At 33.4% G+C, this 144,179-nt stretch overlaps 1 protein-coding gene across 2 annotated transcripts; it reads left to right on the top strand.

Moving 5' to 3' along the window:
- Positions 1-44,100: 44,100 nt before the first annotated feature.
- LOC146993140 (uncharacterized) lies at positions 44,101-114,586 on the top strand. 2 transcript variants are annotated; one of them, XM_085808104.1, is made up of 6 exons: positions 44,101-44,232; positions 48,448-49,064; positions 63,346-63,417; positions 76,483-76,591; positions 83,731-83,807; positions 105,832-114,586. In XM_085808104.1, the coding sequence occupies exons 2-6, from the start codon at positions 48,477-48,479 to the stop codon at positions 114,433-114,435; spliced, it is 9,450 nt and encodes a 3,149-aa protein (XP_085664230.1). In that variant the 5' UTR covers positions 44,101-44,232; positions 48,448-48,476; the 3' UTR covers positions 114,436-114,586. The 2 variants fall into 2 exon arrangements, with proteins under 2 accessions (XP_085664230.1, XP_085664228.1); XM_085808102.1 differs by having other exon boundaries at positions 44,143-44,281.
- Positions 114,587-144,179: the final 29,593 nt, after the last annotated feature.

Below are 144,179 nucleotides of genomic sequence, written 5' to 3'. Positions count from 1 at the left end.
ATCTTCTCTTATAGATGATGAGTTGGGTTCAGTTTATTTAGTTATGGTGAAACATTCGAGGGCTACCTGTCTAAGGGAAGGGATGGCTTCGTGAAAGACTTTCTAAGGGAAATTGGACTGTATATAGGTTACACATATGGAAACCATAAAAACGCTTAGTTAGCAGCCAATCTGCTCGCCGGGATTCGAGCCCCGGCCCGAGTTTATCGGCTTTACCGCTCGGCCACTGGAGAGCCGTCTTTAGATGATGCGATAGCTATGCTAATGACTCCCATCATCTGGTGGTGGTGACAGTGGGTGACATCCTAAGATGCATGCAATCTATTATTGGACATCCAATATGGCTAAAGACTTGGCTATAGTTTTCAGCGCCTAAAGACAACTGCAGATTTCGTACACCCTTCTGTTTTCTAAGTATGGAAACTGTAGGCACACTCTTGTTTTAGGAGATTATAAAAATTCTGTTGTTATTCCCTTCTTTCCATCAATTAGCTATAAAGTTGCACATATTTTGCAGAAATTTAACTTTCGGGTTGTTTATTCTCCCATCAATAAAATTCCGAGTTCCATACTTAAGGACCCTATTCCGGATATGAATTCCTGGGGTATTTATAGGATTCCTTGCCAGTGTGGTTTAATTTACATTGGCCAAACTAAGAGAGCCTTAAAATTTCGCGTCAAGGAACATGAGGCATATATTAGAGAAAAGGAAACACAGAAGTCTTCTGTTGCGCAACATTGTTGGTCCGAAAATCACACTTTCAATGTTTCTGCTGCCAAAATTATTAAAAAAACATCTTCCATTGGAGAACTGGATTTTCTAGAGGCATTTCACATTCATAAAAATCTTTCTGTTCTAGTTAACGATCCTAATTCCAATCCAAATTTGCATTCGGCCTTTAAAGAAATTATGTTTTAGTTCTGGTTTCACCAACAGATGGCGCCACTTGCTTATTCTTGTCCAGGCTCTCTTATCTTATCTAATCATTTTTTTCTATCTTGTTCATTTGCGGTTTTGCAGCTGAGGATGGTGGTTCGGTAAAACCATCGAAACTAGTCCTGTGGAAATTTTGTAAATATAACGCGGATTTTTGTTGTTTGTCTTCTGAATTAGTATTTATTCGGCGTGTTATTGTGTCTTAATTATGGAAACTGTTTCATTCTGAAACTTCGTCAGTTTGGCATTTCCGTGACACTACGCCCAGGGACAGTTGTCCACCCTCGCCCGTCTCTAGCTATAACACTGATATCACTACGAAACAATCTCATGGTGTTTTGATCGCTTTGCGGACTTTCATGCCTTCTCGTCGGAGGCAGTGTCTTCTGTAGTGTTGCAAACAAAAGATCTGAGTAGCTCCAGTGGAGTGGCGAGCATAACTGGCGCCCGGGGCAAAATACCTTTTTGGCGCCTCCCCTTCCCGAAAAAAACACAGTGATATGATGAAAATCTTGTTTGGAGACCATTTGGCGCCCCTCTGTGACCGGCGCATCATACACCCCGTTTACGCCACTGAGTAGCTCAGCAATGGAGTTGAGCTTTAAGGATAGCAGCAGTCGCTGGCAAGACTAAACAGGGAAAGGGGGGTGTCATCCAGTTTTCTAGCACAATAGAGCAGCCGCTGCTATATTATATGAGGAGTTATCATCCCGGTTCAAGAATAAGATAACAGCTTTAATCTTCCAATATTTAGATTATCTAGCCATTCTGGAAGTCTAAATATCTAGATAAAGCAGAAATTACGCAGTCGTCCCTCTAAGATTATCGAAAGAAAACAGTTTGCAACTGCTCAAATTTTCGTTTGTGGAAGTGAAATGCTTGGTCGCTATATGAAGCTCCATACTTCTGAAGAAGATTAATTCACTACTGACTTCAGTTGTGCTAATGTTCTTCTCCTCACGTGCATCTTTTCCAAGATTCTTCGCGAACAATAGTGCTACATTTTCACGGTATACCAACTGTCGCTAGCTTGTTAAGGAGTGAAGATATAGCACCTGTCTTAGGCATTCTGAAGGCTGTCGCATGCTCCAACTTAATATATGGTGTATGGTCTGGGGACTTTTGACAGCCCGTCGCTAGTGCCTTTCAATGCTTTCATAGCTGTAATCAGCCCTGCAACAAGAATTGAACATAATTTCTCAGAAATTCGTGGACGATCTCGTACAGAGCATGAATATACAGTAGAGAGACTGCATCACAATTAAGTAGGATTATATCCCCTAGTGATAATTGCGTTTGTGTTACCCTTATCATATGGGCATTCACCTTCTGATTTGAGTAGAATACAGATGTATTTCGAATCTGCTTTTGTATCATTTGCATTTCTTTCTTAGTCAGTGTTGTCACATTTCTCACTGTCTAATACGTTGATGATGTTATATTATGCTTTGCACCATTCTAATTACTGCTTGCACATGATACATAACATGCGAAAATCTATCTGTCTCAACCAATATACACCAATACCTGACAAAGAATCCAAGCACGATATTTCAGTAGGATAATGAACGCCACTCATAGCTTATTGCCCAAGACTGGCTACGTCATTTACCGACACTTACACAACCTACCTGCTCCAAAAATATGTCACCAATATATTTGTCCCTTGAATATGTCCCTTGTTGAGTATAAACCTACCAGTAAATTTGGTGAATACTGTTAGTTCGACTGGTTTGAAATTCCAGCGAACGGACTGGTCGCATGGGAGTTTTTGATGTTTTCTCTTGCGCAATGTGAATGTCAGCTAGTTTTCTTCGAAAGGTCCATCATGAAGCCATCAAGAATCTTTGCTCTTCTTTAGACAAATAGCCCTCAAGTGCTTTTCTAAAATTAAACAAACCAAATCGAACCTTTAAAAAGTGCTCCACAAAAGCATCCCTGTTCTTAGGCAGAAAGCCCTTGCGTGTTTTGCAGTGATCAAAATAATGTGACTTAAGCTCTATCTGGCCTGTGTAGGCTCAGTGTTTCGATGTCCTCAATGTCAAACACATTATCTAGCAAGTGTGGAATGTTTGCCATAGGATTATACGAGTGCCTGTTCAATTTTATGCCTCAATGCATTGTGGTCAGTACTTAATTTCTAAAAGAAGAAGGACTATGAAAGGTCGTCAACAAAGATAAAAATAAAGAAAAAAATAAAAATAAAATGTAAATTAATAAATAAAATTAGATAATTCAATTTAATTAATGAAAATAGTTCAGTAGAAAATTGAAATACCGAAGCTCATCTTAATTTAGACTCCAACAGGAATTATACTTTTGCTCAAAGAGTGAAAAGTACTGGAACTGGATTTTAGGTGGATTAAAGACGTGACTATGACTTGAGATCGTACTGAAGATGATTGCACTGCATGCATATCCTTCTTTAATTGACCTGCTGCTCTGTTTTGATGAGCAAATCTCAAAACAAGAGAATAGATAAACAAGAGCTAAGTTCAGAATACAGAAAGCAAACAGAATTAACATTTTTTACGAAGAGCATTGCTTATAGATTATAGGTCACATAATATCATGATAAAAGGTGTTTATTACGCTAACCTGGTTGACTCAACTTGTACTAGGCCCACCAGCGGCCGAGAGGTAAATCCGCTGAATGCTAGTAATTCGCTCAGAGTTTTATGTTGACGAATAGGCTGGCTCCAGAGGAGATTTTGCTGTTTTCCTCATGTATAAAGTGAATCAGAGCCAGTTTTCCTTATATTGTTCCTTTGAAAAGGCATATCTTCTCTTATACAGATAGTTCTCACATTTTTTTGACGTAATAATCGAATACAATTCCTATTAACTATAAAACTGTGTAGCAAACTCGGCAGTAAAATTCCGCTATGCATAAAAACGCTGCAGCACACAAGACTAAAATTTGCTAGATTGCTGTTCCAGGAATGATAATTTCAGCTTATACCCTATGCACAATGTTCACTAGACCTTGTCATCAAATGATTTCTTTTTTGCTTCTAAAACAGAAGAAGTATTTGTATATTTCATACTGCAGTCTGATGATGATTTGAATGATGTTCAGGAATGATCTGAAGGCTGTGATAAAAAATATTTTTATATTGGAACTCAATGCGTAATTGATTGCTGTACTAAATGCATTTAAGTCTACATAGGAAACTGAAAATGGAATTTTAGACATTTATCTTCTACAAATTTATTATGCTTAAACTTACTGAATATCTCTATATATGGAATAAAATTAAGCAGAGAGAAGGAATATTTCACAAATGGCATGACATGACAAAACTAAAATGTACATAGGCTGTACAATGAAATTTTCTACCATTATGAAGATGTAAGACACAGAGCTCTTAAGTTGTCTGGATAATTTAAAAATAATACACTTGTTATGAATCCAGGTAAACATTGAAATTTAAAATGGAAGTTAGATTTTGAATATTGATCATAAGTTTCAAGGCTATTAAGTTAAAATGCAGAAAACTTTTCAAAAGAGAAATTAAAAACTGAAAACAACAAATTACAGAATTAATGTATTCACAAAAAAAAAAAATCACAGGAGCTCACCAGACAAACCAGTTAAGAAAAATAATAATTAAACTAAGGAAGTAGCTGTTATTTTGGAAACAAATGAACAAAAACTTTTCATTTGAATAATAATAAAAAAATATAGAGATATTTTAAATCATTAGTGAAAAGATCATTAAAAATGTCAGATGGTAACTGTATAGAAATCTCAGCTCTTCTACATATAAATCCATTAGTAACTTTAAATAAATAAATAAAGGTAATACAAGACATTCTGATGGTTCTGATGAAGTCATACATGTGTGCTGATTCATTGCAGTTAGCAATATTTCTTGAAATGTGTTGGCCCTGAAATAATTTTCTCATGTATTTCAAGGTTTTGAAAAGAAGTAAAAAAAGTATCAAATTGGTTAAAATTTATTCAAAGGGGTTAAAACAAAAAGAGCGGCATTTATCTCATGTACATATTTTAATTCTTTTAGAACTTGTATTTTAGAACCACCAAAAATTGTTTTCAGATTTTTTCATTAAATAGCTTCACAAAACTCACTTCATTCTCTGACAACTGAAAGTATTAAATTATATTGCTTGTATTATTTATTACTGTACTAAAAATGGTCTGCCTTAATAGATGTTGTGTATCATTTATTTTTAGATTATTATATTAGATTAAGTTTATTCTTATAGGAAAAAAAAGTAATAATGTATATATGTGCAAGATAAGTTGATAAAAAGGTTAATTTTTTTGATTGTTTACTTAAAACATCCAACAGAAGTCATACACTTAAAATTTATATGTATAAATTGATTCACATATTTGCATTAAACTGAATATTTTTATTACATTATCGGGAAAAGAAAAGGACATTTGAAGTACAGTTCTTATACTAGAAATTCGGTGCTTTAAACCTATAAGTTCTTTTGGTAAAGTTAATGATAAGACATAGTGCTGCCATTTATTTTTAAATAGAATATATAAATATGTCATCTATTACTTGAATATAATGTATATATATTAACATATAAATATCCTTGAATATGATGTATAATTATCTTCAGGAAAATATTCATAACATAATAATTTTTCTAACAAAAATAATCATCTGTTATCATACTTCAATACCATAAAATATATTTGGAGATAAAATGACTTTCCTGTATAAAGTTTTATTTTTGAGCTTATGAGGACAGGATATGATAATAAAACAAATACTGCATAAGTCACTTGTAAGCGATTATTTTCTATATTCAGAAGTCACATATATTTATAAAAAATGCCTTAGAATTATCTTTATTATAATTTTGTACATATCACCCTCCTTCTTTTCAATATTAAATATAAGAGAGTCAATTGTGTTTTTAATAAATCATCAAGTACACTATCAAAAGGTAAAAAATTTTCACGTCTTTATATTAAAATTTGAGTTCTTCTAAGAGTTTAAAACAAACTCACACACAAAAGTTTGCTGTAGAAACCAAAATTATGATAAAAAATTTCTAAACTTTTCTTTTAAGGAGCTGGGTGGTTTGTTTACATTCTTTTTCAGCAAGACATTTTTCGAGACCAGACTAAAAAATGTATGTATGCATTTATATCTGTGCACACACACACAAACGTATGTGTTTCAAAATATTCTAAGATCTATAAATCGACATCAATCACTTTTTAAATGTAACTTTTAATATGTACAATATTTACAGATCATAGATCAAACATGGTGGTTCAGTTGACAAATAAATGTATATGCTTTCATAATCGAAAATCGAAATCAAATAGGAACCGAAGAGTTCCTAATCAAATAGTGTGCGAACCATCAGACATCCATCTATCGAACTGCCGGTGGAGAGTCTATGGAAATTCATAAGGCACATCGCGTCGCGTTAACACGCAACGCTAGCGCCATCTATCAATTAATCAAAATAATTTCCACACACTCCCCACCTGAACTCTGTTAAGAGTTCACATCAATCTAACAAGAATCAAATTTATAGCAATAAGTATTTTAACATATAATTATAAAACAATTAATAAGTATATTAAATTAATAGAAAATATATTCAAACTATAATCACTATACTAAATTCTAAAAAAGGTATGTTATCATCAAATATAATTTGACACTCAGTAAATTTAAACGATTCTTAATCTAAGCATATGAAATTAAACTAGTAAAATAAACAATTGCATAAAAACATATTCAAACATATTCATATTATTAAACGATAAAAAAATGTTTTTAAAGTTCCAAAGGATATAATAATTGAACTGGTCGTTTTATTATTGTTCCATCAGCAGTTTTTAGTTCACAAGAACGAACTTTGTTGTCACGACCACGAAAAACGTTTATCACTCTACCACAATTCCACAAAAGTTTGCACTTATTGTTGCCTTCAATTAATACAAGATCATCAACTTTTAGATCATCATAAACGTTAGGATTTTTTAATTGATGAGCTGTCCGAAGATCCATCAAATATTGTTTTTTCCATTTAGTCCACAATTGCCTAACCAATAAATCTTGATAAATCTTTCTTTTAGTCAGAGAGAACTTCGTAGAGCCATCTTTAACAATGGAATTAAAGTTGATAGGTAATGTAGAATCTTTGTTTCCAAAAATCAAAAAATTGACTGGCTTCAGTGGCAACGGTTCCTTGCGGTCATTGTACACATATGTCAAAGGACGAGAATTCAAAACAGCTTCCACTTGTGCTAAAACTGTTGACAATTCTTCAAACGTTAGTAAAGCTTTACCGAGAATTTTTCGTAAGCACTCTTTCACTGATTTTACTAATCTCTCGTAGAAGCCTCCCCACCAAGCCCCTCGTTCTATTATAAACTTCCAACTGATTCTTTCATTCGACAGAAAATCTTGGAATTTCTCATTCGACAACAGTTTAGAGAAATGTTCGAGTTCTTTTTTTCCCTTTTTAAAAGTTTTCGCGTTGTCCGAATAAATTACTCGACAATTGCCTCTCCTAGATGTGAATCTTTTGAATGCCATCAAAAAAGAATCTGTAGAGAGATTCGGTACAAGTTCTAGATGTATGGCTCTAGTGATAGCGCATGTAAATAATGTTACATAGGCTTTTTGACTTCCTTCGATGTTTTTTACGTAAATCGGTCCAGCAAAATCTATGCCAGATACGTAGAATGGTGGTGTCTCATTGATTCTGTCTTCTGGAAATTGAGAAGTGGTTTAGTCAGCAGACTTCAATGAATATCTTTTACAAATAAGACACTTGTTTATTATTTTCTTGATAAATTGACGTCCTTTTGGGATCCAAAAGCGACTTCGAATTTCAGCTAAGGTCGTTGCTACTCCTCCATGCATCATTTTAACATGTGCACTTTCTACTATCAAATTTGTTAGCCAGGAGTCTCTTGAAAGAATTGCCGGATGTTTTTCATCATGTGACAAACTAGAATGTTCTAATCTTCCACTTGCTCTCAGTATCCCGTTCTGGTCTAAAAATGGGTTAAAAAGATATAAAGCTGATTTCTTTTCGACTTTATTCGCTTTCTTCAGAGACTCAACTTCTTCGGGATAAAAACGTTCTTGTTCAGATCGAATCCAATAATTTTCGGCATCTACTATTTCTTCAGTCGTTAATGGACCTGTCAAATGGTTTGTTTTCCTAATTTTACCGATGAATCGTTTCATCCAACCAGTTATTCTCAACAATTTTCTTAAATTACTATATTTTGAGATGTCTGTTACCCTTTCTTCAACTGCCGTGCATACAAATTCATAAATATCATTAATATTTTTGCGGTATTCTAATTCTTCTTCAGTGAAAGGTTTCTCTTCATTCTGTCGAGGCCACAACTCAGACGACATTCTAAGCCATTCTGGTCCTTGAAACCAGATAGGATTGTTTTTCAAATCTGGAAGTTTAGCTCCTCTCGAAGCCAAATCAGCGGGATTACATTTACCGGGGCAATAATGCCAATTTTCTGGGGATGTTAAATTTTGTATTTCCTGAATACGATTTTTAACGAAAAGCTTAAATTTCTTTACACAGTCTTTTATCCAGAAAAGTGTGATTTTCGAATCAGTCCAGAAAAAACAAAAAAGTTGTAACTTCAAAATTTTAGTGATGCTAGTGCCTAATTTGGCTGATAAAAGAGCTCCCATTAGTTCCAACCTAGGTAAGGTGAGTGGTTTTAACGGCGCTACTCTAGTCTTTGAAGCAACAAAAACCGTAAATATTTGTTCATTGCTAGAAATTATACGCAGATACGCTACTGTACCATACGCCTTTTTACTAGCGTCAGAAAAACAATGCAGTTCAATCCGTTCCACATCACTATTACCGATTGCAGAAAAATAATATCGTGGAATACTGATTTCGCACAAATTGGAAACTTCTTTGCACCATGTTTTCCATACAGAACATAAATTTTCTGGTAGTTCATCATCCCAATCTAAAGCAAGTGTCCAAATTTGCTGCAATAAGATTTTGACTCTAAGTACAAACGGTGATAATAGACCTATAGGATCAAAAATTCGTCCTATTGCTTGTAGGACGAAACGTTTAGTATTAACTTGTTTTGAGATAAATGTTATCAAATTTTTTACATCAAAGTAAATTATGTCACTTTGGTTGTCCCAAGCGACTCCTAACACTTTCAATGGAGGATTTCCAGCTTCCGAAACATGACTAGATTCCTTGGATTCAATACCTTCTTTAATCCATAATTCGCGCAGTTCTTGAGAATTGGTGTGCCATTTATGTAGAATCATACTAGCATCTCTAAAAATGCTAACGCATTTTAAACTGGTATTGAAAGCAAGTTCAACGTTTTGGTGTCCTCCAATGATGTCATCTACATAAATGTGATCATTTAGAAATTCGCAAGTGGCAGGGTAGGTTTTCTCATATTGTTTCAAATGGTGTTTAATGGTTGCAGCCAGTAAAAATGGACTGCTATTTACGCCAAATAACACACGTGTGAACCGATAAGTTATAAAATTTTGTGGATCATCGAATGGGATTTTAGTAAACAGAAAACGCGTTACATCTCTGTCCTTCTCATCTACTTCTATCTGAAGAAAAGCCTGCTTTATGTCACTTGTAAATGCTACAGGATGAAGCCTGAAGGCCAACAGAAGTTCAAGAATGTCAGGATACAAATTTGGACCAATATGCAAGCAGTCATTTAACGAGATTGCACCAGGTCCATGTGAAGACGCGTCGAATACGATACGTAGTTTACTAGTAGTTCGATCACTACGAACGACTTCTCTGTGAGGCAAATAAAACGTGATTTGAGATCCACTATCAACAGTGTCTGGAACTGGTTCAATGATGTTTTGTTGTAAATAATCTTGTAGAACTGTTTGATACGAATAAAAGAGTTCAGGGTTATTCTGAAATCGCTTTACAAGTTTCTCAAATCGTTTCAGCGCAATCGCTTTATTGTCATGTAACTCATATTTTCTATCAGACTTCCATGGCAGCCTAACCTTGTAACGAGAATTTCTGTATAAAATTTCCAATTCGAATTTTTCCATTATGGTATTGTCTAATGGGTCGGATAATTCATTTTCAGGTTTAATTCCTAAACTTTCAAGCTCCCAAAATTTCTTTATCTGATCAGATATTATATCTTCCTTAACTATGATATTAAAGGCTGTGGACGTGTGTGTTGTACCTTTAGTGTAACCTAGCAGAGACCAACCGAATAACGTTTCAGCAGCTACTAAATGTTTGCCTAAACGCTTAAGTTTCCCAGTTATTACATCATAATAATGATCAGCTCCTATCAAAAGAGTAATTTTTTCTTTGCAATCCCAAGAATCTGCGAGTTGTAAACCTTCTAACTGTTTGCCTAAAATGTGTCTATCCAGATTAGGAGGTGGTAAATCAGAACTTGAAATTTGTTCAGTCACGAGAGCTTCAATTTCGATTCTCAAATTCGGTGTTTCCTTGTTCTGTAATTTTATCTTAACAACGTCAAATGTTTTTCTAATGGGTGTTTTATTTCCAAACGTAAACACCGAAAGAGTCTCTGTTCGAATAACAGGAAGCTTCAATTTATCCGCGATTTCTTTTCTTAGGAAGGAACGCATACTACCTGAATCCAGTAGAGCTCTAATTAAAACCGACTGCGTAGTTGTTTGAAGTGTTACGCAACAAGTTTGAAGTGAAATAGTTTTAATTTTGCTGCGTGAGAATGCTGAAAGAACATGCGAATCTTCTATACTTTTATTTTTTTCATTTCGTTCTTTCTCAGCGCGAAAGCATATTGAACGGTTATGTCGACCTTTGCACTTGGAGCAGACGAGATCGCTTCGGCACTGCTTTAGGCGGTGGTTTAATTTCAGGCAAAGGTAACATCGGGAATGTTTACGTAATAAATTTCTCTTCTCATCAACTGTCAGTGATTCACAGTCTTCAGTAACATGTTTGGATGTATTACAAAACAGACAGCAATTAGTAGTTTTGTTTTCTTTAACCGGCGCCAAGAGCTGGTAAGTGGAATGAACGATACTCCCCTTCCCACCCTTCTCTTTATAAACACAGGAAGTGCTTTCTGATTTATGAGTGCAGAGCAAAAGATGGCTTCTCTCGCGACTTTCCAATTCTAAACGAACAAACTGCAATAATTCGTCAACATTAAAAAAGGATGACGAATCCGTTTTACGATTGAATTCTAAGGTTATATCAGACGGCAGAGTTTTCATTATGGCTGGAATCAACATATAACTGTATTTATCCGGTGTAACTTCTAATGATTTCAAGCTGCGTATTTGAGTTTCGATAGTGTCACAAAGTTTGCGAAGTTTTACAGTGTCACTGGATTTGGTTACTGGGGTAAGATTCAGGAGTTTTTGCATGTGTGAGTTTATAATTATATCTTTTCTGCCAAACCTGTTTTTAAGTATTTCGGCAACTTCATCGTAATTTGGTTCCGAAATGCAAAAGCCTTCTATCGCGTTTGCGGCGTTGCCGCATAAGTACGATTTTAAATAATTAAATTTTTCGATCTTTGTTAAAGATTCATTATCATGGATTGCTACCTTGAAAGAGTTCCAAAAACTTGTCCACTGGGTGTAATCTCCATAGAATTTAGCGATGGTTAATTTTGGCAGACGCGTACATTTATTGCTTTCGATTTTAGAATTAGTTTCGTTAAGAGAGTTTTCATTATCCGAATTTGTTACTTTATTCAATTCTTTCAATTTTTTATTTGCTCTGAATTGCCATAACTGAATTTTCTCTTCGTATTCGATACAAGATAGAATTTCTGTTTCAAACTCTTCTGCCTCTGATTTCAAGTCACGCTCTATCTGAGCATCTAACTCACTCAGAGCTTTTGATTTCGTGATTAATTGATCTAAATTTTCTTCTAATGTACTTGTATCAATTTCTTCTTTATTCAACTCCGATTCGATTTTTTTTAGAATCTTGGACACGGTGGTCCTGATAACTTTGCGTTTCGATTTTAATTTAACAACAGACTCTTCCGCCATAGTTACTCTACAAATTAGAAAGTTTAGCCTTACCTTTTTTGCCGACTTCGCGCACTTGCAACGTGCTAAATCCAATTCTTCCCGGCCGATGCACCAGCTGTTTCAAAATATTCTAAGATCTATAAATCGACATCAATCACTTTTTAAATGTAACTTTTAATATGTACAATATTTACAGATCATAGATCAAACATGGTGGTTCAGTTGACAAATAAATGTATGTGCTTTCATAATGGAAAATCGAAATCAAATAGGAACCGAAGAGTTCCTAATCAAATAGTGTGCGAACCATCAGACATCCATCTATCGAACTGCCGGTGGAGAGTCTATGGAAATTCAGAAGGCACATCGCGTCGCGTTAACACGCAACGCTAGCGCCATCTATCAATTAATCAAAATAATTTCCACACGTATGTACACACATATACATATGCTACATGAACACCTACATCGGTACATACAAGCATGTGCACATACATTTCTGAATTAATCTCCTGAACACACTCTTTATGTATATAAATGCTTCTGTATGCAATTTTATAGAAATATTTAGCTACGCATGACAGAAAAATTACACAAGGTTTTAAGACGATTTTTCGATTTCGTTTCGTAAGAATGTGATTTTACTGCTTGCATGCATGATTTATTTAAATCTGTTGATAAGAATTTCAAGAAATTTTGATTATTTGTGTAAACTCCGCATCGTATAAAATGATCAAACATTAGCAATTTAAAACAAGAATAATATTCAGATATATTCAAAGTTCTTTATTTTATATAATGTTTTAGATATCTATCAAAGAATGATAGTAATTAGTCATCAAACGAAATAAAAAATAACTTTTTCTTGACATTCTAGCACTACACGGAAAAGCAATTCACCCTTCCGACAATCAACACAAATGTAAACAAAGATCTCTTTACGACTGGTCGGAATGCGCAGAAATCACGAAAGTGTCTCTGCGCAACTAGTCGTACGTTTAGCATTTTTACCATGTTTCAGATAAACGTCCGACGTCGTACGGGTAGACACAGCCATACTTTGTTTACGTTTTATGCGGAATTGTGGTAAGGTTGTATGTGGAAAATCTTGCGGAATTGATAAGGGCCGCTCTTCATATTTAATTTTTTTTCTTGCTGTATACGAGAGTGGACGCAATACGAATAAATCACTATGCTACAGTCAATTATTTCCATTATTCGAATTAATTCATCGTGAGAACTTTAAAAGTCTTAATAAACAAAAACTTACTCGTATTGCTGATACAAAAGTATTGATATGCTTTGTTCAGTTCTCTTGTTAATAAAAAACAGCAATTGTGCATGATAATTTGATAATTTTTTTCTGCGGCTAACTCAAATTTAGATGCGTTTTATATGTTTCTTTAATTTGTATTACGGTTAACCTTTTTAAATATCTTGTAACGTAACTGTACACCGCTAAACTCATGGCCGATTAGCCGTTGACGAGTAAATACGTTTCGCCGCCAACGGATCCTCTCCGGAAGAAAACCCAAAAACAGTGAAAATTTATTTATATGTCTGTATTCTTGTCTAAGTAGTAATAATGCATGATTATAAAATAAATATTAGAATCTACTGAAGTAATAACCATAATTACATATGTTAGAACACAAGAAAAGAATCTAAATTTTTATTTATTTTAGTGATCTGTATTTTTTTTTAATTATGTTCACAGAGTTCTATTTTCAGTTTCCTCCGAACAGCAGAGATGCGTGTCCTAAATTTTGTACTTAAAAACACAAAATTATGTTCAAAGAAAAGAAATTCATAAATTCTGCATTGCCTACGATTGCTAGGTTTTTATCATTTAACCAAACTCTCCAGTTTCTTCTGTTGTTTCTCTTTCCTTACACCCAGTGTGCATGCCATGCTGAACGCCTTATTTCAGATTCAAAATGTATTAGACAGAGAACAGTACCAGGATGACAAAAGTGGTAATTTAACAACATAAATAACATTAGCATCAATTATCAATTACCCTAAGACAATCACTTCCGCAGAAAAAAATTTATAGCAGCTGTCCCTTGTTGTCACTGTATTTTATGATTTAAAATTAATTAGCTCGTTTTAATACTGATGCAATTTAAAGTTTTTTTCTTAGTTCAAACAACCCATGTTACTGATCAAAAAGTAGTATCTTATGATTATTAGTCATATTATTAAAAATTTCAAAATGGCTTTTGGAAATTTACCTCCTTACACAATGATTTGCAGTTTGGCAAAAAATCTTTCACAAGTTGGTCTTACTATGGGCAAGTATTGAATTTTGTTTCCGAAATGATAACCAGTAATTTTGTTTAGAGTTAAAAATCATTTCTATGGTATATGTACATCTTTTTAGTTCTTAATGTACTTCAGAAGGTCCTTTTCTTATGCCATAAGGCATGTGTAAAATAAGCTTATTTCCTTGTATTATTATTAAGCCATCTAGAAAAAGCCTTTCTGACAATTCATCACTGAAACTTATGCCGTACCTTTCTGTTAATTCGAAAATAATTTTGGATAATAAAATAAATATGTTAGAAAAGTATTATATTATTAAAATATTTTTTAAAATATATAATAAATTAATATATTAGAAATCTCTGTAATTTAAAGCAAGCTTTTAGTCTTCAACTACATGTCTATTTCCGATACCCAAAGGCTAATTCCATTATACAGTCAAAAGACTTTAATCCGGACTCGTCGGGACTTCGGCGATTCCGGATTATCGATTTTTCCGGATTATAGATCATCAGTTTAAATCTGGTAAGATGGCATGCAGAAATTATAAAATTAAAAATATGAAACCTTAATTCATAAGATAATGAGCAATTATGATCTAAAGGGTATCAAAATTTACAAAAAAGAAGCTTAATATTTATTTGTTTACTTTATTAAACATTTCTTTCAGCATGCGTAAAGCATACATTACGCATAGCCGAAATTAGAAAATTGCAACCAGAAAACTATTTGATTTGTAATCGTGATATTTATAATGACGAGGAATTTGATTTAAATCATAACAAAGACGGAGTACATCGAGATGAAATACTACATTTAGTAAGGAATTATAAGCCGAATAAAATAAAAACATCTGCTCTGAAGATAGCGATAGTGCTGACACATCAACTTCCAGTTCATTGCGCACCGCGACGTTTCTCCCCCCTCCCGCGCAGAGCAGCGTGAAATTGATAAACAGATTTCGGAACGGTTAGATAAACAAAGGATATGCCTTTATCCATTTTTTGTAGCAATTCCACTTTTTGTTTGATGGACATCGAAACATACTTTCGTTTTGTAGATCCTTTGGGAGCTCCAGCATCGGAAATTCTATCTGACATAATCGAAAGTTCAAGCTTACTTTTATAAAATTGCTCTTACAGTCTGCAAAAAATAATAAACCGGATCCAATTCGAAGATTAAGGAACAACGCAATCATCAAGATTAACTGAAATAGATAGTTGGATAATTTTAGCTTATACCGTCCGTTATACATTAAACGCGCAAGCGAAAACGTATGCTGCGCTTGCGCAGACGCATATGCGCAGTCGTAAAGGTCTTGCGCGCATGCGTAAACGCCTATACGCATGCGTCAACGCGGCGCACGCGCAGAAAGATTTTAGCTTTGAGGTCCGGATTATAGATCATTCCGGATTATGGGTGTCCGAATTAACGACTTTTGACTGTAATAACTTATCTTTTACCCGGTCATTATTCAGCGAAACCTTTCTATTTGAAAATTCTGTGATCATCCTTTGTAATAAAGGCCCAAGACGCAACCTCCACCACCTGCAAAATGCATAGCTCTCTTTGTACAGAATCTCTGTGGCTGTTACTAAAAGGCATTAAATAGGCTTCCTTATTCTCTGTTTGTTATTAAGTGTGTGATATATTTTTGTGTATGTGTACTTGATAATGTTTACATATATACATATATTTGTTTACCATTGGAAATAAAAATATATGCATTACAAATCTGAGTTATTAAGCACATTAAGGCTGTTTACACCTTTCGTTCCAAAACAGATATTCAAATTAAATACATTAGGCAATTTGTGTTTATTTACATTTGTTTCAATAATAATGTTTTTGTTGGCATTATTTTCTCTATTAGTTGTTTAAGGCCATTTATTATCCATTCATTTATTGAAATATTTACATTTATTACTTTTTTTTTCATTAGATAATCCAAGAATTTTATATATGGTAAAATTTATGGTATAAGCATGTATATATGCAATATGAATATTTTTTTTTAATTTTTCAGAAGAAAAAAATTTTTATCTTCTATTTGTGATCTTGTTATCGGATTGTGTTATAAGGTACTTCTCTTGCCTTCGTAGCATATCTACATGAGCAGCACACTCGGCACATATTCGAGAGGTCCATGGGTCGAGTCGCGGGGAGGGCATTGCTCGTTTTTCATGTCTCTCAACTTCCAAAAAAAAAATCCTAATGTCTCTACAGTGTCTTCTTCAAAATAAACAATCTGATGGAATGAAAATATTTTGGTGATTAAAACTTTTTAATCACTGCTGTTTACATCTACATTTCTTTTTTTCACATAATTTGAAGTTTGCAAGTAGTTTGAAGGTTTTCAAACTATGTTTCAAAGAAATTTTAGATCTCATGCCGCTCCTCGGGGCATCTGCAAGTCAAAATCAAAATTTAAAACTATTTTTGATATCACTGTACATACTTAAAGAAATATTTTTTATTCTATTGTTATTGTTACAAAAATTAATATTAAGCAGATCTGTTTTTATGATTAAAATTATAATGAAATAATGATTTTCTTTTCACTTTCTGCATTAAAATCCACAAATTTTGTATTTCAATTCTTTTTTAACATTTATTTTTCTGAGGATGGAAATGCTTCTCTGGAAAAAATTACAATTTTAAAGTTTTTTCTGATTTCACATATTTGAAGACAGTTGGAAAGAAAAGCCACAAATGTTTTATGCATTTAATAAATTTCCGCCCCACTGTTTATTCTTTAATTTTATCTAACACAACCAATTGATACTTGTTTCTAATATAGAATTTTAGCATCAATTCTACATAATAACATGAGTAATCTTTTTTAATTGAATTTTATCATTATTAAAAAAATACTTTGGGCACTATGAACTGAGAATTTTTTCCTTGACTTTTATCTTTCAATACTTTAGGAATTGGTCATTGATTTACATCAATAATAAAAGAAATAAATGCTTGTACGAGTTTTAACATATTGTTAAAAGTGCAAGAAACCTTAGCTCCTTTGTTCCATGAATAATGTTAAACTCCCTGTTAAGTATTTGTTTAGCATCTTCTATGTAACAGCATAGACTCCCATGATTATTCCTTAAAATTGGAAGTATCAGAAATAGATGTAAATATGTATTGTCTTCTGCATTAACTTACAAAAATAAAAGTGTGACTATCTGAATGGAATTATATGGAAAGAGCTACAGGATGCTATGTTTTCATGATGGTAATTCCACTATACTGGAAATATTAAATCAAACAATAAGTGCAGGAAAAGATTCAGTAAGAGGATATACTCTCTTCTCAAACAATACATTTGACTGTAGTTGTTCCATATGATATTTCTATACAACATCCCAAAATCTTGGTAAATAACTTTGTAAACCAAGTTTACAGTGTAAAAAAAGTAGTGGAAAAATGTTGTAATCATATAACTGGGCTACCATACATAAAAATTAAGCAGTGTTAAAAGTGTTTTTATCTTAATTGCCTGTTACAACCAAATAACTAGATATGAGAAAGAACATGCAGTGTCAGTACAGCTAGATGATCCCTTTTACAGAGTTGCTAATTTGAAAACAAGTTAACCTGTCAAACTACCCTTCATACTGGTTTGCTTTAGATTCATTTGGTAACAAATATGCCGTTAAAGTCTGTACCAATCAATCAATAAATCTTGTTACAAGCAAGTTTTGTTGTCAGGATGCTGTTCATAATTGGTTTTCTTATGGTGGTATAGCGACAACGAAGGGAGAAAGATTCTGGGTAATTTAAATTCAACTAACATGGCAAATTCCACTCTTCTGTAACTTTATAATTTGATACAGCTTTATTTTTTCAGAATTTTTTTTCATACTACTATTTCATCCATTGCAGACAAATTCCACAAGTGCATATTTTAAAATTAATTTCACATTTAAAAAAGTATGATTTGTTATTAAAATAAAAATGAGTTATAAAAAATCATTGTAACTTGGACAAATACACACAAAAAAAGAAAGAAACATACAAAAATGGTGATGCTGCTTATTAAACAGAAGAATTGTTATATGCACATACACATGGTTGACACAGTTTGGTGCATAATGCGAAATTTGTTGTGGTAATATGGTAGCAAAAACAAAATTTTTTTTGTCATTTTGTATTAAAATTATTAAGGTGTTGATGGCTATGCTAAGTTACACAAAGCAAGTTAACGTACAGTAAGAGCTATGTACCTTAGGTAAAGGGATGCCTTTGAGAAGGTATTTCTATGAGAAATTGACTTGTATTCACATAATACATGAGGAGAAACAGGAAAATTCCCATGCAGCTATCCCATTCACCAGTATTTGTACCTGGATCAAACATCCAGTGTTCAGCTATCTTATCTGCTTGTCTATTGGTGCCAGTCAAAATAGACAGTGATGTAATATTATACAAGCTAAGTAGCATTGAAACATCACTAAAGAAATAAATACACTTCAGAAAACCTTCCTGTTTTCCAAAACTGTCAATATCTTCATTATTATAACTTCCTGATATTTCAAGGCATGTAATTTTATGGTGAACTATTAACTTAAAATAGAATATCTTTTTGAATTAGTTGTGTTTAATTATAAGATTATTTTGAAAAACATTGTTCGTGATAAAACTAAAGAATGAATTTTCTTTACACACTGACTGTTAAATTATTATATTTCAAATCAACAGATTGCAATTATACAATAAGACAAGACGAAAAATACAGTAGTCATTGAGGCAATTGTTGAGTTTCTGAAGAAACAATAAAAATTTTCAAATCTAACACAGTATACCCTGTTTAATGTTTAATATAGTATGGAAGGTTTTGTAAAGCATCAGCTATTTAAAAAAAAACCATGCAATAGCTGACAATGAAACCAAATAAAAATCAAACAGAACTCTATTACAGGTTATGCAACAAAATTAATGAATATGAACGTCTATAATTTTTTTTTTAACTTGGACCGGATCTCGAAACATCAACTAGATTAAAAATTTATGTTGATAAGTACTTAAGAACAAATAGAACAAAATGGCCAAACTTTCAATTAGATAACCAAATAAAGCATTTGCATTCTAGAGGATTTTATTTACTTCACATAGGATTTTATTTACTTCACATACATACATACATTATCTTTGCATTTACTTTCATAACTCGCATCATACATAACATACTTCATAACATACTCTTATCATCGAATGATTATGATTTTCTATAGTAGTAAGCACATTTTTTTAAGAGTTTCTACTTCGTGTCTGCAAAGTATTCCTTTAAATTGCAAGGTTTCGCGATATTAATTTTCCTTCTGACAAAGGGCCCGATTCATGACATTTTTAACCACAGCGTTAAGTGATTTTTACGGAATCACGTAGTACTCTGACGTCACAAGTAGTTAAACCGCAAGTATTGGTATTCTCATCAAAGCTAGCATTAAATTTGACCGTTAAATTGACGAGACGGGTGTTAAAGAAAGGACAGGTCTGACCCTTCGTGTTAAATAAACAGATGATTATATTTCCGGCAATAAACATGGCGGAAGGTTTTGCGTCAGTTTTAGCTGAAGCGTATTTGGATAAAATTAGTCGAATTTCTCTGCGTCGGCAGCGAATTTTCCGTGATCGAAGCAATGCGTTCGATTTACATACAACATAGACAATGGATAATTAATTATTGTCAAGATTAATGAATTCCGGGCCCAGGAGAGTGTCGTTGGTGAGGTAAGTTCAGCTTCGTATTTTTTCATAGAATGTTAGAAAAATTACTCTTCGTATTTCTTCAGAATGTGTATTTTTATTTCACTGTCACTTATTGACGATCAACTGATTGTATAAATACAAAATGAATTGCGGAATGTGCATGTGTTTGTGCAGTAAAATTATCGTCAATACTGTTTGTGATGTTTCTTTTATTATCGCAAATAGTGGTTGATCTTTACAATATGGTAACTGGTAGTTTGGCGACATTTTGGAGGCGATAAAGGTTACTACCTGGGACTTTGGTAATAATGTGAGCAGTACTCAGTTCCGATTACGCATTATTTAGTGTGATCTAAATTATAAATAATTTTGTTTTTTCTTTATAGTAAGATATATTAGGTATTTTTTAGGAATTTTGAAGACGTTAAGTATTAATTTAAATATTCGACAAATTGTTTTGAGCCCATTATAATGCATCTAGTAGTAGATCTTCATGTTGCATTTTTAAGTATACTTACTTTAAATTTGTTTAAATGTGTGAACAGGAAATATGTTTTAAGTAACTTTACAAAATTAATTCTATTTTCTTATAAAAATTAAAATTTATCAGAAAATTGCATTCTTAAAAGTGTGATTAAATTCATTTAATACATGGAACTGTTATTAAATACTAGTGCTTTAGATTTTAATGTTAAATTTCATGCATGCTTTTGTTAAATTTGCAAGTACATTTTAAAGAAAATCAATTTGTTCATAAATTTGTCATGGAAGATCTCATGTTCAGCTAGATCAAATTTACTTTTGTGTGACCTTAAATTTGGGCACCGATAGTGAATTTGTTTTGGCATATTCATAATTTTGATTGGAAAACTTAGTGCTACTGTAAAAGAATGATCAAGTGATTTTTACCTTATTATTATAATGACTTGCAGGATTTTTCACAATATGATGTTGCATACGTTTTACTTTTCTTTGTTATCAAATACATAAAAGAATATATTCCTAATCTGATATTTCTTCTTTTGTAAGAGTGTAATATATCATAATGTGATACTTGGGAATTTTTTTAGAGTACATAACAGTATTTTTTTTGACATGCTAATAGAACCAGTGTATTTTATTTACTTGTTGCTTTAAAACAGGTTTTAAATCAAGGCTATTTTTTTCTGCCTACTCAGTATGCACATAAAACTTACTTAAGCTATATTTTTAACAAATTAATGAGATATACAGTTAGTCACAAAAGTCTGCGTACAGACTAAACTTTAAATTAAAAAAAACACTTAAAGCAGAGAAAAAATGTATTTTAATCATTGTATTTTTTTCTATTAGCTAAAATTGTAAGCTTAAATAAAAAGTAAATAATATCAAGTAAATAATCATTTTACATTTTTTCAAAAATATATTTTGTCAAAAAAACTCAGAAATTCCCTCCAATAAGTCTGCGTACACTTTCAAAAAAAAGGCAAAATATAAGTTTTTTACGTTACTTCAATACTTTGTAGGATATCCTTTATTCTTCAAAACAGCTTGCAGACGTCTGGGCATTGACTGAACTAGTTTTTCGGTGTCATCCGACGTAAATTTCGCCCATTCTTCCTGCAATTTACTAATTAGCTTATTTCGCGACGTAATATTGTGTTTTCGAATTCGTTTCTCCAATTTTGCCCACAAATGTTTGATTGGATTGAGGTCTGGTGACTGTGGAGGAGTACGCAACTGTCTTGGAGTGTGATAGAGGTGATATTCCTTCACAATTTTAGCTGTATGTTTCGGGTCATTGTCTTGTTGGAAAATAAAGGTATTAGATGGGTTTAAATTTCGGGCACTGTCTCGTAGATTTTTCTTCAGAATATCCAGATAAACATACTTATCCATGACTTTATCAATAATGTGAAAATTTCCAACTCCTTTCGACGACATACACCCCCATACCATCACACCGCCAACTCCATGTTTGACAGTTGGATTTAAATTTCTCAGATTCAGTTCTGTTCCTGGTTTTCTCCATACAATAGGGTGGCCATTAACTTTAAATATTGTAAATTTACTTTCATCTGACCAAATTGCATTGTTCCAGAAGTCCTGCGAAGAGTTTAAATATGTTTTGGCAAAAGCAATTCTTTTCTTTCTATTTGTCTCGGAAATGTATGGCTTAGACCTAGGTTTGCGTCCTGATAATCGGACTTTCGCAACACTTTTCGCACAGTTTCAGGAGAAATTTCCTTGTTGCTAGTTAAAAAAAATGACTTTTGCAATAATTGCAGCAGAAATTTTAGGATTTTGTTTAATTCGTAAAAGAATTTTTCTTTCTTCTCTCTGCGTTAGCTTCTTCGGTCTCCCACATCTTGGTTTTACAGCAAGACTACCAGTGTCAAGATAGTTTTGAATAACTCTTTGCACACTAGAAAATGGTTTTCCAATGGTTTTACCAATATAGCAAAGAGTTTTACCTTCATCTCTCAATTTGATAATTAGTTGTCTCGTAACTAAAGGAATTTCTTTATTGGTTGTGATTTTCGTCAAAGAAAATAGAAATAACAACTTCCAATCAACGTGAAATTTGCTTCGGAAGTCAATGGACCTTGAAAGTGTAACCTTCTTTGCATCCTCAAATTTGAAGTTTAAAAGTTAGATAAGAAATCTCCCGCCTCCTTCGCGTTGCACGCAAACTTTATTGGCTTTGATTTCTGGCCACTTGTCTTTTAAAAATTAGTGTGCATAAATTATTAGATATGAAAATATTACAGTTAAATTATTTCAAAGTCCCTTATTGAAACTAAATATTTAAAAAATAAAACTTTAAGAAACTACTCTTTTCGCACCTTAAAATTTGGACTTGATATTACTTTTCTTGATATACGCAGACTTTATTGACTAACTGTATGTTTTAGGTTAGCTGCTTTAATAGAAAAAGAACTAAACTAAAATGATATACCTTGAAACATTTTATTGAAAATAAGAATATCTTAGCAGTGTTAGTAGTATTACATCGATGGACTCTGGATAGAATTTTACTCTCTTTAGTGGCGATGGTGGTTTTACTCTCTTTAGTGGCGATGGTGGCGATCGCCTCTTTAGTGGCTATGGTGGCGATGGTGGTTTTACTCTCTTTAGTGGCTATGGTGGCGATGGTGGCTATGGAGTCGATGGTGTGTAAGGAAACTTGATGCTGTGGAGTTGTCGTCGGAGCTGAGTTAAAATATGTAATAATTTCAGATTATTATGATTTTGAAATGTTTAGTCATGTCATATATTTTTTTTCTGTGATTCCTACTTTTATGAAACGAAAGATATGCTTTTTATGATGTTTTGGTGTATATACATTGTTTACAGCTTTTTTGTGAGCATATTGGCATAATAAGACATACTTATATTTTCGATTCTTGGGAATGTTTTGGACAAATTGTTGATATGTTCATTGCTTGGCGTGCCAATATGTACATAAACTATTTCAAATATCAAATTTATGTGCATACTGACACGAAAAGAAAATGCATATTAACTGTGAATATTCTTCTTCTTCTCTGAATATTTTAAGATTTTTTCGATATGGAGATATCTTCGTCTTGGATAGAGTGTTGGTGTGTGCATTGCTTGGCGTGCCAGTATGCACATAAACTATTTCAAATATCAAATTTATGTGCATACTGACACGAAAAGAAAATGTATATTAACTGTGAATATTCTTCTTCTTCTCTGAATATTTTAAGATTTTTTCGATATGGAGATATCTTCGTCTTGGATGGAGTGTTGATGTGTGCATTGCTTGGCGTGCCAGTACGCACATAAACTATTTCAAATATCAAATTTATGTGTGTACTGACACGAAAAGAAACGCATATTAATTGTAGACATTCGTTTGGGAAAACAAAATATCGCTTTTTTCCTTCTGTATTTTTCCTTTTCCATCTTCATGAAATCTTTCCGTATTCGCTCTGCAAAAGAAACATTTATTTTGATGTTTAAAAAATGGGAAGGGAAAACAAAATTTGACTGATGCATATTGAATAAATTTTTTTTTAAAATTTTGTACATATCATAGAAATATATTAAAAAATGAGCAAATGCGTGAGATTTTCGGATCATGTCATTGACTGGAATCAAGTGCTAATTCATCAAGAAATATCAGAAGAGTTTATCTCAAGAAATATGCATAAAATATCTGAATGCGATGTAATACTAAACAAGCATTTTTCTGAAAATGTAATAAATACGTTATACAAGCGATTGGTTTTAAAATATTTAGCACATATTTGCAAGAAATTGTAAGGGGAAAAAATGATTTTTCTTGTGTTTTTTTAATATAATTTTCCTGAAATGTTTGGAGAAGGTTCATTTGAGTTGTTGCTGTCGTAACAGAAAGACTATAAAAATGAAGAGGACGTTACAAGATCGAAAAAAAATAATCTTAATTTGTCTCAGTGTTTGTATCATATAAATTCTAATATACATATGTTTAAACTGTGTGGAAAGACAGAAAGAAGAGGAACCAAAAGTAGATTTGAACAAAACATCTTGCATATATTCTGAACATGTTGGCAGAAGAATATTTCTACATATTTGTATTAAGGATGGAAAAAGGATATATGATTTACGTTACTTTTGGAGAAATGAAACTGATTATTTGAAACCCGAAATTATTGGAGTACAGTTAAACCAAAATGAATTTAAGAAAGTTTGTTATCAATGTAAACATGTAATCTAAAGAAAAAATAATAAAAAAGATATGGATAAATTGCAAAAACTCTTGTGTTGTTTCTCTTTACTTTCTTCTATCTTTATTTATTTTGAAAAAGCACACTTTTCATTCTACAGTAACATTTTTTTTAAATTAATTAAATTATTTTTTTTTCCTAAAAAAAATTCGAAAAACCATATACAATCAAATAGTCAATAAGGAATGAGGATTTGAAACATTTTTTTAAAGAGGGAAATCCACAGCGATAAAAACACAGATATAACAACAAAAGATTTATTTATTCGAGGAACATTATGCGGAGATGAGATACACTACCTTCCGTTGTTGTTAAACGGTATTAAAACAATTTATTAAAAATAAAACTTATAAAAAAAACACTGTTGAGAAGATGTTAAAGTTAAAACATCCAAGTTCGTGTTTGATTGTTGGTCCGAGTCAATCTGGAAAAACATCACTAGTTCGACAAATGATAAAAAATAATATCTTCGATATTCCGAAATAAAACATTAAGTGGTGTTATTCATATAGTGCACCATGGTTTCTAGAAGAACCAAATATTGAATTTATACACGGGTTGCCAGAAGTATATGAAAATGGAGATTTGATAATCATAGATGATTTAATGCATCGATTAAATGAAAAAATTGCAGATTTATTCACAGCCGCATCTCATCATTGCAATATCAGTGTAATACTAATACTACAAAATTTATTTCCTCGTTTAAAAGTTATGAGAGACATTAGTCTTAATTCTCATTACATTATTTTATTTAAAAATGCAAGAGATATGAGTCAAATTAATTGTCTAGGAAGACAAATATATCCACGTAATTCACAATTTTTATTGGATGCTTATATAAAAGCTACTGCTGAACCATATAAATATTTAGTTATTGATTTACATCCCGAGACGGAGGAAGAGTATCGTCTGCGAGGGAATTTATTTCCTACTAATGAAGGAGTTTTTTGGATTTACCGTCCAAAATGAAAAAGAATTTGAAAAAGAACTATCATTTTCTACAAGTGTTAGCCAAATCATCTCCTAATCAAAAACGAGCCTTACTGAGAATTGCAAATAACTCACAAATCGCTTCTTTGTGAGAAATTTGTTTAAACATTTTAGCTGGACATCTTCCTGTAAACGTAAAAAAACTTCAAAAATATAAAAATATCGTGAGAAGATTGGCCAAACGAACGTCTTCGATTCAAAGTAAAAAAAGACTTTTAATAAATCAGACTGGTGGTTTTTTGCCGCTGATAGCTCCTGCTATCATTTCTGCTTTAGCTGGTATTGCTGGGAGTGCTATTGGTAAAAGAATATAAAGAAAAATTATTAACATATTGAACAAACACTATAAGCAAAAAAAAATTTTTTTTTCATGATATACATTATTACAGTTTGAAAAAAGAAAAAGGATATCATGGCGAGAAAGGTAGCACTTATTCCTGAAGAGTTGGTTTCATCGTATCATTTGCACAATCCAGAAATTCGCATTGAGGATGATATTGAAACTTTGTTAGAGAGAAACAAATTACCAGATGATATGAAAGTAAAATTATTAAGTCAACTTATCACTCGCTATCAAAAAACTATTCATACGCCCGCAGATCCAGTGCGGGTAAGCATTACTAATGAACAACTACTAGATGATGAGAAGGAAGACAAAAAGAGACATTTGAAAGAGGATTACGACAACGATCCCAAGGTGAGAGATATTGTGGTTTCATCACCTCATCAGTATTCCAAATATGTACCGCTGATTGTTGAAAAACTTAAAACAAGACAATATTACTGGAATGAAAAGGGAGAATTCACCCATGATGGTATTCCTGTCAGAGGCAGCAGAGTAGCCGATTTCTTCTCCTACATGTTTCGAAATACAAAATCTCAAATTGAACCCGATCATTTTAGTGAATTTTTAAAAGCTATTAAAGAAATAAATATTCCTCTGTCTTGGATAGGAAATAAGAAATTAGTATCGAAGTTGCGCGAAACAAAAAGCGAACTAACACGAGATAAAAGCAGAAGTGAAGAAATTTTACAAGAATCGGAAAGTAGAATATTAAAAGGAAAGAAGACTCGAAGTCATCCTTCGCTTGTTGGACCCTATTCAAGAACATGGAAAGCTCACGATCTAAAAACGGAAAAGTGGCTAGAATTCTAGAAAAAATATATTATGATGTAAATAATCCAGCAGCATTTGGGGGTGTATTACGTCTTTCAAAAACGAGTGGCATTCCCATAAAAAAGACTAAAGAATGGTTAATGACACAAGACACTTATACACTCCATAAACCGATAAGATACAAGTTTAAGAGAAGAAAAGTTTTATCTTTTGGAATTGGTGAACTGATCCAATGTGATTTAGTCGACATTTTAAAAGTATCTAGATACAATAAAGGTGTAAAATATCGTTTAACTGCGATAGATGTTTTCTCAAAATATGGCTATGCGATACCAATAAAATCTAAAAATGCTGATGCACTCGTTGAAGCTTTTAAAAAATTATTTAAGAAATTAAAGACAATAGTAAACTTGCAAACTGACGAAGGGAAATAATTCTATAATAAAAAAGTACAAGCACTACTCAAAAAGAATAAGATACACCATTATTCCTCATATAGTGAGCATAAAGCTAGTGTTGTAGAAAGATTTAATCGCACTCTAAAATCTAAATTATATCGCATATTTACACATCGAAATTCCTATAAATATTTAGACATCTTAAAATCTGTTTTAAAAAGTTATAATGAAAGTGTGCACCGCAGTACCGGCTTTGCTCCTGCTGCAGTCACGTCTGAACTGGAACCTGAAATTTTAAAAAAATTATACAATTTTCAAATAGAGTCAGAATATAAGTTCAATATTGGTGATCAAGTGAGAATTTCGAAAGCAAAGAAGACATTTCGTCGTGGATATTTACCTAATTGGACTGATGAAATATTTACCATAGTTAAACGATATCCTTCGAATCCTCCTACATATGTGTTGAAAGATTTGAAAGAAGAAATTTTAAAAGGAAGGTTCTATGAGGAAGAGCTTCAGAAAGTGAACAAGCGATCAAGTGATTTTTGGCGAATAGAAAAGATTCTAAAAACGAAAGGAACAGGAGAAAACAAAGAATTCTATGTGAAATGGAAAGGATTTGATCATCGTTTTAATTCTTGGGTAAAAGCATCATGGATGAAGCAATAACTGATTTTTATGTTACCTTACCAAGCAATTCCAGCATAAAATATTTCCCACAAAACACTCAATCTTCATATCGTACCAAACTCTGCAAACCTCTTATTTTTAATGATAATAATTATGTTGTAGGACTTTCTGAGATATTCATTCCGCGAAATTGGTTTAACATTGGTGATCATAACAACAAATATTCTGTTTCTTTTAGAAAAGAGGAAAGCATAGTAATGGAAAATATACAATATGACATATCTTTAATGTGTGAATCAAAAGATAGTCTTGAGAATTTTTTGTTAAAAGTGAATGGAGAAACTGAAAAGACACATAGTGTGAACTCGAATGTAAGATTTGCTTCCGATGGAGACAGAAAAAATCGGATTACAATCGAAGTCAAAGAAGGATTTGAAGTCCATATTACAACAAAACAAGCTCCCATAATACTTTATATGTTGAATTTGCCGTTTAAAGTTATAATTATAAAAAAGAATCAGACTTTCAGGTTTAGACCGACAGTTCAGAGACAAATGCAACAAACATTTACAATCATAAATAAAAATCCTAAAAATATAATTTCGCATATAATACCAGCAACACATATCAAGCGTGGTGTAAATAATGAAAAAGACGCTTACAGCATCATAAATGTAAATATCGAATTATTAGGGCTTCAGAATTATGTTAAGTTTTCATATGAACCAATAAAAAAAGAAGTGGAAATTAAACTTTCAGATTATGTCGAATTGGTATTGAAAAAAAGCAACGCTAATTCACTAATGCAAAACCTAAATTTGAATCATGATACAGTCATAAAAGGAACTCAACGATTCGCTTGCAACCCGTTGATTTTAATAGCAGAGAGAGAACAAATGGAGTTAATTATAAAAGAATATCATCAAACAAAAAGGACAGAAATGCAAACTGAACATCTATCAGTGAATGTGGGAATGTATAAAAATGCATTAAAATTATTCGAAGAATTTAAATACATTCGATTGCAACAGCTACCGAACCAAAAGGTTGCTTTAAACGTTCCTTCCGAACATGAAGGAAATTTCGGAAAAGGTCTGGCAGACATGTTAGGATTTAATGTCTTGCATTTTAAGGCTGGAAATTATATCAGTAATTATCCACTAGAGTTGGATGCTGGAATAACTGAAATATTTGTTTACACAGATTTAATACATCCACATCATGTTGGAGATTCTTACTCACCTCTTCTTCGAGTTATACCATGTATGAATGAAAAGGAAGAACTAGTAGTAAAACACTATCATAAACCGCTTTATTTCCCGATCAGAAAGAATTTTGTTGACACAATTGAAATTGAATTAAAAACAAGTAGTGGTAATAATATAATATTTACTGGTGGAAAAACATTTGTAGTGTTGTCCTTTAAAAAACGAAACACTCTATAAATTAAATAGTTTGAGCACAATTTTGTCATTCTTTGTTTCCGAAACAAAACAACATGCATTTGAGCGCAAAAGAGTGCAAATTTTATTACTGTTCCCAGGTTGGCGGAGGAGGTCCCTACTTTCAAGGTATAGCACATCAACGAGGTTATGGAATTTTTGGAGATTTGAGGCGATATATTACTCCATTGGCATTAAAAGCTTCACGCTATTTAGGCAGGCATTTGCTACAAACTGGAAAAATGTCCTTTCAGACGTCGCATCTGGTGCTTCTCTAAAAGACTCGGCGCGCTCTAGATTACGTGAGACAACAAAAAAATAAAAGATGATATTTTTAACAAATTACAACATGGAAAGGGTATAAAAAGAAAGCGAAACAAAAAATCTACTCAGTCTACTAAAACAAAACGTCGAAAAACACAGCATAAAGATATTTTTCACGATGGAATCCATTTGCTTAAAAAGTGAACTGGATCTTTTTACATCTTCACCAACACAACTTGCCATTGAAGAATCCTCATTTTTAGAAATTCATCCTGTGGCCTCTCTGAATGATAAAACTCCGATAGAGTTTTATATAAGTGGAAATGGAGAGCATTATCTAGATTTGGCACATACTCTTATACATATACAGGCAAAGATTGTGAAAAAAAACGGACACGATTTAACAGAAACAGATGATGTTGCTCCGATCAATTATTTCCTAAACACTATGTTTTCCGAGTGCAGTGTTTACCTCAATGACAGACAAATTTCTTCACAGGGAAATTACGCATATCGTTCAATCCTCGAAAGTCTTATTTTCTTCTAAATCTAGCCAAGAGAATATGTTAACATCCTCATTGTTTTATAAAGATACGGCATCACAACATAATGTATTTGGAAAAAATTCAACCAACTCAGGATACAAGAAGCGACACGAAATTTGTGCTAAAAGCAATTTAATGGATTTAATAGGACCTCTTCATTTTGATTTAGCTACTCAACCGAAGCTACTGATTAATGGTGTTAATGTGCGCATCAAATTAGAACAAAACAAAGACATTTTTTCTTTGATGTCCAAAGACGACGAATTTAAAACTGTGATTCATTCTGCAAAATTATACGTTCGTAAGGTAAACGTCTCACCTTCCGTTTTTCTGGCGCATGAAAAAGCGTTAGAAAGTGGCGTGATTAAAATGCCAATACGTCGAATAGAAGTTAAGACCTTTGCTCTATCATATGGAATAAAATCGACAACAATAGCGAATGCATTTATTGGGCAGCTACCAACGCGCATCATTTTAGGTTTTTTATCAAATGAAGCATATAACGGGAATGTTTCAAAAAATCCTTTTCAATTTTCTCATTATAATTTAAATTATCTCTGTATATTAAATGGGAGTCAAATGATTCCTTCTAAGCCTCTCCAACCTGATTTTCAACAGGATTGTTATGCAAAATGTTATATGAATCTTTTTACTGATTTAAACCGTTACCATAATTTTCAGAATATTAACATTAATTATGAGGAATATAAAAATGGATATACGCTTTATGTTTTTGATTTGACTCCTGATTATGCGGCAAGTGAATTACATACAAGCGTGAATAAAAATGGAAATATCGAAATCGATATAAAGTTTTCCCATAGTTTACCAGAGACAGTCACTTTTTTGGCATTTGCAGAATATCGTAATGTCATAGAGATTGATAAATCTCGAAGTGTATTTACGGATTACTTAAAAAAAAAAAAAATATCTTGTGGTGAAAGGAGAAATGAATACGATAAGTTTGTGTAGATTAGCTTGTAGTGATTTAAAAATCAAGGAACATTTTGGCGGAGTATATGCATCGGATATTTTACCTAAAGTAAAAAATCAATTTAGAAGCTTTATAGTGAATTTAGATCCTCAAAATCTACCGGGCAGTCACTGGGTTGCTATTTATTTTAGAAACGATGAAGCGTATTATTTCGACAGCTATGGATTACCTCCATCAAATAAAAACATCCTGCGATTTTTGAATCAAAATTCTCAAAAAGTATTTTATAACAAGTTTTGCTTTCAGAATAATTTTTCTTCCTCGTGCGGTTACTTTACGCTTTATTTTTTATATCAGTATTCAAGAAATTTGACATTAAAGGATCTTAACAAAAGAAATACAAGAAGAAATGAAAAATTTATCAAACTATTCGTGAAGAAAAATTTTAAACTGAATAGATGTTGCCACCACACATTTCATTGGGGAAATCAACGTTGTACTGCGCTTATATATATGAGCAAAGCCACCAAACATTAGTTCATCGACGAAACATGGAACGTTACGGATATCTGTTGTTTGATTCCAGTGGCACAGAATATTATTATGTGCATAATGTTTTATTTAAAGATATTACTAGCTGTATCAGTAATTCAATTGAAAATGAAATGATTGGAAAACGATGCTATTTTAAAATTTTGAACAATTCGGAAGTGATGAATCACATTCATGCTCATTCGAAAGCAAATGAATATGGATATTTACTACTACAACTCTCCTGCGATAAAATGTTATTGCATGACTCATCACTAAATTTGTTTAACAATTTATTTGACTGTGTGATGAGGGAGAAACAAAATATACGCGGCGGTGAAGATGTTCCAGATACAGTTCCTTGCACTAAAAAGAAGATTGGATACTTCATCATCCTTCCCGACGACGAAGTTATTCGGGAACTTCATTTGTAAACAATTATTATGTTAAAAAAAACTATGTAATCTCTTTTTTTTCTGCAATAAATAAAAAAAGTATATTTAACAAAACATGTTTTTTACTCACTCTTATTTTATAATCACACAGACTAGATATTTTTTAAAAATATACAAATTATACTATAAGTTTTCATACCATATCTTTTCCCTCTGTCTGGCATACTCACGTTAAAAAGCATCTGATATATATTTCGACAGATTGCTCTTCATCGTGAATATGCAAGCCTTGAGGGGCTTGCCTTTTTTTTTTTTACACTTTTATCGTAAAAACTAGTTTACATGAAAAAAGTAACTATACAAATCAAAATACATAATAACAGAATATGAATAACATAAAATAACATGAAAAAACATAGCATTCAAAAATATACATACAAAAAAATTATTAAAAAAAACATTGTGTGTAGCCTGTTTTTCACTGGAGTGGATAAAATCCATTGGCAAATATATTGATTAGTTCTTTCGTAGTGAGATTCTTTCTTTTACATGATGTAAGAAATTCAGGGTCGAATAATCGACGTGGAACAACATTTCGTTGTTTTTTATATTCTAAGTAGAGGGGGGAAAAAATACATGAAACAGTTTTTTCAATTTTCTTGAAATGACTGCTGTTTATATAAAAATAATTACATATTAAAATGTGTTTTCTATACATTCATCTTCTAAAAGCAGATTTTTATGATGACCATAGCAATTGGCATTTATGCCGTCTGCTTTTAAGAACTTCTTGTCGTAAAATGGCGACAATCCTACTTTGTTTTGAAGAACAGTGCATATATCATGCTTTTTGGAAGTAATTGTATATTGATACTGTCTCATTAATGTTTCATCATACAAAATCTTTTTATATGACTCAGTGGTCAGATCTGCGACACTAGCTTTTTTAATTCCTTTTAACTTTTTTTACATGTATTTCCGAAAGAGAATGCATACATTTTGCACTTTAACCCCACAAATTCTTTGATGGGTAAATTGTTTTCATTTTTCAAAAACCCTAATTTGCCTTTATTATTTATACTGTACATTAAATGATGTTTTTCGAAATTACTACAATCTAAAATTTCATTGAAATACTTTTTCATGTCATTAAAAATATCGTGAGTTTCAATATTCATATGTAATGAGTCAGTATCAGTATAAATCAATTCGCATTTATCATTGTACACGCTCTTAAAATACTTATAATATAAATTATACATATGCAATTTCGACAATTCTAACACAGTGAAACCCACATAAATTGGTTTATCTAAATACAAATTTTGTTTTTTCATTTTATATAATGATAAATTTTCATTTATCACTTCAAAATAATCCAGTAAGGGACTTTGCAAGTATTTTTTGCTCTGAATTTCATTTAAGGCCGCTTTAACATTAACACGCTTTCTTACGTTTTGACATGTTTTGCCATAAAAACTATTATTCATTTTTTTAAAGAAAGATTTTTCAAAATCATTTTCGGATGCCGTTCTTTTATCGTTATTAAAAGCTATATAGCTTTCTAACCATTTGCATTGGGAAAAAGCCAAAAGCTTATGTATCTTTTGTAGAACAAGTCCTTGTTCAAGATAAAATTTTAAGTTTAAATAATGACATATATAATTTTTCTTTTCGAAAAAATTTGGTGTCAATTTTTTGCAGGGTAAAACACTTTTCATGTTTAATTTGTCGCACATCTTTTTCGCATATGGAGACATGTCATATGTTATTGTTAAATGTTCTGGGGCCAACGGAAAATCATTGTGGATATCATGCAATTCAGGTGGATATAGGAGATCTACCTCTAAAATATATCCAACGCTTGAATTAGGATCGATGTTCAAAATATCGAAATGTCGTACTTCGTCAGTCGTCAACCATGTGAAATGTCCATATGGTAGCGACTGACTCATGACATATCCATACAAATTGTTAGCATCAAGTGCTAAAATATAATTATGGGGTTTGTATGGGTCATAATCTGAAGTATACGGATTATTAGCCACTACATGTCGCTTGCCTAATAAACAAATCCCCCCACGCATTTGTGATTCTATCCACATGTAATCGTTGGCATTGCTGAATAACTGTAATTCTACTTTTGTATATTTCAATCCCGCATTCCATGTGAGATCCGCTCCTGTCACGAAATGGAGGGGATCCAAATTATAGTACGTCATGGACATTCGGCGAAAGGCCGAAAATATTTCGGCTAGTAGAAAAGTATCAACATTTTGATAAAGCTCTAAATAATCTCCTATTGTTTCACAGTGAAATGTTTTATACACGAGTTGTGCATGTTCATATTCATCATCTGTTAAATGGTTATTTGTTAAAATATTAAAAAAAAAGCACTTTTATCTGGTAAGCAGGTTTCCTTTAAAACCGCTTCTGAATCCAGATAACTGTATGGGAATACTCCTTTCCTCAGCAGTAAAAATCTGTTTGTTTCATCTTTGAAAAAACTATTAAAAATCTCGAATTGGTGTTCGGACTTTTTTAAGTTCTCGACTAATGTATCTAGCGAAGCGTCTAAAAATTGATAAGAATCCGAAAATTTGATTTCGTCTAGAGTAAACATAGTAAATTTTTCCAAATTTACTGGTGTGATATTAATGCATTTGAAAACATCTTTCGGCATATTTCATAAAATTAAATGGGAATCGTAATTACGCGCATTATGTATTACCACTGGAATAAAATATGTACATCTATAATTTAGATTGCATGTCTGGTGTGCTAATCCGCGTATATGTCCATCGCTCCAGTGGCAGTGATCTCGAACACGTATCTCGTTTGGTAAAAATTGCTTTTGACATATGTGACAACAGTTTCTGTCATAAGTTTCAGAGCTTTCCACCATCGGTAGAATCCTTTTCATTTTCTGTAACAATTTATGTGATAGGTATTTCAAAGTTTTTAGAAAGTTATTAATGACATTATTTCCGGAGTAGTATTCCGTAAATATTATTTCATCGTTAATGTTTGTGACAATAATTGCATAGCTGATAGGTTCGTGGTGTTCTACTGCTACTGAAAAACTCTGAAACTCAGACGAAAAAGCTGAAGAAACTTTTCTAGTGAGAGACTCGAAATCCGCAAAAATGCAAAAAGGATGATATAATTGTTTAGACAAGTCAATGAATTTAACTACTAAATTTTGAGGGATGCTTACTTTCTGAGGTTCTTTGCCTTCGCACAATTTTATGTGGGTTTCTAAACTGCATTTTCGCTGAAACCCTAACAAACAGTTTTTATAATAGTGATGAATACCTTTACGGACATTTAATAATCTATTTAAGTTTGTGATTAAAAAAAATGATTTTCAAAAAAAAGTAAATCAATTTCTTTCATTAAGTCGATATTTTTTGTTTGCTTATACTTAAAGGAAAGATTTCATTTTCTTCAAACGCAAATACATTAATTTTTAAATCATTAACTTTTCAAATTTTTGAATTCCACTTAAGGAAATCGGAAATTTTATCCCGCTAATTTTAAGACATCTCAAATATTTTTTATAATAATTTAACGTGTTTTTATTCTGTTTCCTTGGATATAGTTTTGCGATAACAGAATACAAAAAGCATTTATTATCATAACAATTAATGTTTAAAACCGCTTTTTTGTTTCTAATTTTTGCTGGCAATTCTATGTGTTTACATCCGCCTCTTATTTCTCTTAAATTGCCTACTTGAATGTCGATATAGTTCAGACGCTTTATTGTCCATCCACTACCGTTTCTAATAAAGTTATCAATGCCTAGAAATATTTTTCGAAATGCATTGTCAATCGCTATCAATATCTGTCCTCGTGTTAGGATTCGTTCACATTTGGAGCAAAAATAGAAACTTTTTTCTGTTTCTTTGTCTCCATCGCCTTTCTTAAATAATATGCTTAACCATATAAGTATTCTTAACCTAAGAATATTACTACTACTTAATAATGAAAAAATTATTTGTCGACTGTCCTGATATAGTAGATGAGGATCTCTGTAATTGTTGCAAATAGCTCTATACGAACGCACAAAGCCGCGATGGGCATTTCTGTGCACATTCAAATTTAGCATACTGATTTTAGAAACTATTATTTTGGATTGTTACAAAAAAAAGGTTGTGCTGAACAAAACAACCTCATATGATTTTCTTAAATTACTTCAAATTGATATATTCATTTTTTTGAATAATTTTAAACAACACGTACTTTACAAATGCTACACAATTAAAAAAAGTAGTCAATGTTAAATATATAACACATTCATTTATACATAATAACACACTGATTTCAAAAAAAGAAAAATGAAAAAAAAATAAAAAAACAATACAATTAAATTTAAAAAACAAGCGTTTTTTTTTAAACCACTCGATTGCGTTTAATGTGATTGATCATGTGCTCGCAGGCCTGTTTCAAGGTATCCAGCATTTCAAGGGGGATGTTAAACCGATTTTTGATGTCGTTATTGGAGGTCTGTCTGGATAAGCCGATGTAATGAGATCCACGGAACTCCTTGAGTTCCATGACAAGATTACGACCAAGATGTATTGAGTACGATGGGAAGAGGGTTTTTTTCTCTTCGCTTGCTAAATCTAAATCGAAGCTCTTTGCTTTTTTACGGTGGGGATTATTAAATTCCACATCTTCGTCGTCAAGCAAGTTAATGTGTCTTTTCACTTTGCAGTCTAAAAAAATAATTTAAAACTACACATACTATGAACGAAATTCTAGGGAGTAGAAAAAAAAATAGTTTTTTTTGAAAAACATAGCGCAAAGCATAAAATAAAAAATGTCTTACCATTGCTCGTCGAAGCTGAACTTTCCATTCTGTGAGGAACTGCAAATCAAACGAATGCAGGAATATGTTTTTCGTTGCGAATTTTTCTCTTTAAATACGCTATTCGTGTCCTAATTTCCCTCATCGCCTCTCCAGTACATTTATATGCTTACTTTTTTCTCCCCTCAATATTATTTCTATTACCAAGAAAAAGGAGTTGCTAAACTTTATTCAGTGACCCAAATTTTTTTTCCGCATTCGATCCAATAGATTGACCTCCGCGCTAAAACTAACTGCTTTCGTTTTCCATACTTGAGGTTTTCCCCTCTCCCTCTTTGCGACCTCCATACGCGTTTCCTCTATGCAGCTTCGATGGTACATTCAAAGAAGGAAGTAGGGAAAAAAACAACCCTCGTTTCCACATCTTTTTATGTTCCCGTCCTCGGAATACTCATCTGTTTTGATAATGTGTGCGCTCCCCTGCAATCTTTAATTTCTCTAGGAAAAAACGTGCGTCCTCCTTTTTTATTATTTTTAAAGTTTTTTTTTTACTCTTTTTCCATAAGTAAAATAAATCATGTCATATGTCAATCACAAATTAAGAACTGTTCCTTCCTGTAATCTAAATTCTCTCGAGTTTTTTTTTCCTCATTCTTTTTTAAATCTTTTTCCTTCCTCCTTTTAAAACGTTTTCTGTTCTTTTCCGAAAGTAAAAAAATACCACATATCATTCTGTCATTATACTCATATAGACTTAATAAAGAACCACACCAATCTAGTTGTCATCCTTTTAACAAAAAAACATCCTGTAATCTAAATTCGTTCGAACGTGTGTTCTCATTTTTTTTCCTCTAGTTCTAAAATGGATTTTTCCTCCTTCCTTTTTCCAAGGGAAGCGAATAATTATTATCACATAGCGTCTCATCATTATATATATAAAAGTGTCAACTCGATACCGAATTAAAACAATGTATATACACCAAAACATCATAAAAGCATATCTTTCGTTTCAGAAAAGTAGGAATCACAGAAAAAATATATATATATATGACATGACTAAACATTTCAAAATCATAATAATCTGAAATTTATTACATATTTTAACTCATCTCCGACAACAACTCCCCAACACACATCCACATATCCTCCGATTCCTAACACACCTTCGACATCCTCACCCCCCCTGATGTTTGTTTCCGTTCAAAACTCATATGTACTAACAATACAACCGTTTTACATACTTAAAAATTTTTTTTTACTTCTCCCATCATAAAAAGCATATCTTTCGTTTCATAAAAGTAGGAATCACAGAAAAAAAAATATATGACATGACTAAACATTTCAAAATCATAATAATCTGAAATTATTACATATTTTAACTCAGCTTCGACAACAACTCCACAGCATCCGATATCAAGTTTCCTTACACACCATCGACTCCATAGCCACCATCGCCACCATAGCCACTAAAGAGAGTAAAACCACCATCGCCACCATAGCCACTAAAGAGGCGATCGCCACTAAAGAGAGTAAAACCACCATCGCCACTAAAGAGAGTAAAATTCTATCCAGAGTCCATCGATGTAATACTACTAGTGTTGGCTAAGATTTATTCAGACCTTTTTTTTTTATTTATTTTCATATTTCCATATACATTCATTTAAATAAGAATCCAGTAAAGTAAAATCATTCTATATCAAATTACTGCTGTATTCTAATAAGATTTCAATATAATGGAATGAATTGCACTACATTAAGAAAAACAAAAAAGTGAAAAAAAAATCTGTTTTTGCATTATTTTCACTATCTGTGTTTTGCATATGCTTGTTACAAGAGGCCATAATCTATAGATCTGTAGCTAAATGATATTTTTATGTTTTTACATATGGAAATTAACTAATAAGAAGAACTGTGATTAAAGCATTGCTTTTGCAGTGGTATAGATTGAATCTTATATAGGTTATGAAATTATCATTAAATATTCAGATAAGTGTAATATTAACAGCATATGTATGTTTTTTCATCATTTAATCCATGTAAATTCTTACAAATTTATCAGTATTTTTTCTATGTGTTATAAGAAGTAGCTATCAATAACAAATAATTGATTAGTAAATAATATCTGCAAATTCCGTATGTAAAAGTATTATTTTTATTATTACGTATGTACGTATTATTTTTAACGTATTATTTTATGTACGTATTATTTTTTAATTTCGTTTTACCTAAATAAGGGTGAAAAAATGTTTTTGATGTGGAATTTTTACTCTACTAAATCTATACAAAAATTTATTTTTTTTTTTGCCATCAGAGAACTGAAGTATTTTTTACAGCATTTTGCACTTCAATCTGAGCATTATAATTTAAAGGTGCATGTCTTGAACCAGTATTTAAAATCATAAAGCCTTTTCTGGAAACACATGCAAAATAAAATTTTTAACCAGTTTGCTACAATAATAGATGTTAGATTCCATGTAAGCAAACTTCAAATAGCAGATTTAAAATAAAAAACATGCTTTATATGCAGACATGCTATTAATTTTTTCAGAAGTTTAAACTGTGAACTTGCTGGATATATTAAAGCGCCAGCATGCACTTATGTATTCATCATGTAAAAATTTATTGACAATTTTAGAAAATTATCTATTGATTCAGGAAAGCTTTAGAAACTTAAAAATTACTGAAGTTGCATTCATACCAATTTGTACCCACAGCTTTAATGACCTCTAAATAGTTTAACATGTAATGTAAATAAAAGTAATATGCTTAACTCCATCAGTACTGAAATGCCATAGCTGAGAAATTAAGAATTATCATACAAATAGAGCAGTGAGAGACGTATAATTTTTGTATGACACATGAAATTACCTTGAATTCTAAAAGAAAAAAGTTAAATAACTATGAAAGTATGATTATAAATCCAGTACAACCTCATAAAAATTTAAACGTCCAGCTGCGAGGAATTTATTGTCAAAAAATAGATTTTGAGATGCTTAACATTATGCATGTATTTAAAAGTAAAAATTGAAAATTCAATAAAGAAAGTATTTTTAACTAATATACAAATGTGAAATATACTATATGAAAATGTTTTAGAAACTTTCAAAATAACTTAAATCATATGAGAAATTTGGCAGTTTAAAAAAAAAATACAAGAAAGAAGCTGAACTGCAGAGAAAAGAAGGGGGACAAAAGCCACACATCTTTATATGAATGCAAAAAATCGGAAGTTTGGATACCCTAGAATGTTAAATAATAACGTTTTAGCGAACACCGCTAAAGAGCCAAAAATGGCACCCCAAACCTGAAATACAACCCTAAAGCGTGGCTACAATACGAGGCCCACGCTTGAACATGGCTGATGAGTCACCCTGTGTCTCTAGTAGCTGTAATATGATTGGCTTATTTTAACGAAGTTTTCCAACTCTCGAACGAAGGTTTGCTTACCGTAAGGATTCCTCCGACGGTCGTTGTCACGAATGCCAATTTAACCAACAGTCCTTACGGTTACTGGAGCCGTGAAATTTAGCGGTCGTCCGTTAAGAGAAGATCGCTATTTACGCTCCTTGTCGTGAATAGGGCCGCATGTTCCTAAAACGTACTCGCTGTACTTCCTGCTGTGTTAGCTGCTATTGGTTTTAAGAATACAGACGTAACATAGAGCTTTCGGCGTCATTTGTTTTGTCACGTGGTAAAGCTTCTCGAGCTCGTGTAATAAAAATCCTTTTATGGCGTACAACGGTTATGTTTTATTCCTTTAGAAAAATCAGTTAAGAAGTCAGAGGTGATTTTATGTACAACTGAATATTAATTCATATGTTAATATATATTTTTACTTTATGCAATACACCTTGAGAAATACCGGATCATTACAAAGGAAGGAAAATATCCTTATTCTATTTTGCTAATGGAATGTTGGAAAAACAATATTTAACATAGTTTATTAATGATTTATCGTGATACAACTACATTTTAAGAACATGATTACAAAGCTTACAATTTTACACCTAAATTTATCTCAGTTTTCACACTGAGATGGAATCCCAGGAAAAATATTGGTAATGATGGACTAGATTAAAGTAGTGATATAGAGGAAGCACTCGTGGGATCTTTTCCTTTACTGAATAACATTTGCCAGTCAATTTACAGCAAAATATATATGCCTACATTGCGTACTGTCCCTTAAATTAAATATAACCTTTGAATCGCTCTTAATATTATTCTTCTTTTAAAAGTAACTGTTGTCAGTTAAATCTATCAGGTACCTTTAGTACAAGGAGGTTAGAATAGAAGGAGGGAGGGTTCGCCGTTTCCTCCACTATCGGGGATTGAACCTCCGCCGAACAAGCGGCATCCATGTTTGTGACTTCAAAACACTGCATTACGTTAGTGACATGTACGTGTTTCTAAGCTGTTCCGTGCATGTATTTTCCAGTAAAAATATGTTAAATTTATAATGAAATGCTTCGCTATTGTTGAATTTTTGTTTTAAAGTAATAAAGATGATATCCATAATTTACTATGTACAGCAAATTATTAAGAAATAGTTCGAAATCTAAATGCATGCGCATAACATTAAAGCCTTTAAAAAATGATGTTTCTGCATATTTCGCGGATTTGCTTAGGTTTCATTAGCAACCTGTTGGGTGTACTTCCCAATTTTTCCTTTAAAAAGTGATAAATCTGATTTATTCACAATATTATCATAATTTATGAAAGAATCATTTCATATACAAAGTTTAAGGTATAGGAGCTGCTCTTCGTTCTGCATTTTTAGGAAACCTGAAATTAATAGCAAATAATTATCTAAAAAAATAGTCACAGGTTGCATTTTTTTAAATGAAAGTTTTAAATAGAAGATCCTTTTCAAAACCAACAACCTTATAACAAGAAGAAAATAAATCATAATAAAATAAAACAGATTTATGTGAATTCAATTATTTCAGTTTATGCGCATTTCATATTTATTAATCTCAAAGAAACTGCCTTTAATTAAGCTGAATTACAGAAATACACCTATATAAGTTTTTGGATATATCTTTTCACATGTTCAATTGTGTAAATATTTTACATAATTTTATCACTATACTGGCCAGAAATTTGTAAGTTTATGCACAAAATTTTTAACAACAGAACAGTTTATCTGAACTTTAAAAAAAATGAATAATAATTAATATATAAAGAAAAGCATTGCTTTATTTAACATCTTTACAATTAATAAAAATAGTAATAAATGATTTCTTACTTTTCATGAAAGTTATAAAAGAATTACCTAAAACGTTCAAATTATACAATTTAAATCCTACCATATATCATTGTATCTTAAGGAAGGAAGATACCAGCTATAAACAGAAACATTAAAATGTATTTAACATTTTTTGATTATAGTTATATTACATAACATGTTTTGATTATTTAAGTCCTTTTTTTCACATCTGGAAAGAAAACAACATGACATTGTGATATTTTTTAACATAGTTGTCATATTACATAAAAAAGAAAATCAATACTTACGTGTGAAAAGTTATGCCCGGAATTTTTTTCGAGAATCTATTTGTGCATTCATACGCAACACAAGCTGACATGCTTCAAAAAGAAAAGAAAAAAATGTTGCAATGACAGACTTCCTTGCACAAGTCACGGTGATAATAGGAAGATGGCCGCCACGCTTCACCGTTTAAGTTGAACCTTCCCTCCTTCTATTCTAACCTCCTTGCTTTAGTATGCATAAGGTAGGTTTGTCTGTCTGTCATTTCAATAAAGAATAATTGTTGTCAGTCCATGTAGTATAATTTTGGCGCTGCCAGTAATAATACCCAAGGAGGTTAGAATACAAGGAGGGAAGGTTCAACTCAAACGGTGAAGCTTGGCGGCCATGTTCCTGTTATCGTTGGACTTGTGCAAGGAAGTCTGTAACTGCAATATTTTTTTTCTTTTCTTTCTTTTCTTTTGGAAGCATGTCAGCTTGTGTTGTATATGGATGCACAAACAGATTTTCGAAAAAGATTCCTGGGATTACTTTTCACGCGTAAGTATTGATTTTCTTCTTTTTATGTAATTTGATAACTATGGTAAAAAATATCCCAATGTCATGTTGTTTTCTTTCCAGATGTAAAAAAAAAAGACTTAATAATAATCAAAATATGTTAAATACATTTTGATGTTTCTGTTTATAGCTGGTATCTTTGTTCCTTAACATACAATGATGTATGCTAGGATTTAAACTGTATAATTTGAACGTTTTAGGTATTCATTTGATAATTTTCATGAAAAGTAAAACACCACTTGTTACTATTTTTATGAATTTTAAAGGTGTTAAGTAAAATAATGCTTTTCTTTATGTATTAATTATTATTCATTTTAAAGTTTTTTGAACTGTTAAGAATATAATTTGTGCATTTGATGAAGATAAACTAACTTTTCTGTTGTTAAAATGTTTTTGCATAAATTTACAAATTTTTGGGCAGTATAGTGATAAAAGTAAGTAAAGTATTTACACAACTGAACATGTGGAAAGATGTATCCAAAAATATAGATATATTTCTCTAATTTAGCTTAATTCAAGGCAATTTCTTTGAGATTCATAAATATGAAACGCGCATAAACTGAAATCACTGAATTCACATAAATCTGTTTTATTTTATTAATATTTATTTTACTAATATTAATTTTATGTTAGTTGTGAAAAGAATCTAAAACTTTCATTTAAAAAAATGCAACCTGTGATTATTTTTTTAGATAATTATGTGCTATTAATTTCAGGTTAAATATATTTTAAATGATTCTTTAATAAATTACAATATTGTGAATAAATCAGAAATATCACTTCTTAAAGGAAAATCTGGAAAGTACACCCAACAGGTTGCTAATAAAACCTAAACAAATTCTATTTTTAAAGGCTTTAATGTTATGCACATGAATTTAGATTTCGAACTATTTCTTAATGATTTTCTGTACGTAGTAAATTACGGATATCATCTTTATAACATTGAAACAAAAAACTAACAATAGCAAAGCATTTCATAACAAATTTTACATATTTTTAGTGGAAAATACATGCACAGAACAGCTTAAAAACACGTACGTTTCACTGCCGTAATGCAATTTTTTGAAGTTACAAACATGGACGCCGCTTGCTCGGTGGAGTTTCATTCCCCGATAGTGGAGGAAACTGCGAACCCTCCCTCCTTATATTCTAACCTCCTTGATAATACCCAATGATAATACACCAGTCTACGCTATTAATGCAGAATACTATCGCCCGATGAGTTCCACTATTATACCATATTAAATTCAACAATATTTGCGACAGGAAAAAGACAAATTAATTTTCGCAAATGCATAAAAAGTATCAGTGAGAAGTATATGTTATTCTGTTGGGGGAAAACCGAACTCGAAGTGACGTCATAGCCAATAGAGTGCGGGAACGCATTTTCGTTTGTTTACACAAGTGAGCTAACCTGTTCTCTTGAGTTATGACGGACTGAGGAAATATGGAGGGAGTTGGAATTTCTACTGCGGTTGAAACTATTAATGTAATTTATTGTTTGTATTGACAGGAACTTCTTTGTATATATAGTTGGGGTAAATAATACGGAATGTTTTTTCATATTTAATTGATTCGTTAACTGAGTAGTATATGTAGGATTTTTTTTAATTCAGAGATTTATTTTTGTTACAAAAACTTAATATATTAATTGGTATGTAAATAATAAATAATCTTTTATTTATTCTTTATTATTTATATAGAATGGACGAATTACGCTTCTCTAGATATGTGGCGAACAATATCCAGGGGGCTGCAATTTGCCAGTGTTTAAATGTTTTATTGTTGTGAGTCGGCACGTCATTCAAACTTTATGTTGTAGAAAATGAGGTTTTATTAGTGAAATACTGAAAGATTTCTCAGTATACTTGCAATAGTAACAGTAGAAGAATGAGTGGAAAACTAAAAATTATAGGTTTATTTTGTATATGCGTCAGAAAATACCCTCTTATCGTAGATTCAATATTTGACAATTTTCAGAAAAATTATTTTGCTGTTCCAAGAAGATGTGTGCTATTGAATTTTTTTTTTTTTTTTTTTTTGCCATAAGCTTTCATTTTCTTTTTCATGGTAATGATGTTAAATTGTCAGAAAAATTGCTTTAGCTATCTTGCGTATTTTCAATGTGAGATTAAAAGTCATTTTTGTCTATGAGTTGGTTGTTTAATATTTCTTGTGGTATTCATTTAGTTTTTTTAAATTAGCAGCTGTCATTAAAGAGACGGTAATTGGCACGTGTGTATCTCACACGCACACAGATACACACATGCTGATGTCTCTGCAGTGGAAAAGTACAATAAATTATGTACAGTTATTCTTGAATGTTTATTTTCAAGAACATTAATTTTTGAATCTGACCAGGATACTTTTAAGTGCATTAAGTTTAATCTGGGAATAATTTAACTCGCAAAGAGATAATGATAGCTATATATGATTTGTATGGAGATGGCCTTCTGATGATATGGGTTTTGATAACTTGGCATGGCTTGGTTCCCATATTATTCTGCATAGAATGATAAAGCCACTCACTATCAGAGCATCTTGGTGGATTATATTGAACCTTTCATCCATGCTTTATTTCCTGAAGAGCGACTGATTTTCTAAGACATCAGTGTTCTTATCTACACTGCCAGGTTTTTTAAGGATCATGATGATAAAGCTAGGCATCTCATTTTGCCTTCAGTTTTACTTTCAGAATGGACACTTCCAGTTAACTGCTGTGCATCAAGAATAGCTTCATATTCCCTTAAATGTTATGCAAGACATCTCTGCATCCATTCCATGCTTTGTGTCCTAAGCCAAACTATGTCTGATCCCATGTTAATAAAGATTTTCTGTTATTTCACAGGTGTTCATATAATTTTATAAACCATGTGTTGTTGAAACTAGTTTAAAAAATAATACACTGAAGAATTTCAGGAGAGATATTTCTGTGTATTAGTTTAAAAAATATGCTGTGGCCAAGTTGGATTGTAAATACATTGCATATTGTTTTGTAAGTAATTTATAGTTATTCTTCCTTGTTCTGGTAGTTTTGAAAATCAAAATATTTTCTAGTGTTAACCTCATAAAATGATTTTTTTCATGCACTCTTTCTTGGAATCATGAAGTTACATACATATAAGAAACATAGAAATGTTTTTGATATACATCTCAAATCATGTCAGTCATCCCCAGTACCGAGTCTTGCTACTCAGTTACAAGGTCAGTCATCTGTAAAATTTTAATGCAAATATATGAGTTGTATGATGGATATATTCTGAGCATTAGTAATAGGAAATCTCTCTAAGATGTCCAGTCCTAGTTCGAGACAATTTTGGCTTTTATGGAAGTTGCAGTCTTGGAAAGTTTGTCTAGTATTGATGCTTATTCATTGTTTTTAGAACTTTACTCTTGGAGTTAGTTGCCGTTGCTGTTTTATTCATTTCTTTTGCAAGCTTCTAAATTTTAATATATGTTTTTAATAATATTTTTCATATACCATATGTTGAATTATATTTCTGTATAATTTAGCTTTGTTGCGACAAAAGGGTCATAATTTGGCCCCAGAATCATTTAAAGTTGCATGTGCCTGGTCTGTGGCATAATTGTTACATGATTAAATGATAAAATTTTATCCTCGTATAAAATAAGTATATTATAATTAATATGCCACTTTGGTTAATCTTTGGATTATGGTAACTTGGCGATTTTTGGCGAAAATTTGGCAACCAACCCTGCTACAGCAACCTTCTATTTTTTTTCGGCGCCATTTTGTCTTCACGAAGTAAAGACAGGTTTCTTTTTTTTTATTTACTCAACATTTTTTCCAACAATCTGCTAGCCGAATTACGCTTATGCTAGAAATTTTATGGAACAAAAGTGCTTAATCATGACGAATATTAACTGCAAAATTGGGAGAAAGTGCAGAATCGCAAACTCCTTGCCGCGTTTTAAGAATGGCACATACACGGTAACCATGTACACGTCGACCTATTTTTACTTAAAAAAAATCCCGGAATTGCACAAAAATGGCATTGCGCAGCCTCTTGACTTTATCCATGTACACTGCTTTTTTCTCATAAATTAGAAAAATTTCCACGAAAATGCAGGAAAATTTTGTGAATCTTTAAAGTCGGTAAAAAGGACGTATATGAAATTACCTGATCGCGAAAAAGTATACACCCTTTCCAAGGATGAACATTTGCACGTATAAAATAAATAAAATATCCAAAAACTTTCCTCTCTAAATTATCTATTATAAACGTCACCTGCGAATTTATAACGCAAACATTAAAAATGGTTGCGAATACTTAGTGTCAAATATTTAAATTATTTCCATGCACGTTTACTTCTACTGAAACGTATTCCAAAATGCTACAAACATATAATTCACAAAATAACTATCATTTAATTAAAATATAATTAAATTAAAAGAAAGTGCAAAATCATAAACTCCTTGCCGCATTTTTAAGAATGGCACATACATGGTAACCATGTATACGTCGACCTATTTTCACTTAAAAAAAAACATTCCAGAATTGCATAAAAATGGCATTGCGCACACTCTTGACTTTATCCATGTACACTACTTTTTTCTCATAAATTAGAAAATTTTGTGAATCTTTAAAGTCGGTAAAAAGGACATATATGAAATTACCTGGTCGCGAAAAAGTATATACCCTTTCCAAGGATGAACATTTGCACGTATAAAATATCCAAAAACTTTTCCTTCTAAATTATCTATTATAAACGTCACCTGCGAATTTATAACGCAAACATTAAAAATGGTTGCAAATACTTAGTGTCGAATATTTAAATTATTGCCATGCACGTTTACTTCTACTGAAACGTATTCCAAAATGCTACAAACATATAATTCACAAAATCACTATAATTTAATTAAAATATAATTAAATTAAAAAACACGACTTAAAATATAAATTAACACATACATTAAATTAATACAAATTAGCTTAAAATCTTAATTACTTTAAACTAATTCATTGCTAATAACAATTTTCCAATAATAGCATATTAATTTATTTATTCCTTATATTTAAAACAATGCATAAAAATAATATGCTCAAATGATTAAAAATACTAACTTACCTAATTTTCTTCAGAATCTCAATCGTATTCGTATGCATGCCTGTTTCAGGATCTTTAAAATGATACTTATGGTTAACAGCAAGATGTTGAAAACCATCATCCTCCAAACAGGCATATGACTTCCAGCAATCAGATATTATTATTGTACCAGGTAGAATATGCTGCTTAATAAAACTTAATAAGCAATCTTTACTTCTATCTCGCACAACCTTAAAAAAACACTTATTACTACCCCTTTCAATCCCACTAAATACCCGTTTCGAATTCACTTTAGATAGGGCCATGGGATCCAAAAATTAAGCAAGACTGTTACACACAACACAGAATAAAGCTAAATACAAAATGCTATAAAGTACTGCAGATATTTTTCCAGATTTTCCCCCTTTTCCGATTAAAGAACTGTGATTCGTCCATATATGTCACATGACATATCTCATGATCTCTCATTTCTCTCAGACAGAATAATCCGTAATTGGAACTGGGTACTTCGCACATTATTGCCAAAATCCTAGGTTTTATCGTTTACCAAAATGTCGCCAAACTGCCTGTTACCATATTCCAAAGATAAGCCTATACTTTTTGTGTGTCATCTTGTGTTCTGTATTTTTTATAGTTAATCTACCGACTGCCATATTAATCCTGATGGATTTAGAGATGGAGAATGATAAAGGAGGGCCGGGAGCTAATGAAGCCACCCCATCATGCTCTTTTGAATCAGGGCCAGAGGCCAATGAATCTATCCCATCTTGCTCCAGTTTTCAACTATGGTCAGGGGTTAATGAAGCAATCCCATCTTGCTCAAGTTTTGAACCTGAGGCAGAGACTAATGAAGCCATCTCAGCCTACTCCAATTTTGAACCATGGCCAGGACCTAATGAAGCCATTCCATCTTGCTCAAGTTTTGAACCATGGCCAGAGGCTAATGAAGCTGTGCCATCTTGTTCCAGTTATGAGCCAGGGGCTAATGAAGCCATCCCATCTTGTTCTAGTTTCGAATCATGGCCAGGAGCTAATGAAGCCACCTCATCTTCCTCGAATTTTGAACAAATGAATGTAGACTTTCCATTAAATGAAAGTACTGAACCAATAAATGTAGACCCTGAAACAGTAAATGTAGATTCTTCTGTGCATGAAAGTACTGACCCATTAAATGTAGACTCTGCTGTGTGTAAAGTTATTCAACCGATTCGTGTAAAAGACTCTTCTGAATGTGAAATTGTTTACAAGCCTGTAAGTATGTTTTTATCTTTGTGTTCGTTTTTTATAATTTGTTTAATCCTGTAATTGACTACTTTCCTTTAGCCTTTGGATCTGATATGCACAGTTTATTATTATTGTTTTATTTTGAAAGAAGTCATGATAAAGTTTCAAGCATGAAAGTTCATTTGCAAATTCCAGGATTATCTGTTACTTTATATTAACTTATTTGTACAAGTAGAGCAGTGCATTTACTTCTGTTTTTTGTTGCATAAATTCTTTGGATTTATTTTGTACTCTGTATGTGTATATGGCAGGTAAAATGCTTGCTCATTATTTATATGAAAGAAAAACCATTTTTCCATTTTTGTGACTAATACTAATAAGTGAGATGCAATATTTTTTATATATTAAGATACTCTTTTTTTTTTTTCCCAGATCTTATATTGTTTATAAGGTCTACACATAATGCGTTTACGCATGCACATATGCATTTACGCATACACATAATACCTTTACGCATGCGCATTTAATGTATAATGGACGGTATAAGCTAAGCTAAAATTATCTAATTATCTATTTCAGTTAATGTTGCAGATTGCGTTGTTCCTTAATCTTCTAATTGGATCCGGCTTATTATTTTTTGCAGACTGTTAGAGCAATTTTATAAAAGTAAGCTTGAACTTTCGATTATGTCAAAAAGAATTTCCGATTCTTTAGCTGCCAAAGGATCTAAAGCGAAAGCATGTTTCGATGTCCATCAAACAAAAAATGGATAAAGGCATATCCTTTGTTTTCTCTAACCATTCCGAAATCTGTTTATCAATTTCACGCTGCTCTGCGGGGGGAGGGGAAACGTCGCGGCACGCAATGAACTGGAAGTTGATCTGCCAGCACTATCCTCATCTTCAGGGCAGATGTTTTTATTTTATTCGGCTTATAATTCCTTACTAAATGTAGTATTTCATCTCGATGTACTCCATCTTTGATATGATTTAAATCAAATTTCTCGTCATTATAAATATCATGAATACACATCAAATAGTTTTCTGGTCGCAATTTTCTAATTTCGACTATGCGTAATGTATGCTTTACGCATGCGCACGTTGAAAGAAATGTTTAATAAAGTAAACAAATAAATATTAAGCTTTTTTTGTAAATTTTGATATCCTTTAGATCATAATTGCTCTTTATTTCATAAATTACGGTTTTATATTTTTAATTTTGTAATTTCTGCATGCCATCTTACCAGATTTAAACTGATGATCGATAATCCAGAATCGCCGAAGTTCCGACGAGTCCGGATTAACGACTTTCGACTGTGAACTCGTCGGGACTTCGGCGATTCTGGATTATAGATCATCAGTTATAATCTGGTAAGATGGCATGCAGAAATTACAAAATTAAAAATATGAAACCGTAATTTATGAAATAAAGAACAATTATGATCTAAAGGGTATCAAAATTTACAAAAAGAAAAAGCTTAATATTTATTTGTTTACTAAACATTTCTTTCAATGTAAGTTGTTTAAATTGTTTCGTTTCATGTGATAATACTTTCTCTTTAATTCTATTAAGCAGACATAATTTCTTGTTTAGTTACAAAGTTTCTCTGTTCAAGTCATATAATTGCTGTGTCGAGAATATCGCTTAATTTGTCAATCGAAATGTTTTCGTTTTCAATAACCTCTCTGTCACTTTTTTCACTATCGGAAGTGAATTATAATGACGAGGAACTTGATTTAAATCATATCAAAGACGGAGTACATCGAGATGAAATACTACATCTAGTAAGGAATTATAAGCCAAATAAAATAAAAACATCTGCCCTGAAGATAATAGTGCTGACAGATCAACTTCCAATTCATTGCGCGCCGCTCTTCCCCCCCCTCCTGCCGCAGAGAAGCGTGAAATTGATAAACAGATTTCCGATTTCAAAACATATTTTCGCTTTGTAGATCTTTTACATATTAGTAAATATATATAGGAAATTCTATTTGACGTAATCGAAAGTTCAAGCTTACTTTTATAAAATTGCTCTAACAGTCTGCAAAAAATAATAAGCCGGATCCATTTCGAAGATTAAGGAACAACGCAATCTGCAACATTAACTGAATTAGATAATTTTAGCTTAGCTTATACTGTTTGTTATACATTAAACGCGCATGCGTAAACGTATTATGTGCTTGCGCACAAGCATATTCGCAGCCGTAAAGGTCTTACGCGCACGCGTAAACGGATATGCGCATGCTTCAACGCGACACATGTGCAGAAAGTTTGTTGCTTTGAGGTCCGGATTATGGGTGTCCGAATTAATGACTTTTGACTGTATTAGTCTTTTGAAACACCTTGAAAATTGCTTTCTACATCTCTTCAGTAGTATCTGGCACTTTTTCATAACCTGAACTACAACTTACCCTTTGGTTTCAAGCTACCTGGTTCAACAATGTATTTTCATCAAATAGGTCATCAGTATTTATGGAGTGTTTTATAAGTTCAGTAGCAATTTGTGCACTTTCTTCTAAATGAGACCAGCCAATTTCAGTTTATAAATTTATCCACTGAAACTTAACTGACCTTAGAAAAACTGGTTCTCCACTACTGTAAGCATTAGATATTAGAATTATAAACATTATTTTTTTATTTCTGAACATCATTATTTTCTTTTAGATTGTATAGCAATTCTTCGTCAGGAGATGGTATAAATTTGTGAGTTTATCTTTCCTGAAGTTGATGAATTAGTTCAGAATATGTCTAAAATGCTTCTGTTGCTGTGATAGATTTAACGGTACTTTTCCATTTTGCTGGTGCAGACAATAAAATTGCCAAAAATGGTACAACCATTGCTAAACGGAATATCCTCACTGGTAACATTTTATGCCTTATTTTCAAAACAAGTCGCAGCCATTTCTTATCAGATTGATTGTTTCTTTCAATACTGGCATACAATTACATAGAACTTTTACCAGAAAATTAAGATGCAGAAATTACCAGATACTTCAATTTTATGCTCTAGGGCCATTTGCGGTAATTAAGTCAATTAGGATGCAATCACACTGCTCACCCGAAGGCGAAAATATAGAAAAGGCAAATTCAAGGATTAAATTCATCAATTCTAATGAGAATGCACTAGCAAGGTAAAGCACTGCAGTTTTACATAATTTCTGAGTAAGCCATTCGTACGAATTGAAATAATTCTTGCATTTAAACTTGTATTCCATATTAAGATTTAACTTGAAATTAATGTAGATAATTACTGAGAGAATTAGATTTTTGTAGCGTAGTTTACACGAAATGATATCACTTGGGGTCACATGATATGAACCAGTCAATCAGGATGTTGTACCATAAAAGCATAGTAAATTCTTGAATTTATTGTTTTTTTACAAAGTTTTAAATGAAATTAAAATGTTTACGCCTTCAAAATAAAAAATTCTTAGGACTACCATTTTTTAACATTCTTTATGTGTCTACTGTGTGTTGTCGCCAATAAAGTTTGCTTGGCGAGATTTATGCCAGCAAAGCGGAAAAGTACCAAATTAACTTCCAATTTCAGAATTACATTGTTAAATATCTGTAGAGTGCCATATAAAAATTTCAAAAACTCTATATTTTTAAAAAAATTGAATAATATTTTTGGGCATTTGTCACATGAAAAGAAGTATGATCTTAGGCCATCAAAAATAAAAAAAACTATATTCCATTGCAGGTAAAAAACTAAGGAACCTTTTGCTGCTATGAGATAATTCTTTTTTGTAACCTCTTTCCACAAATTCACAGAATTTTTTAAGTTCCACAAATTCATAGCACTCTTAGTGTATTTAACACACTATATATGTGAAGATATTTATAAATTTTTATAACAATAACTTCTGTGGCCAGGGATAGAGAATCGCATGCTGTCTGTACTGAATTGTGTAAAATGCAGGCTGAACAGTGAATTCCTAAAATAGGTCTATCAAAATCACTTTGAGGTTTTCTAAACACATTTTTATGCTCCTTTCTCTTTGTACCATCAAAATTACTGTTAGTGTTATCAGTAATATAACAAACCAACTTTTCTTCAAATTTGTATTTTTTTTACATGCATTGCAAAAAATACTGAGTCAAAATTTGAGCAGTTTCACCTCGCACTTCATGGAAATTTTAAGGTTTAACTTCAATTTCCTCCTCCAGACTGAAATATCTTACAACAATCAGAGTCAGTTTTATTTTACTTCTGTGTGAGCTATTCATCATTACAGTTACATAGTTATGTTTTCCAAAGAATGATACGCATTATCAAATATAAATAGCAAAATAACATTATCAATAATTGCCTTGATTTTGGTGCCAGCAGATAAAAATTAGATGTGCAGTCTTTGTTTTGAAACTGAGTTTATGTCTAGCAGCGTGGTAAGAAAATGCAGCCTTTTAAGCGGTATCAGTATGTTATTGTTGTTCCCATCATTGGCTTTAAAAAACATCTGTTATGTTTGCTAAAGCAGTGGCATTAATAGCACTCCTATGTTTAGCTGTTTTCATGTGGTCTTCAATATCATCCTTTCTTTTAGGTGCGGCAGAAATTTCTAAAGTACATAGTATGCAATAAACATATTCATTGTTACTGTCAATATACAATTTTAAAAATTTATATTCTTATTACAGGTTAACATTGAACACACATTTTCTTCTGCTCATTGCTAAATGATGAACCAAAAAACGAATAGAAATGAAATGATCAAAAACATGTATATGAGTTGTTTTGCACACGAAAACAGTATAAACCCATTGCCCCGTAATTTATCAAATAAAGAGCAATTATGATCTAAAGGGTATCAAAATTTACAAAAAAAAAAAGCTTAATATTTATTTGTTTACTTTATTAAACATTTCTTTCAATGTAAGTTGTTTAAGTTGCTTCATTTTTTGTGCTAATACTTTCTCTTTAATTCTATAAACAGACATACATTCTATAGACAGACATTTAATTCTATAATACCGACTAACTTGTCAGTCAAATTTTTTTTTGTTTTCAATAACCTCTCTGTCACTTTCCTCACTATCGGAAGCGGTATTTTCCGGATTTAGAACCATACTACAGATTTTGCCGTCCATTGATTGATGATTGGGGCATTATCGTCACAATGAAAAACTTCTGTTATATAATCTTCATTTATTACCGCTTATCCACATTTTTTTACAAAATCCAATAACTGGAAAATTTTACCTGTAGTTTGTGATGTCCGAAAACTTTAAAATTCGCGGCTATCATCTTCATCGTCCTCACCATGGAATATGATAGCTGGCTATAAATTATGCCAAGCATTTTTTAACGTATCTGGAGACACATCCTCCCACGATCTTGCGGTGCTCCACACAGCAGATTTTATGCTGAAAAATTTCAAAAAGTCTTGAATAGTCTTGCCATTTTTCAAGAAATTTAATTTCATCACAGATTTTTAAAAATGCTACTTTATATTTGCATTTCAGTGCATGCACTATTCCCATATCCATAGGCTGAAGGATAGATGTACAATTTGGAGAGAAGAATAATACGGATACGTTATCTTTCACTGAAACTTTAAGTGAAGTATGCGCTGAACAGTTGTCAACAATCAGACTATTTTTGAGTTATCAGGTAAACCGACTGAATTCAAATGTCGCCGAGCCTCGGGTATAAAATGATTTTCAAACCAATCATTTATCAACACTTGTGTCAGCCATGCTCTTTTTATTTGTGCGAAATATAACGGGGAAAATCGTTACTCTTTCAAATGCTCGAGGTCGTGCATGTTTTCCGATTACAAAAAGTTTGCATTTGTGTGTTCCTGCAGCATTTACGCACGCTAAAATTGTTAGTCTCACTTTGGAATCTTTGACACCAGTTGGACCACACCAGCCTTTTCTGTAGAGGTTGCCAAGGTATTTCACAGTACATATTGCCAGAAAAGACCAGTTTCATCAGTGTTGTAAATTTGTTCTGGAGATAATTGTTCACTAGTAATGAGTTCAATAAATTCATCTGCAAATTGTTCAGCAGCTTCAGTATCAGATGAAGCTTTTTCACCTGAAATTTGTAATTGTCTTATACCATGGTGATTTTTAAATTTGGTTAACCAACCTGTCGAATATGTGCACTCAGTGTTTAAGTTCATTTCTTCATGAAATATTTTGGCTTGAGCCATTAGCATTGGACCCGTCAATGGCACGCCCTCGCTGTGACGCTGTCTAGCCCATTCAATCATCACTTTGTCATGATCGTCACTTTTAGCATAATGAACACTTTTTCTGTTATTCATTGCAAGTGGGGTGTCGGAATCCACAAAAAATTCAAAGTTTCTTTTTTTTTTTTTTTTTTTTTTTTTTTTTTTTTTTTTTTTTTTTGCTTATGGCATATACAGTTACTTTCCAATGTCATACTCCATGCATAATTTTGAGACGGATATGCCTTTATCCATTTTTTGCAGCAATTCCACTTTTTGTTTGATGGACATCGAAACATGCTTTCGCTTTGTAGATCTTTTGGCAGCTCCAGAATTGGAAACTTTTTTTGACATAATCGAAAGTTCAAGCTTAATTTTTATAAAATTTCTCTAACAGTCTGCAAAAAATAATAAGCCAGATCCAATTAGAAGATTAAGAAACAGTGCAATCTGCAACATTAAATGAAATGCCTTAGAATCAGTAAAGATAATTTTGTCATCTGCGTGTCATCTGGCATATATTAGCCAATGAGGACAAAACAAGCTGTTATTTGGATGTTCTTTAGTTATTTCGGTCATTTTGTCCTGAGTTGTGTGAGTACACGTGCCTTCGGGAAATAGTTTTAGAAATTATCATCTTTTGTTACGGCTGCGAGAAAGGTGATATACTTGTGTACGTTTCAAAAATCGTACACAGTTGACTTTCCTTCCATTATTTCCTCAAGGAAATGTAATAAATTTGCGGTGTGTACCGCCTGTCGTTGTGATTTTTCGATTTCGCATGGTGGAAGGGCGGATGTTCTCAAACATGTGTGTACACAAAAACACAAGGGCGACATGAGTTGTTTTGAAAAAAAATGAAAAATTAAATTTTTCTTCGGAAACAAAGGACCAGAAAGTTATTAATGCAGAATGACTGTTCTGTGCCTTTTTACTGGAGCACAACCTGCCACTGAATGCATCGGATCACGCTGCAGCTTTATTTAGAAAAATGTTTCCCGATAGTGAAATCGCTAAGAAATACTTAAGTGCAAGAACCAAAAGAGGTGCAATTGTTGAAGAAATGGATTTGAAAAATAAATCTTCAGTTATTTATTGCATTAAAACAGCTCCGTTCTGCCTCTCTACGGATGGAAGCAATAATACCGATTCAAAACTGTATCCAATTGTTTCTTTTTTTAATCCAGAGTCTTCAGAAATTGAGTGCAGTTTACTTTCTGTCCCCACTTTAGAAGGACATTTGACAGGCTTTAATATGGCACAGCTAATTATTAAAACTTTAAAAGAAAATGCAGTCCCTCTGGATAATTGCTTAGCACTTGGTGCTGATAATGCACCAGTATTGGTAGGCTTGAAAACTGGTGTTGCAGGCATCTTCAGAAAGGAAAATTCAGATTTGCAGATTATGAGGTGCACCTTTCACCTCTTAAATTTAGCAGCTGAAAAGGAGTAGCTTCTTTACCAATAAATGTGGATGAACACATTGTTGATATTTATTATTATCTTGAAAGGAGTTCTAAGAAGGAAGAAAAATTGAAACAGGTCCAACAGCTGCACAACAGCAGTTTACAATTAGAAAACTTGGATGAAGTTATAAAATCAGCTAGGATTGACACCCAGTGGAGTTTAATTGGAAAACTGAAAGATGCTGATGGAATTTTAAAATATAGTGAACTGTCTAGAATTATGTTGGCCATCTTGACAGTTCCCCATAGTAATGCAGACTGTGAGAGGATTTTCAGTGTTGTTGCAAAAACGAGGACTAAATTTAGATCTAATATTAGTGATGACACATTAGAAAACTTTTATTAGTGAAATCAGGCCTACGTGGCAATTGCTATGAACAAAATTATGAAGTTTCTTTCTTAAAGAAAGCAAAATCTGCCACTGTTTATACCATTTGTAAAAAAACTGATTAAAGTTTTTTTTTTTTTTTTTTTTTTTTTTTTTTGGTTTGTTTTGTTTTCTTAAACGATGCAAGTAATAAAAATGTTTTTTATGTGTAAGGTATTTTTGTATTGCTTGCATTTAAGAATTAGTTACTATTTAAAGTTAATTCATTATTAAAAACTATATTTTCCTCATTTAAAAAGTCTTTTTAACATTGTGAAAAATCTCCCAATTTCTTAAAAAAATCTCCTGATTTTTGAGTGTCATAGGTTGGTAAGTATGGTAATGTACGCATTTCCGCACTTGTATATCGACAATCTAATTTTGTAAGAATAGTGTTTTTAGCTATGAGAAGTGAAGTTATTGGTATCTGGAAATGTTTACATTTTTTAAAAATTTCTTCGATATTTTTTTGCTGACTTATAAAAACCCCATTCTCATTCTCTAAGAATTCAATTCCAACTAACGTTTTAGTTTTGCCTGATACTTTAAGATCAAAAAACTTACTCAGCTGTGAAATTTCTTTATCTATATTGATCTTTACTAAAAATCACAATATCTACATATAACAAGAGAATTACATTTGAACTCATAAACACAATTACACCATTGTATTTTCTTAAAATGTAGATTTTCTAAAGTACTTTCAAATTCACAAAACCATTCACGGCCGTTTTGATGTAGACCGTAAATGGCCTTGTGTAATAAACACACTTTATTTTCCTCTTCAATAAATCTCTCTGGTTGGGTCATATATATTTTCTCATTTAGGTTTGCATTATAAATATACATTCTTTACATCTAACTGACAATTTGTCCATCCATATAAACATACCAGTATAGTGAAAAATATTCTTATAATTGAAAAAGTTACTACAGGACTGTTAAACGTGATCAAAATCTTCACCTCTTTTCTGCCTGAATCCATGTGCTACTTAACATGCTTTGTATCTAACCACTTCATTCTTTTCATTTCTTTTTAGCATATAGACCCATTTGTTTCCTTTGCTTAGTTTTATTTTCTGTCTTTTCGACTACTTCCCAAACCTTTCTTTACTTCATTGTGTCAATTTCTTCTTTCATTGCCTTATTCCATTCTTTGGAATTTACTGATTTTTGTGCTTCTTCAAAATTTTGTGGGATAACAATTTCTACGGAATTTGCCTCTTCAGACACGGAGCTAGTCTCCTGTTCTACAAAATGAACTTTGCCCGAGGATTTGTTTTTTTCCACTAAAATCAAACTTATCTTTTTCAAATTTAATAATTCTTGCCTCAAATACTTTTCAATATCACTATAGGATCTAAAACGAGTGTCTGTTCCCTCTACATAATAATATATGTCTGTACGTGTTCCGTATGGTCTTTTAACTGCTTTTCTTTGCCAATTTAAGTCTGATACTTCTTCCGGGGTAGATTTGTCATCTGACAACTTTATTTCTTCTCTACAAGTTTCCTGTTCTTCATCTGATTCTGCTAATAGCTCAGATTCCTCTAGTCTTTTAAACTTAGTTTTTGATTTCTGGTCCAGGATGCCATTTGCTGCATTCAGTTTTTCATCAAACTTCACATTACAGGTTTCTATTAATCAGCATTCTTCTGGTAGTCATATCCTATAACCCCTAGTTTCCTTCGCATATCCTACCATGATTCCTTCTTTGCACCTCATTTGTAATTTATTTCTAATCTATTTTGGCATGCCAACATAGGCTTTACAACCAAATACTTTAAAATAAACAGCACCGGGTTTTCTATTTAGGAATATTTCATAAGGGGTTCGGTTGCTTTTATGACATACTCTGTTCCACGTATGTACAAAACAGCCAAGAGCTTCTGCCCACCATTTTTTTCCCATTTTACCATAATTAAGCATAGCTTTAACTGCATCAAATGCCGTTCGGTTAAAACGTTCACACACACCGTTATCTTCTGGGGTGTATGCGTTTGTGCATTCAACATTAATTCCATTTTTGGCTAAGTACCCTTCGAATTGCCTGTTACAAAATTCCCCACCGTTAACGGTGCGTATACTTATTAATTTTCTATTCATCAGTCTTTCCATTTGCCTATGATAATTCTTAACCCTCCGAGTGTTACGGGTTTAGCGCTGAAATTTCAAAGTTCCTCAAAATGTCATGAATAAGTGGTATTTTCTTGATTTTAATTAAAAGACTACTCTCTCATGTTGTACCCTGATACCTTCTCTTTCAGTATACATCCAAACCAAAATCAGATACGTTAAAAGCTAGCAGAAATTTTCATGTGTAATAAATAAAGAAGCCAGACTTCTGTACGAAATTTTCCAGCCATAACGCTGAGAGGGTTAAAGTTGTAGAACGATTCATTTTTATTTTTCATACAATACACCGTTACTAATCTACTATAGTCATCCACAATAGCAAAGAAATATTTACTCCCACCCTTAGATGGAACTGGAAGTGGGCTACAAACATCTAAATAAACCAACTGCAATGGTTTATTCAATCTCTTCGGAACAGCTTTAAAAGTTTTTCTACTATATTTAGCAATAATACATGGTTCACACTTCTCCATTGGTTTTTCAATTTCTGGTAACACTTTCACTCTTTTATTCTTACTAGTATTCTTAATATAATCAAAATTTACGTGGCAAAATCTCCGATGCCATAGCGTCGCATCATCTACTTTATTTAACTTTCCCATTTCTGTACCGTAACCAGCTTCCTTTTTATCTGTTCCATATCTAAATGGTTTTACGTGATAAAGTCCGTCATATCGTTTAGCTTAGCATAATCTATCCCAATTATTAAAGTATATCCACATCTTCCCCTTTGAAATCACAAAATGAGCACCTACCTTTTCTAACCTTGCTAAATCTAATTTATTCGATTGCCTACTTTTACTGCAAATTTGATGGTACCCTTTCCGTCAGGAATTCACTATTTCCTACAGCTAAATCATACATATATCGTTTATTTCTTCAAAATTTATCATTAAATTTCTGTTATTACAGAAATGAGTTGTAGCTGCAGTATCTACGACCCAATTAAATTTATCTGCATTACCTCCTTTATCTGTAGTTATTACGTAATTTTCTACTAACATTAATTCTTTATCTTTAAGCTGTCCGTTTTTATCATCTATTTTAAACTTCTGATTTTTACTTACATTTTCTCTTCATTGAGCGATTACGTGTCCAAATTTATGACATCTGAAACAAGGTCCTATTCTCATATTCCCCATTTTTTTCTTAGATTTGTTTTTATTTTCAACTCTATCTTTCCCTGATTTGAACTAATAGTATTAAACACGCTTACCTTACTGTCTTCTAAATCGGCATTTACCTGGCAAAGTTGGCTTTCTTCCCTTACCACTTCTTCAGCAATTTTATCCAGCGTAAAATCTTCATCCTTCCACCTATAGATCAACTGTACAATGCCGGAGTATTCCTGTGGGGTGTAGTCTCCTTATTACCTGAAATTCTTTAAAAAAATCTGCCAAGTTGTGTCCAGCTTCAACCAACTTCTTTGCTGTCATTCTTATCCTCGCAATGAATAACCCTATTTCTTCATTCTATATGTAATGCTAAAAAATTCATCCAGTAACTGAATTATCCTTGCTCTTGTTTTGGGTTCAAATTGCTTCTGTAGAACTTCCCATACTTCTTTACCACTTGAGCATTCTAGCGGCCTGAACTCAGTTTTAATTCCATAATATAATGTAGTGAAGGCTCTGTTCTCTCTCAGTGTGAACTCCTGCTTTTCACGCCTTGTTGCACTTTTATCTAATTCTTCTTCTTTGTCTTCTATGAAGCTCCAACAATTTCCATCCAGTAACAGCATTTTCATGTCGACTTTCCATTGATCCGAGTTGTCATGGTTTAACAGCTCAAAACCTTCAGGTAATAATGACATCTTCAATGAAGTGTGAGCACAATGACTTGAACAAACTTCTAAGACAGGTCAGCTTCTTTTCGTGGATAACGGCCCTCTTCACCTACATTCCTTCAATGCTGAGTTGAACTGGATGACTGATTAGCTGTTGGCGCTGGGCCCATAACCCTGTTGGCAGTGGTGATAAAGGCAAAGCATATTTCGCTTCCCTTAAATAAAGCTAAGACTAATCTAAATAAAATATGGTCACTTTCGTATTATGCAAGAGTTTTGCATGCACCATGTGGGGGTTTTCTTTCTCAGAAGCAAAATTTTTGTGTGATTGGTTGATCTATCTATACATGACACAGCTGCAAATGAAAGATTTTCGGCAATGTTTCAAAATGTCCTGCGTAGCTGAGATATCGTTTCCTTGGCTAGATGGAACATTTCCTGCAGTTGTGCTGGTTTTTCTCAGAACCCTCCCATTTAAACCAATGCTACCAGAATCTCGTTTCTCAGAAATGTCCCGCCTAGCCATGCTCGTCACTAGATGTGATAATCCCTTTACACATTCGCAAATGTAAAATATGCGCACAAAGAAGAAGATGGAGAAAATGCTACTTTTTTTTCAAAATCACTTTCAGAATCAATAGATACCTACAAAACAAAGCAACTCAAGGTCGAATTTTACTTAATTTTATGTTTATTGTGCTCTTATGTTTCTTGTGTACAATTAGCAGTAACTAACATTAACTTTCCATGAAAATCTTCTCATTTTTTCTTAAATTAAAAATAATATATGGTACTTTTCCATTTCGCCGGCGCAAATCTCTCCAAGCAGACTTTTTGTTGGTGACAGCATACAGTATACACATAAAAAATGTTAACAAATGTTAGTTCTAAGAATTTTTTATTTTTGAAGGCATAAACATTTTAATATGGTTTAAAATTTTGTAAAAAGCCAGTAAATAAAGACATCCTGATTCGCCGGTTCGTATCACGGGACCCCAAGTGATCTCATCTCATGTAAACTACGCTCAAAAAACTAATTCTCTCAGTAATTATCTACATTATTTTCAAGTTAAATATTAATTTTAAATACAAGTTTAAATGCGAAAATACATAAAGAATGTTAAAAAATGGTAGTTCTAAGAATTTTTTATTTTGAAGGCGTAAACATTTTAATTTCATTTAAAACTTTGTAAAAAAACAATAAATTCAAGAATTTACTATGCTTTTATGGTACAACATCCTGATTGACCAGTTCATATCATGTGACCCCAAGTGATATCATTTCGTGTAAACTATGCTACAAAAACCTAATTCTCTCAGTAATTATCTACATTAATTTCAAGTTAAATTTTAATTTGGAATACAAGTTTAAATGCAAGAATTATTTCAATTCGTACAAATAGCTTACTCAGAAATTATGTAAAACTGCATTGCTTTACTTTGCTAGTGCATTCTCATTACAATTGATAAATTTAACCCTCTACTTTGACTTTTCTATATTTTTGCCTTCGGGTGAGCGGTGTGATTGCATCCTAATTGATGTAATTACCGCGAATGGTCTTAGGGCATAAAATTTAACTATCTAGGTAAAAATTCTATGCAATTGTATGCCAGTATTGAAAGAAACAATCAATCTGATAGGAAATGGCTGCGACTTGTTTTGAAAATGAAGCGTAAAAGGTTACCAGCGAAGGTATTCCTTTTGGCATCAGTTGTATCATTATTGGCGACTTTAATAACGATTATAACGTTTCAGTAACGTTTGCGCCGTCAAAACGGAAAAGTACCTAATCGGTATTTGCATTATCCCAGTCAGTTATTTAAGAGAATTTCAAATCTATCATTGAGCAAATTTATTTGAAATACTCCTAAGAATGTAAAATTTTAAGAGTTTAAATCCTTATATTAGCCTGTAATGAAATGCTTTTTTAATAGCTTGAGCTTTTTATGAAGTGTCTAAAAATAGCATAAAATTATAAATCTGTGTTAACCTGAAAAAATGTTTGTGACAGCTTGTGTTAATGACTTTTTGTAACATTTCTGTCTTTATTTTTATGTTAGGTTCTTTTTTAATTTTTTTTAAAGAATGTTAACTCCCTTTACATTTGAAGAGCCCCCCCCCCAGTGTGTGGCTTTTGTACATGTTTTCAAAATATGAAGAAATGCAAACAATTTTCATTTTTTGAAAAAAACTGCAATTTTGTTCAAAGTTTAAACTCCTTTTGACGATCATCACATTTAATATTTACATTTGGTTTTTTAATCCGCATTTTAAGTTGCAACCTTTGATACTATTAGAGTTAAGTGTGTTACTCACATTTTCAGGTTAACTTTATTATTTGATAATTGAATATAATTTATTTTTCATTTATAGGCTGCTGTGTCAGTGCCTCAGATATTTCGAGAGCTGAGTGACTCAGTTGCTGTAGATGGGGATGTTATTGATGTAAGATGTTAATATATGTTTTATTTGTGTAGATTATATTATTAATTTACATTTATTGATGTATCATTGATTTTCAAAATATACTTAGTCTTGCTTTTTAAAATTTCACAACATTCTTCTAACTGTATTCATTTTAAGATGTTTACAGTTAAATTTTACGAGTGTTTTCTTAAATAAATTATTTCATAGTTGGCAGTCAGTGATAGATTAGTCACAAAAATTATTTATCACTGGGTACTTTTCTATTAACAGGGTTGCAACTGTGTTCCAGACATATAAATGTTGACCGAAATCGGATTATATACCGGCAGACCAAAAAATTCATAAAGTGCTCATGAAAGTAATAACTATTTTATGTGTAATGAATTTAATAAATGCAGTGGTACTTTGGTATATTGAATATTTGTGCTAAGAATTTTTGGGACTTTTTCTGAAGTAAATTGTGGGGTTTGGCTAGTACAGTGAAAAGTCTTTAATCCTGACTCGTCGGGACTTCGGTGATTCCGTATTATCGTTTTTTCCGGATTATAGATCATCAATTTAAATCTGGTAAGATGGCATGCAGAAATTATAAAATTAAAAATATGAAACTCTAATTTATGAAATAAAGAGCAATTATAATCTAAAGGGTATGAAAATTTACAAAAAAAAAAAAAAAAAAAAAAAGCTTAATCTTTATTTGCTTACTTTATTAAACATTTCTTTCAACGTGCGCATGCGTAAAGCATACATTATGCATAGTTGAAATTAGAAAATTGCGACGAAAAAACTATTTGATGTGTATTCGTGATATTTATAATGACGAGGAATTTGATTTAAATCTTATCAAAGACGGAGTACATTGAGATGAAATACTACATTTAGTAAGGAATTATAAGCTGAATAAAATAAAAACATCTGCCCTGAAGATGAGGATAGTGCTGGCAGATCAACTTCGAGTTCATTGCGTGCCGCGACGTCCCCCCCTGCAGAGCAGCGTGAAATTGATAAACAGATTTCGGAACGGTTAGAGAAACAAATCACCTTTCTGTCACTTTCTTCATTCCTTTATCCATTTTTTGCAGCAATTCTACTTTTTGTTTAAGGGATCCTTTAGCAGCTCCAGAATCGGAAATTCTTTTTGACATAATCAAAAGTTCAAGCTTACTTTTATAAAATTGCTCTAACTGTCTGCAAAATGTAATAAGCCAGATCCAATTAGAAGATAAAGGAACAACGTATTATGCAACATTAACTGAAATAGATAATTAGATAATTTTAGCTTAGCTTATACCATCCGTTATACATTAAATGCGCATGCGTAAACGCATATGCGGTTGCGTAAATGTATTATGCATTTACGCATAATATAAACTTTCTGTGCATGCATTTACGCATAATATAAACTTTCTGCGCATGCGTAAATGCATAATACATTTTTGCGTAAATGTATTATGCATTTACGCATGTGCAGAAAGTTTGTAGCTTTGAGGTCTGGATTAAAGACTTTTGACTGTATATGCATCAGCTAAACTTGCAGAAAATGTTGCTATTTTCCTCTTAGCTGGCCGCAAGGTATAAATCACTAAATATGTAACTTTTTTATTTCTTTAGATTACATTTCTGAAGTTTAGAAAAAGGTTAATTTTAAATTAAATGAGTTGTCTATTTTATGGAAATATTTTATTTTTTAAATAAATGCTCGTTTGTTGGATTGTCACTGAAATGAAAGCCATGTTGGTGAAATTTCCATTCGGCTTTCTTTACTCTTGAATTTTTTTTTTTTTTATTTAATGAGAAATCCTAGGCAACCATACTGTTGCTAGAATTTTCATAAGACGTAATCATGTGTAATTTGAAATTAGTCATGTAGGAATTTCTCTTCCTGCTAATCGTTCAGACAAAAAATAAAATGGCACAGATACCACAGATCATATACAAGACAGCAAATAAAGTTGCTGTTATTATCAACATCAAGTGCTGCTGAACCGACTTCAAAAGTAAGTATTCCCTGTATTGGCCTTTAGAGTAGGCCTCTGTTTGTCATAATGGGAACTAATCTCGTTATCTCTTCCAGAAGGCAATTCCATTACAATACCGAATGGCCATTCAACAAACTTTGTACATCATTTCCAATCATTACAGTGTCACCAAGTCTAATTTATTGACTATATTTCTCATGCTTATTTCTTTGAATTGTAAGTTCTAAATATTCGGACCTTAATCTTTTCTTAGCATTCTTGATTAATTTTGCCAATGCTTTAGCCTTTTGTTAAAAGAATTTTCATCAATTTGATTAAAATCTGAAACAACAGTTTGAATAAGTTAAGAAGGAGCTCAAGGATAATGCAATATATTCACTTTTTTTCTCCGAAGTGTAGGTGAGAGGTTGTGAGTTAACAATAGATTCTCCATCACATAAAATGGTTGACATCTCTTTGTAACAAAGCAAAGCCTTTTCTAGTACTTCCTTGAGAATGTGCTTTATAACCATTCCCAAAAACCTCCCTGCCATGGGCAGCTGGGGAATTGAAAAACCACTGAATCCTTTTGGTGTGCTAAACTGGGAAATTTCATTCCAGTTCATGAATTTTAAATTATTAAATTCTTCCACAAAATTAGTACCATTGACACAATACACAAATCAGGCATCTCCATGCAACCCATGTATGCCTCTCCATGCAACAAATTGACGGGAACTCTAGAGAAATGTCTCTGTATTCAGATTACAAGAGCTCAAAATCTGCTGCATGATAAATGGCACATTTATAAATACAAATCCATTTCCTGCCTTTAAATATAAAGGACCCATGTGTCAGTCCTGACTATTTCAAAAACAGCTGAATCCTTTACTCTGTTTTCTGGTAACGAAGGACTTGGAGCAGTCGGGTTCCATATGGCATGTCTTATGCACATAATGCATTAGGTGCTGAGCTTATAATTTTTCTTGTGTTTGGAATTCAGTATTGTTAACTTAATATATTGAGCAAAATCTGGGAGCCAGCATGACAGTTTTAATAATGTTCAGCTATTATCAGTCATTTAACAATTTTGTAGTTGGGAGACAAAATTGCAGTTTTTCAAAAATCTGAGGAATCTTTCATGAAAGTGATCTTTGCCCTCAGTCTGGGAAGACCCTCATTATCAATATATGTTATTAAAGTGCTCAATTTCTTAGAAGTGTCTTCTGTACAAGCTTCATGTTGAATAAATTTCACAACTTCCTTCTCTGGTTTAAATTCTTGATATGATAGTTTCCCAGTGTTTTGTAAAGATTTAGCATTCTGATAATTAAAAATAAATCATCAGGGCCAGACAACCATGCATATCATTATATGATAGTTAAAAATATTATATGATAGTTAAAAATATAATGATAATACAATTTCGATTCAATTTGTATACATTCTGCAGAAATTGTATTTCATACTTCACAAATAGCTGATTGATTCAAAGAGCCAGCAACTGATTGACTTATCAGGTTCGAAATGGTCCTACTTTCTTGTGATATTGCATCTCCATTCGATGTTTGTTGGACAACAAGCCAATCATTTTCAGTCTGTTTGAGTCGAGTGGTTCCCTCCCACCATTTACTGTAACAGATGACTTGCTGAGCAACCTCTTGAGGTAAGGTCTCCCGAATTCAAAACTCTAGGAATATGCCTCCAAATTTGCCATTTTCTTTATTTCTTGAACATATTCCTCATGAAGATTGTCCAAGGGTCATTCTTCCAAATCTGCCTTAATACTGTGGTTGAGTCGATCGAGAAGTATTCTTTAATGTGTCATTTAAGATTTTCTGTTACTACCTTACATGATTGAATTCGTACTGTTGCATCCAATAATTCTAAGTGAGGAATGGTGAGAGGCTTCACTGGAGCCGCCCTTGATTTTGCAACCAGAAGTTCGATGTGGACACCATCGGAGCTCTCTACTCGATTAAATACGGCTGCAACATAAGCTTTGTTACTGGCATCGCATAAAGTATGAATACTAATGCCACTGATACAGCTTCTGAAAAGTCTGCTGAAAGACAATGTTGATAGATACCTATTTTAGCTGATGGAAGCTCCGATAGTTTCATCTATGATTTCAACATCCCATGCAATATCAGATTTCAACATTTTCTGCAACAACAGTTTGGGTATAAGTAAAACAGGATTCATGAAGTCAAAGGAGTCGAACACTTCATGTGTGACTGAAAGAATAGATCTCTTTTGATCTAGAAGAGAAAAGTATTTATGTACAGTATTATGTACAATACTTCATTCATGTACAGTATATATTTTGCCCACTGCATTTGTATTTTAGTGTTAAGCAGTGTTCTAATAATAACAGCAGAATTTTCTTGTAAGAATGGATTAATTATTTTCTCTATTTCTTATTGGAAGTGCTTATTTGGTGTCTGCCCAGTTTGGTTTCAGTCAAAGGATCTTGAACGGAGTAATAATGTATACTGATGTACCGTTGTATAATGTTTCATGTGCATAATGCCAGTGCTATGCATGCCAATACCTGCAATTTTTGGAGATTTTTTTTAAAGAAAACAAATCTCTGTGTACATGGGAGAAATGAAACTGTTGTTTTCTCCATGTGATATGTTTTCACTTGAAAAAGCGAGGTAATTCAACAAGTTTGGCATTTCACACATCAAAATTTATAAATAAATCATTACATATCTGTTCATGATCTGATATACATATTCTAATATATTTGGTGACAGGCACTTGTTAACACAAAAATACTTAGTATTGTTTGACAAACTGAGCATACATTATTTGTTGGCATATGAATATGTTATTGTTACACTGCATTTTAATTAATTTCCTTTACCTGAAATTCTTATCTTTTAAATATCCAGTAAATATAATTGTTTCTTCACTATACTGCTGGCCATTAAAATTACTGCATCATGAAGGCAGCATGCAACAGATGTAATTTTTGTATGAAAGGCACTACGTGTTCGGATATGCAAATGATTAGCATTCTACTGCATGCACATGAAACTGGAAAGAGTACACAGGAGTCTTTCATATGCAAATCACATTGGAGCATTGGTTGCTTGTGGAAATATCATGCCTCATGTAAGAAAGATAAATTTCTACTAGTACATGTTGGAATTCAGCTGCGGCAGGATTGTGGCCTACTGGGGCTCTGGTTTATGGCTCCACGACATAGCTGCTCATGTTGGCTGCAATCCCATGACTACCAGGAGAATATAGACTCAATGGGTCCAGGAAGAACGTACTGAATGCCATGTAGGATCTCGGTGGCCGTGAGCCACTGATGTTGACCTTCTAGCTTTGCAGTATTATATATTTCGTCTAACGGAAAGTTCTGGCCATTTCTATGACAACAATTTTCAACACATAAGCATATGTTTATTTGGCGCATATTCATCTTTTTATTTTAATTGCTTAATGTATACAAACTGATGTAGCACATTAACCAAAACATAATTGATTCACGTTAGTCTTAAGTGTGAAGTGGTAGTGTACCCTTGGCTAGTGATAAAGCTCATTTGCGCCATTGTATTATATACGAATTTCCAACAAGGCGGAAATGCTACAGAAGCATGTAGAAATTTATTAAAAGTGTTTGGTGAAGGTACAGTTTCTGATAAGACATGCAGAAGATGGTTCGAAAAATTTGAAACATGTGAATTTGATCTTTCTGATAAGCCGTGTTCTGGGTGATCATCTTTGATCGACAACAATGTTCTTATGACCATATTTGGAGCAAGATCCTTTTCTGACAATATCGGAGATTGCAGAAAGGCTTAATTCAGCTCAGAAAACCATTTTGAACCATATTCGGAAGATAGGATTGGTGTGGAAATATTCAAGATGTGTGCCACATGAATTAAGTCAGAAGAATGTGGATAATTGAGTTGTCATATGCTCGTCTGTGCTTGCTCGAACAAAATCGAGCCCTTCTTGAACCGGATGATAACTGGGGATGAAAAGTAGATTACCAATGAAAACATCATAAGGAAAATGGCATATTGCAAACCCAGGAAACCTAGCCCTTCCTCTTCTAAACCAAATTTGACTCTGAATAAGAGAATGTTATGTATATGGTGGGACATTCGAGGACCAATATATTATGAACTTTTAAAACCGAACAAAAGACTCTGTTCGGAGGAGTATTGTCAGCAACTGGATAATTTATAGATGGCAGTTCAAGGAAAGAGACCGGTGATGTTCACTAGAAAGGACATCATTCTGCATCATGATAATGCCAGCCAAATGCTGCTTTGGGGACTTGTCAAAACATTTCAGAACTAGGCTGGGAAATTCTGTTGCATCCACCATATTCTCTGGATTTAACACCCTCCAACTATCATGGAAACCACTAACTTGCTTTGTTTATATCCTTACAAAATTTTTTTGAAGGGCAAAAAATTTTCAAATGGAGAAGATATCAAACAAGCCCTGGTTCAGTTTTTTCCATCAAAAGATATAGCATTTTTCAAAAATGGGATATGCAAATTGCTCTCACGCTGGCAAAAAGTCATTTATAATAACGGCAATTATATTATTTAATAAAGTGTATTGACTGTAAGAATTTTTTTTATTTTGTTTTATTCCAAAAATGGACAGAACTTTCTGGTAGACTGAATAGTTATGTCACGTACTGTCAGTCAGGAACTTGGCGTGTGTGCATGAACAGTGCGACTAATATTTACAGCCTATAGGCCATCAGCACAGCTTCCCTTGAAACTGCAGCAGACATGCTTGTTAAAGTAGTGTGATGAACAATGGCACTGGATGCTCAAGTGGCACTGTGCTTTCTTTTGAGATGAATCCATGTTCCACATAAAGCATCATAAAGCATGAACATATCCATGTGTTCTGAAGGGATTGAACATCACTAGTTGCATTTGTTATTGTCATTCAGACCTAGCACTTGGGGTGCCATTGGATACACATCCCAGTCATCTCTTATTCACATAACCATTAATGAGTACAATTGCCACTGTATTTCTAATGTGTTAAGGCCCATGCTGAGCCTTGCCTTCAAGGCCTGTATGACTCATTTAAAAAAATAATGCATGGCTGCATTTTCACCCATGCTGACCTGATCTTCCTCAATAGAGTGTTTGATTGTTGCCCTGCCAGCACATTCTCCAGATCTCTCACCCTGTGAGAACATCTGGTCGTTTAGGTTGCTGAGAGATTGGCACATTACTATGATTGATGAATTCTGGCATAAGAATTGCAGCTGCATGTAATGAAATACCCTTATCTGTCATCCTTGCTCAGTTTTACTCTGCCCCGCAGGATTTTAGCCATTGTTACCACCAGAAATGGCAGCTTTTTGTACTGAATTCTGCATGCTGTATACGTCACACTGCCTGCAAATTTAATCATATCTTCCTCTCATGTGTACAATAGACAAGATTCTGCTGTTTGTTTTTTTTCCTGGTGTGGCAATTGTAATACCCAGCAGTATATTTAAAATGCAATAATTGTTCTTTGGTCACTGATTATGGGCAAGTGCACTTTTTATTAGATTAAATTTCAACTTTTTTTTAAAAGCAAAAGCTTTCAAATAAATATCAGTTTGGAATTTTGTTCCTTCCTCCCCCCTAATGTAATGCTTTTATTTTGAGCTCTTTGCAAAAATTTCAGTACTCTTCTGTTATCGGGACCAGAATAAAAAATGTGTTGGATGTGTAAATCATTGAATGTGTTCATGTATGCATGTGTATATGTATAGATATATACCTATATGCGTGTGTGAGCATACACATATACCTATAATACCTACATACACACATTTCTGAATCCAGTCCCGATAACAGAAGAGTACCGAGATTTCTTCAGTTTTAAGCTCAGCAAATCAATTTAAACGTAGGATATTAAAGGTCAAGGAAAATACTTTTTAATAGCCCTTTGCGGCACAGTGTGTCTGGTGTGGACACACCTAAAAATTTCCTTCTGTACGCACAGAAAAATTGAATGAAAAAGGATTTATAGGTTACTATAGATTACTCTGAACCTCCTTTATTTATAGTAGATGGCAGCTCAACACAAACCAGTCCATATATTTTAGCCATGTTTAGTTTTTTAAGACCCTCATTTTTCAAAGAAATCTTCCAGATTCTTTTAAGGGTATAAAAGGAATTGTGTGAAAAATTCCTATGTTATTTTTTTGGCTGTATGCTAATCTCATTATTCTATATTAATTTTAAATTTGTACCTTGAAATCTTGCTTAAAATCAAACGGCGAACCCTAGGTGTGCCCAGATCAGGCTCACCGATAATCTAGGACAACTGAGAGTCTGTATTCTTTGTTTCTCCGCATCTCATTGGTTCATTGACAACAATGGTCATTTCAGCACTCTTTCCGAAGCTCTATTCAATCAGTGTGCCACTTTGAGCACAATCACAGAATTAAAACGATAAGTGCTATCTTCACAAAATTTTACTTGTGTACTCCTCTAGGCCTAATTAGACTGCCTACCTTTTTTTTAAATAAAAACTCTGACTTTAAAAGGTAGCGTGCCGCAAAGGGTTAAACTGCCATAAATTTGTCTCGGCATATTTATTCACATAAATTGCATATCAAAATCATAGATCATTAAAATGAATTAATCCCTAATAAAATGCATTGGTCATTATTGTGTAATGATGAAACTAGAGTAGTTACTAATGTACAGATTTTCAAAAAAAAAAAAAAAATGGTGGATTGTTATTTGAGTACATGGAATAGCACAAATTGGACCAGGTTGACTCAATCTTGCATAAAGGCTTAATGATTTAGAACTAGCTTCAGTTCTAATGCATTTAAGATATTGCTTGGGTATTTGCAGCAGTTGTCAAATTTTCTCTGTCAGCTCTAATGCGTCAACTGCGAACACAAGTGATTACAAAAATTCTACTAAATAACTCTCCTAGCTAGAAAAACTTGGTACTTAATCCAGCTACCTTGGTGCAGTTTGGGGATTTTTTTACACATGTAAGGGTAAACGTTTGTTATTGGGTGCAAGTTAGTGGTTTCCATGAATTGTTTTTAAAAAGATTCCCGAACTATTGATATTTTATACTAAGTTGGCAAACATTATCAACATATGAAAATGAAACAGTAGTAATTTAAAATACTAAATGTTAATCATTAAAAATATAAAACGCAGTTTTCTCTATATCTTTTAGTAATTTTTTTCTGCTATTCTTCTCCCCAAGTACACAGCAATCTGTTTAAGCTTAAAAACAAATCAGAGAATTGCAGAGATACGGCATCATGCAAACTCTTAACATCGTCGATCTACAAAACACATCTCATTGTTCCCTTTAGGGATTTTGCATCAAAATTCATTGTTCCTGAAAAAATTTTACTAATGCTTATTTTAAAATTAAGTTAAAGGCAAAAAATATTTTTTTTTTTATAAAAGGCCTGTAGAATTTTAAAAAAAAAAAAAATGCAAAAATTCCAACATTCCTTGATTGAAGGATTGTTATGAGCATGTTTGCCTGATAAATTGTTATGTGCCTGTTTGCCAGAGTTTGGCATATTCTAAAAATTTGGCGAGTTCTACTAAAGTGGTTGCGATAACACATAAATACCAAAAAATATAAGGTCGTTTATAAAGACATTGGGCTATTCTTTAATGCATAATTATCTCGGATGAAAACAGCAAGGAAATATTGCATCCTGAAAAGGTGATTGCCTGAAAAGGCCAACATAATTGCCATATGAAATAATGCTTTGCTGTCTGCTTTTAAGCTTCAAAACAAACATTTATGCAGTTCTGTGGGTTGCATTACCTTAATTTTTGCATCAAAATATGAGTTTCAGTTTGGTAAGCAAGCTGCTGAGTAAAAGTTTTGAAAAATATATGTAATATTGTAAGGATTTTTTATACTGAAAGATCATTTGAAATCAATAATTCTGTATACTTTATTAAATATCTTCTGGATCAATTCAATTAAATATGTTATATTATGCACTTCAAATTAGTTCTGTTGGTAGCAAATTCATGATTTCCTGTTATTTTTATCTGTTTTCATACCAGTATTTGGTTACTGGATGTTCTGTAGCACTGTGCTCATGTGCCTACCAGTGACCATGTAGATAACACTGTTGAACCTTTGTTTGTTATTTTGTCTTAGGTTTGATTTCTGGCTTACAAACTGGCTCCATGGATATCTATCTATAATACCTTCCTCTTGTTCAACTTTAATATGAACCAATTTTCCCCAGAAAATTGTCCATTAAAGTAACCCTTCAATTAAGACCTATTAATCCATTAGAAGAACCTTTCCATTAAGACTTCCCTCATATGCTTTGTCATAATCAATCAGTTACTGTGCTTGTTGTAGTTTATGCACATGTGAATAATGTATGAAACTTAACAGAATGTATTACTATGGTTTGTTTTTTCTTTTACTTAATAATTTGTATGGATGATTTTTTACATTGTGTTCTGGAGTATCTGCAGTCATACCAGTTCTGTTAATTGACAGTGACTATGTCATGACCGTTCTTTTAAGGATCAAGTGCTTAGCTTGTAGCTTTAGCTTTGATGAAGTGAAAACAAAACTATCTGTCAGTTTTTTGTTATTTTTAGTGAGAATTTCAGATGGCTTTTGTGGTGCTACTCTGTCTCTCTCTCTCTCTCTCTCTTTTTTTTTTTTTTTTTTTTTTTTTTTTAAATCGGAAAAATTCTGTAATATTTAATCTTTCCTTCATATACTCAGGGAGAATTTATAATCAGATGATGATGTGCAGAATACAGCAATATTTTAGATAATTTTTCGTACGTTCAAATTCATAAAATCATTTTCTTATTCAGTCGTGTGTTGAACTTAGAATGGTAATTTGCACTGAAATTGCATTAATTGTTACTATTTTTTAATTTTATGTACACTGTAAGTACCTGTATTTTTTAAGTTTCATTTATTTTGTACACCATGTCCATAAAAGTTTTATGCGTCCTTCATTTTTGTAACTGTTTGTTGTGGACATATACATTTAGTAAAAGTAAAGAAAATATACATGGCAGCATTTCTAACTTTAAAAAGTCAATTTTGTAAGTATTAAAGCTCTGAACTTTTTATACGACTGCCTGATCCTTAGTTATATATTTAAGTAAAAAATGTGAAGCTTTTAGATAAATATATCTGTAACAACCAAGAAGTAAAATTAGTGTAAAAGTTTATGCATAGTTAAAGAATAAATAAATCAAAGAAATTTTGACCCCTGTGTTAAATTGATTGAGATATTTAATTTTAAAGTTTGAGATCATATTATCGCAGCCATCATGAGTCATACACAAAGAATGTTTGTGTTTGAAAAGTGAAATGTTTGCATCTGTGCATAACTAAAATGAAATATCAGTTGAGAAAGCGATTTGTATAGTAAAAGGTTTGTTTTTAATTTTGTTAGCTAAATGGGCTTGAAATTTGAAAATGTGCCTCGTCTGAAAATATCACAGTGTAGTACAGATTCCCTTAGTGCTATGCCTTCAAATCGTTAAAAATAATTCAACTATATTAACTCTTTGATTACTGATATTGTGAGGCAAAATCTGAGCCTGTAAGGTGTGAAAGTATGTTTCGCTATTGCTGCATTTTCCAGATATATTCTGATAAGAAACAAGAAGCTGGCAGACACTGCAGGGAAAGTTGATCTTGAAAAGTGTAACCCATTCTTTGTCTTATGTCTGTCTTCAAGCAAAAAGGCTTATCAGAATAGCAGCAGTGTTGCAATATTTGTATTAATAATGAAATTGATGCACATAAAACCTAGACTTTAAATACTGGCAGTCAGTCAGAAACTAGCGGAAAGTTTGTTTTAACTCAAAAATTAGTCACTTTCAACTTGCACATCAACATTTGCTGAAATGAGAGAGAGAGAACCTTTGTGTACAAATTGTAGTACACATTTATTTCTTTGACATATTTTTATTGAAGGTCTGTATTTAAATTCCTTAAGTGTATATCAATTTAACAGTTATTTATCTTTATGAATTTTTAAGTTTAAGAGAAGAATTTATAATATCTTTAGGTTTTTAAATGATGTTAAATTTCATAATTTGATTTAGTTCTGAAAAATTGAATATTTTCCTTTTAACACTTAACTTTTACGATGATACTGGAATTTTAAAAGCTTTTTTGTCACTGTATACTGCTTTTCTGACCAATTTATGTACTACTGTACCCTTTAATCTGTTTAGTGTGTCTGTGGTATCTATAATCTTTTATACTTTATATGTGTGGCACAGTTTGTCTATGTCACATTGTCATATTTCATCATATTTGACTCATAAAAAAAATTCATTACTAAATTATAGAGCTTGAGTGGTGGGAAAACATTAGCACAGTGTATATAGGTTATATAAATAAGTGAAATTTGCTGTAAGAAGAATTTCATGTTGGCCTGCAAATATTCTAGATACACCGGTAAACTGTGCCAAAAATTTGACTGCCAAACACATTCAGAATTCTCAGTAGTATGCAGAATATAAAGTTATTTAAGTTATCTGCTCATATTGATTTATCTTGCACTTTAAGTAAATATTGTATTTTTTTAACTGGGATTTTTGTACTATTGGTAGTTGAAAATTAAAGCATGATAAAAGTATTTCGAAGTTTGAATGAATATGCTGCTTGCATTTGTAGTTTACGTGTTCTAGATCCAGTTTTTTTGCCATCCCTGGCATGTTTAATAAATTGCATGATATTCCTTTTCCCTGACACTACTAAGGAGATAGATTGTAAAGTATTCACACTAAGCTTAATGCAACAGAATATTAAGTTTAATCCACCACTTTCTTATGACATCCTTAAATGCAGATAAAATCAGAAAGATTTTGTGAGGTTACTTTCGAAAATGAATTCAATCTGTGTAAGCAATGAGGCATGAAATATGAAATTTTTTTTAAATGCTTTGTTTGTTTGAAGAAAATATCATTAAAAATTAATAAATATTTATGCATGTTCTGTTTGTATTGCTCGTTGAGCAAAATGTTTGAGTGCTCTTAGACTGGAAAAGGGAGTAAAACTAACTTCATTGAATAATTTGTATGAGAGTATTTTTTCATTATAAGTTTCATAACATTTATATATTATTATTTTTTAGCTGCTTTTGGAAATGGTAGATGATTTCCTTCAAGCAGTTCTTGACATAACTTTCGGGCTTCTTGGCGAGTCAAAAGTTTTACGATGTGTGGATTTAATGCTGATCTTAAGTAAGTTCATTTTGTAACTTGATTTCATCTAAATGCTTATAAAAGAATAAGGAAACATTATTATTCCTGTATTAACTTTGTCACTGTTATGAAGCAGATGTATACTATATTTCTAAGCATAGAACTTACCTGTAAAGTGAAAAATAAATCACAAATCTTGGAAAAGAGATTAAGAATAAATATTAATAGTCTAATTCAGTAATCATTTATATTTTTAAAAGGTTAAGGAAAATTAATTTTATTAAAAGGACTTTTTAGAAAATATAATAAAATGCTGTTTAAATTCATTGAAAGTTATAAGCTGTGTTTCAGTCATAGCAATATTCCTGAATATTAAATTATTAATTTCTCCTTAAAAAGATATTATTTAACATAATTATGGCATCTTTACTCAGTTTAAGTATAAAAGTGTTTTAGCTTATTGACATCAGTGTCACTAATAAAGTGTAAAATGTTCTTATGCCTTTGTTTTAGCTTTATTAGAGTTATATATACAGAATCATCCATTTCCATTATAAATATTTCTCTTAAAAATTATTTAGCACAGGAAAATGTAACAGTAACTGATGCCATTTTAACATTTATTTTCAGAATTGTAAAAATACATTTAGGTCTCTTCCTATTTGATGAAAAACGTTTCATTTTTAACATATTTCAGACTTTCAGCCCCATGAATGAAAGTTTCATCTTTTTACTTCTATTTAACTTTTTTCGAAATATAATTAAAATTCATTTTGTAAGATAAATATTTTTTATTACATTATATTATTATTTTGATGATATGGTAGCCATTTTTCATACTTATCTGCAATCACTCAAGCAGAGTGGTCATTTGAAAATAACCAATGAGCACTATGCCATTATATATGTCAAAAAATCAATTTGTTTATCCTCACGCTATTGACCAATAACATTATTGGCTAAGTAGTAATGCAAAGTTTAAAATCAACTACTGATTGTTACGATTTCATATCTCTGCCTGACCATTTTGTTTATTCAAATTGCATCTTGCCTTCATCCTTACTTTTTTGTCTATAAAGCCGTGTTTTATTTATGTGCCTGTTAACTTTGTAATAATATTATGGATAAAAAGAAGTGAAAGCATCTTTGTTTCAAAGAAAAATGTAATCTTCCTAAGTGGAGAAAGGAGAGATGGTAAAAAAAGTGTGGCATTAGCCATTCATTATCTACGTGCTTTTTTAAAACAGAAAAGTAAGATAGGGTAGAACGGTGATCCCAGTGCCCTTAGCATTCACCAAAAGATGAGTACAGCGGACTGTGATGAGATGAACCAAGCAGTTTGTTGAAATATGAGCCAAAAATATTCCTATAAATTAACTGCTGTTTTGTGAGTAAACCTTTACATGTTCACTTGGTTTTGCAAATTCATGGAAGTATTGGTTGGCTTCTTAGGTTTTGGGAAAGATATAGTACATTAGTCTGCAAAACTTAGCAACAAATTCATTTTTTAACATACAAACATGAAATTGATGGAAAGGCCTTTTTGTGATCTGTTTATTTCTACATAAATTCATATAACCACTCCTAAATTTTCCATTTATTACAAAATTTTAAATTATTCGATAAAAGTTCTTTAAAATAAAAGAAAACTGTCCTCCTCTAAAACAAATACAATAATATAAAAAATGCAAAATCAACTTAAAGCTAGGAGACTACCAGTGCACTTTACCATCAGAAGCTGATTACCTTATAGCAAGTTAAGTACAGCCTAGAAAAGCCAGTCTGAAGGAATATTTAGCATCTCAGCCATTCCAAAGGCACACAAAATTTTCAAAGTATCTTATTAGGGCTTTTTACAGCTTTCCTAAACCTGTTACTCTAATCCACTTGGAGGAAGGATCTGGATAGTTCTGACGTTCATTGCTCCTAGGCAGGACCAATGCATTCCAAGCTGACTACTGATTCATGACATCTAGCAGTGAATGACATCTAGTCCAACTGACAAACTTCCATAGATTTACAAAGGAAGGGATAAGGACAGACATGCAGAAAAAAAGAATGTTCTCATTACTCGTGGCTTCTCGAGTAGTTTACAGCATTTATAGCCACTTCTCTCCACAGAGATCAGTGGTAAACCTATTTACAACAGTTCAAATTTGCCCAAAATTACTGTTAAGTATTTTAAAAAATTAAACCAAAATTAAAGTACAGCTCAAATTATACCAAAAAATCAAGCAACAAAGTGAAGTGTCACTATTATGCTTATTTCCTAATTTGGTAATAAAATGTTTACAGAACAGAAAATGTAAACACCAGTGAGTAAATAATATCTGCTTTAGCACCATAAAAAACCAGCAGTAATATGAACCAGAAAAAAAATATGAAGTAAACAGTAAACTGAAGTAGAAAATTGGAGCGCACAGAAAAACTCAAGAATACGAATTCAACTACTTGACCAAAAATATACCAAAAGAATGTAAAGCAACCTAGACACAAAGGGGAAAATTTTTAACAAGTTTAACTTAAAACCACAAAATGAATGTTTGGAACAGCTGAATAATTCTCTAAACATATACTAACTATGAAGCCAAGGAAGCAAATCTAAGAAAACTCTCGGGAGCGCACCCAATCACTAGCACAAAACTAGTTAAATAAAATGCTAAAAATGAAATATTTTTCTAAATTAATAATTCCCAAACACTTCAAAATTCACAGGTAAACCAATTAAAAAAATTCTCAGATTTGCAAAGGAATGAGCCAAAACTGGACAGGAGCAACAAAAAAAAGCACATTTATAGATTCTCGAAATAAAACAAGAAAGTGTTCAAAAATACCAAAAAATTTCGAATGTATGGAAAACAATTAGTATCAACAGCTGCAGTTTCAAAAAGCAGTTTTTAGCATAAACACAATAATTACACATTATATGTGCCGCAAAGAATAAATGTGAAAATCTCATTCAACAAGGAAGTGTTTTAAAACCTCAAAATGCCCCCCCCCAAAAAAAATCGGTATTCACTTCCAACATATCCACAAATCAATACGCTAAGCTCCTAGGGAAAGTCTACACTGAGATCTGGCTGTGTCTATAAATGAACAAAAACCAAGCAAAGATTTGAAAGTCAAAAACTCTGAAAATAGGAAGGCAATGTGCAACTTATAGAAGAGCTAATTCTAAAACTCAGATCCGTCAAAAATCTCTATTATCAAATCTTTTCATAATAGGAAGGCAGTGGATGACTTATCGTAGAGTTAATTCTAAAACTCAAAACAATTAAATGAAATTTCTTCACAATGCCTACCACAGAAATGGGAATTTGTCATAAGCATGCATCCTTAAATTTCACATGTACTGAATATTATATTCCAGTAAAAAACTCAATTCTGAATTAGAATTAACCTTAACTCCCCAGCAAGTTCAATCAAGAACTGACTTCCCCTAACAAGTAGAAGAAAACTGTTAAAAGTCAAATAATAATTTTAGTTCATTATTAATCATACCATACAACCCACTAATTAACAATAAATCTGTGTTTTAACAATTTGAAAAGCATACAAAATGAGTATAGAATAAGAGTAGTTATCTTTCAATCACAATTCATAAATCACAATAAAATGCACTATCTACTTAAGTTAAAAAATTTTCAATTCCTGTAAAATACTAAACTCGAAACTTCTTACTGGTTAACCGTTTTCTCTGCCAATAACTACTTCTCACAAAATTTACAAAACTCAGAAAAATAGGTAGGAACTCAATTATTTCAACTTATTACAACTAAACAAGAACTTCACTCAAGCTAATGCTGTTAACACACACCCCCCGAAAAAAAAATTCAGTCAAACTCTAAACAAACTGTCACTTTACAGTTCTAATCAATATTAACTTTAACAAATATTGAGAATTCAGTTATTAAAAAAAAAGTCACTCCTTTCAATTATATACAAATTACCTAAATTCTGATAACCGTTTAAAAAGTTAAATATTCATTCATTCTTTTATTTAACATGCAAAACTGCTGTAACATTTAAAAAAATTATTAATAATGTAGTTAACACAAACTACTTTAAATCAACGAATAAAACTTGTCAAAGAGCTAGATGAGCACACAAATCACTTCTTAAAGCACAATCAATATTCACATCAAATGCATAAACAAAACAATAATTATATAATTCCAAAGTACACATATTTCTAGTGGTCTACCAGTCCCAAGGTCACATCACCAGTGTTATGTTTGGAGAAAATTTTGTAATAAATTTTATTTTAACTTTAAGCTAACTTACTTTCTCTCTTACTAGTGGTGGATGAAAGTAAAAAGAAAATAAGACTTAGAAGCTAAAATTCGTATACTCTGAGGAGAAATAGCTGATTGGTCTAAAACCAAATTAAATCAATAACTACATAACTTTAAAAGCAGGTAAATTAATTCAAAATCGAAGTTATTAAATCTAAAACCCGAAAGTAAGCGGAATGAGTCTTGGCCTTTGTATGAAAATAAAAACATGTACTTCAGTAAGAATGAAAATTCACTTTCACTACCCAAATTGTATAAATATCATATCTTCCATAATTATCTAAACCATTACATTCTTTAATGGAATTCTTAAAAATATAAAATTGCCAAAACAAAATGCACAATTATTTTCTTAACTTTCTCTAAATATTGCAGCAAGTTCAGTGCATTAACCGTTTGACTGCTACTCCGTGCAAAAGTGCTGTGTTCATTTGTCTCGAAAACCGCGACGCAGTTAGTTATTTTAGAATGCACTCGTGTTACAAAGTACGCGTGAGGTCAGACTACGTACGTTCACAACCACAGAGCAACAAAGGCACGCTGAAACTCGCAGCGCCATCGCGGTTTTCAAGACAAATGAACGCAGTGCTTTTGCGCAATGTAGCAGTCAAACGGTTAATGCACAACTTCACAAACACCAGGTAAGAAATATTCAAACATATCAATCAAACAATTCCCCTTAATAGTAAAACAATAGAATTCAATTAGTTTAACTAATTCCTTGGCAACCTCAAATAACCAAATATCTCAATAAATCATCTAAATAATAAGTGGTTTGTGCAGTGACCTCATTGCATTCTTGCATTGTGTTGCTTATAAGTAAACCCAAATTTTCGTAAGACTCCAACTTTTCAGAATCTTCTGGTCAAACAATGCTGTGACTAGTTAGACCACCAAATTAAAACAAAATTAATGCATTCAACAGTTAACAATTAAACTCATTTATTAATTTCTAGGTTAAATAGCATTCAGGTAATTGGCATAACTAGTCAATCCCTGCGATCTCTTAAAGTACTCATGTTTTAAATGGCGAGCCATACAATTACCCCTTTCAAGTAATACAAAAGCTTATGGGTCTTCAAACATTTAACAATTTATTAAATTAAAGCCTTATTACTAAAATTACTACCTTATTACTACTTACTAAAATTTTATCATTTTAACATATTCTAGTTTTCATAAACTTAGGCAGTATAAATGTTAAAATTTTTATTAAAAATAAAATATTTTATTATTTCAAATCATTTAAGCACTGTCAAAGTTTCCATTAATTCTAATATTTCAAATTCTGTACTAATTCAATGAAAATAAAAGAAAACTATTCTCCCTAAAAACATATACAGTAGTATAAAAAAAGTACAAAATCAACTCACAGTTAAGAGAATGCCTGTGCACTTTACCACCAGAAGCTCATGATCTGAGGGCAAGTTAAGAATAACTCAGAAAAGCCAGACTCAAGGAATATTCAACATTCAGACCAAAGTGGCACAAGGTTTTTGAAGTATCTTGTTAGGGCTTTTCAGAACCTCAGCTACTCTAATTCACTTGGAGAAAGGATCATGGATAGTTCTGACCTTCATTGCTCCTAGGCAGGACAAATTGTGTTCCATGCTGACTACTAATTCATGATATCTAGCCCTGAATGACATTCAATTGAACTGATGAACTTCCATAGAGTATTTCCGAAGGAAGGGATAAATATGAAGATGCAGGGAGAAGTTAATGATCTCATTACTCTTAGCTTCATCAAGCAGAGTATGGCATTCATAGTCACTTCTCTGTGCTAAACATGGGGTCAAAGGTGTACTTGCAATACAGAATTTCTTTGTTCATGTCTTTGGTCTCTAAAATTCGCCGAAAGGTTATCACAAACAACTATGGCCAGAGTTTTAGGTTCCTCGGGAAAGCAGAAGCCTCTCTTATCTTTTCTTTTTCTAATACTTTGGAATCGAAATGAAATATGCCATCTACTGCTGTGGAATGCTTCGAGGAAATCTCAGCTTCCATGCTCATCAAAATGTCATAGGCTGGAAGATAAAAATTTAAATTATTCTCTACCAGTTAGATGAAGTTTTCATTTTCTTTTCCGTTTTCTGTTCCCTCACAGATCACCTGCAGCAATGATTCACCAAACACCTATGCAAAAGAAAATTTGACCCCTGTTATCTTCTGAAAATAAGGATATAATACACAAAGTGGGAAAAGTCAAACCTACTCTTGATTTCTGCTTAACAAAAGCTAGTCACTAGCAAAGCCCTCCACAGGTTGTCACTTCAAAAGTGAAATTTATTTTGCGAACACAAACTTTCCTATTCCAGACAAAAAAGGTCAAGCAAGATAACAGCTATATTCTCATTGTAACTCCCATTCACAGCCTGCATAGAAAATCTTTCCGAGATACACTTACCAAATGAATTCAGTAATTTAACCATTGCTTCCTGCACTTTGCACTACCTACACTTCTTGTCCGGATGTTCAGAAAAGCACACCCTCCTCTTTCTGAGGAAACTGAATCTGAACAATTTGTAAAGTTGGAATCGCAAGCATTATTGCAGCACACAGATTCAGTTTGCAGTTCCTCTAGTTATGCTTTGGAGTTTGCTAGTTGTCATTCTTGTTAGCTTAACACATTATTTTAAAGGTGTATCTAATACTTTCAACAGATCTTTAGTGTAATTGTGAGTGTTAATTATATGAATATTTAGTTAAATATGTTGCATATGGCTGTTAAAACATTATAATCCATGTGAAAGCTAAATTTTGTTATAGAAATTACTGTATGCAGTAATATGTGTAGTTTATGTATTATACTTAATTTCTTTATATGTAAATATATATTTATGTTTAAGCATTTCATTGACAAGGAATTTTCTTCCCTTTTAGGAAATCACTGTGACATTGATTTAAGCCATTTTGTTGCAAATGTTAGTAGCCTAAGTAGATATCCATATGTTGAACACGTAAGTTGATATTTTTTTAATAAATTTTAGTTACCAAGATTCGATTACAAATTTGATTACAGTGTAAGGTTTCCATTTATAAGCCAAAAATTTTTAACAAAATTTTGCTACTGAAATTTTTGTGATCAACTTTTATGTGTTCAAAATAATTCACAAAAAATTCGATTTCAGAATTGAATAGTTGAAAACTATTCATAACTGGTACAATTGAAATCATTATTTTATTTAATCCTAATATGCAGTCAAAATTTTGAAAATCGGGATGAACTCAGAATTTTTTCTCAGTTCTCAGAAATCTCTTTGCTATAGTCAAATCTTATCATCCGTTTCACAATTAACATTGTTTTCCATCTAATAAGTAATATCTTCAACTCTCTCTTGAATTGTTGTTTTAACATTTGTTTTTCCTTCTGAACAGATGAGGACTTGGCATTCATCTTCAATCAACAGGTAAAGTCAGATGATTAGTTATTCGAACTTCCGGTAATATATACACTGGTTTCCAAAAATAGGCTTGTTTTAATCAATCAGTGGAAGTATTAATGTGCTTTCCCTTAATTCTTACCGTATAATATTTGTCATTTCTGGCTATTGCAGGCAAAGGTCCTATAAGGGAATTTAATGTTTTCTTGACACAGTCCACTCTGACAAATATATGTGAACATGAATCCAAATCTTTATGCACAAATAATTTGTTTTCTTTTACATTGGCTTTTAACTGGTTTTAATTTTTCTATTTGTTTTTACAGCGTGTTAGTCAAGCTACCTGGTTCTAGTTTTATTTTTGTTTCTAGAAAGAATTCTTCTGATTTACCATGAACCATTTCTGCAGTGGAGCAGTTGGCTTCATCATGTAGAGATGCACTTATACCAAGGAGTATAGTTAGTAAAGTTTCACTCCATTTGACTGAATTGTGACCCCTGATGGCCGCTTTTAATGTTCTCTGTTGTCTTTCAATTTTTCCATTGCATTGCATATGGTAGGAAGTTGTTTCTATTTTAATGCTGCAAATAATGCCTAAACTTCTGAAAAGCTCTAATCTGAACTGACTTCCTCTGTCTGTGATTATGCTGTATGGAACACCAGAGTGACAAATCCAATTTGCATGAAATGCTTTTGTGATTGTTTCTGTGGGGATATTTTCTGTTGGTATAACTTCCATCCAGAAAGTAAAATGACCGATGTGTGTTAAGCAATAGTTATTCCCATTGGATGGAGGGCAGGGTCCAATTATAGCGATATGGACAATGGTAAATCTTTCATTAGGTTCTTCAAATGAGTTAAATCTGAATGGTGTATGCCGAATAATTTTATTTTCCTGGGTACTAAGCCCATTCTCTAACACCTTTTTTAATATTCTTCCAAATGAACCTTGATGTTTTGATGCCAGAATGGTTCAAGTCATTTATTTTATGGAAATCCATTCATTCAAAATGGTTGTGGTATGAACTGTCAAATATTTGGCATTGAAACGTCACACCAGATTATTTTTCCAGAGGGTAGTGGATATTGTTTAAAATTTTAATGTTTGCTATTTAGTAATTCTTTTGAGTTCTTCAATAATTATTTGTTTATCCACAATTTTGTCATAATCAGTGTCTAAAACGGATTCAATTCTAGACATCGAATCGGCAGCAATATTATCTTTTCTAGTTATATATTTAATATTTGTTGAAAATTGAAAATGTGCTGGAGCTGTCTTAACTGCCTTGGTGATACTTTGTCATTTTTCTAGTCAAAAGCAAGTATAAGTGGCTTGTGATCTGTGAATACCATAAATTTTTCTACTTCTTTAACTAAGCTTTTTGAGAGTCACTGAAATTTTTGAAATAGAATGTTATTGGTTTCCAATCTCCATTTTCATATTGGTGTAGAACAGATCCAGTTGTGAAATTAAAGGTGTCTGTACATAAAGCGAATGTTAGATCTGAATTAGGAAAGATTAATAAAGCAGCATTGGCTAAATCTTTGCATTTTACAAAGGACTTCTTTGCTTCTTCTGTCCATGGGGTTTCCCTTGGATCTTTTTTTGTTGAACCTTTTAAAAATTAATTTAAGGAAGCTTGTGTATTGGTGGCATCTTTTAAGTATCTTCTATAAAAGTTAATCATTCCTAAAAAATATTGAAGTTCATGAATAGTTTTAGGAAGTTTGTAATTTGTCTAGTACTTTTTCTGGAAGAGGTTTTGAGCCATTTTGCTTTATCAGATATCCTAAAAATTATAATTTATTCACTCCCATGATTGATTTTGATTGGTTTATGCATAGACCATACTGTGGAATTCTATTGAATACTTCCATAAGATGTTTTTATACTGTTTCTCAGTTTCCTACGCTATTAGGATGGCATCCAAATACGGGAAAATAAAGTCTAGTTCACTGAAAACTTTTAATGAATTTTTGAAAAGTGGAGGGGCCATTTCTTAAGCCAAAATTCATTACATTAAATTCAAAAAGCCCAAATAGTGTTGTTATCGCTGTTTTTTGTTTATCTTCTTTTGCTGTTGGAATCTAATAATAGGCTGTAAGTAAATAAGGTTTAGAGAATATCTTCTTGCCTTTTAAAATGTGATGGAAGTTTTAAATTCTGTGTAAAGAATCTGGTACTGTAAATATCATTTAAGAGGTGGTAATCTCCACCTGGTCTCAGAGTGCCATCTGATTTTGTGGCTGAATGAAGTGTGCTGTATCACTTTTCAAACTATTGCCACCAAATATTATCGCCCTGTATTATATTTGAAGAAATTAAATAATGAAGAATCTGCATAAATGTATGTATGTTTCTCGCATTGTGATAAACCAACAGTACCTAAAGCCATTAAATTTTGAATAACATAATCTTGCTGCAAATATGGGCATCTTGAAGCCCAAATTTGAAATTTGGAATTTGTTTAATTATCGATTTCATATTTTGTAAAACTTTAACGAATTTTTGATTAACATACTCAAGGATTTCAAAGCGAGTAATGGTAATGTTGTACAGAAGAAAACATTTTTATCTCCATCACTTGAGACTGTGTATCGGAAAATCAAAAATATGCTCAATTTAAAATTATATTGCTCTTAAACTGAATTTTATTGTTTAAATGAGAAAAACATGGTATTTATTAAATAAAGTAATGCACAAAATGTTTAAAAAAAAAACTTTTGGACGTAATTTAAAATCTGAAACTTTTGGGGGGGTCAATTACAAAATGTCTGGGGTTGAATACATGACAATTATTTAAATCTTCACCATCAGAACTGGCTACTAACTCTGATTATGCTGCACAGGCAAGTTTTCCTGGTTTTTTCAGTTACATGGTGGCTTACATTTTCCCCAAAAGCATCTTGAAAGTAAAGTGTTAATAACACAATTTACTATCCAGGTTGTAATGTATCCGACTTCTGCCTCTACACAATGATTTGCTATGTCTTTCTGTATTACGACTTCTTTCATTTGGCTGGTTATGGAAATTGAGCTCTTCAATTCACTATCCCAATGAAGATATCTTCTCCTGTAACTATGAAATAGTAATCTGCAATGCACCCGAATTCTTAACTTCAGTTGAATGAGCCTCATATATACTTCAGTTTGTAAATGCATGTCAAAAATCTTATCAGCCATAATCGCCAATTTATCAATACCTTCATGACTAACCCACCAGTGTATGTTTAATGTTGTACAGCAATTTTTCAATTCATAGGGTTTTTATTATCATGTTGGTAACATCATTGGTTGCCAAGGATTTTATTTTTTGTAATAGATGTGTTGGTTTCATGTGACTCATTTCAGTGCCTGTAAAAAGGCATTTGATTCGTTTTTTTCACTTTCTTTCAATACATTTAATAAATGCTCTTTTGCCATTGACTATTTCATGTTTATCAGTGATTATGTCCCAAATAGTTTCTATATACTTAGGTTCTATTTATGAGACAATGTAGTTAAATTTGTTAGCTTCATTAGTTATACCGTTAATTTTAAATTGTGCTTCTATTTGATAAAAACAAATTTCTGGCTTATCTATCCAATTAGAAGGAATTTTTACACATAGCTTCATAGCTTCTAAAGGGTGAGCACTTCTAAAGAGTTTTCTCTCTTCTCACTATTTGCTATTATACAGGGTGATTATAATTAAAGTTTAAGTTTCAAAACGCTATAAAAAAAGAACCACTCATGGAAATGACGTCAAATTTGAAAGGAATGTTATTGAAGAAGGCGGAAAGCGTATGGCAGAAGAAAAAATTTAGTTTCAAAAGTTAGCAACAGATGGCACTGCAAGCGGAAGAAGACGTAAATTAAAATTTTAGTTAAATTTCAGTGTTATAAAGCCGCCAGGTACCAGGTTGTTCCTCATTTCGCGTCTCAGACGTTCGCCATGGGTGTTTCACTGCAGGATCGCGTCTGCTAGTAAAGCTGTATTACAAGAATGATTATTGTGCAAGAGTAGCTCTGCAAAAATTCAGGACACTGAAGGGTATAAAAGAAGGCGTTAGTCCAATGAGTGTCCTAGGTCTAAAGAAAATGATGCAAAAATTCGAAACGACAGGTTCGTTTGATGTGCAATCTGGTAGAGGGAGAAAACGAGTGCATTCGACGGTAGTTGAAGAAGTGGCCACAGCATTACAAGAGGGGTCGGCCTGTGGCGTGCAACCGTGCAGTGCACGAGAAATCGCCTGAACATTGGACAGGCCTACGAGCGCTGTGCTGAAAATTGTACGAACATCCTGCAATGCTATCCGTACAAAATTGCCCATGTGCAGGAGTTGCTTCCGTCTGACTTGACAGCTAGGGAGACTTTTGCGTTAGAATTCCTGGCTCGCATGGAAGTGGATAATGAATGGCCGTGGAAAATTGTGTGGACAGATGAAGCCCATTTCCATCTGATAGGATACGTGAATACCCAGAATTGTCGAATATGGGCAACAGAAAATCCACTGGCAACGCACCCCGTACCACTTCATCCTGAAAAGGTCACGTTATGGTGTGGCTTTACGGCATCATTCATCCTACAACCATATTTTTTCGAGCAGACGGGTGCTTCCGGTCCTGTTATCGCAACCGTCACTGGTCAGAGGTATGCATCGATTTTGCGCAACAACGTGATTCCAGCTCTGCAACGGCGTAGATGTGTGGATGAAATCATTTTTATGCAAGATGGCTCTCCTCCGCACATTGCACATCCCGTGAAGCAGCTGCTGAGGCGCCATTTCGGAAATGCTCGAATTATCAGCCGTCATTTCCCTACAGCCTGGCCGTCCCGATCGCCTGATCTTACTCCGTGTGATTTCTGGCTGAGGGGATATCTGAAGGATGTTGTGTTCCGTGCTCCAACTGCAAATTTAGCGGAATTAAGGCATGCATTTCGCAACACATTCTGAACATCACCCCGGAGACACTGCGATCCGTTGTGGATTATGCTGTTTGTCGCTTTCAACTTGTTGCACACAACGGTGGACACCATATTGAACATGTTTTGCGCCAGTCTCGCGACAGTTCCGAACTGCTTTGATGAATGGTTCTTATGCGGTATGTCGCCGCAAAACTCTTGAAACCGATTTGTTCCTTTCGATGTGATATGTACAGTCATGCAAATAAAATTAATTATTCAACAATTCTAATTTGTCAATGCGTTTTAATGTGTAACTTCCACCTTAGCCGTTGTTTTAGGAATCATTTCTCGTCGTGATTCTCCCGCTTACAGCGCCATCTGTTGCTAACTTTTGAAACTAAATTTTTTCTTCTGCCATACGCTTTCCGCCTTCTTCAATAACATTCCTTTCAAATTTCACATCATTTTCATCAGTGGTTCTTTTTTTATAGCGTTTTGAAACTTAAACTTTAATTATAATCACCCTGTATTTACCATTACTAACTCAGGTCACCAATGAATTTAGTGGTTGCCACAGAGCAAAAACATTATTTATGTGTTTAAGAATAACTTTTCAGTACTATATTTTAATGAAAATTATTTACTGCTTTTAAGATATCGATCTTTTAAAACATATTTTTACCATTGCCATTCCAGTTTACATAAAGTTGTAGAAACAAAAAGATTACATATCGTTTGTAGAGGTTACATGACCACCAGGTATTTGCTCGAAGAACTGCGATGGAGAGTTATTCAAACACTAGAGGCAAGACAAAGTCAGATAGAAGTGGCTAAATGTGATTCCTTCTGTGGCTTTCATACTTTGGCAACAATTTCTAACCTCAGTTTTGGCATCTAGGAGCTTCAGCCAAGGATGGCCATCCACTACGATGAGTGCTGATGACTGATATTTGTTGTTATGTGCACGAAGGACTAGAACCTCAACTCTGACTGAAGTCATCCTTCGTAACTGCTGCAGCCATTCGAAGGTCAACGTCAGCCATCAGTAGAGGGCTTCACAAAGAAGGTCTGTACGTAAGGCAACCAGCCACTTGCATCAGTTATAGAAGAGATCGTTTAAGGTGGTCTTGTTAACATGTGCACTGGAGAGTTGATCAGTGGAGGGTTGTTTTCTTTGCAGATGAGTCCAAATTCAGCCTGCAAAACACTGGTAGGGGTTATTTGATTTGTAGAGAATCTGGAACCTATTATCATCCATCAAACATCCATGAAAGAGATGCATATGGAGTAGGCAGTGTCTGTTTGGTGTTGTATCTCTTTGGGTGGACACATAGACCTCCATGTCTTTACACATGGAACCATGAATTTTCAGAACTGTAAGGAGATGACATCCTTGATGCTTATGTATGCTCTTATGCCTGGGCAATGGGTGATAATTGGGTGACAATGCTAAACTGCACAGGGCTCGCATCGTGAATGATTATCTTCAGCAGTAAACAATTCAACGCATTGAGTGGCCACTTTGATCTCAATCCTGGACCTGAATCCTGTTGAGGATGTTTGGGATGCTTTAAGAAGACATGCAGCTGCTTTCAGTCCTCTCAGACCTTTGCCATACTTGCAACTGCTTTGCAAGAGCAATGACTCACTTCCTAAGAAAATGATAAGCTGCATTATTGACAGCATCGCACATTGCTGTACATGTTGTATTGCTTCAAGAAGAGATCGTACTCCATACTGAAGGTAATTTTCCCATACCAAACTGACAAATCTGATTTGTTCATTTTATACTTATGCTAATTTCTATAGCACCATAATTGCCTGCTAACTTCTTGTCATATTTTATACCTTACTGTGGGTCAGTTTCATCAAATTCTACATGTAACTTTTTTGTGATTGTCATTTTTGTGATTTTTCTTTAATTAAAGGTAGCTAGTATAGTTGGATAAAATAGTATTTAATTCAGCTTATATATGGATTTTCATTTTTGGTTAAATTTTTGTAGCAAAATCTTACGTTTTCTCTTATATGTGGATCAGCTTATATTTGAAAGCATTGAGTATTTTCTGTTCTAAACAAATTTCTAATTTTGCATGATAAATTAACTTGCTTATGGATCTATAGTTACACACGTTCAGCTCAATCTGGAAAGTATCAGCTTTTCGCACAAGTGCTATGCAAAATAATATGTTTGGGCATATCACGTCGTTTGCTCACATATCCACGGATTGACAATAGAAAAAAATAAGATATTACTTAGCCCGTTTGGATAATAATAATTTCATCAAAGACAGCATGTGAACAAAACACACACTTTATTTCCACTGCCGGTCGAGCACATGGTTATCAGTACATCAGGTTACAGTTGAATTGCAGTTAAAAAAAAAACACGAGAAAAATTAGGAACTTAGGCAATCAAATAAACAATAACAAAAATTACAAAAAACACTTTAAAAAATCAGTTTGCAATATCTACGATCAACCAGTATTTTTCCTTTCTAATTAATCATTTTATAATTTATTATTATTATTTCCCCACAATTTCATGCTAGCAGGCAAGCCATATTCAAAACTGTGAATACACTGCTTCCTGCATAGTGCAGCCATCTGGTGGTGAGATAGTAAAGTGAATGTTGCTCTAACATCACTCCCTCACCAGTAACTAAGTTACGATACTTCATAAGGCATAGAATATAACAATTACAGTCATATAGGAAATGATAAATACACATCACTATTTTATCTATCATATGGTAATTATCTAATATATAATGTGATGAAAACTATTATTTTGATATAATATAGGAACAGATAAATATAGAATTTCTCAATTATTTAAAAAAAAATTGCTCAATTTTCATTTGTAATACATTGAACATATGCCAATAACTTATTAAACCATAAATTATGAAGGGAAACTAAAGTCTTGCCCTTTTTCACACAATAAGTATTTAATAGAAACTGAAAAAAATGCATTAACTAGAACGACATTTGACATGTTGTTTGCTACCAGTAAAACAACTGTCAAGTGTATTCTGAAGTCAATACTATATGATTTAACTTTTGCAAACATGACAAATCACTAAAATTAATAAAAATTATCAGAATAACTTTGTTTCTAAAAATCTCCTAGTAAAGAATTCAATATCAATGACATACAATAGAAAATACTTTAACCATTGAGATGTTTACATATTACTAGTATAAAATGCAATATCAATAAGGTACAGTAATAAAAATACTTTAAGCTTTGAGAACATGTTTACCTATTCATGAAAATAATTTTCAAGGCATTATTCTAGATTTAAAAAATAAAGTGATTACTTTTCAATGATATATATACATATCTTAATCTTGGAACCGTACAGGTAGCTTTATTTTTCTACCACAGCGACTAGTCATTGTTTGTTTATTATCATTAGTTATGACCTAAGGGATTTGTGACTTTGAGCTTTCAGTATTTTTGTCGCCCACTGACATTGCAGGTGTATTATCATAGTTAATATTTGTACTCAACAAGTAGGCAGGCTTAAGCCTGTCAATTGAGATGTTGACTTGCTTTCCCTTAATTGACACACCAAAGTATTTTTCGTGTCTCTGCACTACAAGAAAAGGTCCATCGTATGGTGGTTCCAGGGGTTTTTTAACTCTGTCTATTCGTACAAACACATGAGAGCAGGAGCTGAGGTCTTTATGAACAAAGATAGCCTGCTTTGTTGTCTGCTGAACTTTCATTGGTTTCAACCTGTCCATGTATCCCTGAAGCCTGCTTGCAAAGGTATCAGGTTCAATTTTGAAAGTAGGTACATGAAAGAACTCGCCAGGAAGTCGAATGTTTGTCCCATAAACCATTTGTGCTATGGAGTGGTTTGTATCCTCCCTTATCGCTGATCTCAATCCCAAAAGCACCGTTGGTATGACATCAGTCCATATTACACTGTTATGAGCTTTAATAGCTGCTTTTAGTGTTCTGTGGAAACATTCGACTTTTCCATTGCTCTGGGGGTGGTAAGGAGTTGTATGACAAACTTTGGCTCCACATATTATGGCCAGATTCTGAAATAATTCGGATTCAAACTGCCTCCCTTGGTCTGTGATTATTTTGCTTGGTACACAAAATCTACAGATCCAGTTTGCATAAAAGGCCTTGCTCACTGTTTCTGCAGTAATGTCTGGCAGAGGGATGGCTTCCATCCAACAAGTAAACCTATCAGTGCAGGTTAAGCAATACATTTGACCATTTGATGGTGGAAGTTGTCCAACGATGTCAATGTGTATGACGCTAAATCTAACATCTGGTTCCTCAAACTGTGCAAATTTGGATTTAGTGTGTCTAATCACTTTAGCCTTTTGGAAATTTATACATGCTTGAGCCCATTCCTTAACTTGTTTGTTTATTCCTGGCCACGTAAACCTGGCAGCTACCTGTTTGACGGTAGATTTTATGCCAGGATGTGACAAGTTGTGGATTTGATTGAAAATCATCCTTCAAAACTTATGCGGGATGTATGGTCGAATTTTATTTTGTGACACATCACACCATAAAGTTTTTCCAGACGAAAGGATATATGGCTTAAAATGTAATGAGGTATTATTGGTACACAATTCTTTAAATTCATTATCCGTACACTGTTCCTGAGCTATTTGCTCATAATCAATGGCAGAAACTACTTCGATTCTTGATAAAGCATCAGCGACAGTGTTATCCTTCCCACTAACATTCTTGATGTCTGTGGTGAATTGAGATATGTATTGAAGCTGACGTAGCTGTCTTGGAGAAGCTTTTTCATTCTTCTGTTTGAATGCAAATGTTAAAGGTTTGTGATCTGTCAGGATAACAAATTCTCTGCCTTCCAACATATACTTAAAATGTTTCACGGACAGGTACACACCTAACAGCTCACGATCATATGTGCTGTACGCTTTTTGAGTTTCCTTTAATTTTTTGAAATAGAAGGCTATTGGCTTCCAACTTCCAGCTTCATATTGCTATAATACTGAGCCCACAGCCCAATCTGAAGCATCTGTGTACAAAGATAATGGAAGTCCAGGTGTTGGGAAACTCAGAAGTGCAGCATCAACTAGATCTCTTTTGCATTGTTCAAATTGTTTAATAGCATCATCTGTCCAAGGTACTGGCCTCCTGTCTTTCTTTCTGGCACCTTTTAGCATTTCATGTAGCAGTGCTTGTGTTTTTGCAGCATCTTTCAAATACCTGCCATAAAAATTCAACATGCCTAGAAATGTACGTAGGTCGTGCAAGGTTTTTGGTAACTTGTAATCCAAGATCACTTGAACTTTCGCAGGGAGAGGTTGTGATCCTTTGGCTGTGATGAGGTATCCCAAGAATTCTATTTGGTCAACACCCATTATGGATTTTGCTACGTTAATACGAAGACCATAAGTATTCAGCCTCTCAAAAACTAACTTAAGGTGCTCTTTGTGTTCTTCTTTTGATGAGGAAGCCACTAGCACATCATCTAAATATGGAAATAAAAAGTTCAGGCCATGAAAAACCTCATTTATAAAACGTTGAAATGTAGATGGGGCATTTCGTAGGCCAAAACTCATAACATTGAATTCATATAAACCAAATGGCGTAATAATGGCAGTTTTGGGCTTATCTTCTTCTGCAATAGGTATTTGATAATAAGCCTTGACAAGATCAATTTTAGAAAAGATAACTTTATTTTGCAAGATCAGGTTGAAATCCTCTATTCGAGGGATGGGATATCGATCAGGAATAGTTTGCTCGTTTAATCGCCGATAATCACCACAGGGACGTAGTGTGCCATCTTTCTTGTTAACTAGGTGCAGTGGACTAGCCCACTGAGATTTTGATGGTCGAATTATATTATTGCCCAACATAAATTGGAATTCCTGCTTGGCTAATGCCAATTTTGCAGGATCTAGTTGTCGTGCACAAGAGTGAACAGGTGGTCCTTTGGTAGTAATGTAATGCTGGACACCATGCTTAACAGAGGTACTCAAAATATTAGGTTTTGTGATATCTGGATATAATTGAAGTAAATCAGAAAATTCTGAAGACTGATCAAAAGTGCTAATGCAGTGCTCATCAGTTATAGACAAAATATCACTGTTGACATATAACTGGGTAATACCATCAATCAATTTTCTTTTGTGAATATCAATCAGAAGGTGAAATCTATTTAAAAAGTCAGCACCAATAATCCCTTTACTTACCTTGTCTACCACAAAAGGCCACTGGAACTGCCGTCGTAGTCCTAGATCGAGAGTTAAAGTTTTTAATCCAAAAGTTGTAATTTCAGTTCCATTAGCTGCGTACAATGTGTAGGAGCAAGGTTTTTCAGCTTTTAAATTTGCTGGAATGAGAGATACGTCAGCACCGCTATCTACTAAAAACCGTAAACCCGTTTTTCTGTCCTTCACAAATAATCGGAATTTGCAGCAATCGGGGACTCATTGCAGCAGGACTTGCCGCCAATTCTACTGCTGGTTCATGTTTTCCGATTGTTTCCAGCTGCAAGGTTCTTTGCACTTTTCTGGGAAGCAATTCTCGCCAAACTTGAAGTGGTAATACCAGTATTTACCATTTGGGTTGAACCTTTTCCTAGATGTGTTGCGACTCGTACTGCGATTTCCACTGGGACTCCGATATCGTGATCGGGAGTTACGGGCAGTCATATTCGCTATTTGAAGTTCTAAAGCAGAAATCTTATTTAACAGCTCGTCCACAGGAACGGTATTTTTGTTAACACTGGCAAGTTCCGCTCGTGGTTGCATTTCTAATATTTTGTCTGCCATCGTAGCTAATTTTTCCAAGTTGTCATCACTTACAATCAGCACATGTTTCACGGCATCAGGCATTTTTTCAAGCCAAAGAGTTCGTAGCACTTTGTCGGAAATATCATCCGTGTCACCGAGCGATCTCATTCTGCGCAGTAGTTGGCTGGGTTTCGTATCACCCAGCTCTAACCCCGTAAGGAGACGTTTGATTTTGAGATTTTCACTTTCTTTAAACGTCTGCATCAAACGCGCTTTAGCAGCAGAATATTTATTGGTTCCGGCATCCTTTATTATGTCCCAAATATTTTCAATAAATCGTGGTTCGAGCTGGGCCACGAGGTAATTGAACTTTGTCTCCTCGCTGGTTATTCCGCTAATGGCAAACTGGGCTTCAACTTGGTAGAACCAGATTTCTGGTTTGTCAACCCAGAAAGGAGGTATCTTTACGCTAACTCTGTTAGCCTCGGCCTTATCCTCGACCATGGAAGGCTGTATGTCAGGCATGATGAACGAAATGTTCCAGAAGAGAGTCCTAAGGGTCACCACATATAGTTACACGTGTTCAGCTCAATCTGGAAAGTATCAGCTTTTCGCACAAGTGCTATGCAAAATAATATGTTTGGGCATATCACGTCGTTTGCTCACATGTCCACGGATTGACAATAAAAAAAAATAAGATATTACTTAGCCCGTTTGGATAATAATAATTTCATCAAAGACAGCACGTGAACAAAACACACACTTTTATTTCCACTGCCGGTCGAGCACATGGTTATCAGTACATCAGGTTACAGTTGAATTGCAGTTAAAAAAAAACACAAGAGAAAAATTAGGAACTTAGGCAATCAAATAAACAATAACAAAAATTACAAAAAACACTTTAAAAAATCAGTTTGCAATATCTACGATCAACCAGTATTTTTCCTTTCTAATTAATCATTATTTTATAATTTATTATTATTATTTCCCACAATTTCATGCTAGCAGGCAAGCCATATTCAAAACTGTGAATAGATTGCTTCCTGCATAGTGCAACCATCTGGTGGTGAGATAGTAAAGTGAATGTTGCTCTAACAGATCCTTCTAGCAAAATGTGCTTTCTTTCTGTCAACCAGCAGAAGTCAGCTGATCCAATGAAGCAGGTAACATATCAGTCAGGTCTCCTCGCTGATGGAATTAACATTGCTACAAAATTTCATAGATTACCAGTTTTCCAGGGCTATGCTTGGCAAAAGGGAAAGTAACTAATGTGTTTTCAAAAGTTAGTCCAGTGGGGAACATGCCGAATTCTGGATGAGGGAATGCTTTCTAGAATGGAAGAAGGAGGGTGCAGTGCGAGTTAGAACAAATTCAGTTTTCTCATGTACAGAGCTAAAGCTAGAGAGTTACAACTTAAATATTGTTGGTACAACATGAATGACTAGTGAGTTTTGTAGATATTAACTATTTGACAACCCGTTTTAAATTTTGCATGCATGCTTTGTCATTTGTAGGATATATTTTGTATTATCTATCTAAGTATTTATTTAGTATATATGTATCTGTGTTGTTCCCTTCATCATTGGGGGGAGGACTTTTTAGTTAATGCATTTTAGTTCAGGAGAAATGGTGCTGCAGTTACCCTTCAAGTGTCAACTTCTCCCACTGTTACATCAGTGGACAAGCTCCCAGCGCACATGTGCATGATCTTCTGCTATTAAGAATGCCTTATTCTGTGCTTTGTATAAAGTACTGTATATAAAAATGGATTAACGTTCATCTCATAGCACTTCATCTGCATCAAAGTTCTCAACACTGGCAACCTGGAGAGCTACAAACGCTTCCCTCTACTCAGAACAAATGATAAATTATATGATTCCACCTCAACCTAATGGCAATCCCAATGCCAACAGACTGGGCCTTCTAAACCATTCATGACTGGATCCAACTGAACACACCAACTCACTTGAGCTGCAGCCTCCACCCGCATCACGATCAGTTGCATCAGCACACTCGTCTTGCAACCACAGCCACAAACCGGGCTTCTCCTCATATTGCATCAGAAATTCTTGGGGAGTGTGTAGTGATATCTAGAGCAACTCGATGCTCGCAAATTTGGAAGAGTTGGAATTTTTTAACCTAGCACATGAGAGCTCTTTTGCATTAGTGATAGAGAATTCGACTCGCATTAAACAGACGCAGGATTGAATCCCAAGGTCATTACCATCTTCAAGGGCATGCAAAATTCATGCACTTCGCACTGGTGCTAATAGATGGCGACACGAGCAAGTAACTACTCACTCGAAGTCACCGAGGTCTCTTGCTCCCTGTGATCATTACAATATTTGTAAGATTTGACAGAGCTACGTAAATATTTTTGGCATAAACATCTATTTAATATATTGAGTGTGATAAACAATTAACAGAATTACGCATACAAAAATTTTAAAAAATTAAGTAAAGCAATAAACACATTTATTTAAGACTAAATTAGAATATACAACATTAATTTAAAGGTAGGTAAAAAAATGTATACACACTTTAAATAAAAAATAATAATAATAAAGTGGAAATGAAAAGGTTACCTTAAATCACAAGTACAGAACAAATACAACTACTGCACTAGTGATATTGATAGCAGCTGAAAGTTACTCCATCTGTCAAAATATTATCTAGGGTATTGTGCTGTTGCGTATGCATTTCAAAGCATAGTTATTAAGTAACTTCAGCCCATTTACAAATATGCTTCTGTGGATGGGCATATCACAGTTTCTAACAGGGCTGCTGGCTGTCAAACGTGTCCTTCTGCAGTCAGGTACACTGTGATCCAGACTTTCTGCCATCACATGTGAGCACTGACCATATTCATGCCACCTAAAGCAATATAGATAAGTAATGAAGGCCTCATGCCCTGTTAGAAACTGCATGAGGTAAGGCAAGCCACTTCTTAAAAGCTGACCTACTTTTGGGAAAAATCTCTAGTAGACTTTTCTGCCAGTAATCTCTTTCCCACAGATGTTTCCAAAGTTTCAGTAATTCTCTTTTGAGCTCAGGTTTTAAGAATGAGCCTGCAAGAGGTATATCAAGTGTGCATACATGGGGCTCAGTTGCTGCTTTTTTGGCTGTAGTATCTGCATTCCCATTATGCACTACTGCGGCATGGGCAGGAGTTAGACCCTATGGCTGTCTGGTATATTTAAGAGTTTTTGTTTGGCCCTTACGAGTGCATTTTTTTCAGTATGTGCCATGGATTGCTTGAGGGCTAGGGGCTGAGTCTGTATATTTATTGAAATAAGGATTAGCCATTGCACAGACAGTGTAGAGCTTTTAATTCAACCAACTTAGTTTGGAAAACTGAGTGGTGCTGCCTGAGCTTTTTTCCCATGTCTTCATGATCTGGCTTCCATGTGGTATTCAGTATTAACAGCTAGTGACACATTTTCATTTTGACTCATTAGTGTGAACTGCGGTGGATTTGAACCATGCCGTGGACTTAAGGCAGGGTTGCCACGCTACCTGGAAAACCGGGAGAACCGGGAAAAGTCAGGGAATTCGAAAATTGTCCAAAATATTCAGGGAAAAGTCAGGGAAGTTCATACAACGATCCCGCCAAAAAAAAGCGATTTTTGCGCCGACGTCGGAAGAGATAACTTTTTTGGCGAATTATGTATCACGTGAGCGTCATTCGGGTAGCTGGCATAGAGCCAATTATCGCAGCTCCAATTTGATTGTCTTTTAGAAAGGCAAAGCAACTTTCCTGCAACTTTTGGTTTCCAGTATTCTTGAGAATCGCATGTGCAGTGCATGAACTAAAGAAAGTACCTGTTCTCGTATAAAACAAAATGGGTTTAATCCTAGTATACGGTACCATGGACGTTAGAATCAAAGAATATGTATTGTAAAGAAGGAAAACCTCTCTGCAACAGACGTGGCTCCGTTCCATCATAGAGGGAAACAGCTGTGCATGTCTGATATATCTGTTGCCAAAGCTCGAAACCGGTGTCGAAGTTCGAAGGTCACGTTATCAAGAGTTCATAAAATGAATATCGTTTAAAATTTCTTTAACGACTTGCGCTAAAAAGACATGCCACGCACGTCGAGATGCTTTTGTCTCTCAAACCGTGAGCGATGTGAACAACCACGTCGATAAGCATTTATCGCAAAAATGAAAATAACGTGGTGCACACGTCGCCTAACAACGAAATTATTTATTTCTCGAGTTACAGCTCTGGATTGCACTCGCAGATGCGGAGCGGCGTAAATGAGACACTTTACCGCTTGTTATATTGTAGCGCACGGCACCGCAACCGTGAAGTTTAGTCTTAGCGCAAGTGGTTAAACTCTAAAGGAAAAGAAAATATTTTTTGGCGCAAGTAAATTAATTCATGGATTAGTTATTTTCAGGGGGAAAAAAACTACGAAAATTCGTTTTTAAAATTATTGCGTGGATTTTTCTCAATAATTTTAAAAACGGATTTTCGTAGTTTTCTTTTTGTCAAAGAGCGTTTCTTCTTAACACGTGTTTCTCAATTTCCTGTACACATCGCGGAGAGGGAAATTCTGGCCGCCAGGTTCCGTCGCCAAATCCCTTGGCAAATTTTTCCTCCGCATTCTAACGGCGTAATAGCATTTTACTTGTATGGAACCTTTTCTTCTTTACATAGACGTTCTTTGGTTAGAATAATAATGAGATTTGGCGACATCATGATGCGCAGTAAACGGGTCATTTTGGTCTTGGCGACAATTTTCAAAATCGTGCCAAAGCCTTACCGTATACTAGAATTTTACCGCAAAATCTTTTTTTTTTTTTTTTTTTTTTTTTTTCTTTTTAATAAATACCTTGCCATTTTGCAGTAAAATAAAAAAATAGTAATCAGTCATCTAGGCTAGCCATGTAATATAACTATATTCGCTAAAATATCGTTGATTATTCTAATTTAATTTTTAAGTAATTATTTTTATGTTATTAATATAATTTAATGTTGCTTCTTCCCTCTAAATTTATTTATTATTAGTAAATAATATTTCCAAATTTCAGGAAATTTTCTCTGGCATAATCCAAAAATTAATTATAGCAGTATGATGACATACCATCACGAAATTTAATGCACATATTTTTTCATTATGTATGCTGCGAAATAAATATAAAATACCTCAATTTATTAAAATAGATTTCTTTCTTCCGTTTAGCTGCAGAATGTCTGCAAAAAAAAAAAAAAAAAAGCCTTATTTTGTTCCAGATTGAGAAGATTCTAATCTCAATCTTCAGTGGAGAAAACAACAACTATTATAATTATATTTGTGTTTTCAAGTGTTAAGGTGCCTTTTAAGAACATACCTCACGCAAATTAAATTTACCTAAAATCTAACCTAACTATTTAGCATTGCGTTGTGATTTATAAGGACCAGATTAGCCTCGTGTTGAACTGCTGATGATCATGAGTAATAATTAAATAAAACATACATTTGTTATCCAATGTATATATCTTAAATTTTATTAAGTGGAAAACTAAACAAAATTATCAAACAAATTATACCAAGAATAATTAAGAATAAATGTCCTCTGGGATTTATTGAATAATTAAGTGAATTTGCTATACAATACAAGTAATACCATAATTAATTTACCTCTTAGCACAGCCAACGTACATTACATGGATAGACTGGAATTTTCTTGAAACACCTGGAAAAGTCAGGGAATTTCATTGTCCTGTTTGAGTGGCAACCCTGTTAAGGTTAAAGTATTAAATGTAAATGGGTGCTTATTGTCAGTTTGAGTCAAAGCACATGCATTATTGCACTCTTATGCTTAACTAACAGATGCAGAAACAACAGTCCTGAAATCATATTTAATAAATTGGTAGGCGAGGTTCTGTAACTTCGACAAATGCTTAGGAGGAATGGTCTTTGTGCTGAGTGTAACTTATTCTTCATTTTAATAGTAACAGTTATGCTCCATTTAGAGGCCTCATAAAGTGTGATTAACTCTGCGACTATTGTGTACTACATCCTAAGTATCCTCAAAGAAACTTTCCTTGTTGGGGCTGCCGTCCGAAGCATGGAGTGAAATAACCTTGAAGTCCTGCAGTGTTTAGAAAGTACAACATTGTCTCATTCTGTACTCTTTATGAGCTAATCATGCATTGGTATGAAAAAGCATTTTTTATTGTTTGTAACATCATACCTGTATGTTACCTATTTTTGAATTATTAGTGCTCCATTGGCCTTAAAATATAGAATACAAGTGAGTGTGTCATCAGTTATTACCCCAAGATATCTCATACTTCTACTGTTTTTGCCATGAAGGCTGATGCATGGTGTTCGTAGATGTCACTTACCTAAACACATAAGCATTTTTTTCTTTTTTTGAGTTGGCAGTAATTAGTTTATGGCTGTTGGGTCATCTGACCTTCTTGTACATTGCTTCTTGCACTCTAGTCTCGTATACTTTGCAGCTGTACTGTTTAATAACTAACAAAATCATCTGCATAAGCTCATATTTCTGTGTGATCATCTGCATTAAAGAGCGCCTTCTTTTATCATCTGCTTTTAGATTCCTTAGCCACGGTCACAAAAAGGTCCTTGAAGACAGCCTCTATTGATAGATTGTGAATGAACACTTGCATTCATTATAGCTTCTTTGCAGCAATCATTAAGATAAGTAATTACTACTAGGTTAAAGAGGATTTTGGGGCAATCCATGTCATGCAATCTCTTGGATATGTCAGGCGACCACAACAGGTCAAAGGTACCCTGTATGTCTACTGATGCATACCTGCCAACTTTTACGAATTTTTCGTAATTTTTACGAAAATGCGTTTGTCTTTACGATTTTATGATCGTAATCCATTTTTTACGATTTTTTTTTCCTTTTTCAAGTGTTTTTAGTGATTTTTGTCGAAATTTTAGAATTTTTTGCCAATTCAGCGATTTTCGCCAATTGCATCGTGTTTTACCACCAACTATCGACTACTTCGAATCTAGGAACCTGCGGTTTCTCCCAACTCGCCGCTTAACCAGCCAATCCAATGCACTGAACTTGTTTCTCCCACTCTTTTCTTTGTGGGTACCAGATTAATTTTTTCGTGTTTGCTTCAGCAGTAAGGCAATTACTCAGCAAGCGTGGATTGTCGCATGCTGTTTTTTTTTTTTTTTTTTTTTTTGTTGTTGTTGTTGTTGTTGTTGTTGTTGTTGTTTTGTTTGTTTGCATGTGCTACAAATTTTCTTAATACGTCATTGTTACGAAATGAGTTCAAAAAAACCGTATTCTCAATATTTTCGGCCTGCCTACAAAGCCGAATTTCCAACAATTAAAGAATCCTTCAAAGGAAATAACTATGCATTTTGCAACGTGTGTGACTTCATAATAAGTCACGGTGGAAGAAGCGACATTGTGAAGCATGTTAAGTCTAAAAAGCATGAAGTCCAAGTTCGGCTACGAATTCGGATGCCGATGTCATTTTGGCAGAGTGTTTGTTTACTGCATTCCTCATCGAACCAGTGGCGTAGCTAGGGTGGGGCAAGGAGGGACATCTGTCCCCGGGCGCAGCATCCAGACGGCGCCAAATTGATGCTACGAATTTTTTTTTTTTTTTTCATTTTTCAATGAAATGTTTTCCATTCTTGGCACAATTAAAGGGGCGCAAATTCTTCATTTGCCCCCGGGCGCTGGAATCCTAGCTACGCCACTGCATCGAACACAACGTGCCGCTAAGCGCTGCCGGTCACGCCAGTCAACTTTTCAGACGGATGTTTCCCGACTCCAAGATTGCTCAAATATGCTTGTACTCACACGAAAACATCTTCTATTGTGAATGAAATTGCTTGCGATGCACAAAGTAAAACAATAGCTGCACTCCAGAATTCAGCATTTTTGGTGTCAATCGATGGCAGCAACGACAGCGATTGGAAGCTGTACCCCATCGTTGTCACATATTTCTGTGATGTTTCTAATGCAATGAAAACAAAACTATGTTTCGTTCTTCAATTTAACCAAAAACTCTAGAAAACATTTTAATTGCTAAATGTTATGAGGAAACTAATTGTTTTGACAGGAAATTTTCCAAAGAATTTTTGGCTAAAGCCAAAAAATGCACTCTAAATTCATTGCAATAATTTTTTTGTGTAACATTAAGTTCTTGTTTTATGTTTCCTAACAAATTTTTTAGTTACTACTTAATTGAGATTTACTAATGTAAGTTAAATTTTCTTTTTTCTATTTGTATAAATGGCCCACCAGCGGCCGAGCGGTAAAGACGCTGAACAATGGTAGTTCGGTACGAGGTTCGAATCCCGCGAACGTGCTGGCTGCATGGGCGTTTTCATGGTTTTCCCCATGCGAACGTGTATACGAGCCAGTTTACCTTAAAAAGTCCTCCACGAAGGCATCCCTCCCTTTAGGCAGATAGCCCTCGTGTGCTTTGCCATTATTAAATAATCCAAATCCTATTTGTATAAATTGTTATTTTTTTAATATCAAAGCATGATATTAATTCTTCGTGTTCTTCTGAATTTGGGGGAGAAATCTTCTGAATTTTTACCTTTAGAGGTTGGCAGGTATGCTGATGTAAAAGGACAGTGCTGATTATTTCTCCTGTTATTTACTAGTGTTTTTCAGTGTGTTGCAGTATGTGATCCATTGATCTGCCAGGAATGCAACCATATTGCTTTTCACTTACAATTGGTCAGGCAGAAGGCTTGGTTTTGTTTATTCGATTATGGCAAAGCACTCAAGGAAAATTCCCATGCAGCCAGCCTGTTTGCAGGATTTGAACCTTGGACCAAGGTACCAGTGTTCAGCATCTTTACCAGTTGGCTGCTGGTGGGCAGCAGGCAGGGTGCAAAAGGGCCAAAATGATGCTGCTACAGTAAGGTCTTTGTTTACTTTTAGGAAGAGTACCACCTCAGCAAGTTTTCACATGCCATGTTGTGCCAACACACAGTTAAGTTCATAAACAGTAATGCTGCATGTGTGCTGTTTATGGCTTGCAAAATGCAATGCTTATTTTTGGTACTAAATGCTTTTCTGCTGGAAGTTGATATTCCTGGGTTCAGATTTTTTGTTTTTTCAAATGGCCAGGAAATTGTAACTTATTACATCTGTTGGGAATGGCCAGTGCCCATTGGTTGTTTAACCATTTTATCGCCAAGAATATTGCCAAGTTTAACTTCTATTCTTAAAGTATTATTACCATAAGAACAGGAAGCTCTATCCCAGTTTTGATGGAGAACACTATGGCTAATGGATCTAAATAACTTCCACCTCTTGTTCCCTACCATCAGTCCCTCGAGAGGGCTTTTGACACAACAGAAATATTTTTTAGTTGCAAACTTTCTTTCCATGGAAAATTTTATCTTCATTTTGAAGATAAATGACATATATTATGAATTTGTAGTTGCCTTACTTTTAACCAAAATGCAGTTGTCTTAACAAAATTTAAGATATTACATCGATTTTCTTATTAACTCTTTCAAGATGAAGTTTGAGATGTTCCCTAGGGTTGGATGAAAGTCAAAAGGAATTGTCCCACAGGACAGGAGTTTTGCATTGCTAAGCCTAACTTTAGGGGGAAAAATCACAAAGTTTACCTCCTAACATCATACTTTTCGGTACCATTTTAGATTATTACTTAATCTATCATATACATTATAATTAGCATGTAATAATCTTTTTCCTTTACATCAAAATATATAGAAAAATTTACTTATTTGGAGAGATAATTTTCGGAAGCGATATTTAAATTATTCCGAAGTTTCAATTGACAGAATACATTAATAAACTTTAAAATTAATAGAAAACTACAAGAGAGTGTATTTACAAGAAGAAGTAATAAATTGTAGTAGTTTTATTGTAGTTTCCTGTGTGTGGATGCATTTAATGTAAAAAATATTTTGAAAAGTGTTTTTTTTTTTAATTAACAGTTTTGTACACAATTAATTATTTAATATATTTATTTATTTTCAGTTTAACATCATGCCAAGAGAAAAAAGATCACATAGTCTAGTACAGTTAGACTGCCCTTCTGCCAAATCAACAAAGGAGGCTTCACTTAGTGAACTTGAATCTGTTTCAGTGAGTCAAACAGGAACTAAAAAGTGTAGTGTGTCTCGGGCAAAGAAATCTAAATCTACAAAGATGAGGTTTCTTAAAGTCACTGACAAAAATATTAATTTAAAGGGAAATTCTCTTCCTTCTAAAAAGGATAAAAATATAAGTGGAAACTTAATACCTAGTTCATCTTCAGTGTCAGGTTTTGCAAAAAAGAAAAAGGGAATAAATTCAGTGTGCTTCAAATCAAAAAGCCCTGGTGAAACATATTTGAAACCTATTTCTGAATATGAAATAATATCAAATGCTGATGATGAGAGAATTTTCTTAAAACCAACAACTCTACCACCATTGTCTTCCAAGCAGAAAAGACGTTTATCTGTTTCACCATTTCCCACACATTCAAAGGAGAACTGTTGTCCAAGAAAATCTAAAAAAAGGTGTGTTTCAAAACATGTTTCATTTAAAGCAGAAGCCAATACAAAACATGCACATAAGAAATATGCTGCTCATGTAGCCAATTCATCATCCCATTCTGTTTCTTCAAAAGATGCAGTGCTGCCATCTGTTTCAAAGTGCAAGCATAAAAAAAAGGTTTCATCAAAGCCTAAAAAAGTTCGCCAGAAGAAAAACACTAAATTTAAAAGAAAGTCTCATAAAACTCCTGTTTCAAAAAAACAAGCTGCAAATTCTAAGACATCAGAAAACTATTTGAAAAAAGGTAAAAATATGGATGAATATTCCAAAAATAAATTTGTTTGTGGTATCACTAAGCAAAAAGAGAATTCTGGAGTAAGAAACAAAGAAAATAATATTAATTGTCAGTTTCGTGCAGTTTGTAGTTCAATGTCAAAAAAATCATATAATATAGGTAGTGAAGAGGAAGTGATGGCTGTAATGAATAATTTATTGCACGTTTCTTCATTTTATGCCAATAAGGGTTGTGTTGAAAATAGGAATGTCGCAAAACGCCCTTTATGTTCATCACCTGTGTGTAGAAATGCATACATAAATGAAAATCTTCAAACTAATTCTGTATTTGGTTTTGTTAAGCGTATGAAAATGTTAGAGAGAAATTTTTCAACATTTAGGAAAGATGTTTCAGATATTTCTGTTCTTAGGGATGATTTTCTTGAGGAGCTTGTAACTGGTGAATCTCAAGAGATTTATACATACATTGATCCAGAAGGCGAAAATATGTGTACATATGCTGTCTTATGCAAGAGGCAATTGAATTTTAAAAGAGATAGTATGAGACCTAAAAGTTATGAGGAAGTAAAAGCTTTCAAACCAGACAAGACAGTAAAATTACCTAAAATATTTCAAAACAAACAAATAAATAGGCTACGCAATTGTAATGCACAAATGGCAAACAGCGTATGTAATATCCCAAAAGAACTCATGCCAGTTTTCAACAACCGTGAAAAATGGATGGTCTTGGCATCAACTGGAAACCAAAATCCTGAGACAGTTATTTCAAAAAAAGCTGTTCAGGAATGTCTTTTCAAGGTACCATCGCATGATTTTGTAAAGAAAAAAATAGCAGCTCCATCCCTTTATAAGAAATCAGCCTTGGCTTTACTGTGTAGGAATGTTTCTGCAGCAGCTTCCTACCAAAAAGCTGCAAATGCTGTTCTTTATAAGGAGTTGAAGGTTGCAGAATATTATAAGACAAAAGCTGATAAATCACTTTATGAAACCACTATGAATGTAATAGGACCTGAAAGCTCTGTTTCTTCTAGTAAAGTATCTCCTGACATATATAATAAGATTTTCCCTCTATTCATGAAACAGTTATTTCCTGTTGTTTCTAGTTATGCCGCTTCAAAACAGCGAATGCGTCTTCAAAAGAAAAAAAAGTCATTAGCATCAGCTGTATCTGCTTCAGCTCCATCTCCTGCAGCTCCATCTGATCCAACTCCTGCTGCAGCTCCATCTGATTCAACTCCTGCTGCAGCTCCATCTGATTCAACTCCTGCTGCAGCTCCTCCATCTGATTCAACTCCTGCTGCAGCTCCATCTGATTCAACTCCTGCTGCAGCTCCATCTGATTCAACTCCTGCTGCAGCTCCATCTGATTCAGCTCCTGCTGGAACTCCATCTGATTCAACTCCTGCTGCAGCTCCATCTGATTCAGCTCCTGCTGCAGCTCCATCTGATTCAGCTCCTGCTGCAGCTCCATCTGATTCAGCTCCATCTGCTGCAGACCCATGTGATTCAGCTCCATCTGTTGCAGCCCCATCTGCTGGAGCTCCATCTACTGCAACCCCATATGATTCGGCTGCATCAGCTTCAGCTCCATCTGCTTCATCAAAACCTGTGCCTCCTTGTGATTCACGTAAAGCCTTGTCAGTGTCTTTTTCTTCACCCCGTGATTCAAAGAGAACTGTCATTGTTGTTCCTGAAACTGAAGCAATCAAAAGAATAAAGGCAGCAGTACTTGAAGATTTTTATCTCAATCGAGCACTTACATTATACAAAGAAGGAAAGAGAATTAAGAAAACAAAGAAGCACATTAGGCAGCAGCAAACTCAAAATGAGTTAAATAATAATTTGTCTGCTTCTCCAAAACAGGCATCACAAGCCATGCTTTCTCGTAGGAGAGCACATGCAGAGAGCAAGTGCTATGATAAAAACCAAAATACAGATACCCAGTCTGCAAAACAGTCTTCAGTAAGAGAAAATAATGAGCTAAATAAGAATACGAAACCACGGAAAAAAACAATGGAGGATTATATTGCTTCTGCACTTCTTGCTGCTGAACAGAAGGCATCTATAAATAGTTGTACTGAATTTACTGAAGCAATAGGGTCTTTCCATGCTCCTTCGTTATATCAGCGACTAATGTCTACTGAAGTAGCCCCCACACCTTGTCAAAGAAATATTTCATCCTCAGAAACAGATGTGTCAGTGCAGAAGAATTTGATTAAAGAACTGTGTAATGATGTAACGTCGCAACAAATGACTTCTGAACGTGCATCTCGCTCACTTACTCGAAAAAAGAAAAAGTCTAAACACCCTGTACCCTCTTTAGGAACAAATGATTCAACACAGAAAAATTTGAATCTAATTCAAGGACAAAAAATAACTGATGTAACATCGCTAAAAAAGAATTCTAAAACAGCTTCTGGCTCTCCTAGTCTGAAGAAATCTAGACCCAGTTTCTCTTCCTTAGAGGCAGATGCTTCAAGACAGGAAAATTTGAATCTCATTAAAGAAAAAGGGACTAATGATGTAACATCGCTGCAAAAGACTATCGAAAGTGGATCTGGCTTAGTTATTATGACGACAAAGAAGATTAAACATCACGTTTCTTTCTTAAACACAAACACTTCAACACAGAAAAATTTGAATCTAATTCAAGGAGAAAGGACTAATGACCTAACGTCGCTGCAAAAAACTTCTAAAAGAGTATATGGCTCAGATATTCTGAAAAAGAAAAAGCCTAGACATAATTTCTCCTCTTCAGAAACAAATGTTTCAAACCAGCAAAATTTGAATCCGATTCAACAAAAAGGGGCTAATAATCTAATATCACTAGTGAAGACTTCAGAAAGTCCATCTGGCTCAGTTATTCTGAAAAAGAAAAAGTCTGAATGTCATTTTTCTTCCCCAGAAAAAAATTATTCAACACATAAAAATTTGAGTCTGATTCAAGGAGAAGAGATAGATGATGTAACATCCCTAGAAAAGGCTTCTAAAGAAATATCTCGCTTAAATATTCCAAAGGAGAAAAAGTCGAGACGTTGTACCTCCTCCTTAGAAACAGATGCTTCAAGCCAACAAAACCTGAATCTGATTCAAGAAGGGAATAATGTTGGAACATCTCTAAAAGGCTCCTCTGAGATTGCATCTGGCTCAGTTCGTTTAGAGAGCAAGAAGTCTAAGCATCCTTTCCGTTCCTTAGAAAAAGATGTTTCCCTTCAGGTGACTGATGCTGCTGCATCACTACAAAAGGCTTCTGAAAATGCATCTGGCTCAGTCACTTTGGAAAAGAAAATGTCTAAACAGCAGCTAGCTTCCCTAGAATCAGATGTTTCACTGCAGAAAAATTTGAATCTGGTTCAAGTGACTGGTGGTGGAACATCGTCACAAAAGGCTTCTGAAATTGCACCCCACTCAGTTATTCTTAAGGGGGAAAAGTCTAAGCAACATATTTCATCCCCTCAAGCAGGTGTTCCAAGAAGGCAGCAAACTCCAAGTCTCGTTCACGAAGTGACTAATGATGTAACATCACTACCAAAGGCTTCTGAAAATACATTTGCTTCCATTATTCTGGAGAAGAAAAAGTCTAAATGTAATTCTTCTTCCTTAGAAACAGATACTTCAAGGAAGAAAAGTTTGAAGTTAATTCAAGATGTGACTGGTGATGTAACATCACTACAGAAGGCTTCTCAAAGTGAATTTGGCTCAGTTATTCCTTCAGGGAAGAAAAATTTGAATCTGATTCAAGCAGTATCTAATGATGTAACATTATTACAAAAGAATTCTGAAGGTGCACCTGGCTCACTTACTGTAGGGGGGAAAAAGTCTAAACATCACCGTTCCTCTTTAGAGAAAGAAATTTCAAAGGAAAAAAAATTGAATCTCATTCAAGAAGTCACTAATAATGCAACATTGCTGCAAAATGTTTCTGAAAATGTATCGAGCTCAGTTACACAAAACAAATATAGACATCATTTTTCTGCCTCAGAAACACGTGTTTCAAGTGAAAAAAATTTGAATCCAATTCAAGAGGGTACTAATGCTGGAACATTGGTACAAAAAGCATGTAAAAATGCATCTGGTTTAGTTATTCTTGGGGAAAAAAAATCTAAGTATGAATCTTCTTTGGAAACAGATCCTTCAAATCCAAAAAATTTGATTCAGGAAGGCGCTAATGATGGAACATTGCTCCAAAAAGGTTCTAAAAGAGCATCTGGCTCAAGTAATCTGCAAAAGAAAATGTCTAAACATGGTGGTTCCTCCTTAAAATCAGGTGTTTGGCAGAAAAACTTGAATTTGATTCAAGAAGTTGCTATTGATGAAACATCCCAGCAAAAGGCCTCTGAATTTGCATCTAGCTCAGTTAATCAGGAGAGGAAAAAGTGTCAACATCGTTTATCTTCCTTGGAAACAGGTATTTCAAAGCAACAAAATTTGAATCTACTTCAGAAAGTTACTAATGATGTAACAACGCTACAAAAGGCTTCTGAAAGGAGATCTGGCTCAGATATTCTGCAGAAGAAAAAGACTAAACATCAATCTTCATCCTTAGAAGTAGGTGGTTCAAAACAAAAACTTTTCAGTTTGGTGCAAGAAGTGACTGATGCTGCTGCATCACTACAAAAGGCTTCTGAAAATGCATCTGGCTCAGTCACTTTGGAAAAGAAAATGTCTAAACAGCAGCTAGCTTCCCTAGAATCAGATGTTTCACTGCAGAAAAATTTGAATCTGGTTCAAGTGACTGGTGGTGGAACATCGTCACAAAAGGCTTCTGAAATTGCACCCCACTCAGTTATTCTTAAGGGGGAAAAGTCTAAGCAACATATTTCATCCCCTCAAGCAGGTGTTCCAAGAAGGCAGCAAACTCCAAGTCTCGTTCACGAAGTGACTAATGATGCAACATCACTACCAAAGGCTTCTGAAAATACATTTGCTTCCATTATTCTGGAGAAGAAAAAGTCTAAATGTAATTATTCTTCCTTAGAAACAGATACTTCAAGGAAGAAAAGTTTGAAGCTAATTCAAGATGTGACTGGTGATGTAACATCGCTACAGAAGGCTTCTCAAAGTGAATTTGGCTCAGTTATTCTGAAGAAAAAAGATGCTAAACATTATTTAGAAACAGATGTTTCAAGTCAGGAAAATTTTAGTGTGCGGCAAGGAGGGACAAATGATACAAAATCACCACAAAATGCTTCTGATAGTGATTCTGTCTCTGTTATTCTGGAGAAGAAAACATCTAAACATCGTCTTTCTACATTTGAAACTGATGTTTCAAGGCCAAGAAGTTTCACTTTGGTTCAGGAAGTGACTACTGATTTAACATCACTACCAAAGGCTTCTGAAATTGCATCTGGCTCAGCAACTGTGGAAAAGGAAAAAGCTAAACATGGCTTTTCTTCTTTACAAACAGGTGTTTCAAGAAAGCAAAATTTGGATCTGATACAAGAAGAGACTAATGATTCATCATCACTACAAAAGACTTTTGAAAATGTGTCTGGCTGCATTACTGAGAAGAAGGGAAAGACTGTGGATCATTTTTCTTCTGATAAAAAAACAGATGGTTCTAGGGAAACGAAAGTTAACAAGAAGAGTTATTCAGGAGCCTCAGTTTTTCAGGAGAAGAAAAAGTTTAAACATTGTCTTCCTTCAGTAGAAACACATGTTTCAAGACACAAAAAATTGAAATTGATGCAAGAAGTGACTGATAATCCAATATCACTAAGAAAGGCTTTTCATACTTCATCTGGCTCAGTTATTCAAGAGAAAAAAAATTCTAAAAATGATCTTACTTCTTTAGAAATTAATGTTTTAAGACAGGAAAATTTGACTCTGATGCAAGAAAGGACTAATGATGGAACATCACAAGGCAAAACTTCTAAAACTTCATCTGGCTCAGTTTTGGGCAGGAAGAAATCTAGACATCATTATTCTTCCTTAGAAATGGATGTTTCAAGTCAGACAAATCTGAATCTGATTCAAGAATGGACTAAAGATGGAACATCAGTACAAAAGGCGTCTAAAAGTGCATCTGGCTCAGTTTTCCTGGAGAAGAAAATGTCTAAGCTTGGCTTTCCTTCCTTAGAAACACATCCTTCAAGCCAGAAAAATTTGAATTTGATTCAAGAAGAGACTATTGCTGGAACATCATTAGGAAAGAGTTCTAAAATTGCATCTGAGTCAGTTATTCCGGAGAACAGAAATTCTAAATGTCATTATTCTACATTAAAAACAGATGTTTCAAGGCAGAAAAGTTTGAATCTAGAGAAAGAATTGACATCACTAAGTGCATCTGTCTCAATTATTCATGAGAAGAAAAAGTCTAGACAACATTTATCATCCTTAAAAACTAATGTTTCAAGCCGAAAAAAATTAGATCTGTTTCAGGAAAGGAGTAATGAGGGAAGATCATTACAAAAGGCTTCCATAAGTGGATCTAGCTCAGATATTCTGGATAAGAAAAAGTCTGAATATCGTTTTTCTTCATTAAAAAGTGATGTTTCAAGAAATCAAAATTTGTATCTGATTCAGGAAGGTCCTAATGATGGAAGATCAGTACAAAAGTCTTCCAAAAGTGCATCTGGCTCAGATATTCTGGAGAAGAAAAAGTCTGAAAATTTTTCTTGCTTAAAAAGTGATGTTTCAAGCCAAAAAAATTTGGATCTGTTTCAAGAAGGGAATAATACTGGAGGATCGCTGAAAAAGGCTCCCAGAAGTGAATCTGGCTCAGTTCTTTTGGAGAAGAAAATGTCTAAGCATCATTTTTCTTCCTTAAAAACTGATGTTTCAAGTAAGAAAAATTTGGATCTGATTCGGAAAGGCTGTAATGATGAAACATTGCTACAACCGGCCTCCGAAAGTGCATCTGGCTCGGTCATTCGGAAGGAAAAAAAGTCTGAACATTGCTTCTCTTCCTTAGAAACACCTGTTCTAAGACACAAAAATTTGAGTCTGTTGAAAGAAGCTACTAATAATGATACGTTGCCACATAAAAAGGCTTCTAAAAATGCTTCTCGCTCAGTTCAGGAGAAAGAAAAGTCAAGGCATTCTTTTTCATCCTTAGAAACAGTTGTTTCAAACCAGAAAAATTGGACTTTGATTGAGGAAGGGACTAATAATGGAACACCACTACAAAAGGTTTCTAAAACTGTGTATGGCTCAGTGATTCATGAGAAGAAAAAATCTAAGCATAATGTTTCTTCTTTGGAAGCAGATGTTTCAAGGCAGAAAAGTTCGAATCTGATTCAAGAAGAGACTAATGATGGAAAGTCGCCACAAAAAACTTCTAGAAGTGCATCTGGCTCAGATATTCACAAGAAGAAAAAATCTAAGCATAATTTTTTGTCCTTGGGAGCAGATGTTTCAAGCCAGAAAAGTTTGAATCTCATCGAAGAAAGGACTAATGATGGAACATCATTCCAAAAAGTATCTGGCTCTGTTACTGTGAAGAAAGTAAAGTCTAGAGATCATTTTTCTTCTGGCAAAAAAACAGATGGTTCCAAGAAAAAGAAAGAAAGCAAGAAGAGTTCAGTTTCTACTGGAGGAAGAGATTCATATTATCCTGAGAAAAGTAAAAAGGAAAAGAAAAGTGCTGCTTCATCTATATCTGAGGAAGACAGGCATTCTCAGTCTTCAAAACATTTGAGAAAAAAAATTAAATCGTCATCATCTGCTCATGGTACACTCTCATCGAACCGAGTTATGCCATGTTCCCCATCTCAGCAACCTATCATGGTCACTGTTCCACTTAGATTTCTCCCAGAACGTAAACGAGAAGAGCTAAGCGCTAAGTTAAATGATGCTAAGGAAAGTTAAATTTTGTTATCCAAGAGTGGCTGTAATGTCCAAATTATTTCTTTATATGTAAACTTAATGTGCATTTTTATTTTAAGCATGTGATATTTTTGTGTAATCATAGTTAAATGTATTGCTCTAAAGAAATTAAATAAATGTTGTTTTTTACTTAGTTGGCATAAAAAATTAAATGTATTTATTACGTTTAATAATGATATTTAATCAAGTGTAATATGTTCTGATTAATTTTTTGATTGAGAGATTTTGCAGTGTGAAACAGATTACTCTGCATCAGAAGTAATGTTTGAAATATTCAGCAACATTCTGTTGTTCAGAAAATAGGAGATGTAGACATTTACTCATTAATAATAATTTATTAATGTGATTTATATATAATAATTTTAAAAGTCTGCTGTAATGTCTTTCTTGTCATACTTCAATTTTGCCAAAGTATATTTGGGAACTTCTTTTTTACTTCTTTATTTGGGTCTTTCTTATAGAGGCCCCCAAGATTGAATCGCCAAGCAACCAAAATATTTCGCCAAAATCTGGCTGTGTTTTCTTATACTTCATCCATGTGATCATGTATTAGCACCATCTGCATGTTCTTATACTTCGCCACATAATCGTATAGTAGTATCGTGTTGCATTTTTGCTTTTACCGCATGTTCTTATATTATTCATTTTATGGGGTTTTTCGAGTTCATATTGTTCATAGCTTTTTTTTTTTTTTTTTTTTTTTTTTTTTTTTTTTTTTTGCGAATATGGTGTTAACGGTCTTTAATTTACCAGGTAATGAGGCGAATGCCATATAATATTTTCAGGAAAGAAGTCTTTTAGCTAACAAACAAGTATGCGAAAATGGCCACAAAATGAAACTTTTATGTTAATGATGAAACCATTTGGAGATACAATGTTAAAAATTGCAAAAAAAGCAAGACAAAGCCTGCAATGTTGGAAATTCTTTCAGTGATTCTAGGTTAGCGTTCGTCATTTCTGATTTATGTATTTGTGGTCATCAAATAATGATGACACACAAAAAATAACACAATGTTGATACTAACGGAATAATTTTATTACAATAAATATTTACAATTATTTACTCTTTCCGAGGACCTTTAATGTATTGTAAATCTATCCATCAACTTACATTACTTAAAAATAATGTTCTCTTTTTTTTTTTAGGAAAATTGTCATCATAACAACCATTTGAAATTAAAATTACAATAATGATATTTTTGTTGAATTTAGTTAAATTTTAAAAACAATTTTTTAAATAAGTGTAAATTTTAATTTACTGTTTCTCATATACCTGTTAGATAAAATTATTACTATTAAAATATTTGTAGAATTCTTATTATGTTTGTACTCCTACATTACTCCCCCACCAGTAACTAAGTTAAGTTCAACATTTTTAACTGGTAGGAGTTAGTTCAGTCTTTAAATCTTACTGGAATCTTTATTATTCTGCCACTTCGGGACTGTTTATCAGACACATTTTCTTCATTTACTTTCAATGTACCTCTTTTGATATAGAGAAAGTCATAATTTTTGTTTGCCAGGATAAAAGCTGGTTTCAATCTATCAATCGTTATATTGACTTTTTTCCGTTTATTTCAGTAGTGAAATATTTTGGTGTTAGTTCAGTTACCATAAATGGTCTTTCATAAGGAGGTTCGAGTGACTTCCTTATTCTGTCTACTCTCAGAAATACATGAGAGCATGTTTTTAAGTCCTTATGAACGAAAACGTTTGTTTTGTGATGTGATGATCTTGGTCCGATGAATTCCGTCTGCTTTTTAAGATTATTTACGAATGCTTCTGGTGTTGTATGAATGGAACTTTCTGTGAAAAATTCACTAGGTAGGTTTATTAGGGTGTCTATAAAACCATTTCTGCTAGTGTATGATTAGTATCTTCTTGTATTGCAGATCCTAATCCTCCTAAGAGAACAGTTGGTAAACTTTCATTCCAGGCTACGTTGTTATGGGCTTGTTTTATTTTGCCATTGCATTGTGGATGGCAGGCTTTTGTATGATTAAGCTTAATACCACAAATTCTTGACAAGTTCTTAAGTATTTCGGACGAAAATTGTGCTACACAGTCTGTTACTATTTTATAGGGTGTTCTAAATCTTGTAATCCAATTGTTGCAGGAAGCTTTGGCAATGGTTACTGCCGATATATTATTTAACAAAATTACTTCAACCCAGTTTGTAAATCTATCTATACGAGTCAATAAACATTTCCATTTGATGGGGTTAATGGCTCTAATATGTTGATATGAATTTTTTTAAATCTTTCAGTATATTTTTGATGTTTTCTGAAAATTGATTTTGTGTGGCGAGAAATTTTGTTTTTATGGCAGGGAATACATGCTCGAGCCCATTTGTTGTGCGTCTTTTTTTTTTTTTTTTTTTTTTTTTTTTTTTTTTTTAAATGTTTGGCCAAATGAATTTTGGAGTTACAAGCTTTACGGATGATTTTATTATGGATGTAAAAGTGAATAAATATTTTCATTCGGTATGAATGGTACTAATTATAGTGGTTGATGTGTCACCATAAATTTTTTTCCTGAAGGTAACGCATAGTGTGTAAATTTTAAATGAAGTTTTTGTAATTTTTTTAATTCTTTGCTAACAGTTTGGCCTTCCGCTATTTCATAATAATTAATTTCTGTTACTTTTTCTATTCTTGATGATGTGTTGGCTATTATATTATTTTCACCTTTAGTATGTTTGATTTTTCTATATAATAATAATTTGTGCATTTCTAAATCAGATGATGGTGGCTCAGTGAGTTCACTAATTTTAACACTTTTACATTTTTAACAATATTTTAATTACTATATACAGAGCGTATTCTTATTCTTAGGCCGCCGCCTTCAACATGAACTTTTCTTTCAACTATGCGAGCAACAGCGCCCTCTAGCCTTTTTCTTCAAATTACACAACACTCCCCACCTAAACTCGGTGGAGAGTTCATCTTTCAATAATATATTCTAGAATTTTCAATTAATATTTCGACTATCAATACTAGAGAAATGGTTAAATATAACAAACATGCATACATAATTATAAGCATATAAATTTTACGAAACGTTAAATGATACCTATCAGCAAGGTCAGGAGAATCAAACCTAAAAATACAAAATACAAACATTAGTTAAGTTCCATATTATATAACAATTGTATAGACCTTTTTAAGGTACCAGTAGGTGTTTTAATTATGAAAGATCTTGTTTTACCATCTCTGCCTGGCATTAATTCCAAAGTTTTACCTATTGTCCAGAGATTTCTGGGATTTTTATCGTCATGAATCAAGACAATATCGTTGATTTTAAACTGAGATGCGTTAGAGTGTGGAGGACAAATATTGGCAGATCTCAGATTAAAAAGATAATCTGTTCTCCAACGCTTCCAAAAATGATTTAAAATATCTTGATGGTATTTATATCGTTTAATAATTGAATTTCTTGATCCAATCAAATTATTTGATGTTATTTTAGTAGCAGGAAGAGATAGTAATCGTCTACCAACCAGAAAATGAGAAGGTGTTAGTGGAGAAGGTTCATTGGGATCGGTAAACACGTAGGTAATTGGTCTACAATTAATCATTGCCTCGATTTCAATGAGGACTGTTTCAAGCTCTTTCACAGTAAGGGATGATCGACCAATAATTTTGCGTAAGCTGGATTTTATGGTTCGTACCATACGCTCCCAAAACCCTCCCCACCATGGACCCCTCTCAATAATAAATTTCCAATTTATGCCTCTAGCAGAGAATAATTCTTTCACAGATGAGTCACTCAAAGCTTTGAAAATATGTTTTAGTTCTTTGTCAGCTCTTTAAAAGTCTTGGCATTATCGGAGTACACAGTCCTCGGCGAGCTAAAAATCTTCGGAAAGCTAGCAAAAAACTTTCAGTCCTGAGATCAGTTACTATCTTTATATGTAAGGCACGAGTGACCGCACACGTTAACAGCAACATATAAACTTTACCTTGCCTGTCTTTCGTAAAAAATGTACCGGCAAAGTCCAACCCGGTCACAGCAAATGGAGGCGACTCTTGGATTCTGTCTGGAGGAAGTGGAGCGATATCCTGCACCCCAGGACGAGCACTATATCGTTTGCATATCACACATTTGCTGATGATAGTCTTAACATGCTGTCTTCCCTTAATGATCCAATATTTGTCTCTGATGAGTTAGTGTCGAATTAACTCCAGCATGGAATACCCTTTCATGCGAGTCCATGATGATCAACTCGGTAAACTTGCATTTTGAGGATGATAGAATAGGATGTTTTAAATTCTCGTGACAGTCTGAAAATTGAATGTGACCTTTCAAGCGAAGAATTCCCTCCACATCAAGCCTTGGATTAAGGGAGTAGATGGAAGAATCGAGAATTGATTTTTTATTTGATAACTTAATTATTTCCACTTGATACGATTCTCGTTGCGTAATTTTATCCCAATAATGTTCAGCTGCTTCAATTTCAAAAGCACTTAAAGGTCCATTCTCTGTAGACCTTTTCCGAAGCCTCCCAATAAATCTTAATACATAGGCAGTAATTCGAAGTAATTTTCCTCAAGAACTGAATTTTTCTATATGCAAAATCGGGGATTCATTGTTAATTACAGGTACAGTCAAAATAATACTTTTTCTTAACTCTAACGATTCTGAATTTGGTTGTAATTTCTTTTGTTTCAGAAAGTTTTCAGTAAGAAAACGTAACCAGTGTGGCCCATGCCACCACATATCATTCTTAATTAGTGACTGAGCACTAATTCCTCGAGTCAGTAAATCGGAAGGATTTTGTTTTCCTTCGCAGTGGTTCCACTTTTTTTTTTTTTTTTTTTTTTTCCATATACCCTGTATTTCTGTAACACGATTGGCGATAAATAGATTCCAATTATTTGGCGAACCTTTAATCCAAGTAATGGCGATTTCGGAATCACTCCAAAAATAAACATCCTCAATTAAATCACCAAACAATTTTTTTAAATATTTATACATTCGAGCAGCCACGAGTGCTCCCATTAACTATAAACGAAGAAGCGTGATTGATCTTAAAGATGCAACTCTGCATTTCGACATGATAAAGGAAGTTTTAATTTCAGAATCACTCGTACAATATCTGAAATATGCGATAGCCCCATATGCTTTAGGACTAGCGTCCGAAAATAGGTGAAGGCTTATATTCATTGGATCGTCATCAAAGAAATTTCGCTATATCGATATTTCAGTTAAATCATTTAGATCCTCCCGCCAATTGTTGAATTTGTCCTTAATCTCTGCAGGAAGAACCTCATCCCAGTCAGAACCGGAACACCAGATTTCTTGCATAATAATTTTTGCCCGAATAACAAAGGGTGCAATAAATCCAAATGGATCGTATATTTGGGCGGTACTTTGCAAAAGTTTCCTTTTAATAGCAAAATCATTTCCAATAGAAAAGTCAATTAAATTTTTTAAATTTAACTTTATATTGTCCTCAATGGAATTCCAAATCATGCCTAAGAAATTCGATTCACTGGTTAATTTGTTATCTGATTCCTTAATACCATTTGAGACCCATAAATCGTTTAATGCTTTAGAATTAGTTCTTAATTTTCTGAAATTCATCCCAGCATCTTTAAATATGTTAACCGCATCTACAGATAACCGATATGCATCTTCAACCGTTCCTGCTTCAAAATATAGGTCATCGACATAGACAGAAGAATTTAACATTTGGAAACTGTCCGGCATTTTATCTTTATATTTTCGAATGTGATATTTTACAGTGGCGGCCAAAATGAAAGGAGATATAGTCAAACCGAAAGCTACGCGACACATTTGCATAATCTTAAAGGAGTCGATCTTTTCGTTAAACCAAAGAAATTTTAGAAATTGTCTATCACCTTCAGCAATTCCTATCATCAAAAAGGCTTTTTCAACGTCTCCACAAAACGCTATCTTAAACTTAAGAAAATTTAACATAATGTCTAGTATATTTGGATTTAGATTAGGTCCCGATCCAAGGCAGTCATTTAACGAATTCGTATCCTCTGTCCTTGAGCTAGCATCGTACACAATTCTTACCTTAGTAGTTTCACTAGGTCGTATCACTGCTCAGTGCGGCATAAAATAACCCAAATTTATATCATTATTCGGACATTCCTCCACAATATCTGGTTCTCAATTATATTTTTATATTCCTGAAAAATCTCCGGAGTTTTACTTAGTTTATTGTGAAGGTTTGCGAATCGTTTCTTAGCTACCTTTAAATTATTTCCTAGATTATTCGGACTGTATTTCCAGATTGAATTTGCCTCATATCTTCCGTTTTTAAACTGCAAATTTCTTTCAAACTGGTCTACTATTTTGCAGTCAATATCGGAATAATCATCAAAGTCATTTATTCCCATATGCTCTTATTCCCCAAAACCTCTTAAATCTTTGAACACTGCAGTGTTTGTCATTACCGCTAAATTTTCAGAACAATTTTTATTTGTTTTATTTTTCTCGATTCCTGCAGCAACCCAACCAAACACAGAACTGACTGCGTACAACCGTTCAGATATTTTAATTCTTTCTGAATAAACTACATTCCAGAATTCATCCCCGCCAATTAATATGTGAACATCTGTGTTATTTTTTCTTGAGCAATCGGCGATCTGCAACCCCAGATGCTCCATGAAGTCTGCAATTTGTTTACTATGCACACTGATTTGCGCCGAGGAAATAACATTGGAGATCAAACATTCAATTTTTATTTTATTATTTTGTTTCCAATCCTGAATTTCGATTTCAACGACCGGATAGGAATGATTCATTGCCTTCGTCGCACCAAATGAATAAACAGAAAGGTTTTCATAGCGGATTGGAATGTTTTAAATAGTCGGCCAATTTTTTCGTTATAAAGGATCTGTGACTGCCTTGATCAAGAATTAATCTAGTTAATTTTGATTTATACTTAGAACAAGAATAAACTGTACAAGTTTGTAATAATATTTCCCTGGCATTACAGTCATTATTATTATTATCACCTTGAGGAACAGAAGCAATCAATTTTAAGTTTTGAACTTTATTTCTTTCCTCAGAATTCAAAGTCAGATTTTCAGCTTCATTTTCGGAATAACCTTGTTCCGACTTTTTGATTACAGGGCATTTATTAGTACAAATAGATTCATTGTGATACATACCGCCACATTTATTACATTTAGTTTTATTTCTACACTTTTTTGATGTATGAAATTTTTTAAATCAAGAACAGCAGCGGTTTTCGGATCTTAGTTTCTTTAATTTATCAGAAACATTCACTTCGCATTTAAATGACTCGTGCAAATTATCACAAAAGATGCATTTTCGGTTAACTGCAGTATGAAATGCAGCCGTGGGTGTATTTTTTACATATTTTCTAGTTTCATATTTTGATTCATCGACTCGCGGAGGCACAGGATTTTTCCTTTCATTTAATACTAGATTTGAAACTTCCCTGCATTCTATTTCCGTTTTAATAAATTGTGTTAATTCTGAAACTTCAACTTTATCTTTCGATCCTCTTTGCCGATTAAATTCCAAAACTAAATCGTCCGGAATTAATTTTAATAATATTGGAATTAGTAAATGTCCATATGAGAAAAAAGTTACTTCTAAAGTTTCCAAATTACGAATCGAAACTTCTAATTCGTCATACAATTTACATAAAGCCTTTACGTTAGCAGAATTTTTAACGGCTTCTAAATTGAGAATTTTATTCATGAATGAATTAATGATCAGGTCTTTTCGACCATATCTGTCCTTTAGTGATGGTACACAACTATCATAATTACTTTCTGTTAACTCAAAGCCTGACGCAACATTCGAAACTTGTCCCGTTAAGAATGTTTTTAAGTATGCAAATTTTTGTATTTTTGAAAGTGTTTCGTTTTTATGTATCGAATTTTCGAAACTATTCCAAAATTCATTCCATTGTTTAAGGTCTCCCCAAAATTTATCAATCATTAATTTTGGTAATTTCAGCGTACTACTCTCACTAGAACTGGAACTTACATGCAAAATTCCATTACCACTAGACTGGTTCAAATCAGAACTTTGGAGATTCCTCGCTGGCGGTACTGCGGTAACCGCACCTAGAAACTGCTTAATTTGACTACAAGCAATTATATATTTGTCATTGTATTCTTCGCTTATACTATAATCTTCTTCAATTAAGTTAACATCAATTAACTCTTGTATTTCATCATCAAGCGTTCTCAAATTATTTTTCTTTTCGGTTAATAATTCAAACAATTCCCGTAATTCTTTAATCAAATTTTCTTCCCCTTCAATTTTTAATTTATCTTCAATCACTTTAATTAACCTAGTAACGGACGATCTCAATGTTGAACGTTTACGTTTCAACCTATCTAACTTATCTTCCATTTTATTTAATTTAAATACGCCCACGACAGCAATAATGAATACTTACTAATTTACTACAAATAATCACTAAATAATTAATTTAAGATTTCCCTACCTTTATTTGGAATTCCATTGTCCCTTGAATATGAAATATCCTAAATCGAAACACTTAGATCGAACACCTAAAATCTTCACAAAGCCTTACTTCCCGGCCGATGCACCATCTAGTAATAATTTGTGCATTTCTAAATCAGATGATGGTGGTTCAGTGAGTTCACTAATTTTAACACTTTTACATTTTTAATAATATTTTAATTACTATATACAGAGCGTATTCTTAGGCCGCCGCCTTCAACATGAACTTTTCTTTCAACTATGCGAGCAACAGCGCCCTTTAGCCTTTTTCTTCAAATTACACAACACTATAGTCAACTGTGAAATACAGTGCTGGCCATTAAAATTGCAACACCATGAAGGAAAGCAAATACAAAAAAAGATATTTTTTGTGCGTAAACAGTATGGCATGAAAACAAAATGGTCAAATTTCTAAGCAGTCTGAGGGTTTACAGGGCTGAAAATTAGTAGAAACAGCTGCCAGCCCTGGCAGCTAAAACGGCCCTTACCCGGTTAGACATGGAATCGAACTTAGCATAAGATAGGACATAAGAACCAAGAGAAAGAGTCGCTATTACCTGGCGGACAATTAAGACCACCTCACATAGATTAGTCTCAGACCCCAGAGGCGCTCCAACCGAGTCGCGCGGCGACCGACCTGGCCCGCCCCCACAGTCCAAGCGACGGCGCTACCAGAAACTCACATTCCACGACCCCTCCAGGAGGGGAAGAGGAAGTTCTTTGTCGGGAAAAACTATGTCAATATAAGTGCTATGCAAAAGGTTCAGGCACATTGCTCTTAATCGGCCATGAACAGAACTCAGTCCTTCCAGGCGTCCACCTGGCAGCGTCTCGAGGAAGGATATGGACAACCGAATATCAGCCTCAAGAAATCGCCAGGCCCGACAGCAACGCACAAACCGAGCCGTCCGAGGCACTCCTCTCAGGACCACCCGTAAATCGTACGATATAACTCCACCACAGCCAGAGGAACAAACACGACAGTACTAGTAGGGTCCCTGTCAAGCCTGAACCAACCTGAGAATGAACTCGGATTCTAGTCCTGTGAAGACAAATTATTTACCCCCGTGGTTGAGACTGCCTAAGTACAGATCCTAGCCAGTGCTGCCAGGTTTACCTGAGTCAACCCCTGGGGGAGAGTCGAACTGGGCTTGGATGACAGAAACTGGCAACTCATTCCATGCTGCTTCAAGTCTATACCACACTTCATTAACCGTATTAGCTGGAGAGGGGTGGCGGGCCAGTCTTTCAGCAACCCCTGACCTGATATTTTCAATGCGTGACAGATCTGGAGACAGTGCAGGCCAAGGTAGCAATCGAATACTCTGTGCATCGATGAATGTCAGAGCACGATGTGCAACATGTGGTCTTGCATTATCTTGTTGGAAGGATGGCGTTTGGCAGGCCTCGAAGATAGGGCACAACCACTGGACGTAAGATGTCAGAAATGTACCGACCTGCGTACAAATTATCGTCAGTTTGAACTAGAGATTGCGTGTCGTGTACCCAATGGCTGTCCAAACCATCACTCCAGGTGCAGGACCCCTATGCCGATGCTTCCATCCATTTTTGTTGTAATTTTGTAAAACTGATCCAATAGTAAACACTGCTAGAGGTAATTCGGGTCGGATAGCAATACAGCATTAGCAAGATCTTGTTTACATTTTCCTAATTGCTTTAATGCCTCTTCTGTCCATTAAATTTTTCTTTTGTCTTTTTTCTTTGAAGCTTTCAGATACTCATGTAAAATAGCTTGATTTTTTTGTAGCGTCTTTTAAGTAACGACGATGAAAGTTGATCATGCCAAGAAATGTTCTTAGTTCATGGATGGTTTGGGGTGTTTTGTAATTCAATACAGCTGCTACGTTTTGAGCTAATGGATGAGAACCTTCAGATGTAATCAAAAATCATCCTAAAAATTCTACATTTTGTTTCCTAAAGGTTGAATTTTATAAATTTATTCTTAAGCCATATTTGTTTAGTCGTTCAAAAACTAGATTGGATGATTCTTATGCTGTTCTTCGTTAGGTGATGCGATCAGTACCTCATCTAAATAAGCAAAAGTGAAATTTAAATCTCTAAAAACTTCATGGATGAATCTTTGAAATGTTGAAGAAGCATTTTTCAAACCAAAACTCATAACGTTAAATTCATACAAGCCGAATGGGGTTATTATCGCAGTTTTTTTTTATTCTCTTCTGCTATTGGTATTTGATAATATGCTTTAAAGAGATCAGTTTTTGAAAAACAATTTGCTGTCTTTTAAAATGGGGTGAAAATCTTCAATTCTTGGTATTAGGTATCTATCAGGCACTGTTTGGGGATTTAACTTTCTATAATATGTGCACGGACGAAATGAGCCCACTTTTTTTTATCACCATGTGTAATGAACTTGGCCATTGTGAGTTAGAAGGACGAATTATTTCATTTTCTAGCCGTCTCTGATCAAGTTGGCGAGTTTTGAAATGTACAGGTTGACTTTCAGTTACTGTATAGTGTTTGACGTCATGCTTTGTATTTGAAATTAGTAAATTTGTCTTAAGTATGTCAGGATATTTCAAAAATAGATTTGAATATTTATTTGACTTGTTTAATGTGTTTATACCATTACTTAAAGATATTGAAGAAATGTCTCCTTTAATGCAAAAATTAGTTTCTTCGTCAATCAGTTGTTGTTCTTTTAGATCAGTGTTTCCCAACCTTTTTTTCCTCGCGAACCAAAAGAAAGGTCCGAAAAAATTTGACGAACCCCCTCTGTAGTCGTTAATGACAGGTAGAAAAAAAAGCAATAAAATTTGATAGAATATATATTTTTCATATTGCAGAATAATTGATTATATTAATCATGAAACATTTAAATAAAACATTTATAAGACTAAAATGATGGCAATAAAAGTTGAAAACAAGATAAATTCAACAAACTGGTTCTTATGTTTTACATTTGGAAAAACTTAATGGGATATTTGTGGCTGTTTGATAGAACAAAGTACCGTAATTTCCGAGAGAAACGCCGGGGCGTTTATATGTTTAAAACTTAAATTTTCAGCGGGTGCGGCGTTTCTACCCATGCGGCGTTTAGGTGCACTGAAAATAAAATATTTCCTATGATGGTCATTGTACATAGTTTGGATGGCCTTGTCATTGTGCGTAGACTGGTGCTGTTCCCACACAAAAGACCACTCAGTTCATTTTTGCGAGCTTTATTTTGTTTACATTCTTTCCCTTGAACGGACCTACATGCCTTATTCACCCTAAACGAGATCTCAGAACAATAACATTCTTCCCCCTTTCAAATCAACATTCTCATCAGTTTGAATAGTCTCTCTCCTCTGCCATTCGATGAATCTTCCAGAACCCATCCTCTCCCCACCCCTGCCTTTTCTGCAATTTTTTTCAAAGGCGAACATGACTCCACCTGCCTCGCAATAACGAACTCTGACGTATTTCCCCTTCAGCATGAATGGATTTTTTCTTGGCATTCTGCCAAATACAGATCCCATCAGTTTGGGTACAAGTACTTGTTGGATAGTTTTTAAGTAAGAAGGGAGCGGAAAATTTTTGAAAATGTCTCTAAATGGCACAGAAGCTATACATTTCTTACCTTTAATTTATTTTTGAGTTATGGTTTCATTTCATGCATTTTTCTTAACTGGTATGTCATATATCAGGACTTAGGTTGAGTTTTTGCATCTATACGGCCCACGACGATGTCACGCGCAATTTAATCTATTGCGGCGTTTCTGTGTAATTTTAATTTTTTTCCCGCCATTTTTTCGAGTGCGGCGTTTACGCTGATGCGGCCTTTCTTCCGGAAATTACGGTAATTCAAAGCTAGGCTCAATATCTGACAATTTCGATCTTAGATCAGGTTCTGCATTTAACCTGTTTCTGTATTTATCTTTCAGATAAGTATATGTTGAAAATCCTTTATAGATATGTTGTGCAAAATGGTAATAGAACTTCAATGGCTTTTTTTTGACAGAACAGGATATTCATTTTGTATACTGAGCCAGAAGTCAATTAAAGATTGATCTTTAAAAATTGCTTATAGAGAACTGTCACAAGATAACTCTATGAGTTTCTTTTTCTAGTATATTTAGAGATGTTTCTGAACTTGCATTTCCTTGAAAAGGATTACGTATCCAGTTGTTTGAGATCTATAAATTGCATCTGTTGGGAAAATGGTCATCGAAAGTTAATCGAAGATAGTTCAGATGTTCACATATACACTGAAAATACGTCCTTGTAAAGACGTATTTAATTCATTCAGTTTGAAAAAAATGTCAGCTAAATACGCAAGCTTTTGCAGCCAAAGAACATCGGATATACAAGAAGACAAATGAAACGGATGATGAATAAAAAATGCTTGAACTTCAGACTTCAATTCAAACAAACGCGTCAAAACTTTACCACGGGAAAGCCATCTAACTTCTGTGTGAAGAACTTCCAAAATCCTCACAAAGCGTACGGAATAGACAGCAATTTGTAGCACACGATTTTGTAAAGTTCACAATTTTCACAGCATTACTTAAAGTAGTCGATAACTCTGCAGGAATACGCTTACATACTAAAGCACATTGTTGTCTATGAATACAACAATGAGTCCATTGAATTTTCTCGTTGATCTTCTTCACCCGTGCCACAAAACCAGAAAATTTTCCTGTCATTGGTTTTGCACCATCTGTACACACATCCACACAATAAGACCAGCTTATTCCATTCTTTTCAAAATACCCATTGATCATATGGAAAATCGCTTCTCCAGTTGTGTAGGTTTTCAAAGGTTTTGCAAATAGTACATCTTGAACAATATTCGTAAAAAATATCTAACGTAGACAAGCAAGACTGCGGCATTTGTTACATCCGTCGATTCGTCAAGTTGAATTGCAAAATAATTCAATTTTATTCTTTTTAGAAGTTCGTTCTCCACATTAGCCAAGTCATTAATTCTACGCTACACCGTGTTGTTTGATAAGGGAACTAACTCAATTTTCTTTGCTGCCTTTTCCCCAACCATACATTTGGCGATATCTTTCGCACATGGTCCAATTAAATTGTCTGCTATTGTATGCGCTTGTCCAGATCTTGCAGTTCTATAACTTACTCGAAATGATGTTTTAAGGGCCATTTTACTATCTTAGTTTGAAGTCAAGAAAGAAGAAAGGCTACACTTTTTGATATCTTTTAATTTTCTTTTGAAATATTCAAGAGGTTTATCTTTGTGTGTCGGATGTTTTGTTTCAATAGGTCTACGAAGAAGTGATGGTTTTAAACTGCTGTTGGCAAGAGCTTCGTTACATATAACAGAAAGCGATTTAGGTTCCGACTCATCCCCAGTAAAATAAAAACCCAATTGTAGATGGTCGCTGTCATATTTTCGCCTTTTCCCTTTTCTATCATCATTTCCCTTTTTTTTTCGTCTGGTGAAACGGTACCTCACTACAGCTTTCAGTACTATCATCTCGATTATCTTGTCTCGTTTCTAAACGACCCGTTTTTAACCATCGATCCATAATAAAAATAAGCTATAATAATAATTAAATTAATAATTATTAAATTAATAATTATTAAATCATTTACACGAGAACTTGACAGTCACAGTATCACTATCACTCATGAATTGACTTATTCTATTTCCTGTCGATAGCTGTATATCATAATAAAATAACTACACACACATTACACAGTTTCAATACATTTATTTTCCATAGCGACACTCAGGCGCTAGGTTTCACCTTACAGCGTAACATATAAATCGCAACTTCGAATGTACCACAAGTTTCTCACAGAATACATTTCATTGCCAATTCCGGCGGCGCATGCGCCATTAGCCAAGATTCCGCTTTGGCGCCAAGCATTTCTCAACTAATACAAAACAGTCCCGGCGTTGAAATTAACAATTTCAAACTATTATTTCAATAAATGTAAATATAAAGGCACTACAATAAATTACTTCACAATAATAAATCACAATATTGAAAAATATACATTCAAATTATTACAACAAATACCAGTTTATAATAGAAATAAACCATCATTCTACAGGAAGTATACATATATCTCGAACATTTCGTTTCAGCAAATGTTGATTAGGCAATCTTACCTGTTACTACTCTTATTTTGTTATCCCTACCATGAAAAACCTCAGCTATTCTCCCCACTAACCATTTGGTTGAAAAAATTTTCATCTTTTATTAATACAAGAGTTCCCAACTGAACGTCATCCTTTAAAATTTTCCACTTGTGACGTTCTTGTAAATTATTAAGATAATCACGTTTCCATAATTTCCAAATCTTTTGTGTATACTTATTGATTCTTTGCCATTTAAAAAGTCTGTTTTCATTTATGTTGGGTAAATCTGGCTCAGCTAGAGTTGTGATAGGTCTACCAACCAAAAAGTGACCTGGGGTCAAAGTTTCAAAATTATTGTAATCAGCTGAAATTGGAGTAAGAGGTCTTGAGTTCAATACTCCTTCAATTTCAGTTAAAACAGTTAAAAATTCTTCTAAAGTTAAACACTGATTACCAATAACTCTCTTCAAATGACTCTTAAATGATTTAACCCCGGCCTCCCAAATTCCCCCTAAATTTGGCGACTTTGGAGGAATAAATTTCCACTCTATGCGTTCAGTGGTATAAAAACTCGCTAAATTCTCATCTGGACACTCAACCAATTTTTGCAATTTTTTTAGTTCTATACTAGTACCAATAAAGGCTTTAGAATTATCACTCATTATTCCAGTACATTTTCCCCTTCTAGAGAAAAAAACGTTTTAAGCTCGAAATAAAAGATTGGCTAGTTTGGTCTGTCACAAAGTCTAAGTGTATGGCTTTTGTACTCATACATACATATACTACGACATAAATTTTTTTCAAAACTCCCTTACGTTGATTTTTAAACGTTATTGCAAATGGGCCGCAGAAATCAACACCAGTTATGTTAAATGGGTATGATGGTGTGAGACGCTCTTTGGGCAACTCGGCCATTATTTGTTGAACTGTGATGGGTTTGTTCTTAAAACGTGTCACACATCTGTAGATGATCTTTCTACAATTATTTCTGCCATTTAGTGGCCAGAACCTTTGTCTTACCTGACGTAACAGTGATTGTGATCCTAAATGAAAGTACTTCAAATGAAAATGCTCTAAAATAATAGTAGTTAAGCGATGTTTACTAGGTAAAACTATAGGGTGTTTACTATTAGCGGGTAGGTCCGAATAGGACAATCGTCCGTCCACTCTAATTAGCCCCATGTTATCAAGAAACACATTCAGTGATGCTAATTTACTTTTGAGATTTACACACTTACCTCTTTTTAATTGATTTATTTCGTCTATAAACTCACTTTTTTTAGCCTCTAATAAAATATACACCTCAGCATCCTTTATTTCTTCTAAAGTAAGTACTCCATACTTCCTTACCTGAGGGTTCTTAAGATTATGGATAAACCTGAAAATGAAACTTACAATACGAATAAGTTTAGTATAATTAGAAGACAAATTAAGAATATCATTAAAGAGGTTTGGTTCATTACATGCAATTAAAACTAAGTTAGAATCATTATGCAGTTCATTGTCCCTTTTAAGTTCATTTGGACACACTTCTTCAACTACCTCAATTGATAAGTCCTGATGAGGAATCTCTGAGCATGTTAGAAAGTCACAGCATGACCGCCATTTGGAACAGTTCACAAGAAAGTCAATTTGAACACCACGCGTCATAACATCTGCTGGGCTCTCTTTTGTTGAACAATAGAACCACTCTGTCGGCTGTGTTAACTTCCTAATCTCGTTAACTCTGTTGGCGATGAAAGATTTCCTTTTGATACTGGTACCTTTAATCCAGCATAGCACTATTTTGGCATCAGTCCAATAAAATATTCTCGAGGATTTCTTTTGATCGAGCAATTTTTTCACTCCAGAACCTAAACGCGCTGCTAGTAATGCACCAAGTAATTCAAGACGAGGTAACGTAATTCTTTTCACAGGTGCAACACGACATTTTGATGCGACGAAACTCACAGAAATTTCTTCTTGTTTACGCACTTTTACGTAGACAACAGTACCGTACGCTCTCTGACTAGCATCTGAAAAGCAATGGATCTCTATGGAATCGGCTTCGGGATTCAAAATGAATCTTGGAACTGCAATTTTACTTAGATGATGACACTCACAGCACCACTTTGCCCACTCTTGACAGATATCTGTAGGTTGTTCATCATCCCATGTCAATTTTGAAACCCAAAGTTCTTGTAGCAAGAATTTAAGTCTAACAGTAAATGAAGTTATTAACCCAAAGGGATCAAAAATCTTCCCGGCAGTTTTCAAGATGAACCGTTTCGTATTACGCTTATTCTTAAGGAATTCCATCAAACTGTCTGTGTCTATACTCGGACTGTCTTCATTAGTATCCCAAGATATTCCCAAGATCTTAAGTGTCTCGTTTGAGTCATTGATTTTATGTGGATGGATCTCGAACTCTTCTTTTTCCCATTTTCTCATCAGCTCAGGATCATTGGATACCCATTTGCGCAAGTTCATATTTGCTGCACTCATAATTTGTTTAGCTTTACGCGATAAGCTTAGAGCCTCATCTATACTGTCCTGTCCAGTAATAAAATCATCAACATAAACACAAGAATTCAATATTTCAAATACATCTTGCTGCTCATCTCGATATTTTCTAATGTGTTCTTTAATTGTTGCAGCCAACAAAAACGGACTTGACTTAATCCCAAAATTTACGCGCTTAAATCTATATGTCGCTAGTTTTAGATCATTTAATTGTGTGTTTTCCAAAAACAGGAATCGCACTGCGTCTTGATTCTTTTCTGACAAAGCAATCTGCAAAAATGCTTTTTCTACATCCGCTGAAATTGCAACTTTATTTAATCGGAAATTAATTAGCAGATGGGACATATTAGTATTTAAATTTGTCCCTGTCCATAGACAACCGTTCAGTGATAGCTGCCCGAACTCATTTGAGCTGCCATCAAACACTATTCTAGTCTTCGTTGAAGCACTGGTTTCTCTAAATACCGGTCGGTGTGGTAGGTAAAATACTGGTTTACCGATAGGTATACTTCCATCTGACACTCTTTCAATGATACCTTGCTTGAGATAATCATCTAATATTTTACTATATGTAGAAAACAGTGTTTTGTCATAATTCATTCGCTTTGCAAGAGTTTTTAATCTATTTTCCGCTACTCGGTAATTATCAGCTAGCTAATTCCCTCCAGTCCCTTTTTCAAGGTAAAGTAACCTCTTAGAAACCAGCTTTAAAACAAACTGTCTTATTAGATATTTCCAATGCTTTGTGTTCCTCATGACAATAAGGATCATCTTTAATTCCTAATGATTCTAGTTCGAAAAACATTTTCAATTCACTCTCTGAATTATCATTTATTAATCCACAATACGATAAATTATTTCTCCGAGAATCATTTATATTTCCACTAACTATATATCCAAACATACTATTTTGTAATATCAAGCCTGTGTTAGGAACATAGATTTTACCAGCTCGTAACATATCATAAAAAACTTCTGCGCCGAGCAATAGGTTTACTTTCTCTGGTTTATAAAATTCCGGATCCGCTAAATTGACCTTCTCAGGAATCACAAGGTTACTAATATCGATAAACTTTGCGGGAGTTAAACCTGCTATTTTTGGAATTACCAAAACCTCTAGTTTCCTTTTATACGTTTGTTCCTGATTACAGATAAGGGCAATTGCTTTTCTTTTTATCGTAGTTGAAATACCTGATATACTGCAAACCGAAATATTTGTCTTTTCCCTTTTTAAATTAAGTATATCCGCTAATTCAGTGGTACAAAAACAAGAAACACTTCCACTATCACATAACGCTTTCACCTTAACACTAGAAGCGCCAGAGCAGTCATTTTGACTGCTTTCGTCATTTGACCTTGGATTCCTTAAAAACCCTTTATCTTAAGAAGTCACAAATTTTGGTATTTTCCTAAAATATCTCGAAAATTATTGGTACCAAATATAAATCGAATGAAATTAAAATTAACGGAGATATTATTAGTTATACCTAAAAGCGCCACGAACAGTCATAATGACTGCTAGTAATACTGGGTAGATTTATATGGTATTCTCGCTCAGAAAATATTTTTCTTGGAAAAACATCTGGCGTACACATACATTCCTTTCATTCACTGATTATTTATAGAAGGAATTACATTATTTTCCGAGAAACAATGTCTCGCAATCGTTTTCGAGACATTATGAAATATCTAAGATTTTACTTGAAGTCAACTAGGACTCAGCGTTTAGAAAGTGATAAGTTTGCACGTTTCTCCGATATTTGGAATAAATTTATGCAGAACTGTGCGATTTCTATAAACCAGGAGAAAATCTAGTTGTGGATGAGCAGTTATTTCCATCCAAAGCCAGCCCTACTAAAAATGCCCCATAGAAACCAGTAAAACTTTTTATGGGTACCCATAAGATTTTATGGGTTTTTATTGACTTTTACTGGTTTCTGTTGGTCTCTGTGGGTTTTTTTTACTGGTTTCAAAATGACCCATAGAAACCAGTAAAACTTTCTACTGGTACCTATAGAATTTTTGATGGTCTCTATTGACTTGTTGATATATGACTGGTTTCTATTGATCTCTGTGGGTTCTTCTTACTGGTATCAATTGACACCCATACAACCAACATTCAATGGCAGAACTTTGTACTGGTTTGTATAGGTTTATATTGACTTTTGGTGGTTTTCTTACTGGTATTAATATAATAATAAATCTTCTGTTGGTTTATATGGGTTTGTGCTATTTTTTTATCTGACGTTAATATACTTCTTGTAAACAATAAAATTAACAGAATGAAAATATGATCTCTTTAAGACCACCAGAGTAAGCTGTAAACGCAGGTGGTCGTTTTAGAGAGGGTTTTTACTAAATATGCTATTTTTTATTTAATTTTTTTCGGAAACAATAACAGTAATCATATACACCACACACAACGAGGTCTCTCCAAGGCGACCAGCCGCAAATAAAAATTCATCTTTGCAAGTGGTCGCCTTAGAGAGGTGATGCTCAATACCAATAGATACTCACGTTCTCAGAGATACGTTTATCTTTTAGAGGTGGTCGTCTTAGGGAGACTGCATCTACGGAATGAATCTCTCTAAGGCGACCAGACACACTTGCAGAATTTTCTTTTTGAATGGTCGCCTTACAAAGGGAATATTCAATACCAAAGTATACTTTTGTTTTCAGAAATACTGGTCTCTTTCAGAGGCGGTCGTCTTAGGGAGGTGGTTTTTGCTACGAGTTGGTTCTCTGAATACACACACATAAGCACTAACATTTCTGATATTACAAATAAACACCGGTATCAACCAACATCTCTTTAACGCGAACAAGTTCATTCACAATCGCAAAACTTTTCTCCCTGTTAACGCTGACGTGAGGAAAAAAAATTCCCCCTCCCTCCTCCACTCTCAGAAGTTTCCCAAACAAGCAATATGGCGCCGCTCTAGTTATTGTTGTGTGATGGTGGTGTTATTTTCTTCGTGGTTGTAGTAATGCAATATATTATTTACTAGGATTTACTGTATTACAAATTTTACTATGTTTTACTGTTTAGAAGTTAGTAATAAATAATAAAATACCAGCACTGACCATGAATATACCACTAAAGCCATGCACGTGTAATCGTGTCTAATGTTTGAGAGAACGTTGCTGATAACTGACTAGTTGTGAAATGGAGTTTCTGAGCGTGAAATTGATTTTCCATCTTTACTTTTATCCTGAAAAACAATGTGCTTAAAGACTGAAAAGTGATAATTTCAGGCTTGATAATTTGTTTCAGTGTGCAGATGCAGAAATGTAGTTTTTGCATTCTTCTGAAACTGTATTTTGGAAAATTTATTTTTTTGATTACAGTTTAGAAATACTTTTTTAAAGCTTGTTCATGTAGATGCTTTATCATTTGAATATTATGTACTAATAAATTTGAGCATACCTTACTTAAAAATGATCTTGCATGATTCAATTTTGAATTTTTCGACTAATGTGATGTGGCTGAGCAAAAAGAATGTTTTTTTATGTTTTAAAAAATGTACTAATTATATTTCGCGAGCAAAAAAGGTAAGTTTTATTAATGAAATAAACATTGAAGTATTTAATGTGTTTATTACTTATTGAATGGGGTAGACAAGACATACAAGCTTAAGGAATCTTTTTTCCACTACTAAAATTATGTGAAAATTTAGATGATCATAGTAGCTTACATTGTTTTTTCTTTTTGGTCTATTTTTCTTTACAAGTATGAGACTAGAACCACATTTTTACATTAAATATTTTGTGCTATTTTCTTAAAACACATATAATCATTTTTAAGCATACTTTAATTTTCATTATTATTAGTTTGATGAAGAAAATTTCAAATGTGTTTTTCATAAATTGCTTTTGAAATAGAAATAGATTTGTGAATAAGATTTATGTAATATTAAATGTACTAGTCTTGGGAGTATAAAAAGTGAATTATTTATTTGAAAAAAATTACATTTAGTTGAAACCTCATATAGTGGTTATTTTCTTAAATGACCACCTCTGATAATGGCACCTTTGTCAGGACAATAATTAAATAACAGGACTTAAAAATCGTTCATAGTTTTGTCAGGCTACAGGAAACTCGCATTATCTCGAATTGTGGAGTTGATTGTTTTAGGAACGTTTTGCTGTATAATCAATTGACTTCGGTGTAGTAATTTTTACGTGGGTATGAATTTTGCAGAAGTAATGGAAAGTTTTTACGACACATTTAAAACCAAAGCTTTTCGGATCATGAGTCTTATAAGGGCACTGTTATAGCATTGCTTTCAAATATAGTTAGAGTAATATTTAAACATTATTTTCGGAATCACTTCCACAGGGAATCCGGTTGTTCTCTGCGGATGAAAACTCATATAAATAAATCTTCTGTACAGCCTTATACAAATGCAGTTAAAATTACTGTTATTACAATTAAGCGAATATAGCCACATTTGTTTACAAAAAGTTATTGCTAAATACTGCACTATATCAATTTCATTTAGCATTGTAATTTCAGAAAATGCTCAGCATGAGGTATTTTTATATTATATAATCTACTGTCAAAAACAATAGCTACCTTTTCAGTACTTTAAATTTTACTATTGAGAATTTTTATGGTTCAAAATAATATTTCTATACATTATTTCAAGTATTCTTTCTACAATAGAAATAAATCTAAATAATTTGCACCTAAAACACTGACTCAAATTTATTCCAATAATGCATCGCTTTAATTAAATTTATGTTCCCTTGAGATGATATATGAAAAACCTTGTGTAATAATAAATTATTAATATATATAGGTAAATAGTATTTTTATATATTTTTTCGGATAAAGTGCAGAATCGCCCACTTATTTATTTGGCACTTTGTACAAAAGTAAAAGGAATTGGATTTTTGTCAATTTTCTTTTGACTTTTAAAGTGAAAATAGGTTGATGTGTACATGAATAAAGTCAAAAGAGTGCACAATGGCATTTTTGTGCAATTCTGAGATGTTTTTTTAAGTGAAAATAGGTCGATGTGTACATGGATACCGAGTATGTGCAATTCTTAAAAACACGGCAAGCAGTGGGCGATTCTACACTTTCCCCATTTTTCTATAGAAATTTAGTTTCATTAAATTAGTTATTTAGTATAATTATGTGTATATGAGTATATTCATACTTATTCACATAGATGGAATTTTTACAGTAGGAAAGTTTATCTTTTTTACATCAAGAACTACATATACTATAAATACCCATTATGTTATAGATTTTATTTATATAAAATCTGTGGAAGATTATATAGCACTAAAAGTGAGATACAGAATAAAACATTATACGCTATGAGATATTTTCTTAATTCCCGAACTGTGCGTTGAGAATTGGTATTTGTTGAAACTTGTAAATTTTTTTAAATTCATTTTGTTACAATATAATTTATTGTATTTTGGGTACTATTAAGTTTATTATATGTTATCTTCATGTTTCATTTATCTTTTGAAAGATACAGGTAACATTCAAAGTATCGTAATAAGGGTGTGTAACACAGTGTTTGTATATTATTATTTCTTCACTACATTATATTCTTGGATTCATCCTTTCCTCCACGCAAAACATCTATGTGTATGCATGTCATAATAAGCTGCAGGGTATTACTATCATTGGTAAGCGAGCTTTAAGGGGATAGCAAGTATGCTAAATTTGAACTCTATGTTAAGTTTCTAATTTGCAAGTCCCGTATTCTTTTTGCTTGCTTGTTAATAATGTTTCTCTTCCTGAAAATTTGGGTTTCTTCTAGTTTTGTTTTTTAATTTGGTTTAGTGCATTGTAGGTAACTTAAAATTTAAGCAGATGCTAGAAAGTACCATCCTTTGGCAATACATTTCTCATTAGGTATCAAATTGTTAAACAAGCTGATGTGATTAAATACAATTGTTTAATTTCCCAATTAAAGAACTGAAATACAAATATATGCAGTGAGTTACAGTACTATATGTATATATTTATAATGAAATCAATAATATATATACGGTCAAAGTAATGATTCGCAACCATCAAATGAAATTATATTATATATATATATGTAATAGATTCTGTAGTCGAATACAAGCAGCTGAATCTGTAATGAACAGCAAGAATTTTGATGGCTTAGAGATGTTGAAACTCCAATCCACAATGAATAAGAAATTTGGCAGTCGAGGTAGATTTAATTCAACTTTTCTTTCAGCAAATATGTTGCAGCCACAAACAAGTTGGCACATTATTTATGCCTATTCCAAAAATTAACATTTTTGATAAATGTGTAGTAAGAAACAAGGAGCAGACAGACTGCAATCCAGCTAATACAAAGCGTAAAAAGCAAATGCGTTACATTAAGGGTGAAATCTTAATTCAGACCGAGTTAATTTTGGTTCTCGATGCATTTTTACTCGTCTTTGATAGTTAATACTGTTGTAAAATTACTATTGGCTGTTTGAGTTTTAGTTTCTTTTACAACATCAAATTATGTAAGAGTCATATGACATGAATTAATCTCCAAATGATGCAGTGCAGAAAGATTACTGTTTTTAGAATAGAGAAGGAAAATTAATTTTACGCTGCTAATTTAATCTTTTGCATATTCCTTATTTTTCTTACATATATATATATATACATATATCATTTGATGGTTGTGAATCATGACTTTGGTTATTATCTTTCTATTCATTTTATTTTCAGAATTATATAAAGGTAGTTTAAAATTTTGTAAAGAGAATTTATACAAATATTTTGTAATATGTTTATAGATATTGACGTGCATTAAGAAAGACGGGCTCGTAGGCTTCTAGATATTTTAAAATTTTTATTTATTCGCATTGAGTTTTATTTAAAATTACTTTACATGCTTTCTCCGCAATTTAGTTCTGTACATTTCATCAGTGCTAATTATGTACTTCTGCTGGTTTATGTTTTTATGGAAATTTGATTTACAGTTCTATTTTTGTGTATTGTTTTTATAGGGATTCTGTATATGGATACCCTCTTCTATGTACGATTCTATGTATGGATACTCCACTATGGTATAATGCTATTGGTTCTATTTATGGGTTTTGTGCAGCGATTTTTCCAAGAGGTACCTTTATTGGTCTGTGGATTTTTGTGTAGTGGTTTTTACAGGATTTGGCGTATGGGTGCCTGTATAGGTGTACATGCTTTTGTTTACTGGTTTTTACAAGGCATAGACCTACGGAATATCCATTTTTTTAATTGAAATTTGGCCAATGGATGGATATGCATATAAAGTTTTGATTTTTGGCTATGGGTTTTTACTGGGATTTTGTTTATAGTGCCTACAGTTCTACAGAGATTTGGCCTACTCGTAACCGTACAGTCGTACGGGTTTCTGTTTACAGGTATTTCACCTACAGGTATACAGCCGTGCAGGTTTCTTTCTATGGGTTTTTACGGGTATTCGGCCTATGGCTACCCGTACAACCGTACAGGTTTCTTTCTATGGGTTTTTACGGGGATTTGGCCTACGGGTACCCGTACAACCGTACGGGTTTCTTTCAATGGGTTTTTACGGGGATTTGGCCTACAGGTACCCGTACAACCGTACGGGTTTCTTTCTATGGGTTTTTACGGGGATTTGGCCTACGGGTACCCGTACAGTTGTACGGGTTTCTGTCTGTGGGTTTTTACGGGGATTTGGCCTACGGGTACCCACAGAGCTGTACGGGTACCCGTAGGCCAATTCCCCGTAAAAAAATTTTATGGGTTTCTACGGGGCATTTTTAGCAGGGAGGTGTAAGTTTATACAGTATATGCCGAATAAACCGGATAAATTCGTATCAAATTTTGGATGTTAGTCGATGTAGACTCGAAGTATATGTGCAATGCTTTTCCATATCTTGAAAAAAATACATCGAGAAGTGAAACTGAAAATCTTCCTGAAAATGTAGTAATGCGTCTTCTAAGCCATTATCTGAATTCATGTCGAAATTTGACAACGGACAATTATTTTTCCTCACTATCATTAGCTAGAATACTTAAAATGAAAAACACAAGTTTTGTCGGCACAGTAAAAAGACATTGACAAGAAATTCCGCATGAAGTAAGGAAATCAAAAACCCGGCTATTTGAAACAGTTTTGCTAAAGAATGGTGAAACTTCGCTCACTGTCTATCAGGGAAAAAGGAATAAAAATGTCTTACTACTAAGTACCTTACATCCAAAAAGTGTAAATATAGACTCACAAAATAAGAAAAAGCTTCCAAAAACAGTAGAGTTCTACAACAAAACCAAATGTGGAGTTGATATCGTTGACAAGATGACACGTAAATATTCTGTTCGCGGTGCTTCACGTAGATGGCCTGTGCATGTTTTCTATAATATGCTGGATTTAGCAGGGACGAATGCCTACATTATCTACCATAAATTGAGTGATAAAAATATTACAAGGCACGACTTCCTATTTCAATTAGCAGAGGAATTAAGAGAGCTTTATTTAAACAGAAGAAAAACCGCAAAATTGCCCCAGGAAATTTCCAAATCTAGCAATAGACTTTCGAAGAAAAGACATCAATGCCAGATTGGACTTTGTAACAACAACAAAACAAGTGATGTGTGTAAAAAGCAGTGGCGTAGCTAGGGTGGAGCAAGGGGACCCGGGCGCAGCATCCAAGGGGCGCCAAATTGATGCTACGAAATTTTCTAATGAAATTTTTTCCATTCTTGGCATACAGAAAGGGGCGCAAATTCTTCAATTGTCCCCGGGCGCTGGAAGCCCTAGCTACGCCCATGGTAAAAAGTGTTCATATTATGTGTGTGGAAAATGCACTTCCAATATTGAAAAAGTAGTTTTTTGTAAAAATTGCGAAAAGCTGTAAAATGTGTTTTATTAAGGGTAGGCTGAAATTTATAATAAAATATCCTCTATTTTTTATTAAAAAATAGTCTGTTATTCTTTAAAGTTCTTCAACAACTGTAATTAATATTCTTAAAAGCATTATAAAGCATTTACATTTGAATATATACAAAAATTCGTTGAGCAGTCAATTTGACTGCCGTTGGCGCTTCTAGTTAGGGAGAAAGCTTGGCGCTTCTAGCGTTAAATAAAGTTCCATCATTAGTCTCAATAAATACAAAGGCGGTAGATAAAATCACGTTTTTCCCACTGTTAGTACCCGTAGCGGCTGTAAAGGTTTCGTTTTGAGTTTTAGCTTGAAATGCAGGTGCGTGTACATTTAACGCATTTCTGTTTTGATCACCCAACTCCTGATCTAAAGTGTCTGCTCTTTCTACTGTGGTGCCAACGGAATTGTTTTCGTTTTGATAATACAAGAGAAAGTTATGTTTTTTCTTACACTTCTTGCACAAGTAATTAGAACGGCAATTTCTCACACTGTGCAATTAAAACAACAAAAACATAAATTCTGTTTTTTCACAAATTCTACCCTTTCTTTTACACTTAATTTCTGAAATTTAGGACAATTAAAAAGCTTGTGATTGCTCAAATTACATAACCTACACGAATTCTGCATATGCTTTTCATTTGCATTAGAAACGACAGCGGTAACTCTATGTGTAACTTTTCTTGTGTTAGTCACACTATTTGAAGCGTTGAGAGTTCTTGCATGATCTTTAAGAAATTCTATAAGATTTGTTAAATTAGGCAAATTCTCTTTCTCTAATTTTCTTTCCCACCATATTTTGGTGTTAGCATCTAATTTTTGCCCTAAAATGTATGCAAATGCATTGGAAGAAAAACCGTTAACACTCTGATTTAAAACTTCTAATGATCTCACGCATTCATTTGTAATGTCAATTAAGTTTAATATTGCTGACGCAGACTCATTTTGCATAGAATGCATATTCATAAATCGTCTCAGATGAGCATACACTTGTTCACGGTGATTAGAGAACCTTTCTTCTAATAATGAAAAGGCTAATTTATAATTAGAGTCAATTATGGATATTGACTGCACAATACGATAAGCATCTCCTCTTAGCGCAGATTTTAAGTACTGTAATTTGACTGCATCTGTTAAATTAGGATTTGAATCAACACTGGCTAAAAAGATATCTTTAAATGAAAGCCACTCATGTAAGTTACCCGAAAACGTTGGCAAATTAATTTTGGGTAATTTAACATTGCTCTCAGTATTCGTGCAAACCGAAGGCTCCGATTTAATTTCTTCGGAAAGTTTAGCTAATTTACGATTTAATTCGACTTCTACATCTAAGAGAATATCGTCAATCTCTTCTTTCTCTTTTACATAAGCATCAATACTTTCTTCCGTGCATAACCCGAACAAAGAATCGAAATTAGAAATTATTTCTCTCACAAACACTTTAAATTTATTCTTTAGTACTTCCAAGTCACTTCCTTGGACATTTTCGTCCGCAATTTTTTGTTTTAACTTAACTTTGTGTTAACTGCGTTTTCAATGTACGTTTTTTCGCTAAAACCTCCTTTAGTGACATTTTAATTAGCAAAAGTCAATAAACAAATACAGAGCTTCAAAAAGGTACAATGAGCTTCGAAAAGGAGGAGGGTACTTACCCTTTTGTTTCTACAGAACTTCAATCTCGAAAGTATCCTATGTAATTCTTCATTTCACAAACCAAAAGTAATATCACAGTCTCAAAAACTTCATTAGCTGCTCCGGCTCGACGGACCACAAACTTGAATTGGCTTATTCTATTTCCTGTCGATAGCTGTATATCATAATAAAATAACTCCACACACATTACACAGTTTCAATACATTTATTTTCCATCGCGACACTCAGGCGCTAGGTTTCACCTTACAGCGTAACATATAAATCGCAACTTCGAATGTACCACAAAAATCAAGTTTCTCACAGAATACATTTCATTGCCGATTCCGGCGGCGCATGCGGCATTAGCCAAGATTCCGCTTTGGCGCCAAGCATTTCTCAGCTAAAACAACTCAAGCTTTACAAGTGCTAAGCCTATGTATGAACGTCGACAGACAGACAGACAAAATAGACAGTTAATACAACACTGCTCTCCCAGTTTCCGGTTGTGAACAAGTATCTAATTCTAAAATCTGTAGTAAACTGCGTTAATTTGATATTTATTTCCAATTGTATTGTAAAAAAAATATTACATAAAAGGGAAAACTGCTGCAGTGATTTTAAATATAAAGCAGAACATGATACTAATCACAATGATAAAATGTTTTAAATATAAATAAATATTTGTAATAAAAAGGAAATAGTATTTGATTACTTGAATAAGAGGAATAAATATGTATAAAATTGTTGTAAATAATGTACAAAATTGTTGATATAATTTGATATTGATGAAGTAATTTTGAAAAACAAATAAGGCAAAAAGAAATGAAAATATTTAAATTTATTATAGATTTCTTTACAAACAGGCAGCGAACAATCTGTTTTACAGTGGGTGTGTTCTTTAATTTTTTTTTCTTTTGATTTTAGTAGCGTTTTAAAAAATCCGCCATTACAATATCATTTTCGCGAACCCCCGATTGGGAATCACTGTTTTAGATCAATAAGTGAATTGAACTTGTTTAAAAAATCGGCTCCTAATATTCCTTTGCTTACGTTTGCTTTTATAAAGGGAAACTGGAAATCTCTTCGTAATCCTTAGTCTAGATTAAGAATTTCAATTCCGTATGTTTCAATTTCTGAGCCATTTTGCAGCATCGGCCCCACTATGAACGAGGAATGGCAAAATCGACTTTTTATCTTTTATAAATAAATAAAACTTGCAACAATCCTGTATGTTTGCAGGAAAACTTGTTGCCAAATCTACTGCAACATCTAGTTTTCCTGATGTTCATTTATTTGTTTTTTTTTTTTCCATCGACATGGTGCTTGACATTTTTCTGGTTTGCATTGATTTCCAAATTTAAAACGAAAATAACAATATTTTCCATTTGCGTTGTAAGGTGTTCTAGATTGCCTACGTGAGCTTGAGCGAGGGGTATTATATTTAGTTCTTGATTTGACATTGTTTTCAACACTTAATTTTGCCCTTTGTTGTTTCCAAAAATTGAATTTTGTTCAACAGTTTATTATGTGTTGCTTTACTGATTTGGACAGTTTCCTCTGTGGCTTTATGCACATCAAATATTTTTGTACGTGGATTGATATCGTTGATTTTATTTGCCCATTATAGCAAGTTTTGAAGTATCTTCTTCGCTCACTAGCAGTATGATTTTCACTGTTTCTGGTAATGTTTCAAGCCACAAAGTTTTAATCAGATTTTCTGATATATCAGTTGTAGCAAAGGATCTTAAACAGTTGGCTTGGTTTCAAGTTTCACAACTTAGTGCCGGTAATTAATTTCTCTTTTTAAGAATCGATGATAGTTAATTATGAAGATTAAATTAGATGCAAAGATTCAAACTTAACAATATTTATTTCACCTGCATTTCCAAACCACACAATTGCGTATCCCTCGAACGTTCGGCAACTGACTGCCCTTGCTTTATGAGAATCTTAGAAGAAATTTGTACGCTGTAATCACGTGCTGCCATCTCTCGGCTGTTCTGGGATTAAATTGATAGGATGCTTTTCCAAATAGAATAAATTAGAACACTTTATTCGAACGTTTTCACTTTTTTAAATAGATTTAAAAGTTTACTTTTAACATCTGTAAATTTTTTGTTGCTATCGCTATTGACAATGTCCCATATGTTTTCTGCAA

The sequence above is a fragment of the Stegodyphus dumicola genome, chromosome X1 (assembly GCF_044657685.1).
Source record: "Stegodyphus dumicola isolate Sdum_Otavi_A_Nest chromosome X1, ASM4465768v1".
Taxonomy (NCBI): Eukaryota; Metazoa; Arthropoda; class Arachnida; order Araneae; family Eresidae; genus Stegodyphus; species Stegodyphus dumicola.
Note: the sequence above shows the minus strand (reverse complement) of the source record. Positions and strands in the feature narration are given on the sequence as shown.

Bases quoted from the DNA above. Each gene is read 5' to 3' on its own strand.
- LOC146993140 (XM_085808104.1), top strand. From the start codon at position 48,477: ATGGATTTAGAGATGGAGAATGATAAAGGAGGGCCGGGAGCTAATGAA. The intron at 49,065-63,345 runs GTAAGTATGTTT...TTTCATTTATAG, and splicing joins GTGAAATTGTTTACAAGCCT to GCTGCTGTGTCAGTGCCTCA. The intron at 76,592-83,730 runs GTAAGTTCATTT...CTTCCCTTTTAG, and splicing joins GGATTTAATGCTGATCTTAA to GAAATCACTGTGACATTGAT.